Here is a 144,179-nt window from a genome sequence, read left to right as displayed (position 1 = left end):
CCCACCGCAACAGTACCTGTAAACATATTTAGGACCTCATAGCGCCCCTTTGCTCGTTGTTGTTGTTGTTGCGGTCATTTCCCTGGTTGACCCGAGCCCTCCCTCGACCTGGCTCCCGCCTCCCAGCGGCCCCTCCCACCCACGAGAGCTACGGGCCGTCCTCACCCACACAGAGAGCTGTGACCATCTTGCCTACAACGCGAGTGGTCGCTCCCCTCGCTTCCTCCCTCAGCCTCCACCTGTGGTATCGTAGCGCTGACCTCTGCATCTGCCTCTCAGCTAGCACGCTCGTTTGTTTCCTAATTATTTTCATAGCGCTTTGACTGAGTGTAGCGCCGACCTCCGCATTTGCCTCTCAGCTAGCGCACTCGTTTGTTTGTATAAATTTGTTCATAGCGCTTTGGCTGAGTGTAGCGCTGACATCTGCATCTGCCTTTCAGGTAGCGCGCACGTTTGCCTAAACTTTATCATAGCGCTTTGGCAGACTGTAAATTGTTTTATATTTGCTGTGCATATCCATGTGTATTTATTGGCTGCTCATTTCCGTGATTACATTGGCTGTGTTTGCTCAGTGTCCGTGATTACATTGGCTGTGTTTAACCCTGTCTCCGCGCTCGAACCTGCTCCCACCACAACAGTACCTGTAAACATATTTAGGACCTCATAGCGCCCCTTTGCTCGTTGTTGTTGTTGTTGCGGCCATTTCCCTGGTTGACCCGAGCCCTCCCTCGACCTCGCTCCCGCCTCCCAGCGGCCCCTCCCACCCACGAGAGCTATGGGCCGTCCTCACCCACACAGAGAGCTGTGACCATCTTGCCTACAACGCGAGTGGTTGCTCCCCTCGCTTCCTCCCTCAGCCTCCACCTGTGGTATCGTAGCGCTGACCTCTGCATCTGCCTCTCAGCTAGCACGCTCGTTTGTTTCCTAATTATTTTCATAGCGCTTTGACTGAGTGTAGCGCCGACCTCCGCATTTGCCTCTCAGCTAGCGCACTCGTTTGTTTGTATAAATTTGTTCATAGCGCTTTGGCTGAGTGTAGCGCTGACATCTGCATCTGCCTTTCAGGTAGCGCGCACGTTTGCCTAAACTTTATCATAGCGCTTTGGCAGACTGTAAATTGTTTTATATTTGCTGTGCATATCCATGTGTATTTATTGGCTGCTCATTTCCGTGATTACATTGGCTGTGTTTGCTCAGTGTCCGTGATTACATTGGCTGTGTTTAACCCTGTCTCCGCGCTCGAACCCGCTCCCACCACAACAGTACCTGTAAACATATTTAGGACCTCATAGCGCCCCTTTCCTCGTTGTTGTTGTTGTTGCGGCCATTTCCCTGGTTGACCCGAGCCCTCCCTCGACCTCGCTCCCGCCTCCCAGCGGCCCCTCCCACGCTCTGCCCCCTCCACCATCCATTTATGGCCAATGCCCCCACGCGCAGCGTCCACGCGCTACGGCCGCGCCGAAGGTGCGCCAAAGGTAAGCCCGTCTACGCCCGTCCGCGCCTGGACCGCGCCCAGCGCCAGACCCCCTGGCCCTTGCATTGCCCAGCCCTCCCGCATTACCTACGATGCCACCACCCTCCTAGCCTTTAACCCCGGCCGCTACCCCAACTGCGTCCAAGCCGCTCCTGGACACACCCATGGACCTTTCTCATGCTACTCCTGCAAATTCACCAGCACCGTCAACAATTCCGCCACGATCACACCACAGATTCCCGACCCCAACCACCTACAATGCATCTTGCTCAACACCCGATCGGTCCACAGGCACGCCATTGACCTATGGAATCTACTAGACACCATCTCTCCGGACATCGCCTTCCTAACAGAAACATGGATGAACGCCTCCTCCGCCCCAGACATAACCATTGCCATCCCAGAAAATTATAAGATCATACGCAAGGACCGTACCGGCCACACAGGAGGAGGAATCGCTATCGTCCACAAGAAATCCATCCACATCTCAACCAGCTCTGACGTCAATCTCGCCAACTCTGAACACCTTCACTTCCAGATCCACACCGACCCCAATACCACACTCAGAGGCACCCTCCTTTACAGGCCACCAGGACCCCGCGCACAATTTAGTGAGGACATCACAGACTTCATCACTCCACACGCGCTCCCCTCCAAAGATTACATCCTTCTGGGAGACCTCAATTTTCACCTTGAAAATAACAACGACCGTAACTCCACCACCCTTTTGGACAACCTCGCCAACCTCGGACTTAAACAACTGGTCACTTCCCCCACCCACATCGCAGGTCACACTCTCGACCCTATCTTCACCTCCAGCAATGATGTCTCCTTCAACAATAGACCAGCTGAAACCCCAAATATGGACTGATCATGTATTAATGCCTTTTTCGATTACACCAGAGACTAATGCTAACAAAAAGAATACTTGCAAAAGCAACCAGGCCAGACACGAGGATTGGAAGGCCACCATGAAGCATCCAGAATTAATACCAATAGCCAGAGAGTGTAGAACTAAGTTACCCGGACCCCCAAACCTAAATACCTTTAGGGAATGGATGACAGAACTAAAAAATATGACCGGACAGGGAAGACGCAAGCCCAAACCCGGGAATAAGAAGAGATCTGCCCCTTGGTTTGACCTAGAGCTCAAAAATAAACAGGGGGAACTAAGACGGGCTGAACGTAGATGGCGTAAGAACTACCTCAGCACAGAACGCAGCAAATACAAAAAGACCAAGAAAGCGTATCATGCCTTAATCAAACAGGCAAAAACAAAGTATTTCACGTCAGCCATAGCAACAGCCAATTGTAAACAGAAGGCGATTTTTAATATTGTAAAAGATTTTAGTAAACCCAAATGTCTAACACAGGACATCCCCCCCTCTCAAATGCTTTGCAACTCCATCGCAGACTTTTTTGAGGAAAAGGTTAAGGGTCTGACGAAAGACTTTGAGGCTCCCAGCTTTGATCAAATATGTGAGGACGAAACTACTAGGCAGGAAGTCACCCAGCTTACAGCTTTCCGCACAATCAGCCTGGAAGAGACAAAAAAGGCCATCATGGCAACCAAATCAGGATCACCATTTGATCCATGTCCTATAGCACTCCTACATCTTATTGCGGATATTGTCAACCCGGACATAAATGTTATCGTTAACAACTCTCTGTCCACCGCCTATGTCCCCCCCGAGTGGAAACTGGCAGCTGTAAAACCTTTACAAAAAAAACAACTTCCTGACCCCTCCACACTATCCAATCTACGTCCGATTTCATTACTTCCAGCTCTGTGTAAAATCACTGAGTCCACAGTTAACAAACAGCTGACACTTTTCTTGGAAAATAATGAAGTATGGCACCCCAATCAGGCTGGCTTCAGAACTCAGCATTCCACCGAATCGGCTCTCCTGTTCACTACGGAAACTATCCGCTCAGCTCTAGACCAAGGCAAGAAGGCCGTCCTGATACTATTAGATCTGTCGGCGGCCTTCGACACGGTCTCACATGCCATCTTAATAGACCGGCTAATAACATCTGGCATTAAAGGTATTGCCTTAGAGTGGATAAAAAACTTTCTTAGTGACAGGAGACAAGTGGTGACTCTGGGGGAATTCCGTTCCAGCGAGAAGCCACTGTCAACGGGAGTACCTCAGGGCTCCAGTCTGAGTCCGACATTGTTTAATGTTTACACCGCACCCCTGATTCAGCTGATATCGTCCTACGGCATAGATGTAATAGCATATGCGGACGATACTCAACTAATCCTGGTCATGGACAAAGACAACCAGGCCTGGGAGGAAAAGCTTAAGTGCTGCTTAACGGCCACCTTTGAGTGGATGCGGAAAAACCACCTAAAATGTAACACAGGAAAGACCGAGATCATGCCCATAGGCTCAAATAATGATTTCATCCCCAGACTGTGGTGGCCTGAGAAGGCAGAAATTCCACCCCACACTACCTCCTCGGCTCGCAACCTTGGGGTACAGTTTGACGCCGATCTATCCTTCAAACATCAAGCGTCAAAAGTGGCAGGCACTTGTTTCGGGGTAATAAAAATGCTTAGAAAGTTCTTCGACTTGCTGCCCCTCGAAGCAAGGAAAACTGTTACTATTGCATTAGTCACCTCCCGCATTGACTATTGCAATAGCCTGTACGCTGGCACCAATAAGATGGTTACTCATAAACTCCAGATGGTGCAGCATGCAGCTGCAAGGCTGGTTCTGAAATGGCCAAGAAGATCCTCAGCAACCAAAGCCCTCAATGCACTACACTGGCTGCCTATAACTAAAAGGGTCCTCCACAAAGTTTTAACTATCACTTTTCGCGCTGTGCATAATTCAGGCCCCACTTACCTAAGAAATAAATTTGTAAAATACTGTCCAAATCGCGCACTAAGATCCTCCAATGCCAATCTTTTGACCATCCCTAGATTCAGACTCAAAACCCGCGGGGGCAAATCCCTAGCGGTGTTGGGTGCCAAAGCATGGAATGCCCTACCCCCTCTATTAAGAGCACTGGACAAGGAGTCTGAGTTCCGCAAGCAATTGAAAACCTGGATTTACAATCTTCCAGACCCAATGGCCAGAGCGCTAGTGTGATCCCGGTTATGGTCTCCTTAGCAGTAAGGCAACTTTTTCATCTGGTTGTCCTCATATTGGCGCCGAGATGCTCCTTGGAGCGATTGCTAGCGCGTTATAAATGGACTCTACATCTACATCTACATCCTTCAGCCACACTACGACTCTCCTCTGGACTGACCACAGCTGCGTTCACTTTACCTACAACAAGCCCAAACCCAACAACCACCCCCAACCAACTCTGCAAAGAAACTGGAACAAAATCACCATTGACCAGATCTCCTCATCGCTTCTTCTAAACCCCCCAGCCCACTCCTCAAACCCCGACCAAGCCGCCAACAACATCACCCTATGGTTATCCAACAGCGCCGACATCCTAGCACCACTGAAAAAACGACAAAGCAAATTTGGCAGCAAGGAGACCTCATGGTTCAACGAAGATCTTAAGAAATCCAAGAAACTCTGCCGCTCCCTTGAGAAGGCCTGGAAAAAAGACTCAACCACCAACACCAAGGACGCCTTCAAAAACGCCACCCGCATACACCACCAACTGATCCGAAAGGCCAAGAAAACCGCCTTCAAGGACCGACTAGATAACAACGCCCACAACAGCAAGGAACTTTTCAACATCGTCAAGGAATTTACCAATCCCTCGGCCAACTCTAACGACATCACCCCTTCTCAAGCCCTCTGCGACTCCCTAGCTTCATTCTTCCACAACAAAATTGCAGACATCCACAACAGCTTCGACGACCAACCCGGAGACCAACCCACCCAACCATCTGCTGGACCTTCACCCCCCTCGAACATCCTTAATGACTGGAACCCAATCTCCACTGAGGACACCATCCGCCTGATGAACTCCATCCACTCAGGATCCCCCACAGACCCATGCCCTCACTACATCTTCAACAAAGCAGACTCCATCATAGCACCGCACCTCCGAGACGTCATCAACTGCTCCTTCAACTCCGCCACCTTCCCGGAAAGCTGGAAACACGCTGAGCTCAGCGCCCTTCTGAAAAAACCCACAGCGGACCCCACCGAACTCAAAAATTACCGCCCCATCTCGCTCCTTCCATTCCCGGCCAAAGTCATCAAGAAAGCCGTCAACAACCAGCTCGCCGCCTTCCTCGAAGCCAACAAATCCCTCGACTCCTCACAGTCCGGCTTCCGAGCAAAACACAGCACTGAGACCGCCCTCATCGCAGCAACAGACGACATTCGAACTCTACTGGACAATGGAGACACAGTCGCCCTCATCCTCCTCGACCTCTCCGCAGCCTTCGACACAGTCTGCCATAGCACCCTTCTACAGCGCCTCAGAAACATCGGAATCCAAGGAAAAGCACTAGAATGGATCACCTCGTTCCTCACCGGAAGAACCCAGAGAGTCCGCCTTCCACCATTCAAGTCAGAGGCCACTGAAGTCATTTGCGGCGTACCACAAGGATCTTCACTCAGCCCCACCCTTTTCAACGTATACATGAGCCCCCTCGCAGCCATCGCCCGCCAACACAACCTTAACATCATCTCCTACGCGGATGACACTCAACTGATCCTATCACTCACCAATGACCCTAGCACCGCCAAAACTAACCTACACGAAGGTATGAAAGAAGTAGCCGAATGGATGAAACACAGCCGTCTGAAACTGAACTCAGATAAAACAGAAGTCCTCATCTTAGGTACCTCCCCCTCCGCATGGGACGACTCTTGGTGGCCAGAAGCCCTTGGAAAAGCACCCATCCCGACAGACCACGCACGGAACCTGGGCGTCATCCTGGATTCCTCACTTTCAATGAACAGACAAGTCAACGCCGTCTCCTCATCCTGCTTCAACATTCTTCGCATGCTCAAAAAAACATTTCGTTGGATCCCCACCGAAACTAGGAAAACGGTCACCCACGCTCTGGTCACGAGTCGACTGGACTATGGAAACACCCTCTACGCCGGTACCACCGCAAAACTCCAGAAAAAACTCCAACGAATCCAGAACGCGTCAGCCAGGCTCATATTAGACATCCCGCGCAACAATCACATCTCTGGTCACCTGAAAGACCTCCACTGGCTCCCCGTCAATAAGAGGATCACTTTCCGGCTCCTAACCCACGCACACAAGGCACTCTACGAAATCGGACCAGAATGCCTCAACGCAAGACTGTCCTTCTACACCCCCTCACGCCAGCTACGATCATCCAACCAAGCCCTGGCCACTGTACCTCGCATCAACAAAACCACCATGGGAGGTAGATCCTTTTCCTACCTGGCAGCTAAAACATGGAACTCACTTCCCACTCCCCTTCGCCTCACTCAGAACCACCTAGCATTCAGAAAGGAACTTAAAACATGGATATTTGACCCGTAATTCCCCTCCCCTCTTCAAGCGCCTTGAGACCCTCTGGGTATGTAGCGCGCTATATAAATTTTCTGACTTGACTTCTGACTTGACTTGATGTGGAAAACGCTCTACTAAGTTGACCAACCACTTCTTAGACAAGGGTCACCTTGATACTGATCTACATTGGGTAGTGCTAGAAAAACCCTGGATTCCACCACATCTGACCGACCCCTCAAGGTTCCTATTTCGTAGAGAACAACAGTGGGTTTATAGACTGAGAACAGACACAACTGGGCTCAACGATGAAATACCCTGGGCCTCTATCTAAAAGATTACCCCCATATGTCACTCAATTAGCAAGACAGGTAGAGCAATAAGATAATGTATGAATCTATTTGGCGATGGCTTGCATAATGAGAAGCCTTCTCCTTCATTGTGTAATTTTGAAAAAAAGGACGATCATTTTTGTAGCTAGCCTTATGATTTGGCAAAACCACCTGCATACAGTATTAAGAAACATGAACGTATGACATGAACCACACACGCAATACAATGTCATTGTTTCATTTTCTGGTGGGTCTGTACTTTAGATAAGAAAGTGTGTTCATATTTACCATTATCACAGGCGAGTTCCCTATGGGGCATGAAAATATCCACTATTGCATTTCCATGCTTTCATTGAATACAGTGCACACCTTTCTCGAAAATCGGACCGTGCGAAAATGACAAAGAATCAACGCGCATGCGCGGAAGGTAGTGTCTCCGACATACTTATAGGCGTTACGAAAAGTATGTTCCTCGGTTAAAGAACGAGGCGCTCAATCTCACTACACCATTATAAATTAAGGTAGTGTCTTTTGTGTTTAAGCATCACAATTTGTGAGTTTTTGTTTTAAATCAACTTCTCCCTGGAAATACTAGCGATTTTTGTGCGCATGCGTAATGTATAATGCTACGTACTGATGCGCATGCGTAACAGTAATCCAGGCAATGCCATAGACCGCTATAATCGAAGGACCCCCTTCACGGCACAGCGGTAAACAATCTATCGGCTAGTATTTAAGGGTGTGTTTGCCTTCCGCTCGGTACCTCCCGGGGCGAGCTCTTGTTCGAGCAGAGGTACCGATGGATAGGTAAGCCATTAGATAGGGATAACCTTTTGGTACAATGGCAGATCGTTTCCTGACTGCAGCGGAGTATTGGATACGAGGGTATTAATACCCGGATAGATAACACTATCCCCCCTCATTTGTAAACTCCCTACAGAATCTTCTGATTAAGAACCTTTTTCCCCTTTAATTATAAATAGACTGAAAAAGGCAACAAATATAAGGTCTCTGCATCTGCCTTACCTGCTAGTGCCTTAGGCTAATTCTTTCTTTTGTCTTTTAAATTAAAAACAGACTGAAAAAGGACACAAATACAAGGTCTCTGCTTCTGCCTTACCTGCTAGTGCCTTTGGCCTCCTGTGTTATAAAGTTATTAGGATTCTTAGCAAAGATGGTGTAGAAGTCTTTTGACTACTTTGGCACCTTTCTTTCCTTTCCCGCAGCGCGGGCCTCCCTCCAGAGCAGCCTGCCAGGTAGAGGTGAGGCAGGACTATCCTACAGCTGAGGGTAAGTCCTATTTGCTTATGACTTATAATAAGCATACAATATACTTGTGACATAATGACAATGCATAGTGCTCAAGTCTTCATGTGATTTATTGGCTTTTTCTTTCCCCTCTCGAAACTATCCACCTTTCCTGTTCTTTGTGTTTTATCCATAGATACCTGGGTATAAACCTGACAAAAGCAAGAAATACAGGAATACCAGTGTTGTATAATCTTTATTATTTTCATCACAAAGTTGCAGCAGCAATAGCACATTTATATCTGGTCCTGAAGAAAGCCAATGATACATAGGTTTGATCAATAGGCTGAAACATGTTGACCATTAAGTGACAGTGGTTCTACATCCATACCACTGTGCTGTTTCATTTTAATCCTGTCAGGTAGAACACAGTAATAAAGTAAATGTCAGTGATTCTATCTAGACAGTTTTAACTCACTTTCTATTCTTTCACTCAGCGCTGCAAACCCCACTACACTCATCATCTCACATATGGGATTAGTATCCTGCTCCTTACCCAAAAACATCTCTGAGCTCCTTCCTTAAAATCTGAAGTAGTAGCTCCCAGTGTCGACTAGGTCCCTCACTGGTAAGGAGGACCCATATGATGAAGCATGTCACCTCCGGGTGAGTGAGGGTTCTTGTCCTTAAGGGATGTCTTCCCCGTGAAGTTCACTGTTGTTTATAGTTTCGAAAGAATCAAGGCCATTCTGCAAATTTTGCATATATACACATGCATGAGACTATAGGTGTTTTTTGGTATTTCTAATTCTGAACGAGGGAACACACACCCACCGGTCTATAAACTTTCCCTTCTGACCCCCAATCTAGGGTAGTGTGATAATGTACTATGGGGTTACCCATGGTGCCCCCCTACATTTCACTACACTAAGTGGCAGGCACCGCGTGGTGCCTGCCACTTAGTGCAATGAAAAGTACGACAACCATGTTTAGCATTGCAGTGGGTGCTGCAGCAAGCAGGACTCGCCACAATGTTAAACATGCACGAAGCGACCAACACGGTGGCGGTCGCATCCTAATCTGATGTGCAGGACCACCGCATTGCAGGCGGTCGGTCCCAGGCACCGCTACGGTTCGCCCGCCATGGTATTTACTCTCTATGTTCTTAGCGTATGTAGTTCTTGAGATATAAATGTATTTGTATGATGTACTTTGAAGACTTTGGTGCCAAAACGAAAATATATAGACATTTCCCTGATTTCTTTCAGCAAGTTTCCTACAAGCTACCAGCATGCACATTTACACACTGAGATAGGCTGACCTCCACTACAGTTTGAAAGTTACAGTAGGTTTGTAGCATATGTGGTTCTTGGAATATAAATGTATTTGCAAAGTGTACTTTGAAGACTTGGCTGCCAAAACGAAAATACATAAACAATTCCCCGATTATTTTCAGCACATTCCCAACGTGCTACTGGCATGATAATTTACACACTAGGGGAGACCAATCTTCTATGCATTCTGTAAGTTTAATTACATTTCTTGTTTATGTTGTTCTTGAGAGATACATATATTTGCATGGTGCACATTGAAGACTTTGGTGCCAAAGCGAAAATGTGTAAACATTTCCCTTAATTTATTCAGCATGTTTCCTACAGGCTACCGGCATGCATATTTTCTCACTAGGGCACACTGATCTCTTCTACATTCTGCAAGTTTAATTAAGGGGGTTATTATGATGGTAGAGGGCACGCCACCACCAGCCGTGCGGTGGTGGGCCCTACCCCATCAGAAGATAGTTCTCCGATCGCCAATTTAGGATTGCGGGGTAATCGTACCGCGACCGTGGCGGGCGCAAAGACCGCCTGCCACGGATCCACCACAGACAATCGTTATGATTACCTGGCAGATCGTCCAGATTCCATAAAATAGAGGCGTGCCAGCGGGCACCGTCCGCCAGATTACGATGCTGGCAGCAGCCAGCATTTCGATGCCGGGAAAACCGCCATAGAAAGGCTGGCGGAGAATGCATTTGGGCACCTGTTGTTGGCCCCCCTAGTTTTGGGGGCTGGTGGTGCACTGTTGGGTTACCCATGGTACCCCCCTGTATTTCACTGCAGTAAGGGGCAGGCACCGCGTGGAGCCTGCCCCTTAGTGCAATGAAAAGTACGACAAGCATGTTTAGCATTGCGGCGGGAGCTGAACCCAGCAGGACCCACCACAATGTTAACCTTGATCGAAGCGACCGCCACGGTGGCGGTCGCAACGTAATCTGATGTGCAGGGCTGCCGCGTTGCAGGCGGGCGGTCCCAGGCACCACTACGGTCCGCCCGCCATAGTAATTACCCCCTATGTTCTTAACGTATGTAGTTCTTGAGATTCAAATGTATTTGCATGGTGGTCTTTGAAGACTTTGGTGACAAAATGAAAATATATAAACATTTCCCTGACTTTTTTCAGCAAGTTTTCTACAAGCTACCAGCATGCACATTTACACACTAAGACAGACTGATCTCCACTACAGTTTGAAAGTTACAGTAGGTTTGTAGCATATGTGGTTCTTGGGATATAAATGTATTTGTAAGGTGTACTTTGAAGACTTTGCTGCCAAAATGAAAATACATAAACAATTCCCCCGATTTTCTTCAGTACATTCCCAACGTGGTACTGGCATGATCATTTACACACTAGGGCAGACTGATCTTCTCTAGATTCTGTAAGTTTAATTAGCTTTCTAGCTTTTGTGGTTCATGAGAGATACATTTATTTGCATGGTGCACATTGAAGACTTTGCTGCCAAAGCGAAAATGTGTAAACATTTCCCTGAATTTATTCAGCATGTTTCCTACAGGCTACCGGCATGCATATTTTCTCACTAGGGCACACTGATCTTTTCTACATTCTACAAGTTAAAATAAGGGGGTGATTACGATGGCAGAGGGTCTGCCACCACCAGCCATGCGGTGGTGCGCCCTCCGCGATCGGACGATAATTCTACATTTCTAGCATATGTGGTTCTTGAGATATACATGTATTTGTAGGGTGTACTTTGAAGACTTTGCAGTCAAAATCAAGAACATACAAATCTTTTTGAGAGTGTTCCAGTATCTATGTTAAGTGCAGCAAAACAAAATAAAATACATATTCAATGTATTAAATATCAGTCATTGCAAAGACAGCACATGCATATAGACTTACCTCAGAGGGGTATCCATTCCAAAGGTTTTACGGAAGAAAGGTGTCTGTGTAGCACTAAACAATCCTGACCACCTATATCCAACAATACTCAGTAGGGCTCAAGTACAGGATTTTAGTGAGAAAAGGCCATGCTACTTAAACAGAGCTTCAAGTGGTGGGACATTACCTGCAATTATTTCATTGGCTAATGTAGAATAGGGTTACACCTCCCTAATGTCAGCTCCTCCCACCAGCTCCCAGCTCAGGTTGACCATCTGGGAGCAATGTCACACCTTATTAGGGTCAGCTTTTCCCACTAGCTGCAAGCTCTCAGCTCAGGCTGGGCAGATGGGAGGTAGTTCACTCCTCCCCAGTATCAACTCATCTCACCAGAAGCCAGCTCTGGTTTTGCCTGGGAGCAATGTCACACCTTATTAGGGTCAGCTCCTACCACTAGCTGCAAGCACTCAGCTCAAGCTGGGCAGATGGGAGGTAGTTCACACCTCCTCAATATCAAATCCTCTCACCAGCTGCCAGCTCTGGTTGTGCCTGAGAGCAATGTCACACCGACCCAGTGTCAACCCCTCCCACCAGCTCCAAAGTTCCCCGCTCAGGTTATGCAAATGGAGGAAATTTCACACCTGCCTGAAGGAGAGGCACACACCTTCAGTGCCAGAGCAGAGATTTGCTAAAGACATCCTTGCAGTTTCAAAACAGCAACTTAAAAAACCCAATAACAAGTGAGGGTGTGCAATAAGTAAATTAACAATAATTTGAATCTCACAGTCCTAATGTAAACAGATGCAAACATTTTCTTGATATATTTCAGCATGTTCCCAATATGCTACTAGTATGAAAATGTACACACTATGGTGGACTGATCTCCTGTACATGCTGAACATTACATTGAGTTTAGCATATGTAGTTTTTGAGACATGAATGTATTTGTATGGTGTACTTTGAAGACTTTGCTGCCAAACCGAAAATATAGAAACAATTCCCTCATTTATTTCAGGAAGCTTCCTACAAGCTGCCAGTATGACAATTTACACACACTAAGGCAGACCGATCTCCTCTACAGTTTGAAAGTTACATTAGGTTTCTAGCATATGTGGTCTTGCTATATACTTTTATTTGCAAGGTAGACTTTGAAGACTTTGCTGCCAAAATGAAAATATATAAACAATCCCTGATTCTATTCAGCAAATTCCCTACGGGCTACCAGCATGAAAATATAAACATTAGGGCAGACTGACCTCCTCTACATTCTGTAAGTTAAATTAAGGGGGTGATTACGATGGCAGAGGGCCCATCACCACCAGCCGTGCGGTGGTGGGCTCTCTGCCATTGGAAGATAAATCTCTGACCGCCAAATTAGGGAATTGTACGGCGACCGTGGTGGGCGCAAAAAACCGCCCACCATGGAACCACAACAGGCAATCGTTACGATTGCCTGTTGGACCATCCAGATTGCGTAAAATAGAGGCGGTGCCAGAAGGCACCGACCGCCAGATTACGATGGTCACCGCTGCCAGCCTTTCCGTGGCGCGTAAACCCTGATTTTTTTCAGCAAGTGTCCTACACGCTATCAGCATACACATTTACACACTGAGATAGACTGATCTCCACTACAGTTTGAAAGTGACAGTAGGTTTGTAGCATATGTGATTTTTGGAATATAAATGTATTTGCAAAGTGTACTTTGAAGACTTTGCTGCGAAAACAAAAATACATAAACACTTCCCTGATTTTTTTGAGCAAGTTCCCAACTTGCTACTAGCATGATAATGAACACACTAGGGGAGGCCAATCTTGTATGCATTCTGCAAGTTTAATTACATTTCTAGTTTATGTGGTTCTTGAGAGATACATTTATTTGCATGGTGCACATTGAAGAGTTTGCAGCCAAAGCGAAAATGTGTAAACATTTCCATGAATTTATTCAGCATGTGTCCTACAGGCTACCGGCATACATATTTTCTCACTAGGGCACACTGATCTCTTCTACATTCTGCAAGTTAAATTAAGGGGGTGATTATGATGGCAGAGTTCCCGCCACCACCAGCCATGTGGTCATGGGCCCTACCCCATCAGAAGATAATTCTCTGATCGCCAAATTAGGATTGCGGGGTAATTGTACCGCGACCGCGTACATTTATTTGTATGGTGTACTTTGAAGACTCTGCAGCCAAAATCAAGGACATACAAATCTTTTTAAGAGCTTTCCAGTATCCATGTGAAGTGCAGCAAAACAAAAGAAAACACAAATAAAATGTATTAAAATATCAGTCATTGCAAAGACAGCACATGCATATAGACTTACCTCAGAGGGGTATCCATTCCAAAGGCTTTAAGGAAGAAAGGTGTCTGGGTAGCACTAAACAATCTTGACCACCTACATCCACATGTACTCAGCAGAGCTCAAGTACAGGATTTTAGTGGGAAAATTCCCTGCTACTTATACAGACATTCAAGTGGTGGGACATTACCTGCAATTATTTCATTGGCTAATGTAGAATAGGGTTACACCTTCCTAATGTCAGCTCCTCCCACCAGCTGACAGCTCCCAGTTCAGGTTGACCATCTGGGAGCAATGCCACACCTTATTAGGGTCAGCTCCTCCAACTAGCTGCCAGCTTCCAGCTCAGGTTGTGCTTGGGAGCAATGTCTCACCTTATTAGGGTCAGCTCCTCCCACTAGCTGCAAGCTCTCAGCTCAGGCTGGGCAGATGGGGTGTAGTTTTTTTTTTAGATGTTATTAGATGTTAAACAATATTACAGGTACAGTTAAAGGCTTAGCAAGGCGTTGTAAAGTAGTTCCATATCAAAAATGACACAAATCGCAATTGCAGAGTCACTAACACAGCTATTTAGCCAACATCCCGAAGCGGGCAGGCGGCGTGAACCTACATACCTCCCAGTATTATGCAGCAGTCTCGGCCTATTTAGATCGAGTCCCAATTCTGAGGGGGTATACGCCACCTATAGCACTTCCCTCTTCACAGCAACCCATGCTCACCACGACCACTCCCATCCTGACGATTATTCCACTCACAAATGCTACCCTACCCGCCTCCCCCCGGCCTTGCCCCACCCACATCTACATCCCAACACCCAGAAACGATACTCCCTCACACCACTTCTCAACCTATCCCCTCCGGGTCAGCGCCACTCGCATCACCGATGTCTCCAGCAGCCCCTGCCTCCGCCCCGCCGTCTCTGTGCGCACTTTGCGTGTATGTAGCATAAAGTCCCCAAAAATTCTAAGGTCTGCTTCTAGGAGGGAGCAGTTCACTATAAAGTTCCGACTGCGTAGAGCAGTAGAGCATATCTCTGGACCACTGGTGCAGCGTCGGGACCGGCCCCCTCAGCCTGCTCATGGCGACTCTCCTCTTGGCCATAAGGAGCCCCATGTCCACTAATCTACGGATCGCTTTTGGTAGCTTTTTAGTATATCCCAGAAGGGCCATGAGTGGATCCAAATCCAATGTAACCTCCACTATTCTGCCAAGTTTTTCAAATACTGTTGTCCAAAATGCAAACACCCCCGGGCACGACCATGCCAAATGCATGAAGTCCGCTACCTCCACCCTGCATCTCTCACACTCTGCGCTCTCTCGCAAACCGTATCTACATAGCCTTTCCGGAGTATAGTACATTCTGTTGAGATACTTAAAATGTAGCAACCTTTGTCTACCATGCAGGGATATTTTTCTGGTATTGAGACAACAATAAGCCCACACTGTGTCCAATTGTACGTCTAAGTCGTGCTGCCATGCCAGCCTGGCCGCCGTATATTTGTGTGCTCTGTGCGACATAGCAATCCTGTAAAGAGCGGTGACCAGCTTGCGAGGTGAGTCGGCCTTAATAACGTGTTAATTCGCGCACCTCAGGAGGCTCAGTCATGTCTTCCCCTAGCAAGGCCCGCAGAGCCGTTCTGACTCTGTGGAAGTGAAACCTGTTCATTGTCTGATCGCTCTCAGGTGCCCCCTGTAGCTGTTCAACTGTGCGCACTGTTCCCTCATGAAACAAGTCTCCCACCACTTCTATTTTCATAGACCGCAACGCTAGTACAACTCCCTTCTCTGTGCACGGACCCAACTATCTCATCCAGTCAATCGGCATGACCGGCGAATAGAGTATAGCGCCCGCCTGGTTGTGTAGCAGCCAATGCCAGGCATGTCTTGTCGTATTTAACGAATCCATTATACCCGTCCTGCGGTCTACCCGTTCCATGATAACCGCTGGCAGTGCCACTGGAGCTGCGAACAGGCGTTCCATCCTAAGGTAGGGGACCTCCTCTCCCCCATGGATCCAAGCATGCAGGTGCGCTCCCTGCGATACCCTGTAATATAGTTCAAAATCTGGCACACCCATGCCTCCTAGATGGTATGGTAGCGTGAGCACCCCCCACTGTACCAGGGCTTGTTTACCTGCCCAGGCTAACTTGAGCATCAATTGTCTCAATCTATGGAAGAAGGTGCACGGCAAAACCAGGGGGATATTAGTGAAGAGAAAGAGGAGTTGGGGCAATACAACCATCTTCATAAGCGATATACGCCCCATCAGCGACAGCGGGAGGCGGATCCACAGGTCCACATCATCCTCTAGCCTAGAGATGGCTGTACCGTAATTTTCCCGAAATACTATATCCGTGTCTGTATGCAGACGGATGCCCAGATACCTCACAGAGTCGACCGTCCAACGGAGGGGTTAGTCCATTGCGAACTCTACTGTAGTGGGCGTGAGCGGAAAGACCAAAGACTTCTCCCAATTAACTTTAAGACCAGACAAAGCACCAAATCTAACAACTTCCCTAATAACGGCCATCAAGTTCTCTTCAGGTTCCCTAACATAAAGAGGTGTGTCATCCGCATATGTAGACAGTACAATTCTATAAGTGGGGAACCCGATACCTTCATTCCCATGATATTCCCGTAAAGCACAGGCCAGTGGTTCCGCCACTAGGGCATATAGTAGCGGGGAGAGCCTTGTCTGGTGCCCCTAGTGATATTAAACAGGGCAGTGACCAAATCGCCAATACGTACTCGAGCCGTTGGTTCGTGATACAGAATACCCAGCATGTGCAGGAACGCCCCCCCTAGTCCCATTCTCGACAACACTTGGCGCAAGAACTCCCACTCCACCGAATCAAAAGCCTTTTCCATGTCTAAGAATACAGCAACCGCTTTATTCTCCTGGCGAACATGTTGCATGGTTCCGAATACAGTCCGTATATTATACGTTAAGTTTCTAGATGGCACAAAGCCGGCCTGCTCAGGCGCCACCAGGATGTGTGACATCAATGCCAGTCTAGTGGCCAGGATTTTCGCAAATAATTTTGCATCAACATTAAGAAGCGACAACGGGCGATACGAACTGCAGTCAGTCGGTGTCTTGCCGGGCTTTGGAATAGCGACTAGAATCACTTCCCTCATCGACGGGGACATTACGCCTGTGTCTAACATGTCTTCAAACAGAGCCGCAAGGTACGGAAGCAACTGTTCCAAGAACGCCTTATAAAAGGAGACCGTCAGGCCGTCCGACCCCGGGGCACTCCCTGCCCTCATGCTGCTCAGCGCCTCTATCATTTCATCCTTCTCTATCGGGTGCCTCAGCAACTCCCTATGAGCGTCCGGAAGAAATGGCAGTTGTATGTACTCCAAATACTCCTTAATTTGGTCATCCATCCCTACTGATCTGGTTGTATAGAGATCTGCATAATACTGTCTAAAGCGCTCAGCTACATCTCCCTCTTCTGTCAGGAGATCGCCATTATCCGCCTTGATCTCTGTCACTTGTGTCTTACCACACCTAGCCTTCATCAGCCGAGCAAGGACCGATCCTGGCCTTTCTACCTTCCCGTACATACGCGCCGTGGCATACTTGCCTAGGTGTTTAACTTCACGATCTGCCGTGTCCTGATACTCCAACAGAAGCGCCTTTATTTCGTCTTCTACTCTCTCACCTCCCCCATCAACCCTGTCCTTTTCCAGGTTCTGTAGTTTCCTCTCAATCTCTGCCAGACTCCCCCTGAGCGCCCGCAGCACCCCTGAAATGTTTGGACATAGCTATGCCACTTTAAAGGTTTCCCAAATCGTCATTAAACTATCCACTGAGCCAACATTGGTGTCGAAGAACGGGTCGATGGCCACCGCCATCTCTTCCCCGAATAACGGGTCTAGTAGAGAGTATGGTGGGAATCTCCACGTAAACGGCGGAATACTCCTCTTGGGAGGCTTCAGAACTAAGAGCAAAGGTGAGTGGTCCGAGAGAGTACGCGGCAACACTATGCATTGCCTCACCTGGCTAATCAATGAGGTAGAAGCAAACCAATAGTCAATTCGCGTGTGTATATCATGAAACGTTGAGTAATGCGTATAGCCCCTTCTCCCCGCATTGCATAATCGCCAAACATCACACGTGTCCAGACTCACCATCATTTCCTCTATTTTCCTTGCAGCTGTAGCAGGTTGTCTGGGTGGTCCAGCTGAGTGGTCTAGTTCTGTGTTTCTAATTACATTGAGGTCCCCTCCCCACAATATCCGGGCATCACCATACTGAGATATAATTCTTGCCAGGTCACCGAAAAACTCAGGACAATCATAATTAGGCCCATAGACATTCACTAGCAAAAAATCCACACCCCGCCCACTGCCTTTAGATATCACATATCTTCCTTCCAGGTCCTCTCGGAGCGATGTCAGGGCAATAGACGACCTGGGGTTAGCCCAGCTCAACACCCCCCTCGCATGAGTGGTAAACCCTACCGCATTGATGTTGCCCTCTAGTACCCTCAACTTAAGCATAGGGCTGGTGTTGGGGAGGTGAGTCTCCTGTAGAATAGCCAGGTCCGCCTTATGCCTGAATAGATAGTTCAGGACTTTACGCATTTTACGATGATCATTCAACCCCCTGACATTCCAGGAAATTACCCGCAACCCGCCCTCGCAATCAGAAGAATCAGACGATTCACGTGACATCAGCTATGCCATGCAATCCATTGTGTATCCTCAATATGAAAGTGTCAGCCAAGCTTGCAATAACTGTATACCAAACTTCCCGCTTCAAACCATTCCCCCTTTGCATTACTTCCCCTTCAACACCCCCCCCCCACAGCAGACCTCCCCCAACATGGCCGCATGTGTCCCCAATCTAGTCCACCCACCCACATACCCGCCGTACCCTCAACCAACATGTAGAAGGTAAAGAAATCAGTGCCAGGCACACGTGAGCGGAGGTGGCTCTTCAAGTGGTAACGTTATCAAACTGAAAGCGACTAAGTTACGCAGCGCCAGCCCCCCCAGACACCGTAACCAGATATGCAGCATAGCGCTCTGCGAACGTCTTTCCCAGCACACAACATAACTGTTCCCCACTCCCTATGCAATGGAACATTGAATACTAATGCGGTTATGAAAACATTGTACCTGTGGCTAAATCAAACTTGTCTCAGATAATATCATGCCCATGCAGTCTCAACGTTGCCAAAGTACCCTACTTCCTTGCCACAGGATCAATAGTGTTAAGTCCTGTCCCCGATGTCCTCCTGGGTCACAACTGCCCCTGTCGTGAATCAACTTATCGGCAACATTGTTCAAGGTAGCAGTGCAATTGTACATATGAGCATACCCTCCGCAAAAACTAGCACACTGCCCTACCACCCCCTATAACACACAACACACTCATAGCTACCAGCCATTGTTATTCAGTCCTGCTTATCCAGCGTCGACCCCTCCGGGACATCCGAACTGGCCTGTTCCGGGCAAGGCCCTCGCTCTTTCACCCAGGTCTTTATGGCTTTTTGTAAAGCTGTAGGGTCTGTAAAAATGTGTGATCTGCCCTGCCGATTAACTCGGAGTTTCGCCGGGTACAGCATCACATAGTCCACTCCCATGTCCCTCAACGGGCACTTGAGTGGTACATAGTGCCTGCATGCTTCTTGAACTCTGGCAGTAAAGTCCGGATACAGGGCCAACTCCGAGCCCTCGTAGTGTAGCACCTTCTTCTCCCGGGCAACCCTCAAGGCGGCGTCCCGGTCCCGATAGTTGATTAGTTTAGCTAAGATCGGGCGCTGTATCGCGCCCGGTGGCGTCCGAGGACCCAGTGCCCTGTGCGCTCTCTCCACGACCAACATAGCAGAGAAGACGTGATCGCCCAGCAGTGTCACAAGGAGCTTTTCCGTGAATAGTTCCCTATTTCCGGTAGCTGTCGTCTCCGGCAGGCCTACTAGAAGCAGATTACAGCGCCAAGAGCGAGCTTCAAGGTCCTCAGTCTTATCCTGTAAAACGCTCAGGACTTTCCCCAGTTGCTTGTTGTCGGCAACCAGAGTAGTGTGCAAGGTTCCTACAAGCCGCCAGCATGACAATTTACACACACTAAGGCAGCCCAATCTCCTCTACAGTTTGAAAGTTACATTAGGTTTCTAGCATATGTGGGTCTTGCTATATACTTTTATTTGCAAGGTGGACTTTGAAGACGTTGCTGCCAAAATGAAAATATATAAACAATTCCCTGATTCTATTCAGCAAGTTTCCTACAAGCTACCAGCATGCAAATACACACACTAAGACATACTGATCTCCACTACAGTTTGAAAGTTACAGTAGGTTTTTAGCATAAGTGGTTCTTGGGATATAAATGTATTTGCAAGGTGTAATTTGAAGACTTTGCTGCCAAAATGAAAATATATAAACAATTCCCAGATTTCTTTCAGCACGTTCCCAACGTTCTACTAGCATGATAATTTACACACTAGAGGAGACCGATCTTCTCTACATTCTGGAAGTTTAATTACATTTCTAACTTATGTAGTTCTTGAAAGATACATTAATTTGCATGGTGCACATCGAAGACTTGCTCACAAAGCGAAAATGTATAAACATTTCCCTGAATTTATGCAGCATGTTTGCTACATGCTACCAGCATGCATATTTTCGCACCAGGGCACACTGATCCCTTCCATATTCTGCAAGTTAAATTTCATTTCTAGCATATGTGGTCCTTGAGTTATACATTTATTTGTATTGTGTACTTTGAAGACTTTGCAATCAAAATCAAGGACATACAAATATTTTGAGAGTGTTCCAGTATCTATGTTAAGGGCAGCAAAACAAAAGAAAACACAAATGCAATGTATTAAAATATCAGTCATTGAAAAGACAGCACTTGCATATAGACTTACCTCAGAGGGGTATCCATTCCAAAGGTTTTAAGGAAGAAAGGTGTCTGTGTAGCACTAAACAATATTGACCACCTATATCCACCTGTACTCAGCAGAGCTCAAGTACAGGATTTTAGTGGGAAAAGGCCCTGCTACTTATACAGACATTCAAGTGGTGGGACATTACCTGCAATGATTTCATTGGGTAATGTAGAATAGGGTTACACCTCCCTAATGTCAGCCCCTCCCACCAGCTGCCAGCTCCCAGCTCAGGTTGATCATCTGGGAGCGATGTCACACCTTATTAGGGTCAGCTCCTCCCACTAGCTGCACGCTCTCAGCTCAGGTTGATCATCTGGGAGCAATGTCACACCTTATTAGGGTCAGCTCCTCCCAATAGCTGCAAGCTCTCAGCTCAGGCTTGGCAGATGGGAGGTAGTTCACTCCTCCCCAGTATCAACTCATCTCACCAGAAGCCAGCTCTGGTTGTGCCTGGGAGCAATGTCACACCTTATTAGGGTCTGCTCCTCCCACTAGCTGCAATCTCTCAGCTCAAGCTGGGCAGATGGGAGGTAGTTCACACCTCCCCAGTATCAACTCCTCTCACCAGCTGCCAGCTATGGTTGTACCTGGGAGCAATGTAACACCTCCCCGGTGTCAATCCCTCCCACCAGCTCCCAGGTACCAGCTCAGGTTATGCAAATGGAAGAAATTTCACACCTGCCTGAAGGAGAGATTTGCTAAAGACATCCTTTGCAGTTTCAAAACAGGAACTTAAAAAAACAATAACAAGTGATGGTGTGCAACAAGTAAATTAACAATAATTTGAATCTCACAGTCCCAATGTTAACAGATGCAAACATTTTCTTGTTTTATTTAAGCATGTTCCCGATATGCTACTAGCATGAAAATGTACACACTATGGTGGACTGATCCCCTGTACATTCTGGACATTACATTAAGTTTAGCATATGTCGTTTTTGAGATATAAATGTATCTGTATGGTGTACTTTGAAGACTTTGCTGCCAAAACGAAAATATAGAAACAATTCCCTGATTTATTTTAGGAAGCTTCCTACAAGCTACCAGCATGACAATTTACACACCCTAAGGCAGACCGATCTCCTCTACAGTTTGAAAGTTAAGTTAGGTTTCTAGCATATGTGGGTCTTGCTGTATACTTTTATTTGCAAGGTGGACTTTTAAGACTTGGCTACCAAAATGAGAATATATATTAACGATTCCCTGATTCTATTCAGCAAGTTCCCTACGGGCTACCAGCATGAAAATATAAACACTAGGGCGGACTGACCTCCTCTACATTCTGTAAGTTAAATTAAGGGGGTGATTACGATGGCAGAGGGCCCACCACCACCAGCCATGTGGTCATTGGAAGATAATTCTCCGACCGCCAAATTAGGATGGGGGGAATTGTACGGCGACCGTGGTGGGCGCAAAAGACCACCCGCTACAGATCCACCACAGGCAATCATTACGATTGCCTGCCAGACCGTCCAGATTGCGTAAAATAGAAGCGGTGCCCAGTGCTTAATTTGTGCCGGTGCTTTCTGGTGCTTAGCACAGGCACCTATTTGTCAGGTGCGGGTCTACCCTCTAGTCTCGTCTCTACAAGCAATATGAGTAAAAATTGGCTGCACGCTGCTCACTAAGCTCAAAGTAGGATCCAAACCTCCCTGGTAAACAGCTAATATCAAGCGTGACTGCCTCCTGGTAAAATATTTAAATTATGCCTTTTTACAAACCACACAATTACCGCCAGAAAGTGAAACTGCCCGGGTCCCTGCCTCAGCTTAGCTCACCGTCCCCCCTACATTTTACAGTTCATGCGCTACCAATGAACGATGGCAAAATATGTTAATAGCCCGCCCTGTCCCTCCTTGGCGAATCTTCAAGTATATGCCCAGATTCGGACCAATAAGCATTGTTTTTGACCGCGGCCCACCCAGGCATACTGCGCAGCTGCAGGCCAATCATCAGCCGACGACAGAAGCAAGCAGTGTGTTGCGCAGCATGTCTCCTCGCAGGTTAATGAAGGCTGTCCCGGTAAGTAATTACTTTCTTTCACTTTGTAACATGGTTCTAATAATCATGACAGTGTGCACCAGTGTTCAGTGTTATATTTGTCTCCAAAGCATTGACATGGCTCAATATGCTAAACAATATTTTATAGTGTGGGGCCCACGGCTGCAGCTCTACCGCTGCTAGCTTTTAACTAATGCTACAAAAAAATTCTTTTGTAAAGTTAAAAGACAGCAGCAGCGGAGGAGGAGCTGCAGCCATGGGCCCCACACTATAAAATGCTATTTAGCATAATGAGCCATGTCAATGCTTTGTAGACAAATATAACGCTGGACACAGGTACATGGCTGTTGGCAGAAAAACAAGACCACCTGAATGTGTCACTCGAAGCAAAATTACTGTTCAGATAGTCTTGTTTTTCTGCCATCAGCTGAGTACCAGTGTTCAGTGCTGTATTTGTAAATTCACTTCAAGACTGTTTTCTTCCTAACTAACCAGTGGGAGTGGGACACATTATCTCTCCTTGCATTTCAGCCAGCCTTTGGCAGGATGCCTGAACCAACGTTACATTTAATTGATTTTAAACATTTGTGGAGGGTGATGATGTTTTTCTGGGCAGGAGACCCCATTGTAGTCTATGAAAGATATTTTGCCTGCTCGAGATTGAAGATGAGACCACAATAGGTGGTAGCTCAAAATAATGGTGCTTTCTGAAGAGACTGCTAAAAAACAGTGCGTGAAATGCCGGCCTTTGAAAGGCAGAGAGATGAAGGACCCAGTATTAAGGGCCAACAAAGTGAGCTCCACATCATGGGCCAACATTTGGGGACAGAAAAGAAGGAACATTTTGAACAGAAAGTGGGCCAATCGAAATTTGCCATTAACTTGCACTCAATTGGAGGAAATAAAGCTGCTTTCTTCATTATAAAAATTGCACTCACGCCTAAATGGGAATCTCTGATCCATAATATTTAAGCCCTTCATTTTGACATCTTAAGTGCAGCAATTTTTCCTCCTCTTTTCACTATACTTTGCCATCGCAGTCTCCTCTTTAAGGGTTGGATTGGCTTATTAATTTTTTATTTTTTATTTTTGGAGTTTTATATAGCGCTAGCCAGACCCGGAGGTATCGGAGCATTTTACAACATTTGTCCATAACAGTCTAGTATACCAAGAGTGTCCAGGAAAACAGTGATTCCAAGGACGTTCATTAATCAGTATACGTCTAGTAGCATTCAATGCAGAGTTGCAAGTTTGAGGTAAACGTAGGGGGGAGTACTGTGCGGGACAGGGGGAAGGTGTTGTGAGTAGTGATCTTTTCGTATTCACTGGGTCCTCTGTCTTGAGGTAGAAAAATTCAAGTAGGTATGTTGTCACTTCGTGAGGTCTCGATTGAGGAAGAGCGCTTTGAGCTGCATCTTGAATGCTTTGAAGGAAGGGTTCATCTTGATATGTATAGGGATGGCATTCCAAATTCTGGGTGCATTTCCTGGTGAAGGACCTAGATAATATCTTTTGTTTTCGGGGGGATGAGTAGTAGAAAGTTGGTGCTTCTGAGGTTTCTTGTCTGTCCCGCTTTTTTGAGTTTGGCAGCTAGATATGTGGGTTTGCCGGTGTGCAGAGATTTGTGTGTTAGACAAGCAGTTCTGAAATTGGCCCGCATTTTTTATTGGGAGTCACTTAAGCTCTTTTAGGGCGGGGGAGATGTGTTCATATTTCTTTACTCCCGTCACCATTCTGGCTGCTGAATTTAGGGTTGTTCTGAGAGGAGCAAGGTGTAGTTTAGCCGTGCCCGTGAGGGTGGTGATCCCATAGTCTAATCTGGATAGAATGAGGATTGCGTGACTTGCTTAAGGTCAGTTGGTGGGATGAAGGGCTTGATTTTGTTCAGTATTTATTTTTTTAAACAGATTTTATTGATAGATCACATAGAAATCGCAGAGCTCTGTTCCCCGGAGGCAACTGCCAATCAAGTAGATACACATAACGCATTGCAATCCATCATGTCGTTTACATCAAAAATTATAAAATGAATGCAATTAACAACCCTCCCTCCGGCCCCCCCCAAAGACCCCCCAACCGCCAACTCTCCTGGATCCCTCCCCCCCGCACGGTTTCAACCAATGTCAGCAATTTGTATACACACATCCATCGGCACAGCACGCTCAGACATCCAATATCGAGTCCTGTTCTGGCGGAGGCTCGAGCTGTGATGTATTCCTATAGGTTCTGTATCGATCCCCCTATTCCTGACCCTATTCTGGTTAACAAGTTAACTAGCAGCCATCCCATGAGGCAGAAAACCCCCATGATGCAGAAACCGTTATCTGATTAAGCCACACTACGGCACAGGAACGTGTTATCTGATTAGGTCATAACGCTTGCCATCTAATTAGACAAGCGATATTCCTCCAGCCCCTGATAAGGCATACGGAGTTCTCAAAACAAATCAAACCTATGACAGACCTGGGAAAAACCCTGCGGCCATTGTTTTGATTTCACCGAGAACTTCAGCAAAAGAATGTGCTAACGACCAGGTCGTATGACATCCTTATTGACGTATCTATGTCCATCCTTACGTCAATCTCGGCACCTTAAAGGTATAAATATTACCGATATTGCCCTATGCAAACACACGCGGTGGTGACGAGATCGGAGCAGCCAGACTTGCCGAAGCCCAGAGCAGACCAGACCCCGCTGGCGCAGCCCCGCCTTCCTGACGCGCTGAGAACGAGACGCTGCTTTCTCCTGCCGAGAAATCCAGCTCCGGCGCTTCCGGGTAGCCCTCGCAGGCAGCCTGGAATATCGAGACCAGAGACGAGAGATACCATCCCTCATTCATCCTAGACTCCAGGTACAGAACTGAATAACCCCTCACAGAGAATTCTTGAGTCAGTCACTTGGCAAAACAAACTTAACTTAAACTGCTACTTTCTACTCCCGCCCACGTATTAGGCTTAGGTCAGGTACATCTGGGGTAGGCGTAGTTAGAAACACCAGTTGAGTACGATTAGTCAAATGTATATGTGTATGTATCTATTTTATCCATTTTAAACCATCATATGGCTTAGAAACCATATCAATGTTTTTACAGTATTATTTTATACTTCTGCTTTTAATGTATGCACTTTACTTAACCATAAGTATTGCAATAATATCGATCCATTTCTCTTGTATGAGAAAAGAGACTGATCAATAAATAACATCTTTTATTGAACACGCCCGTCTCTTCCTTTTCTCTACAATCTGGTGAGACTAAGAATGCACGTACTGACTGAGTAAAATAAGTCGTCTTTTGTTTTCACACGACTCTAGAGATACACTCTTGATTAGGGGAGAGCAAAGTTGTCATGTTCTATGGTTGTCAGAAACTAAATCCCTTCTTGTCTATCCAGGGAGGTTCAACTCCTCCTTGCCTAGTCGAGAAAGTTTCTAGTGAACTCTGAGCTAGCTGGCAAACCCAAAACTTTAAGTCTAATATCGACAGTAGTAGACCTAGTTAACGTCTGGTCTAGGCCTATACTATTGAAGGTATTATTCCAATGCGCAGAGCCTATTGGGATAATAGGAACTACACTACATGGCGCCCAACGTGTTTGGATAGGCGATAAAACTAACGTAAGACATTTAGAGTAACTCAGTCGTGCTTTTTCACTCAGACCCCTTTTTTTCCCATAATACTCCAAAGACGTCTGGAGTGGGTGAAAGGTAATATCCGCCAAACCTCGCAGGAGGAAACTCCTATGTATGGTCCTTGGTTTAGTCAACGTTGAAGGATACACTGTTCCAAAATATTGTGCATCTAATCTTTGTTTCCATAAGAACCTGATCTGCAAACAAACAAAATAACCTTCTGGACAGTACAATGTCAGACAATGAAGGAGAAAGAGAGGCAGTTAGAATAGCAACTGAACTCGCAGCAGCTGATAATGCACTGCAAGACGCTGACCCGGAGATAATACTCATCGCGGTCAACACAAGAAAATCTATAACTTTAAAACTTATAGAAAATGGACTGACACCTAGAGGTGGCACGGTCATATTCGTAATTGAGGCACACGAATATCGGCAGACAGAGGTATTCTATTCATGGATACATTTTCCAGCAGCAAATGCTGTAACAAAGGTCTTCCACTATTACAAAACAGAGGAACCTCCTAATGAGTACACTCCTTTCGAGGAGGTGGAAGTACCACTTACATTTCAAGAGCATCTGCTCTTATTTAATGGCGCCCTAAAACATAATAATCACATCACCAGGCTCGGTCCATTAGGTAGACCAGGAGCAACGTGGCCGGTTCTAGCCGGATACACACCACATCCAGACATCGATGGGATGTCTGCAGCAAACCTTTTATTACAACTAAAACAATTAATAAAAATACATAGACAATTAGTCCAATATGTAATGCGGACTTCAACAATCCAACCAGCAATTAAAATTCCACAGCTGACCCCTCATCAGGGGAACACAAATAAAATTACACCACAGAACATACAGTCCTGCCTAGGTAAAGTACCAGCTAAACGGGAACAAATACCATTCTGGTTAGCACAAAAAATCACCCAAATAGAGGCGGTGTTTCCAGACACCACCCCGTTAGAAAAACACAGGATTCTGACTATCTGTCTTCCAATGGGAATCGCACCACACGTGGAGGACTGTGACACTTGGGGTACAGTCTTTGCTTCCATCTACACAAAAACGCACGGTGTTCCATCCATTTCGGTAATACCAGATGTGCTAAAACAAATTCAAGACGAATACGGTCCAGAACCCGCTTTAACTCTTGGTATGAAATTACTGAAAGACTTCAAGCAGGTCTCGGCTATATTATTAGCCAACATAAAGGGAGAAGCAGCAAAGGTGGCGATCCGCCAGAGGTTAAAGGAGACAGATATAGCAGACCAACCAGCTGAAATTGCCAGAATTATAGAAAAATCCTATGAGGAACTAGGTAGAGATAGTTTAGGTGGAATACCAGTAAAACCACAACTGATTGAAAGTCCTGGAAAAATATTTTTTAATAATAATTCAACATCACAAAAAAAGAGCTGGGATGGAAACAAACAATCCAATCCTAAAGAAAAGAAATTCCAGTCCAGAGGAAGGTCTCCTCGGCGGAGAGAAAAATCTCCGAACCAAAGACACAGGTCACCCCAAAGTGACCCCTCTGGGAAAAGATATAACCTTAGGAATAGGGATAATATAAAGAAGCTTGATAGATATCAAGACATTGATACACGTCCCTCTCAATCTTTTCAGACTTCCTCGCAGAAATCGTAAAGAAGAGGACGATCAGAACAAAGAGAAGAGCACGCCAAGTCCAAAGACAAGGAATCTGCTCATCTAAAAAAGAAACTACAATTTCCAAAAAAGAAGGTAGCCAGTATCAAGGTAGTAAACAATGCCGAGAATACTGAGGACACAACTGAAAAACGGAGAATGGGCTCAGACAATGCTAGACAGCGCAGCAGAAGTGAGCATAGCTCGCAAAGTCCTTATGAATCATCTGGAGACAGTGGACACGAATGAATATCTTCAAGTGGAAACTGCAGACACCAGAGTTAGCAAACCTCACAAAATATATGAAATAACTTTACGTATAGAAGGGGATAAGACTAGAAAAATAAGGGGACTATTTTGGGATAATCTCTCCAAGGGCTATGACATCCTTCTAGCTGAAAAAGACTGGCCACCAGAGTTTGTCAGGGAGTGCCCTCATGGCGAAGAAATAATTATGCCTGCCTTCTCAAATCATATCCCAATTCATAAAAAATACACACTTGCCAGAAAGTGGGCAAATGCCCCTGAAATCAGCCCAACGTTTCCAGATCTTATAATGTTTCCGAGGACAGCCCCGGGCAAGAAATATGGGCTTCTCCATCCCCATACAAAAATCTAGCCCCCTCTTCCACGCTACCAATGTCGGAGCCCTCGGGTCCTTCCACGCCTGCGCTATATCTCATTTGGCAACTGTAAGTCCCAGTAACAATAAATGCCTCTTGTAGAGGTTTCCCCCCACTCCATCCAACATATGCAACAGGCCCAGGCGAGGCGTGCGGGGGAGCACCCATCCAAGGACCTCATCCAAGCAATTCCAAACTCCATTCCAGAACCTGTCTAAGTGGCCACAACTCCACACCGTATGAAAGAAGGTGCCCTCCTCACATCCACACCTAGTACAGTTTGGGGATGCAATAAGGCCCGCCTGCCACAGCCTCCGCCGAGTGAGGCTGCCTGTGCAGGTATTTGAATTGGATCAACCTAAGGCGGACAGAAATGGCCACTCCTCTAGGGCCTGCCAGAGCCTCATTCCAGTCCTCCTCTTCTAACGCCCCTACATCGTCCTCCCAGGTCCCCTTCAGTTTCTGCAAGTCGGAAGACCAATGTATAATCAGGGATTGATATATGCGTGATATTTTCTTGGTCTCGATGTCTCCCATAAAGACCCGAGCCTCCAGCGGACTAAATTCCGGAAGAGATGTTAATCCCTCCAGATATGGGGCAATGGCATGCCTGAACTGTAAATAATGGAAGAACTGAGTGCGGGGCATATGGTATTCTGCACTCAAGTCCTGGAACAACTTGAGCGACGTCCCCGCCATGACATCTCCCAGTTTAGAAATTCCAAAATCGTCCCACCCCGCAAAGCCCCAAAGGGCCGCCAGGTCAGGGAAACGGCCATTCCGCCAGAGAGGAGTTTCTTCAGTCAGGGTCTGCCACCACCCCATTCGCCGCAGGGCTTGCCTCCAAACATCAAATACTACCTGTGTCACTGACGGCAGTGCTCTGCGCCTTTGCGTCGCGTACAGCAACGTGTGGAGTGTGTGGGGCTCCATAAGGAACTGCTCCAGCGCATAGGCTGGGTCTCCCCTGTCCCCGTACCACCATTCATTTAATACGAGGAGATGCGAGGCTTGGTAATATGAGCGAACATCGGAAGTCGCCAACCCCCTACCGTACGTCGATCGAAAGCTCGTGCGTAGCGCCACCCGGACCGCACCACCCACCCATAGAAATTGTCCCAGACTCGAGTCCACTTGCCTAAACCAGGAAGGTGAGATAGGATAAGGATGATTTTGCAACTGATAAAGTAGTCTAGGCAGAGCCACCATTTTAAAGATGGCCGACCTACCATAGATCGTCAGTGGCATGCGGGACCATACTTTAATATCCGCTCGGGTCCGCTCCCAAACTGGCACCACATTGCGCTCCCAGGATACAGCAGAGATCTCGGACAGGAACACCCCAAGATATTTAATGCCTCCCACTGCGGTCTGAAGGGCCGACGCCCAGTCTCCGATTGCTGGGCCACCCCCCAGCCCCCAAAGGGTAGATTTGCACAGATTGATATAGAGGCCCGACGTCTCGTCAAAAATGTGTAAGATGCGCATAAGACGGGGCCCGACCTATTAAGGTCCATTAAGAAGAACAGGACATCGTCCGCATAGAGCGCGATTCTGTCCGACAGACCACGCTCCCACTCAAACCCCCGCATCTGCGCATCCACACGGACACACGTAGCGGCTCCATGGCCAAGGCGAATAAGTAGGGCGAGAGGGGGCAGCCCTGCCTGGTTCCCCTCCCTATGGCAAAGCTCGGGGACGACACCCCCGCCACACGAACGGAGGCAATCAAATCCGTGTAAAGCAATTGCACATAGGACACGAAAACAGGCCCTAGATTCAGTCGGGGCAGAAGCAAGAATAAGTATATCCAACTAAGCGAATCAAACGCCCTGTCCATGTCTGCCAGGAATGGGCCGCCTGCACCCCAGTGGAGCGAACCGCCGCCACCGCAACATGAGCCCGCCTAATATTATGCTGCGTCGCCCGTCGGGGCATGAAGCCTGCCTGGTCAGGGTGTATGAGATCGGTAATATATGGCAGTAGCCGATTGGCTAACGCCTTGGCCAAGACCTTGGCCTCCACATTTAAAAGAGAAATTGGACGGTACGAAGCATGCAGCTCCGGGGGCCGACCAGGTTTGTGAAACACCACCACCTCAGCATGTCTCCAATCTGGAGGCAGGTAACCACGTTTCCTAGCCTCTTCCACCACTGCTCTATAGTGGGCCCCAATTTGTAAGTGAATTTTTTTTTTAATTTGCTGGAAAAGCCACTAGGGCCTGGGGCCTTACCTGTGTTCAACTCCTTCAAAGAAACACCCAACTCATCCTCCGTCAGTGGAAGATCGAGGCGGTCACGAGCCTCATCTGAGACCGCTCGCGGCGGCAGATCAGCTATACATTTGTCAATCAGAGCCGCAGAGATGCATTCATGTGGGGTATACAGATCGGCATAGTACGTCGCAAAGCTCTCCGTCAGCGCCCTAGGTTCTGTAATCAGAGATCCAGAGCCATCCACAACCCTCGGGAGGGTCTGAGCCTGAGTCAGGCCCTGACACAGTCTATGGAACATTGTCCCTGATTTATCGCCCCATTGGTATATGCGACTGCGGGTCGCCATCCACATCTGTCGGGCCTCATCCAATAATAACGAGGCGTAAGATTGTTGAGCAAACAACAACTGCCCCACTGTCTGGCCTTTACCCTCCAGGCTGCTGCGCCGCTCCAGGTCCCTGAACTCTGTCTCGGCCCGATCTAGGTCTTCCCTACGCCTCGTCTTAGCTGCCGCACACCAAGCAATATCAATGCCCCTCAACGTGGGCTTCATGGCCTCCCATAAAGTCACCTCTTCCGCCACCGTCCCCACGTTTTTCGCCATATAATGGGCGATGGCCTCCCTCATGTGTATCTGATAGTCTACTAGTTGCAGATGCCATACAGAAAGGCGCCACCGAAATGGCTGTCGCCGCCGATCTAGACGAATAGTAACGGTCATTGGGGAATGGCCCGACAGCTCACGTGGCAGTATATCCGCGGTCTCAACCCTGCCCTGAGCTGCCGTAGGGACAAATAAATAATCCAGTCTAGAGAAGGATTTATGGACTGCGGAAAGAAAGGTATACTCTCGCCGTGTACCATGGATATACCTCCAGGTGTCCACCCAGCCCAGATTCCTGATCATATCACTCAACTTGGTACCGCCGGCTGCCACTGTCCCCCCCCCCAGGCCTATACCTATCTCGTGCACCGTCTACAACATCGTTCCAGTCACCACCCACTACTGCTAGCACATCTGGGATATCCGCCCACACTGCAATTATCTTTTCCACCAGAGACCACTGTAACGGGGGTGGGGCGTAGACGCAACCAAACACAACGGACTCCTCTCCCAGGGCACCCTGGACAAATATGTATCAACCCTGCGTATCCACCCATTGAGTGGTATTGACGTATGGAACCCTATGATGTACAAGAATGGCCACCCCTCTGGAGCCCCTAGCAAAGCCAGCATGAAAGACCTGAGTATAACCATACCTTTGGAGGCAAAGGGTCTTGTTACATAAAAGGTGCGTCTCTTGTAGCATTACCACATCCGCCCCCACTCGCTTGGCCTGCTTCAAGACCGCCCCCGCTTAATCTTGTCTAATACTCCCCTCACATTCCAACTGAGGACACGAAGTGTGCCCCTGGGCCCATTGGCCCCATCATCTGGGCCCGACATCAAAGACCTTCCGTACCAAAGAGCCACCGTACGCGCCATGTGTGCACTCATTCAGCCACCACTGCGACATCACCAGGACCGTGCTTCCCCCCGTTTCAATATCAAACATTCCCCCGTGACCCCTACCCCCTCCCCCCCATATCTCAAAGAACAATGAAGCACCTGTCGCGGTGTAGCAGAGTCTCCACCCCCAACTTGAGGTTGGTGACCCTCCACCCCAATGGATCCCCATAGAACTACCCATCCCCCCAAAAACTTTCAACTACCAACCCACAACTAGGGGGTCCCCCTCCCGTAGGTATCCCTCCCCCACCCCAGTCACCCACAAGGCACTCACAGAAACACTCCGGCGCCTCCAACACGCTACCCCCTCAAATTTGACGGGGCCCCAACTCCTCCCAGTGCAGGACCCATAGTCCATGGAGACAAAGGCAAAACAGAAACAAAGGCATCAACCTCATGTCATTCTAAGTATTCAGGTACTCTTAGACTGTTTCCCGGCTGCTCCCGCCTCCTTCTCCGAGGTCGCACGTGACACAGACCGCTGCCGCGACCTGGACCTCCAATTGTCGTTGTGCCGTGCTTCCCGGGGGGGCCGCGCCTGTGGCCCACCATGAGAGTAGTCCGAGTCCAACCCTGGAGGTGTATGCACCCTCACCGGCAAAGTTTCGTCAGTCCAAGTAAATACCTCCTCCGGGGAGTCAAAAAAGTGCGTGCGGGATACACGCACCTCAGCCGGGCCGGATACAGAAGAGCGTACTGTATTTTCAAATCACGCAGCCGGGCCTTGGCCGCCGTAAATGACTGTCGTTGTTGCTGCACCAAGCGGTTGTAGTCTGGAAAGATTAGAAGATGGTTGTGATATAGCAATGATTCCTTCACTATGGCCTGCTTGAGGATCATGTCCCTGTCGTGGTAATTTAGGAGTACTACTGGCGGCTTCTGCATGAGAGCCCTGTGCGCCCACTCAATTACAAAGCAACGGGATAAAATGTCAGATGGAAGCCAACTCTCGAGCCACCGCACCAGGAAGCCCTCCATGTGCCTCTTCTCACAGCCCTCTGGCAGGCCAACAAAACGGAGGTTATTGCGCCTGGTGCGCCCTTCAGCATCCTCCACCCGAAGCGCAAGGCCCCTCTGAACAGATTCCATGCTGGCCACCTTGCGCTTGAGAGTGGTCACGTCGTCCTTTACTCCCGAGATGCGCGTCTCGGTCTCGGTGATGCGGGAGACTGCATTCCGCAGATCCTGGCGCAGCAGAGAGACATCCGATCCCACCGACCCTATCTTTGCATCCAAAATGTCTCGGGATTGTGTGATGGCTGCCATAAGTGCCGCAGTATCCGGACCTGCATTCTGAGGTCCACTGGAGGCCCCCGCGTTTCCACTGGGCCCCGTGAATTTGTCTATCGGGCCATGTTTATGGGCTCCTCCACCACCTGCACCGCGTGTCATGGCCGCCCAAGTGGCCCCGCTAAGAGGCCCGCCGGCTGAACCCACCAGATCGTAGCTAGCAGGTCCGCCCCAGCGCCCACCGCGGCCCGATCCGACCGCCGATATGTCGGGCCAGGAGCCCCTCCGCTACGTCCACGGCCAAGGACACGTCCTGCCCGGTCACACCAATCCAAGGGCCACTCTCACTCAATCAACTGCCTGTGTGGACCCCTGCGAATCACCGTTCTACCATCAACCACAAACAGAGGCGGGGCCGATATCGCAGCAACTGGCCTCCAGTGACCACCGTCCCCTCACCCGCATGGAGGCAATCTGAAATGGATCCAAGGGGGCCCCCGGGGCCCGTCCACTCCTGCCACAACTTACGCCGTGGCTCGACCTAGCCGCCGTGCATCCCGCCCCAGGCCCTTTCACCGGACACCGACCACCAGTCCTCCCCTCACTTCGACGTCATGGGGGCACTGCACACCTCCTTACCGTGGACGTCGCTGGGTCCACGCCACTCGGGCCGGTCCGCCTCCAGTGCCAGGGCTGGACAGATCTCCGAAGGAGCGCTCCAAGCACCAGCCCCCACCGCACTGTCCGGGTCGGATGACCCAACTCCGCCCGTGCACCCGCGACTGGGGCCTGTCTGCCCCCCGGGTTTTGCTTTGACAGCGGGGGGGCCCTGGGAGGATGTAGCAGGGGCCGCAATGGTCCAGCAACGGCCCCCTGCAAGTGCTCGCTAGGACCAACCCCCCAAAGCTCCTCGAGTCCAACGCCGGGCCTCGCGAAAAGCGAGGTCCCCGGCTCTGTCCAAGGGCGCAGGCCGCACTCAATTTTGCCGTCCCCCAGAGGGCCACGCGATGTTCCAGTGTCGGGGGCCCCCCAGCAAGCCGCTCACTCCATAGAGGAAGGCCCCACTGCAGGATCAACGAGGGGAGGGCTGACCTGCACTGAGGGGATCGCCCCCTCTCCAAGGCCCGACTGTGCCTCACCTCCCCGCCGCTATGTTGCAGCGCCGATCCAGCAGGCAATGGTCACTCCTGCCGGCGGAGGCCCCAGGCACCCCCAAACAGCTCAGGGTCCAGCACGGTCCTCCGTCGCTGTTGCGGGCCCGCCGCTCTACGTCCGTGCCCCGGGGGCCGCCGCACTCCTCCGGCCGGGGTCGCCAAACTCGAGCGCTCCAGCTGCTGTAGACCAAATAGGCCTCTCTGCTGGACCTCGCCATCCCCCGGCCCCCGGGACACCAAAGCAGCTGAAAAGTCACTGGCGGGGGCCCGCAAACCTCTGGTACAGGATGCCACCCTCGGGGTAACTGTGGGGTGGGGAAAGCAGGATCTTTCCGTGGATAAGCAGCCGGCGGGAACGGAGCTCAGCTAAGCTGTGTCCGCCATGCTGGCCGTCCAAGCCACGCCCCTTGTTCAGTAGTTTTATGCTGAAAAAGGCCCCTCTTGCGGTGTTCTTGATGTGTTTGATCATATCCAGGTTGGGGTTTAAAGTGATACCCAATGACTTCACTGAGTCTGCTGGGATGAAGGTACAGTCGAGAGCATCAATAGACTTTATCCATTCCGTGATTTGGGGGGTCTGTTCTTTGTTGGCTATGAGGAGGATTTCTGTTTTGTCTTGGTTTAGTTTCAGATGGCTTAGGGACAGACACTTTTGGACTTCTATTAAGCTGTTGTTTGGTCTTTGCATGTCTGCTATGGAGGAGGTTTCTAGGTAGATCTGGGTGTCGTCGGCATAGAGGTGGAAGGGAATATTGGCTTTTTTTAGGATGATGGTGAGTGGCTCCATGTAAATGTTGAACAGTGCGGGTGAAAGAACTGAGCCTTGGGGAACACCTCTGATTATAGGGTGTAGGTCGGACGTGAAGTTTACAATTTTTATTCTTTGGGAGCGGTTTTGTAAGAAGGAGGTGAACCATTGTGAGACCACCCCTTTTGCTCCTACCCTTTCTTGGAGAATGTTGATGAGAAGTTTGTGGTCGACCGTGTCAAAGACCACCGAAAGGTCAAGGAGTATGAGTAGACAGCAGCGGTTCTTGTCCAGTGATTTGTGCACGTCATCTATGACATTTAAGATGGCAGTCTCTGTGCTACATCCTTTTCTGAAGCCTGATTGGTGAGGGTCGAGGAGGTTGTTAATGTCCATGTGGTGGGTGAGTTGACGGAGAACACATTTTTCTAGTAATTTTGCTAGGAAAGGAAGATTGGAGACAGGCCTGTAGTTGTTGAGATCGTTAGGGTCGGCACCTGCTTTTTTTTATTAATGGTGTTACCTGACCTATTTTGAGGCAGTCAGGCATGATTCCTGTTTCCAGGGAGCTGTTTATAATCTCAGTCCAGAGAGGGGCTAAGGAGTGTTTGAGTTTTTTTGCCAGTTGAGCGGGGAGGGGGTCCTCTAGGTGCGATGAGGGTTTGAATCCGGTAGTTAGTTCAATAATTTCTGTTTCAGTGGTGGGTACAAAGGTTAGCCCGATGGGCTGGTGTGTATGGGCAAGTTTTTGGGTTCTTTGTGGGCCTGTTGTATGGTCTGGTGGGCCGGTTATCTTCGGGCCCAGTCCAATCCTGACCCCTTTTCCTGCTCAGACGCGTCCAACAAAGTGTTAGTATTTAAAAAGCAGTTATAAAATTAAACAGCAAGTATTACCTCTAGTAAGTTATTCTACCTATTGACCAAGTCAATGTAAGCAAAAAAAACATTTGCTTAAGCTGTTAGCACAGATTGTGCATCTCACTGGCCAAAGGGAGTCTGATGGTCTTCGTGATTGAGTCACAGGTGGGCAAGGTATGCAACCGTTACACTCAAAACTGAGCATGTTGTACTTAGCTCAGTTCACAAAGTATGATGACTTTACCAACTGTGCCCTACTTCGTTTGAGGAAGTTTTCCATGTAGAAAAAAGTTTTGTGAGTGAATTTCCAAGTTAAAAGTGGGATTTTGTAGGCCTAAATTTAGAGGATGTTTTCATTACTAGGTGCTTTTAAAATGTTTTGTTATACTTTGGGCCAATATATAAAATGTTCAAAGTTTTAAAAACAATGTAACATAGTTATGGAGGATAAACCTTTGTGGCCTTGCACGCAGGGAAGTACCTCGTCAGTAATGGGGGCGGGGTGAGCTTCAGATTTTCACACAATCATTCTGGGATATCATGTTAATTATTATATGAGAAGCAGGCATGAGGAGGGCTTAAGAGCCGGTGAAAATGTAGAGGAATATAGATTGTGAGGGGTATCAATGCCCCACTCTGCATCTCCAGCACAAACCCCATTGGCGAGTTCCAGCTGGGACTTGAAATGTGTAGCCTGTTCTGGTGACTCTCACTAGTTCAGACTGTGATACCTTCTGAAGTGTGGTGCTTTTGATATGGATGGTGAAGTGTGCTGCTCATGATATGGATAGTGGTACCCTGCTCCTAGTCTGCAGCACTCTCTTACTGAGTGGGACTCCTCTGTAGACTCTAAGGTGCAGACTCTGACTGCGATACTCTCCTGTCTGTGGAATCTGCTCCTGACTTTAATACCCTCTTGGTTTGCAGGCCTTTCATATAGACTGTGTGTGATGATACCCTCATACTCTGCAGGGACTTTTATAGGGACTGTGTTTGCATCCCAGTCTGCTGTGCTTCAGTTCCATGACTATCCTCATGTGAGGGACTAAGATATGGACTCCCTGACTCTTCTATTGTGAGGCGCACCAACCATAGCATGAAGGATAGTAGCCAAACGCTGTACTTCACAGCACAGTGACACTCCTGAACCAATGATCTCTAAATAGTGTAAAATTCCTTTGGGACTGTTGAACATATTTAACAGATTAGTACCTTTAGCTTCAAGCACATGTTGGCTGCCTTCAGAATATTTCATTTGGTGCTTTTTCTTAAAAGCAAGTAAATTGAAGAGGTGTGCATATTGCTATAGAAATTATGACTATATTTAAACAATTTCTATAATCCTTATCTTGGCATGTTTAGATTGCTCTGACAAATGATCATTGTCTACAGGATGTAATATAAAAAGTAGTCAGCAGAGGAGCTTGCAGTTAACATGTAAAACAACCCTTTAAGTTTAAAGGTTGCTCAAGGTTGCCTCTTCCCTTTACAAAATGTGCAGGTCACATTAACTTGAGAAGTTTGGAATGCCACAATACCTGCATCGAGCACACATTTAAAAGGTGTGCATCTGTGGTGTATGCATTGAGTTCATGAATCTTATATAGTTTAGATATGCTCCTGATCATTACTGACTCTGGGAGAGTGCCAGTTGCAGAAATACGCTCCAGGCTTCAGTGGCACTTGGACCCGGGGTGAAGGGGCAACTGATAGAGGCCCATTTGTCATACTTGCACTGATGACCTTTGCAGCATTGAAATGCAACTGATAGCTTCTCCACTTGTTAGCTGCCATAGTGGGGTTGTCAATACACTATTTTCTGTCTTATATATTTCATCTGTATTTCTCAAGGAAAATGGATCTCAATACAGTCTGTTGTTCAATTCCTCGTCTATTCTGTGAGAAGTATCTGTGTGTGTTGGATGACAATATAAATAAATTGCCTCTTCCAGATTCCATACAGTGCTCAATTCACCATGCATTTGCCCAAAGCTTTCAGCTGGGTTCCACAGATTTAGTTATAAGAGTAATCTAGATACTTCCTGTTCCTCTTCTTTACCTTTTATTTCAAGAAATGCTTTGCTGGGTCTGGTACATCAGTGGGCTAATATATCCACTCCAGGAATCTGTGTTTGATCTCGATCATAAATTTAAATAATAGTGTGGCACTCGGTCTTTCATCTTTCTGAGGTTGTTAAAACGAGTGCCATTGAGTTGGATAACAACATTTTTAATTTAAGGCCCCCTCTGGTGAGTATGTGCTTTACAAACATACATGGTGTGATAAGGATCCAGAAATGTATTTTAATATTTTGCTTTTCAATTTCTCTGTAATATTACATTGCCATTATTCCCTCTGTCCCACCTTGACCCAGTACTTTTTACACTCGTATCCATTCCCGTGACCTCCTTTCTTTCCTACATCCCATCTTTTTCCTTTCTTTTTTCTCTTCCTCAGTACCTCCAGCCATGCCTTTTTCCCTTTTCCTTTTTCCATTCTTGCTTCCTTACACCCTCATTCATTCCCAATCCTTCCTTCCTCCCTTGGTGCATTTCTTCCTTCTTCCTCCCTGTGTTCCTTACTTTCTTTTCTTTTCTGCTCCTTCCTTCATACCTTCTTTAATTTCTTCCTTTCTTATCCTGAACCCTTCCTTCAGATTTTCTTCCTCCTTTCCTTTCTTCTCTCGATTCATCCATCACACAACATTCACTTCCTTTCTCCCTCTATCCCTTCATTTCTTCCATTCACATTCTTTTCTTATTTCCTTCTTCTTTCATTACATATTTATTTAATCAATCCAGTACTCTCTTTCCTGCCTGCATTTGTTGCTGTTGTTGGTTGTATATTCCTTTCCTTCATGCCTTCCTTTCTTTTAAACAGGACAGTTTAAGCACATTCTCTATAGTTTGTAAAGCTGCCTCAAATCCTCAAATAACATTTCCTAAAGCTGCATTTTGAGATTTACACGCATTCTCTAACTTGATTTCACTTTTAAGTTATTGTCATATTCTTTCCATATTTTATATTATGTTATGTTATATTGATTTGTATAGCGCACTAATGACCCGAGAGTGTATCCAGGTAGTTGGGCAGGTAAGTAGATATGAGGAATGTGGTGCTTATGTGAAGAGCAAGGTCTTCAGCTTCTTGTGGAACTCAAGGAGTGAGTAAGCGTCTCTGACGTGTTGAGGTTTGTGGGTGTGGGTGGAGCCAATAAAGGAGGTGGGTGGGGCCGCAGGATGAAGTGGGTGGGCAGGGGAAGTGGGTGTGTCCTCCTAAAAAAATTAGAGCACCTGCACTTCATATTTTACAAATTAAGCACTGGCGGTGCCAGGAGGCACCGATCGCCAGATTACGATGCTTGCCGTTGCCAGCCTTTCCATGGCAGGTAAACCGCCATTAAAAGGCTGACGGTGAATGCATTTGGGGCACTTTGCGGGCCTCCCTTGTGTTGGGGGGTGGTGATGCAATGTTGTGTTACCCATGGCAGGCACCGCGTGGTGCCTACCATGTAGTGCAGTGAAAGTACGACAAGCATGTTTAGCATTGCGGTGGGTGCTGAAGCCAGCAGGACCTGCCACAATGTAAACCACGGTGGCGGTCGCATCGTAATCTGACGTGCAGGACCGCTGCGTCGCAGGCGGCCGGTTCCAGGCACCACTACAGTCAGCCCGCCATCGTAATTACCCTCTATGTTCTTAGTGCATGTAGTCCTTGAGATATAAATGCATTTGTATGGTGTACTTTGAAGATTTTGGTGCCAAAATGAAAATATATAAACAATTCCCTGATTCTTTTCAGCAAGTTTCCTACAAGCTACCAGCATGCAAATTTACACATTAAGATAGACTGATCTCCACTACAGTTTGAAAGTTACAGTAGGTTTGTAGCATAAGTGGTTCATGGGATATAAACGTATTTTCAAGGTGTACTTTGAAGACTTTGCTGCCAAAACAAAAATATATAAACAATTCCCTGTTTTATTTCAGCACGTTCCCAAATTGCTTCTAGCATGATAATTTACACACAAGGGGAGACCAATCTGCTCTACATTCTGTTAGTTTAATTACATTTCTAGCTCATGTGGTTCTTGAGAGATACATTTATTTGCATGCTGCCCAGTGAAGACTTTGCTGCCAAAGCGAAAATGTATAAACATTTCCCTGAATTTATTCAGCATGTTTCCTACATGCTACTGGCATGCATATTTTAACACTAGGGCACACTGATCGCTTCTACATTCTGGAAATTAAATTACATTTCTAGCATATGTGGTTCTTGAGATATATATTTATTTGCAAGGTATCCTTTGAAGATGTTGCTGCCAAAATGAAAATATATTAACATTTCCCTGATTTTATTCAGCACGTTCCCTATAGACCACTGGTATAAGAATTTACACAATAGGTCGGACTGATCCCGTCTATGTTCTGTAAGTTAAATTATGTTTTTAGCTATGTGGTTCTTGAGATATACATTTACTTACATGGTACACTTTGAAGACTTAGGGGCTCATTATGATGGCAGAAGGACCACCACCAGCGGCCCGGCGGTGGTGGTCCTTCCGCCATCACACAGGAAATACCCACCGCCAAATTAGGATGTCGGTGGGAATCCCAATGTGTCCTAGGTGGATGGAAATTCTGCCCGCCTTGCGGAACCAGGACACAGGTCAACAGGATTACTCAATTCCTGTCCGCCTGTCTTTTTTTGCAGCGGTCATCGCGCCGTTAAAAGACGGAAACGCGCCTTCAGTCCGCATCCGTGACACCGCATGCTGTAATAACAACGCGGTCGTTATAACATATACCATTACTCTGGGGAGGGGAAGGTGTTGGATTTAAAATCCAACACCTTCCCTAAAGTCCGCACAGACTTGAGTTGGAATTGGAATAGTAAATTTTACTATTCCAACATCCAGCACCCCCCCTACGTACGTCGTTGTAACAACTTGTGGAGTAATGGTATGCGTTATCACAATGCGGTCGTTGTTATGACCGCGTTGTGACAGCATGCGGAAAAAAGGTATGCAGAGTGAAGAGAGTTATTCTAAAAGACAGGCGGAGGCTGAATTTGGGGCCCATTGCGGTCCCCCTTTGTGTGGTGGGAGTGCACTTGGGGGTACCCATGGTACCCCCTACATTTCCATGCAAAAGGTGGCAGGCACAGCGTGGTGCCCGCCACGTTGTGCAGAGCAGTGCATGACAAGGCCATTTGACATTGCGGCTGGTGCTGCACCCAGCAGCACCAGCCGCAATGTTAAATTGCTGGATGCAACCGCCACCGTGGCAGTCGCATCATAATTAGGGGTGCTGGGCTGCCAATCTCATCTACATTCTGCAAGTTAAATTAAGTTTCTAGCATATGTGGTTCTTGAGTTATACATTTATTTGCAAGGTGTACTTTGAAGACTTTGCAGGCAAAATGAAAATATATTAACATTTTCCTGATTGTATTCAGCCTGTTCCCTATGGGCTACTGGCAGGAACATTTACACAATAGGGGAGACTGAGCTCTTCTACGTTCCATAAGTTACATCACATGTCTAGCTTATGTGGTTCTTGAGATATACATGTATTTGCAGGTACACTTTGAAGCCTTTGCTGCCAAAATATATAATGATGTCCCCGTTTTTTGTAAGCACGTTCTCTACGTGCTACCGGCAAGACAATGTACACACTAGGTTGAACTGGTCTGTTTTATGTTCTGTAAGTTACATTATGTTTCTAGCTTATGTGGTTCTGAGAGATAAATGTATTTGTATGGTGCACATTGAAGACTTTGCTGACAAAGGGAAAATAAATAAACATTTCCCTGAATTTATTCAGCATGTTTCCTACATGCTACTGGCATGCATATTTACACACTAGGGCAGACTGATCTCTTTTACATTATGAAAGTTAAAATAAGTTTCTAGCCTATGTGGTTCTTGAGATATAAATGTATTTGTATGGTGTACTTTGAACACTTTGCGGCCAAAATCAAGGACCTACAAATCTTTCTAAGTGTGTTTCAGTATCCACGTTAAATGTAGCAAAAGAAAAGAAAACACAAATTCAATGTATTTAAATATCAGTCATTGCAAAGACAGCACATGCATATAGACTTACCTCAGAGGGGTATCATTTCAAAGGTTTTAAGGAACAAATGTATCTGGGTAGCACTAAACAATCCTGACCACCTGTACTCAGCCGAGCTCAAGTACAGTATTTTATTGGGAAAAGGCCCTGCTGCTTATACAGATTTTCAGGGTGTGGGACATTACCTGCAATGATTTCATTGGCTAATGTAGAGTAGGGTTACACCTCCCTAGTGTCAGCTCCTCCCACCAGCTGCCAGCTCCCAGCTCAGGTTGTCCATGTGGGAGCAATGTCACTCCTTATTATGGTCAGCTTGTCCTACTAGCTGACAGCTTCCAGCTCTGGTTTAGCCTGGGAGCAATGTCACACTTTATTAGGATCAGCTCCTCCCACTAGCTGCCAGCTCTCAGCTCAGGTTGTGCCTGGGAGCAATGTCACAACTTACTAGGGTCAGCTCCTACCAACAGCTACCAACTCCAAGCTCAGGCTGGGCAGAGGGTAGGTAGTTCACACCTTATTAGGGTCAGCTTCTCCCACTAGTTGGCATCTCCCAGCTCAGGCTGGGCAGATAGGAGGTAGTTCACACCTCCCCAGTAATAATTCCTCTCTCCAGCTGCCAGTATCAACCCCTCCCACCCGCTTCCAGCTCCCAGCTCAGGTAATGCAAATGGAGGTAATTTCATGCCTGCCTGAAGGAAAGGCACAGACCTTCAGTGCCAGAGCAGAGAAGTGCTAAAGACATCCATTGCTGTTTGAAAACAGCAAGTTAAAAAAAATAACAAGTCAGGGTGTGCAATAAGTAAATTAACAAAAAGTAGAATTTCACAGTCCCAATGTTAATAGATACAAACATTTTCTTGATTTATTTCAGCAGGTTCCCAAGATGCTACTAGCATGCACATTTACACACTATGGTGGACTGATCTCCTCTACCTTCTGAACATTGAAATACATGTCTAGCTTATGTGGTACTTGAGATATAAATGGATTTGTATGGTGTACTTTGAAGACTTTTTGCCTAAATTTAAATAATTTCAAATCTATACCTAGGGGGTCATTAGGATGGCGGGTGGACTTCAGTCCACCCACCACCCTAGTGATAATGGGACCGCCCACCTGCCATGCGGTTGTCCCACGCCCCTGATAATGAAGCGACCACCACCGCGGCAGTCGCATCTGGCACTCCAACATTGCGGCGTGTGCTGCTGGCTGCAGCACCCGCCGTAATGTGCAATGGCCATGTTGTGCATTTCCATGCACAACATGGCAGGCACCATGTGGTGCCTGCCACCTTGTGCATGGAAATGGAGGGGTACCATGGGTACCCCCCAGTGCACAAGTGGCCCCCCACCAGAAAAGGCCTGTAACCAGCCCCCCGAAACCAACCTCCGCCTGCCTTTCCATGGAGGTTCCACCACCATTGAAAGACTGGCTGATGCCAGGCAATCGTTACGATCGCGTGTGGAGGAAGTGTGACGGCGGTCTTCGCGCCTGCCAGGCTCGTGGAATGGTTCCACCCGTCATCCTGATCTGGCGAGGGGAAAAGGGCATTCAGATGACGGGGTACCACCACCGCCGGGCAGGCCGTGGCAATCCCTCTTCCATTGTAATCGGGCTCCTAGAGTATTTCAGGATCAGTGACTCAGACATATCAGTTATTTTTCATTAGATAGAACAATCTTCATAACAATCTATAGTGCAGTAAAATATTTACTTTAAAGATTGACAACTTGATTTTAAACTGCAGTGTCTGCCAACAGTTTCTGCTAGATATGAATTTATTTGTATGGTGTACTTTGAAGACTTTGCTGCCAAAATGAAAATGTATAAATAGTTCCATAATTTTGTTCCCCAGGTTCCCTATATGTTATTAGTATGAAAAGTAACACACAAGGGCAGACGGATCTCTTCTACATTAAGAAAATTCAATTAAGTTTCTAGCACATGCGGTTCGGGAGATATATATTTATTTGTGTGGTGTACTTTGAAGACTTTGCTGCTTAAATAAAATATATAAACAATTCCCCGATTTTGTGCATCAGGTTCCTTATGTGCTATTAGCATGGAAATTTACACACTAGGACTGATCTCTTTAAGATTCTGGATATTGAATTAGGTTTCTAGCATTTGTGGTTTTTGAGATATGAATGTATTTGTATTGTGTACTTAGAAGACTTTGCAGCCAAAATGTAAATATATAAGCAGTTCACCAATTTATTTCAGCAGGTTCCCTACATGCGATTGGCATGAGAATTAATACAGTAGGGCACACAGATCTCTTCCACATTAACTGCTTCAATGCGGCGGACATTCCGCCACTGTGTGGAAAAAATTACGCATGCGCATTTTGGATGGCCAGCGGCCGTCGTCAGCACACGCCCGCCGTGATGTCGGCTGGCCGCCGGCCGTCTGGCGCATGGAAAAGGCTAACAAAGTTCAATTAGGTTTCTAGCATATGTGGTTCTTGAGAAATACATTTATTTGTATGGTGTACTTTGAAGACTTTGCTGCCAAAATGAAAATATACTTTCAGCAAGTTACCTATATGCTGCTTGCATGAACATTAACAAACTAGGGCAGATTGATCTCCTCTACGGTGTGAAAGTTAAATTATGTTTGTCACTTATATGGATCCTGGGAAATAAAGATATTTTTATGGTGTACTTTGAAGACTATCTGCCTAAATTAAAAAAAAATCCAAATCTATACCTCGAGTAGTTCAATATCAGTAGCACAGGCACATAAGTTATTTTTCATTAAATATAAACAATTGTGATAGCAACCTATATTGCAGTAAAATATTCACTTTCAAAAATGAGAACTTGAATATTTTAAACTAATCTATCAACTTGCAGTTTCTGCTAGGGCTTGCAGTAAGTGTGAACTCCTCCCACAAGCTGTTATCCCCCAGCTCAGGATATGCAAATGGGCATCACCCATCACCTACACTGCAGAAAGGTTTACTCAATAGAATAACTGGAAGCAGGTCATCCCCCACCTGACAGTCTGCATAAGTCTAGGCTTATTTTATAGTAAAATGCAATGCTTTCACAGCTTTTAAGAGTACAGATAGACACAGGTTTTCAGAACTGTTAAGTGCTTCCCAGGTCTCCACTTTCCAGTCCTGAAACATGGATTGTTCTACGGAGTAAGTTTATAATATGAAGTACAGGGAGCTATTTCAAATATGTACACCAGTACACTTCCTGTGTGCCATGCCAACAAGCACTGCCTAAAATGAAGGTATGCCACCCCTCTAGCAGGCCTTACAGTCCTAAAGCATGGTGCACTATACCACGGGTGTGGACATCTCTGCAGAAGGAGATATGCCCCAAAGTATTTAAGTCCATTCTTAGATATTGTAAGTGCCAGGGAAGCTACAGAGACTTCATGAGCTGGAAACACAACAACTTAAGTTCCTCAGCACCATGAAAGCTTTTCTGAACCCAGGAGTGTTTGGTGCCACACTGATGCCAGTTTGGGATTTATTGAAACATGTACTCAGAGGGTACCTTAGAGGTGCCCCCTGGAAACCTACCAACCCTAGAGTGGTCACAGACTGGCTTTAGGCAGCCTGCCACTGCCTGGCATGTTTCTGAACCCCTGGGACAAAGCACATCCTGGCCGGAGTTGTCACACCTCCCCTAGGATGGGTACAGTACTCGAGAGGAAATCTTCAAAGGCCTGCCGCCTTTGTAATGCAACCCCTCGTGTCTGCTGCTAGCTGCTGATGGCAGCCACTGGTTGACACCCCTACTTTGAGCAGGAAAACCTAGAAGAATTGGAGGTGTTCCCTCCACTGCCAACTCAACGCCTAAGGTGGGGGAGGTGAGCTAAAGCACATCTTTCTGTCCCTTCCATCTTGAAGGTGGGAAAATCCCTCCAATCATGGGTGGGACTATGCCCCCTACCATAGGAGGTTGGCATAATTTAGGGTGTAGTCACCCCAGGTAAGGTGCCTATCAACCATGCCTGCTACTCCCCTAAAATGGCAGTAAATTTAGTATTTAGGGGATTTGTCCCCAGCCCAACCAGCTGGTCTGCAGCCCGTGAGAATTCTGCAGAGAAATTATACCTGTTCGGCAGTCAGATAGCTCCACAAACCCTGGGAGGACTGCCTACCTCTGAAGAAGACTCAAAGTCAAAGGGGAATCCCTGGAAATACTATTTTTATTACTCACTCTCTTGTGTGTTGTTTATCACATACACCTGCGAAACCTGCTTATAAATAATCTTGAATTCCCACGCTATAATGTAACGTTTACAATCTTCTTTATTTGATCATAAAACATGGAAGAGAACGTTATCCGTTATCCTGATGAATCGTGGGTCCGTGCTTCTGCCGAGGCAGAAGCACGGACCCAGGATTCATCAGAACATATCCAGTTCAAGGAGAGTGGGGACTATAACATTGGAGAGAGTTCCAAACCACATTATTCCTCGTTGAGAAGCAAGACTCAATTAAAAAAGTAAATCCCAGGACCCGATATACAGAAGCCCGGATAATAGAAGAAAATAGAAGCAATATAGAACTATCGGCCCACGTGCATACTCTAAAGGTCCACACTCAACCTGAAAATTATAATGGGAGAATAACTCCAGGGAAGAGCATTACCGGGATTTTCTATAAGAAAGGTTGACATTGTACCTGAAGCACATCAGCTAAAAAGTCAGGAGATCTATCCCAGAGTTGTATTACTCCGTGCATTTATCTGAAAGGAAAGAGAGGAGTTATTAGAGAAGGATATCCTTAACTTTGGAAACGGTGACCCCAAGATTTGTCCTGTCCTGAAGAAGGTGTTATGATATCCATGTTTTTCACACCGAAACGCGTCGACGCACTGGTTTGAGAACAGAATCCAAGTATAGCCAAGGGAACAACAGATATCCATACATTATTGGTACTGTAGCCCCTATAAATGAATATAGAAAGGCTTTTTTGGATCAAGTGAATGTGTAGCAAGAATATTTTGAGCTACAGAAAGAAGGGGGTATGCTTTTTGATTAACTGATACACTGTGATTTTGTGATGATTAGGTTTTCTCTAAGTTTTACATTTTGATCAATTGATGTACTGTGATTTTGGAACAAATAGATTTCTTCAGAGTTTTTAATTTAATCTGTATGTACCTGATGAGATACTGTGAACAGTTGTTCTGAAGTTTATGTACTGTAAATCTCGATAATGTTTTAATTATGTATGTTTTCAGGAAGCTTTTCTGAATTTTAATGTGTTTGTGGAGGATAACGTTCTCTTCCATGTTTTATGATCAAATAAAGAAGATTGTAAACGTAACATTTTAGTGTGGGAATTCAAGATTATTTATAAGCAGGTTTTGCAGGTGTATGTGAGAAACAACACACGAGAGTGAGTAATAAAAGTAGTATTTCCAGGGATTCCCCTTTGACTTTGTGTCTACTGTACCCTGTTCCCTGGAACAAGTGGGGTCTTCTCTCTTTCCTCGACTACCTTTGAAGAAGACCAGAACTACTGAGGATAGCGGTTCTGTCCACAAAATAAACAACACCAAGGACTAAGATGAACTCCGGGTCCGCGATCCATGACTACTCTTCACCCAACGCCTCTGTCCTGTGTCCAGGTGGCTCATCAATCCAGAACAGGGTCCCCAGCAATTCTGATCTCAAGTCAAATGTTGGCTGACCTCTCCTGGACTCCACAACGACGCCTGCAGACTGAATCCAGATGATCCCCCCCAACCAAGACCTGCTCTGGTGATAAGAATCTGATGTCAAAGGACACCCCTGCACCCAAAGCCCCTGGGCCTTGGTGAGAACAGACTGTGCCCCTACAACCTTCAACACCTCAACTTACCTCTGCTGTTGTTGGTTTCCTCTGTGCTGCCTCCTATTCGATGCCTGTAGCCTGTTTGTCAAACTGAGATTCCCCATTCAAAAGCATCAAGCGCCTGATGATGTGCTGCACCCGGCTGCCCCTGTGCTGCTAATGGCGTATGTTTGGTGCTGTCTTGTAGCCCCCTGTGCTTGCTCTAATACCAAAAGCTTGGCCCCTGGAACCGATATACTTACCTGCAAGTACTGTGACTTTGAGCACCCCCAGTCTCAATTGAAAAGCATTGGGCCTTTCTCAGAATTTTACCTCTGCACCGAGCCGCCCCTGTGCCACTGGTGGTGCAGACTTTGTACTTACCTGAACCTTGCCCTCTGCTGATCTTAAACCCTGAACAGTATAAAAGTTGGGTACTTACCCATGAAACCGCATTGTTGTTTTCCACCATTAGATAACAATGGTTTGTTTGAAAATTACACCAGTGTTGACTTTTAAAAGACCAAAATATTTTTCCTCAAAAAGGTACTGACCTTTTTGCGCAGAACTTGGTCTTCAAATAAAACTCAAACAAAGCTTCTTCTTCTAACATTGGTTTCAATCTCCTTTTTGAATTATATGTGATAGTTATTGGTCAATGTGTGTGCAATACATGTCTTAGAGTCCTCTGTGTTAGGCCTAAGGCTGCTCCCTCATGCTACCACTTCTGGGGGAATCTCTGGACTCAAGAAACAACATGTGTATCCCCCTTGTTTGCAGAATCTGCTTGAAAAGTACATTCTCCCTTGCTGCTCACTTGATGACAAGATGCATGAAGAGCTGCTCCTTAGAGATTATAGGCACAGCTGTGAAGGAAGCTAAAGAATCTGTTGTATCACGTCTTCATCATGGAAGGGTGTTCCAATATGAGAATCTTCAGAAACTCTTAGATGAAATGAACAGAAGATATGTAATCACTCTGCTTGAGTCAAGTGGATGCTTTATTGATGGGAAGCTTGAAAAGTCACTTTCATTGTAAAATAAATATTAATTATGAGACATAATAATTATATTATTAGTTGTAGTAAAGTATACATTGCCAGAAATATTTGCTAGTCTCTATGTTTTTATATATTGGAGTTGTTAAAAAATGTTCATGCTAAATAAAACCGTATTTTCTCAGGTTGAAGAATGGTTGGAAAGGACCCATCAGACCGAGGATGGTATGACATTTACCATTATAACAGTTACAAAAAAAAGACTGGGCATAAGCGAGAAACAAGATTTGCTTTAAATGCTGTTTAAGAAAATGTAAGTACCTTTTTATAATACAACCCCCTAAAATGAGATCTCCGTTTAAACTCATCAACTGAAAACAATCAATTTAATTAAAAGAAAGTTATAAAAATGTAAAATGTTGTTGTTCTAAACATACACCCAATATATTTTGAGAATTTTGTTGTTGTTTGAAACTTTTTTGATGATAAGGTATTGCTATACATTGATTACATGGTTTTTTTCATCTCTAAAATCACAGTTTTATCAATGATTATTGTCACTGTATATAACACAATTATATTTGAATATATTTAATGCATATTAATATGAAGCTCCAACTTTGTTTTAGTGGGTTCACATATATTTTACAATGCTATGTCCCAAGATGGTGAAGAACAGCAAGGCACTGACAGAGAGCATCCCAGGAAAAGATTACTTTATTGTTTCCTCTGATGGAGAGGAAGTTTACAATGCAACATTAAATGTCACAAGGTCAATTGAAAGGAACGTGTAGGAAAGTAGGATCTGTAAGACATGGATACCACCACTTTTGCCTGGTGTCAGTGTGCTTAGACTAGTAGACTGGGATCTTGCTAATCAGGAACCCAATGTAGAGGCTCTCTTGCCTCTAAATTGGTTGTTGGTACTTTTGACACCCCCACAATTGGCTACTGGTGTACCATTATAAGTCACTAGTATATGTTACTCAAGTACCCAGGGCATCTATAGACTAGGGGTTTCCCATGGGCTGCAGCTTGTATTGTGCCACCCATGGGAGCCAATGCAAACTTTGGCTGTAGGATTGCCATTGCAGCCTGCGTGAAATGGTGCTTGCACCTTTCACAGAGGATATATTATTTACCTTATAGCCCAGTCACTACACTTACAACTTGTAAGTCACCCCTAAGGTAGACCCTTCAGTCCAAAGGGCAAGGCACTAGGCTCTAAGTGAACCTTGTTTGTAACTTTTAAACTAGTAATTATTGAATGAAGGAGTTAGGCTTAAGTGTCATAATCTTTTTCACAATAGAGAGTGAGAGAAGCAGGTCAGTTGCAATCTCCCAGGTACAATAGCATAACATATAAGCAACTGTTGTGGTCTGTATATCCCTAAAGAGGTCCAGACTGCCAGAAAAAGAAACAAAAAGAGTGAAAGTGGTCCCGCAGGGGTTAATTGCTTTCCCTCCAATAAATCTTTGGGTGATGGGGTATCCATAGCTATTGGAGAAGAAGCCTCACTCACTTATCGTGACATGCTTCATCGTAGATGCCTTTCCACACCCAGGCTTGATGGTACTACCTGGGCAGACTCAACCAAAGTTGTTATGGGAGTTCTTATATAAAGCATAAACTGGCCATGCAGGGAACCAGATGAGTGATGTTAAACATACCTACAGGTATACCCAAACAATACATTTATTAAGTGGGTACCTGGGGTATGAGATAAAAACGTGAAGCAAACTGGGTTTTATCTAAATATATTGGTTCAGTTATACCCTCTTTAGAGTGCCAACATGTTTCGGCCCGCACCGTGAACCCGCTTGGGTCTGGGGCCTTCTTCAGGGTTTGAACATCTACTCCTAAGTATCCCTGCTTAGAATAAAAGCATGCATTCCATGCAAAAAAATTAGGCCTAATGCGCTCACCTGCGTTTTCTGTTTTCCAGTAGTTTTTCTAAAGAAAGTGAAAAAGGAAAGCAACTTAGTGGGACATTTCACCTGGCTTAAATTCAGACAGGCGCTTCCACTGTGATTTCTTCATTTTATAAACTCAGTTATAGTGTGATAATGCTCCAATTATCCTATATTTTGTGATAACATGAGTGAAATTCCCTCAATGCTATATTCAAAAAGTGGTGATCTCCGTGCAGTTCTAAAAACCATGATGTAAACAAACACAATACAATAGTTTTTTGTGAACTATAGTTGTTTATGTGCAACCGAAAACTCTACATGCTAGTTTACAGGCCAGTTGCATTCAGTATAATGAAACCAAACCAGATGTCACTATGTATCTGGTGTAACCACACTCATGCCAGTGGAGTCTCATGTTTTGCTTTTCATGCTTATGTACTGGGTTTTGCTATTTTGCACCATGCGGATCAGGCAGTTGGTGCTGTCTTTTAGTCACACTGTATGAGGAAACAGTATATTGCATGTGGTGTAAAGAAGAGGTACTGTCTAATCTCTGTGTTCAAGTAAACAGTAACTCACAAATGCTGCACCCCCTCTATGATACTCTAAACATTTGATGTTTATCTGTTTATTCACCATTGATGAGTATGAGAAACAATCGTATTTTAAGGCTCATTCAATTGTCTTTCTGTGGTAATGGATGGAAGGTGTCTGGTCCTCCTTCCGTCCAATCATTTGTGTTCCGTGCTTGTGCCTTCGTATAATATAATTATTGTTTATTACATCGCTCAATGTAGCGAGGTCATTCCTTACATACGTTCGTGCATGATATAATTCTTACACAGTAGTGGGGGGAGGAAGCCCGTGACCAGAGCCCTTGTGCCATTCAAACTTTGTTAAAGTTGCGGTGTCACAGCCTTCTCATTATATCGTGTTGAACACAACTGTATGCAACTCCCCCCACACCCGACTTACTTTGCCAAAGTACAGTCACCGTTGGAGTACGTGTGTATCTCCCCCCGTCCGCTGAGAGTGCCGGAGGTGGTGACGTGGGACTCTAAGTACCCGCGGTGTTCTACATTCGACGTCATCACACAGTGTGGGAGCCTTCGAAACACTTTACATGCTGGGAAATTTAGTTTTTCCTTGAGGATTGTCCCTGTATGCTGTGATGTTTTTACCTTTGGATTTTGTGAAGGAATAATTTTTTAATTCATAAGAACCCTCTGAGGCCTAGCATATTATGGCTGCTGGTTTTTTTGTATTTGAGACTGGGGAAATTATCTTATTATTCTATTAGTTTTTATCTGTGTGTGTGTGTTTGTGTATATATATATATAGGCCTGTAAAAATTCGAAAAAGGTCAAAGAATATGAAGTACCAGGAAGAAGAACAAAAACTAAAATATCGAAGTTGCTCAATTGTCATTCCGACTACACTGTGTACTGCTTAATATGCCCGTGTGGGAAAAGGTACATAGGGAGCACAGTGAAACAAACCAAACTTAGGGTCCTTGAACACATGAGGGCTATCACCTCGAAAGACCCAAGCTATCCTGTAGCTCGCCATTTTGAACAAATGCATGGCAGCAATAGCAACCTACTGACATACTTCATATTGGACCAACTAGTCAGAACAGAGAGAGGGGGGAATAGGGTAAAAAAGTTGAGAGCCCTAGAATCAAGGTTCATCATACAGCTCCAAACCAAGACCCATGGCGGGATGAACAATGAGGAAGAGATGTGGACACACATCTAAAACATCCCCATCCAGGTCCCCATATGAAACTATATGAACTGAGAGAATAAATGGAGGTCAAAGATGGGAATATGTACACAAAATAAAAACGAAAAAGAAAATTTAATCTGCCCAAACCCTTAAGGGATAGGAACAATGAAAAATAATATAACCTGTGAATATGTAACAGGATCGATAATGAATTGCCCATTCAGGGCTCAATTATACTCGATTGGAAAAATACAATTGTTCCCAACATTCCCCCAAAAAAAGTAACGTGTACCATTCGACAGGGCCGATGATGGGATCATCATGGGCTCTGCGAATGAACGGCACTGGGAAAAATAGGCGTGCATAAAGATGTCTGACAATATAATCTACATGTATATACACACATTTGTTGGATTTAATGAATGAATTATCAACACTATATGAATTATGTGCATGAAATTGTCATATATCGTGATAACAAATGAGATAGTAATGATTGTGAACCCACTATAAGATGGCCGCCATAAGTAATGCAGAAATTACAAGTTTTGTGCCGTTTTTTATGTTTATCGTTTTAGAACACGTGACAGGTTGTCATTATGAATTTTATTTAAATCACAAACAAACAAAGTGCAGGTTTACACTGAGGAAGGCGGCAACGCCGAAACGCGTTTGTGACCTTTTTATAACTGCAAGAAGTTTCTGTTATTAAATAACTGGGCGAAACCACGCTACATTGGCTCTGAGTGCTCTTTATTTGAAGACGAGTCCCAAGGATCGTGGGACCTGGCGTTGACAATATATATATATATATATATATATATATATATATATATTACCTACTGGCGGTCGCCAGTAGGTAGTTATAGTTAGGATTGATTTCCATAGGGAAATCGCAACATTCTATTGGGAATAACTTTAACGCCAGTTGAGGAATCTGCCTGAATGTTTCCTCAACTTTGCCTCGCGGCTCTCCGCTCCTTTCCTGCAAGTTTGGGGGGGATTCGTCAATCGGGGGCCGAGATAAAAGGGGGGTCCCAAAACGTGTTTTCCCAATGTTAATTTGTAGGGACTGCTAGCCCGATGTGCCTTTGCTATGTCTCAAGATATGTGCTCAAGTGGATTTGGAGTAATTTAGGTTTAAAAAAAAATATATATCTATAGGCGCGCCCCGGTACGCGCACCGGGGAGCGCTCCGGGCGCGCCACGCGACTTGCGCACGGAAAGCTGATTGGCTCTCGGGTGTCTGTAAACATTCCAAACAGTCCGGAGCAGCCGCCATCTTGTGTCTCGGTAGGATCGAGACACAAGAGGTGCAAAAAACAAAGGGGCAAATGACCAAAAGGGGGCAGGGTAGACCCCCTCTGACCCCCTAGGTTTGATGTGGGGGCCATAAAAGGCTCCGCGGGGCGAAAAAAAAAAAATATATCAATTTTCGCGGGGGGAGCGCCTGGTACGCGCACCGGGGAGCGTACCGGGGAGCGTAGCATGGGGAAAACCGAGTTCATTTACTGCGTCACCTCTACGACCCTTTCTTGCATCAATACGTCCCTTTTGCATACATTACACCTGACGTAGGTATAATGTGGCGCAGGGGTTTACAAAGTGACGCATCTACCTAGATGCGTCACTTTGTAAATATGACTGAATAAGGTGCATTTTTAACAGCACTGGTGCGTCACAAAAAGTGACGCACCGGTGGCGTAAAAGTGACACATGGCCTCATAAATGAGGCCTTCAGTCTTCTACTCATGCGTCATATTAAATATATGACGTATTATGTCGCAAGTACTTTTAGATACGTCAGTATTTCAGACGTATCTGTAAGCGCAAAAGTGATGCATTGCTGGAGAGTGTCACAAAAATGATGCAACTCCAGCAATGCATCCTTTCACATGGGGCCAGGCCCCATGTGAAAGGGCCTACATCAGTCTTACGCCTGCTATGAAACAGGCGCAAGATTTGGACGCAACAGCGTCATAAAAGTGACATAGTGATATCTCATAGATTTTACTGCGTCACCTGTACGACCCTTTCTTGCGTCAATACGTCCCTTTTGCATACATTACACCTGACGTAGGTATAATGTGGCGCAGGGGTTTACAAAGTGACGCATCTACCTAGATGCGTCACTTTGTAAATATGACTGAATAAGGTGCATTTTTAACAGCACTGGTGCATCACAAAAAGTGAATCACCGGTGGCGTGAAAGTGACGCATGGCCTCATAAATGAGGCCTTCAGTCTTCTACTCATGTGTCATATTAAATATATGACGTATTATGTCGCAAGTACTTTTAGATACGTCAGTATTTCAGACGTATCTGTAAGCGCAAAAGTGATGCATTGCTGGAGAGTGTCACAAAAATGATGCAACTCCAGCAATGCATCTTTTCTTACCCTTCCACACCCCCGTTCCTTTTCTACATTTTGTTTGAATAACCACATTCCCCATGTTCACTCTCCTTCTCCTTACTTTAGTTCCCAACACTCACCTTCTTTCAGTCCCCCTACTTCACTTCCTTTCTCCTCTCATAGTTTTCTGTTCTTTCTTACTCATTTTCCTTTCATTTATCAATGTACTCCACTTCACTTACTCTTTTTCATTTTTTTAAGAATATAGCTCTTTGATGAGAATTGGAGGTAGTTCTGAAAAGAACTTTTTTTTTTTCTTCTTTTTTCTTTTTTTAGAACTACAACAAAAACAGGGAATGGAAACTGCTCAACAGGAGCAAAAAAAAAAATTTAAAAAAAATTAGGGCTGGTAACGGCAGTGATGGTTCTCCAGTGCTCGAACCATGAGCAGAACACTTTGCTCCCCACAGGAAAGTAGCTGATCACAGTATCTGCATTTAAGGGCGCCTTTGTTAAATGCAGGCTGAATGTTCGGAACCTGCTCTTGTGATCTCCCCCTCACCGATGGTGTTCGTCCTCCGGTTGAAGTAGAGGCCCCATCACTGGGAACCTGTTGTGCCAGAGCCCTGACACTTTCCCGGGCAAAATTCTGGGGGTGCCTTCTCTCCACATGGCGAACCATTGTGGAGTTCCCAAAAGAATATTTTTTATTGGGGTTACCCCGTGACAGGACTGTGTGACAGATCCTGCACTCCACTTTTGGAGCATTTACCTTCTTCTGGTGATCAGGTATGGAAAAAAATTTCCATATGAAATGTTCTTTGTATTTTGGCTGAGGAGGCTCTTCATCGATGAATTCATTGGAGTCATCTTCACTGCTGGATGGTCTGGCAGCCATGATAATCCAAGATATCCAACAAAGAACCGACAGCAAAACAGGCAGGTCTTTCAGTCACAAAAGTGAAAGAAGAAGTGAAGGAAATGGGTGGGGATTTCATTCTTTATAAAAATAATGTTAGCAACCAATGAAAAGTGTTATTTTCAGGTCACATGACCCGACGCGCTTACGCTGCGCACCCCGGGGGGCGCCCCGGGGCGCTTACGTAGCGCGTTCGTATGCGCGTGGGTGCTTCCGGGTGTGCTAACGCCGTGCGTATCACGCAGACGCGGCTACGCGATACATTACGATGTTGTTTTTGTTCGCGGCAATAGCGCTAACGGGACGCTCACCGATACGCGCCCCGGGGCGCGCCGTAACATTGCGCTTACCCGTGCGTTCACCGGTATGCGCCCCGGGAGCGCTCCAGGCAAAAAATATTTTTAAAATTTTTTTTTTTAAATTACATATTTATACAATATAAAATTCGTTATAAAAAATATTACTTTTCATACCTATAGAGATTTGCTATTAAAAAAACCATTGAAATTCACTGAAAAAACCATAGGTTTCACATCAGTTATAGTTAGGAATTAGCATTAAAAAAAACTATTAAATTCACTGAAAAAACCATAGGTTTCACACCAGTTATAGTTAGCTGGAAATTTTACTGGCATAAAACCATTGAAATTCCCACGTTATAGTTAGTTGGACTCACTATAACTTGCGCGTGCAATGCACTGCTGATGACGTCACATATTACATCACTCATGACATGGTCAGTGACATCACTCATGACATCACTGATGACACCATCCAGTGAATGTGTGTCTTTCTGAAAAATAAATATTAGTGAGTAATGTTTAAATATTTAAATATATGTATTATTGTTTCACTTTCTGTATAAGTGGCTGCATGGGTTGGTGAGTAGGTACATGTGTATGCATATGGGTTATTAGATGTTTTTCTGGGTATCAGTATGAGTGTTTGTATGGTTTAGTGGGGGTATTACTTAGCACATAGATCCATGAATGACTGACTCTCTCTTTGTATGTGTTTTGAAGACAGCATATGTGCAGGACTGTATGGGTGGATGAGTGTGTATATGTGTGTGTTAGTGAGTGAATGACTGTCTCACTAGTGTCTTTATCAGTAACTACATATGTTTTAATGTAGTATATGTGAATATTGAAGTATATAAGTGAGTATATGTGAGAGTGAGGGATTGTAAGAGTTCCTGTTTAAATTAGTATGTGTTTCTATAAGTGATTGTTTAAGAGAGTAAGTATGTGTAATCTTCCTTAAAAGTAAAGTGGTAGTGTGTGTATAACTGTATATTGAAATAAATGGATGTTTAATAGTTTATTTGCATGTGTGAGTATGTGTGACAGTATCTTTTGGATGACTGTCGGTGTGTAACAGGATGTATAGGTGTATCACTACATATGATGAGTGAGTATATGTATGAGTGACTACATAGAACTGTTGGTGAATGAGTGGATGTGTATATAGATGGTGGAATTACTGAATTGGTTGTTGTACTGGTATGGGTATCTCAATTTTTTTGAAAATTTTAGTTTCTATTTTTGAATATGTGTTTCAAGGGTTACATTACAGTGAAAGGAGGTCTGTCACTCTGTCACAAGGATGGTGTCATCAGTGATGTCATGAGTGATATCACTGACCATGTCATGAGTGATGTAATATGTGACCTCATCAGCAGTGCATTGCACGCGCAAGTTATAGTGAGTCCAACTAACTATAACGTGGGAATTTCAATGGTTTTATGCCAGTAAAATTTCCAGCTAACTATAACTGGTGTGAAACCTATGGTTTTTTCAGTGAATATATATAAATATTCACTGAAAAAACCATAGGTTTCACACCAGTTATAGTTAGCTGGAAGTTTTACTCGCATAAAACCATTGAAATTCCCACGTTATAGTTAGTTGGACTCACTATAACTTGCGCGTGCAATGCACTGCTGATGACATCACATATTACATCACTCATGACATGGTCAGTGACATCACTCATGACATCACTGATGACACCATCCAGTGAATGTGTCTCTTTCTGAAAGATACATATGTGTTATTAATGTATATGTAAAAGTTGATCTAAGAATAAATGTTTAAATAAGTGTTTACATAGATTATTTTTTTTATTGATTGGTTAACTGGTTTATTAAGTGTATCTTAGTGAATACATATATTAGAGAGTAATGTTTAAATATTTAAATATATGTATTAGTGTTTCACTTTGTGTATAAGTGGCTGCATGGGTTGGTAGGTAGCTACATGTGTATGTATATGGGTTATTAGATGTTTTTCTTAGTATCAGTATGAGTGTTTGTATGGTTTAGTGGGGGGTATTACTTAGCACATAGATGCATGAATGACTGACTCTCTTTGTATGTGTTGTTTTGAAGACAGCATATGTGCAGGACTGTATGGGTGGATGAGTGTGTATATGTGTTTGTTAGTGAGTGAATGACTGTCTCACTAGTGTCTTTATCAGTAACTACATATGTTTTAATGTAGTATATGTGAATATTGATGTATATAAGTGAGTATATGTGAGAGTGAGGGATTGTAAGAGTTCCTGTTTAAATAAGTATGTGTTTCTATAAGTGATTGTTTAAGAGAGTAAGTATGTGTAAGTTTCCTTAGAAGTAAGGTGGTAGTGTGTGTATAGCTGTATATGCAAATAAATGGATGTTCAATAGTTTATTTGCATGTGCGAGTATGTGTGAGAGTATCTTTTGGATGACTGTCGGTGTGTAACAGGATGTATAGGTGTATCACTACATATGATGAGTGAGTATATGTATGAGTGACTATATAGAACTGTTATTGAATGAGTGGATGTGTATCTAGATGGTGGAATTATTGAATTGGTTGTTGTAACTGGTATGGGTATCTCCATTTTTTTGAAAATGTTACTTTCTATTATTGAATATGTGTTTCAAGGGTTACATTACAGTGAAAGGAGGTCTGTCACTCTGTCACAAGGATGGTGTCATCAGTGATGTCATGAGTGATGTCACTGACCATATCATGAGTGATGTAATATGTGACGTCATCAGCACAAGTTATAGTGAGTCCAACTAACGTGGGAATTTCAATGGTTTTATGCGAGTAAAACTTCCAGCTAACTATAACTGGTGTGAAACCTATGGTTTTTTTCAGTGAATATATATATATATATATATATATATATATATATATATATATATATATCCCTGTGATCACCAAACATACAATGCAGATTGTTCTGAACAATAAAGTTATATCAGTAAATAGGTAAAGAACAGTCTGTGGCCCCAGAGTGTGATGAATCAACAGCCGGTATGTAGTTCTGGTCTATGATGTTCAAAAGTGGAAGGATATGTAGAAACATTAGCCTATGGTGATGAACGCTCCAGGTATGTCGTCTCAACATCATGTCAGTTACCATGCTTCCATGCTGGTGCGTTCATGACAGGGTTGTGATCAATTTTTTACCTACATGCTCGCAATATTCCCTTCATGACATTAGAACAATCTCATAGAGGTTTCAGGTCACATGTTTCCACGGACGACATGTCAAGAAAAGGGAGGCAATTTCTTCAAACTGATCTGGCTTCATTCACCCCCATTTATCATAGTCTGTCAGTATTATGTTAACATTGTCCATGGTATGTCTTCCTTTAACCCATGTACTGAGCTCAAAAGGCGATAGATCCATTGCTGTTCTAATTTTAACAGTTGTTTATCGCTGAATGTGTTGGGCATTTTTTCAATTACTGACCATGTGAAATCGTTTTCATCATGTCCAGTTGTTTGAAAATGGCGCATCATTTCAGTGGCGGAAAACAAAACATTAAGGGAGGTCTCAGGGAAATTTTAAAGAGCTAAAAGGTGTGTTTCCCCTACATAATGTTCAAGTACCACACAACACCTCGGGTCTAGACAAGAAGGTGAAAAATGAACACGATGGGGACAAGCAGAGATGAAAATATGTCAACAGGTTAAGACACCAGCCACCTCAGTAAGGGAGGAGAAACTTTATTGCCAAAACCCATCATTCACGAGTTGTGAGGTATCATCATTTGGGTCTGGCCTCCTCTCAATAGGGAACTCAGTCTTAGAAATTGACTGGGGTACCCTTAGCTGTTTGAAAAACTCGAGGAAGGCTAATGACTCCACAGAGTACAGCATGGAACCCATAGGCATATATTCATGCTAAGTGAAGAGGGTTTCTACAAGAAAAAGAAGAATAGTGCAGCATCAGTGACCATCTTTTCACATCGGAATGTGCTGCGGTGTCGTACCTGTACTTTATGTGTCGTCATTCCAATGTACCTCAACTGGCACTTGTAAGTCATGACATATACTACGTTGGTGCTGTTGCAGTTCGAAAACTTTCTTTGTTCCCAAGGTGTCTTTAGGCCCAGGTCAATGTCTTTACTAGCCTTTGTTAGTCGACATACGTTGCAGGTTCCATAGGGAAAATGACCCACCACCTCAGGGAGATTCCATAGTGTGTTCCTTTGTCGGCTCCCTTCATTCATCCTTTGTATATAGCACTGAATCGTTTAAGGATCTCCCTCTCTTAAAAGCAAACATTGTTTTCCCTAACTTGAGCAGCCATGAATTTAGGGTTTTCCAATGGCGCAGTATTATCCTTTTCCATGTGTTTGACTCTGTGTCATATATAGTGACACACACCTATCTCGTATTCTTAGGTTTGGGGTATGTCTCCAGTAGTGTTTCCCTAGCCTTGTTCTTTGCCCTCTTGAATGCCCTTTTCACCAGTTTCTTGGGGTAGGATTTTTCTTGGCGTGGACTTCATAGGTTTCTTTTTCCGAGCAGTTTCTTCGGAGTCTTAGAAACCGTCCCACCGGTAGGTTGTCTTTTAGTGCCTTGGGATGAAAACTATCGTATCGGAGTAGATTGTTCACCTCCATGGGTTTGTCGTATACCTCTGTTTTTAGTAATCCATTTTCTGGCCAGATTCTTAAATCCAGAAAGGTAATAGAATCCCTGCTCATCGTCATGGTAAACTTAAGGTATTCATCCCTGCTGCTGAGCCAGTCCAAAATCTCAGTAGCTTCTGTTTCTGTCCCCCTCCAACTTAAAAAGATGTCATCTATGAACCTCTTCCACACTATGAGCTTAGTGTGGTAGGGGTTGTGGTTATCATACATGAATTTGGTTTCAAAATCGTGGACGTACAAACAGGCAATACTGGGGGCACATGTATTGCCCATTGAAGTTCTGTGGGTCTGCAAGAAATGTTCCCCTTCAAATTCCAAAAAGTTTTTGGTTAGGGCCAGTCTAGCGCAGTCAATGATGAACCTTTTAGGTGTGATCGATGTCTATTTCCAATCCCTAAGCAAGGCTTCAGTTACTTTGAGAGATGAGACCTGAGGTATGCTGGTATACAGCGCCTCGACGTCTAGAGTGATGAAGATATCAGTGTTTGTATTAAATGACAAAGTTTGGAATTTGATAAGGATATCCTCGGTGTCTTTGAGATTTGATGGCATCCTTTGAACCATCGGTCTGAGGAAATGATCTGTGGATTTCGATAAGGTTTCTAGTACTGATCTGATCCCCGATACAATAGGCCTACCGGGTGGGTGGTTCTTGTTCTTATGAACCTTTGGCAAAATATAGAAATACGCCATCCTTGTGTTCTCTTCTTTGAGGAATCCTGCTTCTGATGCTGTGATCCATCCTTCTTCTTTTGCCTCATTCACCATCTCATGTACAGATTTCACAATATCCTCAGTCAGGTCCCTTTGTAGACGTTTATAGTTTTGAGGGACATCCAGCAGTTTTTTACATTCGCTGCGGTACATCGCCAGTGGCATCACCACTGTCGCCCCGCCCATGTCAGCTGGTTTAATTATAATGTCCCTCATCTTGTCGATTTTGGCGATGGCATTCCGTTCAATTGTTGTTAGATTGTTAAAGACGCATTTCTCGTTTTTTTGTTTTAATTGTATTTATTGATTTTCAGTGTTATAATACAGCAACAATAAGATCCAGCAGATACAGACACAATAATGCAAGTTTACACACGGTAGCCTTTTCATACAGAAGCATTTCATGGTATAAAGAGATATCCACCCCTTCAATGATGTTGTCTCTTAACCGCAACCTATGTATCGAGCTGTGTGGCCGCAAAGCACCATGTGAGTACTGAGGGGATAAGCTAGACTAACTTGTTTAAGATCCACAATCCAGTATCCCTACGTCGATAGTGCAACCTCTTTTGGGTATAATGAGAAGTGGGATGGTGAAACTGTGACTTGGAATGTGTGAGGCAATCATCCTATGTACTCCGTACATTTAGATATTTATGGCGCCTGTACCTCCTCAGTAGCGGCAGGAGCTGTTAAGGGATGTACTATGAGGTAGTGTTTCAGAGGGTCCCAGATATCTTCGGGTCTTGATGCCAAGGGGAGTAATTCAGCGTATGTATTCAGTTGTTCCTGACAGTATACTAGGTCAGAGAGGCAATCTTTACATTTCATCGCTCTGCCTCTGTCCCACCTACAAGCAACAGGGCGTTTGGCAATTAACAGAGCAGTTGCACGAAGCGGCGGCAGGTCTTAATAATCAATTCAGTGTAGCCCAATAAAGCCACTAATGGGGTGCTCTCCCAGGAAAGTATTGTCATCTTTTCCAAAGCATCAAAGGCTTGCCCCCAATACTCATACTCACCAACAGAGCCACATCGATCACAACGGTTAGAGTCTTTCAGCTTATACTTGTACATTTTGACTGGAGTGTAATATAGGCGATGAAAACATTTTAAATGTGTAATGCGTAGTCTGCTGCTGGCTGAGATTTGTTCTGTTTGTAAACAGCAATATGTCCAAAGTTTGTCTGTGAGTTCATAACTAAGCTATGTTCTCCCGTGTGCGCTAGCGGGGCATGGAGCCAACTCTTGCTGCGTGTGGATAGTGTGATGGAGACTGGAAACAACGTCTACTGGGGAGGTAGCTTGTAATATCAGGTGCAAGGGAGCCAAAGTAGGGGGTTCCTGAGGTAACTCTAGGGTAATGCATTGCATGCCCTATCGGAGCCGTACATACAGGAATACATCTAATGGAGAGTGTTGGACCTCCAGGAATATCTATTCTAGCGACTAGAACGTCTCATCATGATAAAGGTCGCCCCAGGTTATGATTTTCGTCCGTTCAAGGAGTCTAAGAAACCCTGTCTCCTGTAGTAATTGCATGCGGGTGGTATAACAGTGAGAGTAATGGAGAGTAAAGCAATGGACCTCATAGTAGTGTAAATATGTGGTGCCAGGCATCAACCGTGCTCGTAATCGTCATGGGTGTTTTGTCCCTCGTCTGAGGGGTAGCACAAATTATGCCAGCAAGGGGGACAGGGTCTGCCAGCCATTGTTCAACTGCAACCTGTGGCATGAATGTGGGTGGGTGAAACCAATAATAAGCGTAATGCGCTTGGGAGCATGTGTAGTACAGTTCAAAGTTAGGAACATCGAATCCCCCCAAATAATAAGGCCTGGTGGGTATATTCCATTGTAGTCGTGGTTGTTTGTTCCCCCCCCCATATTATTCTGATCATTTCTGAACACAGTGCCTTAAAGAAGTGTCTACCAGGGTTATATGGAATGTTAAGGAATAAGTAAACCAGTTGTAGGAGCACCACCTTTTTAATTAGGGAGGCGCGTCCCACCATGGAGAGCAGCAGAGAGATCCATCGAGTAACACAACTTGCAATGCGGTTGAGAGTCGTGCCATAGTTGAGGCGCATTAATTACTCCCAATCGCTGGAGATGATTATGTCCAAGTAGTGCATATCTGAGCCACATTATTCAAGTGGGAAATCCATAGGGAACTGTGTGGCTGCAGGGGTAAGAGGGAATACCTGCGACTTCCCCCAATTGATGTGGATCCCAGATAATTTCCCAAAGATAATAAGCTCTCCCAGGATCAGGTTAATATTATGTTGTGGGTCCCTAACATAAAGGGTGATATCGTCTGCATAAAGGGATATGAGCATCTGGCGCAAGTTACAGCGTAATGCTTTGTCCTGATGATGTTGCCGCATCTTAACCGCTAAGGGTTCAGTCGCCAGGGCGAAGAGCAGGGGGGAATGGGGACGCCCCTGTCTAGTGCCCCTAGTAACGGGGAAGGCCGGAGACAATTGGCCATTAATCAGGACTTTGGCTGTAGGGAGTAGATATAGCAAACCTATTCATGAGAGAAACAGTGGAGAGAAGTCCATGCGCTGCAGTATCCCTAGTAGGTAATCCCATTTGACCGAATCAAACTCCTTCGTGGCGCCTGAAAAGACCTCCTCCAGTGCCAGATCGGGATCCACGTTGTGTAATATGGAGAAGAGTGTACGCAAATTGTGTGTGGTCGCATGCCCAGGAATTAAGCTGGCTTGATCAGGAAGGACAAGCCTCTCCATTAGCAGGCTCAGTCTATTGGCTAGAACCTTGGCTAGAATTTTTGTATCACAATTGATGAGTGACAGTGGTCTATACGAGTCGCATTGAACCGCTGATTTCCCAGGTTTTTTGGAGAGATGTGATAAGCTCCTCTCTCATGGTGGGCAGCAGTGTACCTGTCTCCAGAGCATCCTCATATACCTCTTTTAGAATAGGAGCTAACCGATCTATGTATGCTTTGTAAAATTTGATGCAGAGTCCATCTAGGCCAGGGCCTTTGCCGGACTTCATATGCATAATGGCTTCCCGTATCTCGTCCAATTCGAAGGGGGCACACAGGAACTCCCTCTGTGAGTCACCCAACCATCCCAAAGCCACGTCGTCAAGATAGCCGTCAAGGTCGACGGAGTCTTGCCTGCCTGAGGTATATAATAAAGAGTAGTGCATAGTGAATGTGTTAAGTATATCAGCAGTGCCTCTATATAGCACTTCCCCAGGACCCTCAACCTCAAAGACATAATTAGAGAAGCGATGCTTACATATCGATTCTGTAAGAGCTTTTTCAGGGCGCCCTCCCTCGCCATACGGTCAGGCCACCCAATATTTTCCCTAGAATTTTGTCTCCCGGTCCGCTGTGCTGGTGTAATCTCAGAGCTTTCATGAAACTCGCGTTGGGTCTGTCCATCTGCGCCTCTAGAGAGCCTAGTCCCTAGCCCCTAGCCCCTTGAGCTCAGGCTGCAGTTTTTGCAATGTCTGCTGGATGTCTGGTAGGACTCCAAAACTTTTTGAGATACAAAACCCCCAGATTGTGACCTTAAAGGCCTCCTGTATTGTTTCGACGCTATCTACAGAATCCCTGTTTCTCTGGAAGAAATCGTCACTTTACTGTCCTAGTTCATTGTGGAACACTTCATCAAGCAGCGTAAGGGGCAACATTCTCCCGATGCTGCGTGGGACACCATATCCCGGGGGGTGAGCGTTAATTTTACAGGAGAGTGGTCAGAATATGTTCGCGCTAAGTACATGAGAGCTATTATCGACTGACTCAGGCCACGTGAGAGAAGGCAGTAATCTAAGCGGGCCCAGGATGCAAACTGTGCAGTGAAGTGTGTGCCTTCAGTGGCTTGAGGATGAACATGGCGCCATGTGTCCAACAATTCATTGTCAGCCACTATATCGTGAAGCACTTTTTGTGATCTATTGTAGTGGTTCGGCGCAGGATTGGATCTATCTTCAGCTGGATTGAGGGTGGCATTGAAATCCCCCTCCCCCCATATGACGTGGGTGGAACCAACCTCCATGATTTTCCCCCAAAGCATGGCAAAGAATTCTGGGGAGTCGACATTGGGGCAATTACAGCATGCTAAAGTGACCGATTCTGTGCCTAGTCTGCCCCACACAATGCAGTATCATCCGTGCTGGTCTTGTACTGAACCAGCTGCGGCTTCTTTAGAAAAACTACTGGAAAGCATGAAACACAGGTGAGCGCATTAGGCCTCCGTTTTTTTGCATGGAATGTGTGCTTTTTTCTAGAGCAGGGATACTTAGGAGTAGATATTCAAGCCCTGAAGAAGGCCGCAGACCCATGCGGGCTCATGGTGCGGGCTGAAACATGTTGGCACTCTAAAGAGGGTATACCTGAACCAATATATTCAGATAAAACCCCATTTGTTTCACGCTTTTATCTCATACGCCAGGTACCCACTGTATGAACGTATTGGTTGGGTATACCTATAGGTTTTTTTAACATCACTCATTTGGTTCCCAGCATGGACACTTTATGCTTTATATAAGAACTCCCATAACAACTTTGGTTGAGTCCGCCCACGTAGTACCATCTTACCTGTGTGTTGAAAGACAACTATGATGAAGCATGTCATGATAAGGGAGTGAGGTGTCTTCATCAATATCTTGGATTCCCCATCACCCAAAGATTTATTGGAGGGAAAGCAGTTAACACCTGCGGGACAGCTTTCACTCTTTTTCTTCCTTTTTCTGGCATCCTGGACATCCTTAGGGATATATAGACGACAGCAGTTGCTTATATGTGATGCGATAAGAGTCATAATAACAGAGGATCATTGCTGCATAAACATTTGAATTACTAAGTCAATTTGAAATGTGCAATTTTCTTAAAGATACAGATTACCAAATGTGAAGAGGAAGTGGTTAAAACCTTCGAGGACACTACAGTTACAATTTGATGTGACTAAGAGAAAAGCATTTTCTTACGGTACATAACACTCAAGTACTGCCTTATTTATCTGCAGAACATTTTACAAGATGAACGTGAACAGAACACCAAATGAACCATTTCTACAAGAAAATGGAATGGAGCAAGAACCTTCCAGGGGTACAAGATATCATTCCTTCAGCAACCAGAAAATGGGACGTAGGCGATCAAGCAATAGCATCTTTGGTGGAGTGTCAGTCTTGGAGTGGGCTTCATGTCACAGTTGATGACATAAAGGGAAAGAAAGTCATGACTACTCGAGTCTTCAAGAAAGGAGAGATTATTTGTGATTACCATGGAATGGTAATAACTGCAGAGGAAGGAATCAAATGATGCAAGAGTCTCAAGAAGAAAAGATGGGATACTTATTCTTCTTTCAGGAACCCTCGGGTAAGAAATTATGTGTAGATGCAAAAACACAGCCCTGCATGTGTCACACTAATATGAAAACAATAGGACGGTTAATAAATCATTCAAGAAAAAGTGCAACACTAAGCCTAATCAGGTAACACTAGTTATATTCAGCAGTATTCAAAATGTAATCATTCACACCGCATTGAGAGATATTAATGTTGAAGGAGAGCTGTTATTTGATTATGGAGTTTCAAGAAAATCATTTAAGGAAGAAGGAGCAGATTACGTTGGTTAGATACATGACAAAAACAGGTTAGATCTGATGCATTGAAGGGATGTTTAACCTTATCAAAGTAACCACCATTAAAACAATTCATTTTAGTTACAATCTAGATTATTTTAATTGTTCTTCCCTGACAACATTAAGAGCTCTCAGATCTCTGGTTGAACCCACTCTGAAGACAATTTCTGGGTGAGGGGTCCAGTGATAAAGCATGCCATGATGGAAATGTGGGTGAGGGCTCCATTATAACCCTAGAGGGCTATCCCATGCAAGTTTGGCATGTTTTGATCAATGATCTAGTCCTGCTCACATCGGGCTACCTCATCTCAGAAAATGTTGTTGAGTGTATGACAGTGCCTGGTACTGTGGACATCAGGACTAGAGGACAACGTATCACTTAGGGGTTTGCCTTGGCTGGAGGTGAGAACACACCTTTTAGTACAAAGGGTACATAAACACCTTTTAAGTATTACTTATAAGCTTTCTAAAAAGTACTTTTAGGTATTGTGTACACAGTAAAGTGGGGTGTATTTTAGACAGGTATTTTTAACTTTATTATTTTTTTGACAGCTTTTGTTAATTTTCGCTATTAACTCTTGTGACAGTTTGTGGGTCCCTGTGAACATTAGGAACGCATATTATACCACAGGTGATGTAGCAGCAGTGCCTTGGGCCCAATTCTAGCATCCAGCCACCTGTTTTAGTAATATTTGTAACATTTTTATGTGTTCAGGGGACAGATTCACTTAATTTACACAAGACTATAGGGCTCCAAGTTGGGTAGGCTTACATGTTTTTCCCCTTGGCTTGAACTGAAAAAAATCTTTGTATAGTTCAAAAGGTACATAAACCTCTTCAAAGTATCCGATCTAAGTTTTCTAACAAGTATATCTAGGTCCTGTGTACTCACAAAGTGACTCTGATACCCATTATGAGCTATGTGGAAAATTAGCAATTCTTGTCAAAAAATCATTTTAGGACAGGTTTTGCAAATTTTCGGTATCAACTCTCATGACAGTTTGTGGGTCCCTGTGGATATTAGGAACCCATATTATACCTCGGGGGATGTAGCAGCAGTGCCTAGGGCCCAATTCAGGTATCCAGCCACCTGTTTTAATAATATTTGTAAAATCAATTTGTAGGTGTTCAGGGGACAGATTCCCTTCTTATACACAAGGCTATAGGGCTCTGAGTCAGGTACGGTTACATGTTTTTCCCCTTGGCTGGAGGTGAAACAAATGTTCATATAGTCCAAAAGGTACATAAACTTCTTCAAAGTATCAGATCTAAGCTTTCTAAGTATATCTAGGACTTGCGTACTCACAAAGTTACTGTGATATCCACTATGGGGGAACATCACTTACAACGAATTTTTTACAACGCACTACCATTACATCGCAACCATTACAACGCAAACCATTACAACGCAATGCGCTGGGGGGCGCTCTAGGATAGGGAATGTATTTAATATACTATCCAACACCTTCCCTGCTATCCACGGGGACTGGAGTTGGAATAGTAAATTAAATAATTCACTATCCAGCGCCTAAAAGCATTATGCGTTGTAATGGTATGCGATGTAAAAACCGCGTTGTAAAGGCATGCGATGTAAAAGCATGCGTTGTAGTGACACCAATCCCCACTATGAGCTATGTGGAAAATTTGCAAATTTTATCAAAGAAATTAATTGGACAGCTTTGGCTAATTTTTGGTATCAACCCTCATGACAGTTTGTGGGTCCCTATAGACATCAGTAACCCATATTATACCTCAGGTGATATAGGAGCAATGTCTGAGACTAAATTCTAGCATCTAGCCAGCCTATTTGTCACATTTTAGGTGTTCACGGGACAGAGTCATTTCTTCTACAGAAGGCTCTGGTACTCCATGTGCTCTGAGAGGTCAAAAAAATATATAATACAAAATCATTTAAAAAGTATAAAGGTGCAACTGCAGTGTCTTGAATGCTATATAGGTTCAACTGCCTATCACCCAAACAGACAGGTGTGGAGGCCGCACGTTCTCCCACAACTCGGCCAGGCTCTGGAACTCCCTCCCCCTCCAACTCAGATCAGAGCCCAAATTACTCACCCTCCGTAAACTCCTAAAACCCTGCTTTTTAACAAACCAGAATAGCTTTTTAATTGTTTTGTAATAAGCGTGATGTCTGCAGCGCTAGGACGCCTGAGGGTAGCTACCGTGCTTTATAAATGGCCTTTTTATTTCAAGTGCTGTGTCCTGTGTACCTCCAACATGAATTTCTAACAGTTTTGAAGTCTTCCTGAAGCAGAAAATGGCTACGTCCTAATACATTTTTGGCTCGTCAAAGTGTTAAAAAAACGCTCAAAAATGAAGTAAAAGGGGGCGTGGCCAAGATGGCGACCTGAGAGGACGTCTGCTCGAGAGGCTCCTCGTCCCAAACCCGAAAGCGCCCTTTTAATGCTGATCTAGTCCCCCAAATACCTCGCTTTCCGACTGCTCCTGAAGGACAAACGGTGGCTTCCGTGTGTGACGTGACCAAGCACGTCCAACGCCCGAGACCCTGGTCGATCGTGAGAGCTGCATCCGGACTGGGGAGAATAACATGGCGGCCGGGTCTGCCGAGTGACTGAGGCCGGCCCGATCCCCTGGTCCCCTGCTACAGACGGAGGCAAACCGCGAAGCGGAGCTGCCCAAGCCATTCCCTCATCACCACGGAAAGGGAGGCACGGACGAACGGACAGTCGCGCACGAGCACACTGGAGTGACACCAGCGGCGGGACGCGGAAAAGCCGTCCAGGACCAACGGAAACCCGGGGCCCGATCAGGGCCCGCACGGCGGCTGAAAGGAGAGCGCCTCGGAAGGCGCAGTGAGCAGCCACCTGAGCCGTGATGCAGGGGGCCCCATTGAGGTGAGGAGTGCTGCACTCGTCCGGTGGGGGTCCGGAGATCGGGAGGCAGCTAATCGAGCCCCCGGCGTGGGGCCTAGTGAGGCCTATCAGGCGCATCCCCTTAGCGCACAGCACGAGGGCCGGGAGTGCAGAGAGAGTCCCCGGCATCTCGGAAAGCGGAGAAAGCGGGCGACTGAGCCGCGACCTACAGGCCCCCCATCGTGGTGAAGAGAGTGGCTGGCAAGGGTCCGGAGCTCGGGGGCAGCCAATCGAGCCCCCGGCGTGGGGCCTAGTGAGGCCTAGTGGGAGCACCCCTCGAGCGCGCTACACGAAGCCCGGGTGGGTGCGGAGGCGGTGGCAGGTTCTAACGACCCCTAAAGGCACCGGCCGAGCAGCAGTACACAGGGCCCCCGCAAAGGCGGCAGGAAGGGGAGCTGCATCAGACGGGGAAGACTCGGAGGCTCTGGGGCAATAATCGAGCCCCCGGCAGGGGGGCCTAGTGGGACCCACCATCTACTCAGACATCACCCGAGCCCCGACACAGAGACGGAAAGGCGGCGGGAGTAGCACGGAGGCCGCAGCATACACACCCGCAGACCCGGATACAGGGCCCGCAACACAGCGCCAAAAGGGTCCACGGGCGCAGGGGCCCACACGAAGAGACTAGCAACAGCCCGCAGAGACGGAGCGAGGGGCGGGCCTGGGGGGGCCACAGGGAGAGTGCCCACTGGCGGTGGAGAAGCAAGACAGACCAGGGGAACCCCGCCGGACAAAGGGCTACTAAGAAGACCGTCGACGACCCCGCCGGGATACCTGGGACGCCCCTGGGAAGCCCCCGCGCCCAGCCCACGTGAGGAGCCAACACCGGGGACAGCTTACCCCCTCCTCCTGGGCAGATAGACTCCTGCACAGGCCCGTTCTTGGTGGAGGGGCCCACTCGAAGAAGAGGCAGACGAGGTGGGGCGACCGTGGGGTGCACCATGGCAAACACGATTTGCAGAGGGGGCCGTACTATCCCCGAAATGCTGGATAAAGGCGCTACAAAAGGAGAGAAGAGCCCCGAAAAACCGGCGCCGCCGGGACACCCTAAAGAGCAAGGGGAGGGAGATGCTCCAATCACGAAAGCTTTTATGGAGGCCCTATTCAACTCCCTCAGAGAGGACTTCCAAACCCTTAAGCAAGACATGGCGGGAGAACACAGAGAGCTGCGCCGTGATGTTGACGGCCTCGGAGAATGGGTGGCGGCGATGGAAGACGCGGAACACGGTAGAAGCGAGGAGGTTGAATTTCTACAAAAAGAGATTATTAGACTCCATGAGCAACAAACGGACCTGCAGGCGCACGCAATGGACCTCGAGAACCGCTCCTAGCGCAACAACATACAGTTCCGGGGCGTGCCACCCAAAGCGGAAGGGGACAGCGTTACGACATACCTAAAGAGACTGTTTCGGGAAATATTGGGAGAACCCAAGGACTTCGAAATTCGCATAGATAGGGCACACAGAGTGGGTCTGGCACGCCGGGCACAAGCCCCACCACCCGACATCCTGGCCTTCTTGCCTGACTACCCCTTAAAGGAACGCATCTTAAAGGCGGCGCGACAACAGCAAGCCATCCTGTTTCAGGGGCACACGGTGGGGCTATTCCAAGATCTGTCTGCGATCACGTTACAAAAGAGGAAGGCATTCAAGGTGGCCACCACTTTCTTAAGAGACAATGGAATCCCGTATTCCTGGGGCCACCCCTTCAGGCTCATTTTCAAATGGAAGGGGGCCCTCCATCAACTCCGGTCCCTAGGAGAAACGTGCGAGCTGCTGGGCATTGCCAACGGGGAGGACGCCAAAGAAGAGGGACCCTCTCCGAAACACTCCCAGACGAGATCGTCAGGGACATCAGGTGACGGCTGGCAACGGGTGAGACGCCAGCGCTCGCCCAGAAGTAACCTCAGGCCAGACCCCAAAACTATGGCCTAAGAACACGCAGCGGCGATACAGGAAGTCTCCAAAGACAAGAACAATGGGGACTGAGGCAGCACATGAAGGGGACTCCATCTTAGCATCGGACCGGGGGGCGGGACGGGGGGCCAACGAGGTTGCCACTGCTACACACTCCCTCACTCCGTAACGTTTCTACAGGCCTGGACTGCGGTATGATAGGCCCGGGACTATGGTTTGTTCCTGGGGATTCCTAGTTGGGGTTGGGGGCAAAAGTTGGGGGAGAGGGGGTGGGGGCAAGGCTGGGGGGGAGGGGTTTGGTTGGGGGAAAGGGGCAGGGGGGGAGGGTCCTCAGTTGGGGTTGGGAGGGAGGGGGGGTGGGCTCCGGTGTGGCATACTACAAGCAGCGCAGAAGAGGCGCACAGCTCTAGATGGCTAGGTGTGACGGGTCAACCACATACAACTCCCAGGCGACAGACCCAACTCTGCAGGTTCTTTCCTTCAATGTTAAGGGGCTTAACAATCCCATTAAGAGCAGGGCCGTCCTCTCCTTTTTAGAAAACTCCGGGCGGAGATCTGCCTCCTACAGGAAACACACCTACTGCCTAAGGATTGGCACCGCATGCGGTCTAGGGCATTTCCGACACAATACTACTCTTCCACCACTGAGAAAAAAGCGGGGGTGGCCATTCTATTTGCACGCCACTTTCGAGGAAAGGTGGGGGACAAAGTAGCAGAGGTTAAAGGGAGGCTCCTCGCATATAAAATACAGATAGGGGGTGGTCAGCGGTGATGGGTTCAATATATGCACCCAACACCAAACAGGAATCCTTTCTCACCGGGGCCTTGGCAGACACGCTCGCTCATAACATCAACTCCACGCTCGTCGGGGGCGACCTTAACTTAGTTATGGACACTCACAAAGACAGGCCGGGAAAGAGATTTGGGTTCACAGGGGCAATCTCCAAGGAGGGGGGGGCAATGGCTAGAGAGCAGGGGGTTTGTAGATTTGTGGAGATCAAAACACCGAAACACCCCGGGATACACATTCTACTCCCATGTACACCACACATACGCCCGAATAGATCACTTTCTGGGCTCCACGGAGGTAGCGGCCTTGCTCACGGACACTGAGATCGTCCCGGCAGCACTATCTGACCATGACGCGCTCACAGTACACATTCGGATCCCCAAACCAAAGACACGAAAGGGCAAATGGCGCCTCAAGGAGGCTCTCCTCCACCGCAAAGGGGTGACACAACACATCAACACGCTCATAGCTGAGTATCTCACCACGCACGACACGACAAAAGTATCCCTGGTGGCGCTGTGGGGGGCATTGAAGGCGGTGGTGCGCGGGGAGCTGATAGCGATCGCAGCAGCGGAAGCCCGGGAGCGTCGGTAAAAGAGACAGGCGCTCTCCAATCAGGTACTCGAACACGAACGGGTCCACAGCCGGACCGAGGCCCCGAGAATATGGCGCAAGCTCAAAGCGCCCAGGGCCCAACTAGCGAGCCTCGACCTGGACGGGGCCGAATACGCGGCACTGCGTCTACGACACACTTATTATGTGGGCAGCAACAGGACAGGCCGCCTACTCGCTAGCAAGCTTAAGGCCAGGGACCTGCGCTCAAAAATCACATCCCTCCGGGATAACGCAGGGCAGGAACACAAAGACGATGAGCAGATAGCCGCAATGCTTCGGACGTTCTACGCGTCGTTATATGCTGCAGAGCCCACCCGTGAGGGGGGGAATGCAGACTCTTATCTCGCCACAGCGGCCGTCACGGCCCTCAATGAAGCAAATGCGCGCTCCCTGGAGACGCTGATAAGGACGGAAGAAGTAATCTCCGCAATAGCACGCCTTAAGCCGCTCAAATCCCCGGGACCGGATGGCTTTTCGGCGGGTTTCTATAAAGCATTTTGCCCTCTGATAGCCCCTATCCTGGCCAGACTGTTTAATTCATTCGAGGGCCCAGGCTCTATCCCACGCGACATGCTTGAGGCCGATATCATCGTTCTGCCGAAACCTGGAAAGGAGCCCGCTGACTGCACGGCTTACAGGCCCATTTCGTTGCTCAACCTAGACCTAAAGCTGTTTACCGGCATCTTGGCCGCGAGACTAGGCCCCTGCCTTCCCGGCATTATCGAACCAGACCAAGCGGGTTTTATCCCTACCCGGCAATGCGCAGACAATACGAAACGCCTGCTGCATGTCATAGACAAGGCCCATTTCAACGATTCAGATGCGGCCCTACCTTCGGTTGACGCAGAGAAGGCGTTCGACCGGGTCGACTGGGGGTCCTTAGACGCCACTCTGGCGCGCTTCAGAATAGGAGAACGCTTCCGCGCCTGGGTTGCGGGTTGTTACTCTGCCCCGCAAGCGGTCATTATGGTTAACGGGGTATGCTCCAAACCATTAACCATCCAGAGGGGGACGAGACAGGGATGCCCCCTCTCTCCACTGTTCTTTGCTCTCTACACAGAGCCCTTCGCACAAAAGGTCAGGGACAGCCCTGCGATCATCGGCGTCAAGTTCGGGGGAGAGGCGCAGACCATAAGCCTTTATGCCGACGACATCCTTGCAGCACTAGAGGACCCTATAAATGCGGTCCCGGCCTTCTTGTCGGAAATGGAGACATTCGGGAAGGTGTCGGGGTTCAAAATGAACGTCGGGAAATCGCTGCTCCTCCCGCTTGGATGTAATGCCCGAGCGTCTAGCACTCTTCCCCGCAACCTGGGGGGGCTATCCTCCAGCATGTCGTGCCTTACTTGGGCATATCTCTTACACCGTCCACGGCCCAAACTGAGGAGCAGAACTATACAGCCCTCCTTAGCCAACTACTGGGTGACCTCACGAGATGGCGGCAACACTCACTCTCCTAGCTAGGGCGGGTGGCGGCGATCAAAATGTCTCTGCTGCTGAGGGTTTTATATTTATTCCAGACGCTACCAGTCACCCCCCATTCGGCCTACTCATGAAACTCCAAGATACCATCCGACAATTTGTCTGGGCAGGCAAACGTCCACGCCTACGCAGGGACCTCACCAGCCACACCACGGCAGGGGGGGCCTGGGGGTTCCGGACCTCTTAAGATACTTCCAGGTGACACAACTCAGGTACCTCCTGGAATGAACCCGCCCCGAATCTGAAAAGAGATGGCTCTTTCAAGACCACGCGATGGCCCAAATACCACTGTGTAGAATCCCCTTCCTTAATCGGCGGGACCGGCCCGCATACATGAAAAAATCACCCATCACTCGCACTATCCTACAGGTGTGGGACAAAGTAGTGGTGCCTCGGGGACTCACCACTTACCCTTCACCTCTAAGGCCCCTATTCGATAATCCGTCCTTTGCATCGGGCATGGGACGGGGATTCTTCCCCCAATGGCGGCTGACAAACTGCAGATCAGCTGGCCACTTCTTCGACCTCAACGGCTTAATGACAATGCAAAATCTGCAGGATGCCTACGCGCTCCCCCAGATCCCACGATTTGAGTACTTCCAAATTCGTCACTGGCTCACAGGCAGAACCATGTTACCACAGGTCAACAGGCACCTCACTCCATTTGAAAAATGGCTCCACACCAAGAAATCGGATAAGCGGACAATAACGGTACTGTATGCAATGCTCTGCCCCGCGCGATCTCCCTCCGTGCATTCAGCGGGTCAGAAGAGATGGGAAAGGGAGTTAGGACGATCCCTCTCTGACAAAGTGTGGCAAGACATATACCACAGGGCACATCACACTGCCAAGAATGTCGCTAGCAAAGAAGCGGCAGTCAAGATCGCTTAATATTGGCACCTGACGCCAACAAGACTACATCAGGGTAAACCACACCGAGACCCCCTGTGTTGGAGGGGATGCGGTCAGCTGGGCACCCTGACCCACATACTGTGGGACTGTGCAGAAGTGCAAGATTACTGGGTACAAGTACTTAGGGACATCGACAAGTATTTTGACACTGAAATCCCTCGCTTTCCGGCGTATACATTGCTTGGCCTACCCAACAAACTCACCTTCCCACTTAAATCGCCCAGAGGCAAACAAATGGGCTTAGCGATGGGAGCAGCAACACAGCACAGCACATACTGTCTCTCTGGGGCACCACACGGAAACCACACGGAAACCCAAGCACACTGGATGGCTCCACAAGCTATGGTACACGATGGAGGATACAGGCCTCCCTGACTCAGACGCAAGACACCTTCCGTGAAACCTGGCAACCCCTAGTAGATTTACTGGCCGATGAATTCAATGAGCTTACCTGTCCGAAATACCTTAGAGTCCTGCGACTGGCTGACGAGTTCCGGAGCGCATCCAGGGACCCTGCCTCAGAAACGTCAACCTGATACGCTGACACGTAGTTCCTTTGCAGACGTCCACACCGGAGGGGGAGGGTTCGGGGGGCTGGGGGGAGGGGTTGGTGGGTTGGATCTAGGGGTGGGGGGGTTAAGCGGTTGGGGTTGTTTGGGACATGCCCGTCCAAGCCCAGTCCACACCCACTCACATGGACACATGGCCTCACCCGACCACCATGGCTCCCTCAGGGGGTGGGGGGATTTGAGAATGAAGGGGGGCATGCCCCCAACATGCACATTCTGTTACCGGTGATATGCTTGCTCTGTTTGAAATACAATAAAAATGATTTAAACAAAAAAATGAATTAAAATGAAAAAACACAGTGCCTAATAACATCCTAAACACGTAAAAAAATATAACAGAAAGAACATTTTTACAAATAAAATAGAAATTTGTCATTTTCAATTCAGGTGAACAAAGTCACGTTTGTGTCCGAGGTCATGGAACTCCGAGCGTATTAAAAGTTCAGCTTGCCCCCCTTATGGAGGTAAAAACTTTTAATTAATCTAAATAATTTAAAACATGTATAGGTGCAATGTCAGTGTCCTGAATGCTATCTAAGTGCATTTGCACTGTTCTGTGTACCTCCAAAATTAATTTCTAACACTTTTTTAGTCTTCCTGAAGCAAAAAATGACTAAATCCAAATACATCATTGGTGCATCAAAGTGTTCAAAAACGGTCAAAAATGGATAACATTTTTTTTTTTAACTAAGTGTTATAGTGGTCTAATAGCATGCCAAACACCTAATGAATGACATAGAATGAATCGTTTTACAAACTACTTTGAAAATGTTATTTTAAATTTCAGGGGGAGAAGGTCACGAAAGTCATGGAACTCCGAGCAAGGTAAAAGTTCAGCTTGCCCCCTTTATGGAGGTCAAATATTTTAATACATCAAAATCATTTCAAAACTATAACTAAATAGGTGTAATTGAATACATCCCACATGGATTTTCAACACTTTAGGAGTATCTCTCATCAAAATAATCATCAAATTCCCAAAGCTGCACCAGTGTTTCAAAGTGCTCCAAAACGCTCAGAAATGGTCACAAATGAAAAAAGAGATAATTTCTGAGGCTTAATAATGTGCTACACTTAATGTATATCTACAATTAGTTTTAAATCCCTTTATTAAAAAGTTTCTCTTTTGTGCTCCACTGGTGCAACGGCTCAAGTCTGAGAAGCTGCACCAGTGGAGCAATGTCTACACTGGTGGGGGAGCGCGAGGGAAGCTAGACAGCCTTTTAATTTGGTTCCATGACATTCCCTACCGCTGGCCACAGGCTTCTGAGGAAAACTTTCGGCCCCTGCACTTATTCTTTTACAGATTAATCACTGGCCAGAGTAATCAATATGATTTCGTTGTAGGTATGTTTAGTTATTAGGATGATGGCAGAAAGCTGGGGCAGATGGTAATGCTGCATTTTGCTCAAAAACATAGGCCGAGATTCACAAAGGTGTCACGCAGCACAGCACCCAAAGATTCTGCGTTGCGTGACAGGGAGAGAGCAGGCGAGCGCCATATTCACAGAGATATGGCTCTCCTCTCCCGTGTGCCAGCGCTGATTTGTGCAGCCGTGCGCCAGTCACACACCTTAGCACCATAGCGCTGAGTCTACCATAGGTTTTGTATAGGAAGGGAACCCTTTCTGTACAAAATACTATGGCAGACAAGTTTAAAACCTTTTCCTACTTTGTATGCGTGCTCACAGTGCAGCACGCATGCAAAATCGGAAAAGAAAGGAGAAATGAAAGCATTTCTCCTTTTAATTCCTGCTTTCCAACTGGTTCATTTTTGGCACTAAACCCTGTCTACTAATGTTAGCAGATAGGGTTTAGCGTCGAAAAGCATGGGTGGTTGCATGAGAATGCACATGTACTACCCATGTAACACCCACTTGAGGCAAAGTAATGCAAAGCAGCGTTTTGTGCTGCTTTGTATTACTTTTCCATACTAACCAACGCTATACAAATTAGCATTGATTTGTTAATCTCCACAAAAAAAGTAATGCTAACCCAAAGCTAAACCATTGTGAATTTGAGCAGTAATCTTCTAAATACTAGTGTAGTCTTAGTTCATATTGTCGAATTGGACTGCTATTGCTTGTTGTGTTTTTGCTGCTTATTTAATCAAATAGCGCCCTCTGGTGTCCTTAACATGTCTTAGTCCTTGAGACGTTTTGATATTTCATGTTGACGATCTGACACTAGCTAACATGTCATCAAATGACCCCCATTATCAGTATTATTACTCACATTTTGCTATTCTTTTTTGCTGTACTGTATACCGAATACTTTATACATATTTCATTTGGTGATGAGTCCATTTTCTAACAGTTTTTGCCAGTTTATTTTTTATTTTCAAAATCAAGTGTACAATTATACACAAAAAAACTACAAATCCAAACATGACTACACTCTTGCTCAATTTGTTTCAAAGTTTGACACCTTTGCAAAATGTACCAGCAAATTGTATTTGTTGTTTTAACCATGCTATTTAAGTCAGTGGTTCCTTGATTTAGTCATCATCGGTCAAATCTGTATTTGTTAATTACTAGGTTCATAAAGTGCTGTGTTTCTCTATTTGGTCATTTCAAAGAACAAGAGTCTATGACAAAAGTCTATGCAAAGGCATGGTTAGGGTGCTTTTGATCCAGTCGAGATTAGGTAGGAATCCTTATCCAATATGCCTGTTACTCCTCAGTTAAAACTTTTGTTCTGTTTGCAGATTAGTCAAACAAGGTTGAATGGTTTGGTGGTTTGGTGTTTACTGACCTACATATAGGGGCTTAGTTATCAAGGAGTTGCAGCGCCCTTGCGCCACGCAATGGGGGCAAAGGGCAATGCAACTACTAAGTAAGATTCATCAAGCCTGGCAAGTCCACTTTGCGTGGACCTGAGTGGCTTGATAAATCTGGAGTAATGCAACGCAGCGCAAATCACTGTGTTCCGTTACTCTGCCCAGAAAGGCGTTCCATGGGTGGAGCGTGAATTTTCGCACACATCCACCCATGTATTTTGGTGCATTCCCAGATTTACCATTACTGGTAGACCTGAGATTGCGTCAAAATTCTATGCCTTCTCAGGTGAGGTGTAATGAGGAGAACTATTTTTATTTTTCCTTGTTTTTTCCTCTTTCTATGTGAGCTGCATTCTGCAGCACAAGTAGAAAGAGGAAAATAAGTCAGGGGGTTGTTTTTGTGAAGGAAGGTATCCCTTCTTGCACAAAAACAATCCTGCTTACAACGCAGGCACCCTAGCGTCATGGTGCAAGGGTGCCTGAGTTGGCGCTAGGCAACACGTGCCCCAGCGAAGGGGAAAGGACAGGAATGCGCATGTATAATGTTTAATATGGGGCATTCCTGCCCTTTCCCTATCACACAGTATAGCAAGATGGCTTGCTGCACTGCATAATTATTTGATTTTGATAAATATGCCCCCTAGTCTTGTTCTTCAAGGTCATTGGATTGATCCACTACATTGTTGCATGCTGCTTTCAAAAAGTATAGTGGCCTATTATCACAAAAGGCTTTCTGGATAGTGGAGAGTACTCTGAAGATGATGCTTGATTACTTCCTCACAAAATCCAGTGCTTTTAGGGTAAGAGTTATGTGGGTCACATTTTTAGAAGGTTAGCCACTTTTGAGCCTCCTCGTTTTCTACGATTGGTAGCCTGACTTTGTTTTGCTTGGTACACCAGTGCACATTATGTTGCATTCTTCAGGGATTTCGTCAGCAGGGTTTTTTTTATCACCATCTCATAGTTGTCCTGGACAAGTGGTAATGTTTCATGAAATACTGACAAAAACTGGTTAACACTCAACACTGCATTAGTAGGAAAATAGGATCTGCTTCTTATGGTTACCCCACTTTTTGCTTGATGCGATGCTGTTTTTGACTAGTCTGACTGGGGTCCTGCTAATCTGGACCCCAGTCTGTCTACTTTCTCCCTAAAATGTCATGTTATGAACTTAGGTACACTCCAGATTGGATACTGGGGTACCCTTGTCAGTCCCTAGTATATGGTACCCAGGTACCCAGGGCATAGGTTCCCCAGAGGTCTCCCATGGGCTGAAGCATGCATTATGCCACCCATGAGAGACCATGGAAAATGGAACTACAGGCCTGCCATTGCAGCCTTCGTAAGTTGGTGCATGCACCACTTACTAAAGATATAGGTTTACTATATCTAACGGTCACTGCACTTAAAACCTATAAGTCACCCCTATAGCAGGCCTTTACAATCCTAAAGGCAGGGGGCTTGGTTGTAAGTGAGAGAGCGCCTGCAACAAACCCTGTCATGTGTGGTGTCAAACTTGTTGGAATCATACCCTCTCACTGTTACCATTTGATTCCACCCACTAGGAGAGCCCTCCATTAGGCTCCATGTGTACCCGGTACCAGCGTTCTAGTCCTGGACAGGACATGCTGCTGACCAGAGACACATTTCTGCCCTCCTGCTGCTGAGCCAAGCTTGAGCAGGGGAAGGCAGAACAATAGGAATCCTGTCAAAGGAAGCTGTGACCACCTCCCAGACAGGATTTAGTGTATTAGGACTGGGCGGGTGCACTTGACAGCACCTGACAGTCTGCATGAGGGGCACATTTGGTGTCCCTGTGCATAGTCCAGTTCAAACCAGTCCTGGACTTCGTTTGGCCCTGACTTTGTCTCCCTTTCAGTCTGCTGCCTCGTCTGTGCCTGTGCTGTGGAGCATCCAAGACACTTGAAGATAATCCCCTTGAAGTGAAGTAGTCACTTCCCTGCATGTGCAGGTACCTCAGCACTGCTGATTGGTCTGCTGATCCCAAGCTCCTGCGTACTCCGAAGGCTTCAACAACACAGGTGGTGGTTATCTATGGATTCTGATGCCCGAGCAGACCTCTCACCAAGTCAGAGTTCAGAATCCCTCATGGGGGTTGCATTAACTGAAGACTTGTGCACCGCATACTTTTGCAAGTGCATATGCTTGTTGCCAACTTTGCAACAAATGGTTTGAGCTCGAAGTAGGCCCAACCTCTGGAAACTTCTTCTACCAAGATCTTCAGCCAAATCACCTCGTGGGCACCATGGCCTGCTCCTTTTTGGTGAGCTGCTTGAGATCCTCTAGCGACTCCTATGCCTCCAGCCTGTGGGTCCAATTGAGGATCATCTTTGTTTGCCTTGGACTCTCCTGATCGCTTGGGGCCTGCCCTGACTCCCCTGCTTGTGGTGAGTCTCTTGTTGGTCCGGACCGTGCATCTTCTTGACTTCCTGCATGGGTTGCATTTGCCAAGGCTTGTTGGTGCTCTAGTCACACAACGACCCCTCAGTTCTCGACATCCTTTGTGGGACAGCTTGTATCCTGGTCCTGGTCTTCCTCAGCCTTGCCTGGTACCCGCCGCTGCAGAGTCAAGGTCACTGTCAACTATCCTGAAGCACCGGACATCGGAGGTCATTCTTCTTCCAAGACTCCTGGTCACTCCTGAGTGACATAGACACTGTACCCTCTGCTTTCAGGTACTCCTCTTCAAGAATCCATGTTTGGATTCCCATAGACACGTTCTCCTCTTTCAGCAGCGGCACTTTCCTGAGGTCCTCCATTGTGTTTGACGGCGGTTTCCTACACCACTTCACACTTATGCACCTGGCTTCCCTGGGAGAGCTGACTTGGGTATTTCGGTATCCAGGGGTGGGGTGGCCCGTCAACCTTCTGTCTTCCACAGGGTTTCTTCAGGGTTCACTGGGAAGGGTCCCTAATCTTTAAAATTCCAACTGTGACTTGCACATAGACTTGTACGAAGCCTGCAGTCGTGTTTAGACACTGCACACACTCTCTGTGGGGTCCCTATCTACTTACCTTGGGTGGGTCTGTGGGTCCCCAGCAATTCTACATACTCTACATTGTCCTGACTCGAGTAGTGGTTCTTATACCACTTTCTTAATATATGGTTTGGTACCCCCGGGCCCACTGTGTATTAGTTCTATTTACTGTGATTTCTTTGCTAACGTATTGTGTGCTTTGTACCTGTCTCTGTTTGGGAGATACTGTAACGTACTAGATAGTGTCATACAATAAATACATATTTTTTATAACTACTGCATGGTTCTCTTTTCATTTAATCTATACTAAAAAAATTATTTCTGGTAAAACAATCTGATTTACACTCCTTCAAGACTAAGCCTGAAGGCTGCTCTCCACAGCTACCTCGTTGATAGCTTTCTAGAGTTGTCTGTGACCTCTTAAATCATCATGAGGGTTGTCTGGACTGGTGCAAGGTGCCCACTTATATTAGCGGACATCATATACCAGGCCAGCTTCTCACAGCGTTCATTTGGAGAATTAATGAATGAGAGTTCACAATTCAATAGAAGCCTAGATTTCTTTCTCACGGATAGGTGCTTTTGAGAGTTTGTCCTCTCAAATCAGGTGACACCATAACTCTTTACCTTTTCTAATGGGTCACCTCCTGTACTTCAAAAAAGGGGATCTGGCTCGGTTAATGATTTGAGATGATTACCATGGTATATCACACCTAAACATATGCGAAGAAACAAAATAAAGGGAAAATGGTGCTCACACTGGTGACAAACTCACACACTGATGGTGATATGACGTGAGGTGCACTCCACACAGATTGGGTTTGCATTGTATGCATCGTGCCTTAATAGAACAGTTATTATTGACTCATCCAGTAGTGGGGAGAAGGTCAAAAGGATTTCTAATATCAATAGGTAAATGTATATTAATATTACACAAAAACTCATATAGGTCATTGACCAATGATGCCTATACATACATATGTGAAACAAACTCAGAAACAGGCCAAGGTGAGAAAAATCGGGAAGCCCTTCTTGCTGCCGGACATGTCCAGGACTCCAACTCCCAGCCTGCATTGTGGACGTTGCCGCCGCATCACTTCTTCGCGCCGCGAGGAGCAAACAAAAGATCTAACGGTTTCCCGCAGTTCGGGAAGTCCTTCTTGCTGCTGGACCTGTCCAGGACTCCAACTCCCAGCCTGCAGTGCGGCTGCTGCCGCCGCGTCACTTCTTCGCGCCCGGAGGCACAAACAAAATCTCTTGCGGGCTCCTGCAGTGCGGGAAGCCCTTCTTGCTGCCGGACCTGTCCAGGACTCCAAACTCCCAGCCTTTAGTGCGGCTGCTGCTGCCGCGTCCCTTCTTCATGCCCGGAGGCGCCAACAGAAGCTCTTGCGTGCTCGCGCAGTGCGGGAAGCCCTTCTTGCTGCCGGAGCTGTCCAGCACTTCAACTCCCAGCCGGCAGTGCGGATCTGTCGCCACGTCACTTCTTTGTGCCCGGAGGCATCAACAAAAGCTCTTGCGGGTTCCCATAGCGCAGAATGTCCATGCACCTCAGAGCCCGGAAGAGACTAGACTGGGCCTAGCCTCTGACATTTTGGACTATATAATTCATCAAAAAGGTACTGTCACAAGATTTACAACTAGTTGTAGAAATTAAATGCTGTCTGCCCTTTTTCCATATTGTATATCTATATAAAAAGTAAGTTTAATGTAATGGCAAAAAGGGAGGCCCGCGCCGATCAGACAGTAGGGAGTGTGGCAGGAACTTTAGATGCTTTTTTAACTAGGGAAGAATCGGTACTGATGCATGAGATTGGGTTAACAGAGAGACGCCTTTTCTTAGACTCACATTTACCTCACTAACACCGCTATTGGCCTCACCTTCTACTCCGTCAATTTCATCGGCATCACCTGCACAAATTGTTGCATCAGTAGGTTTGCACCCATTCCATTCATCCGATGAGCCTATTACTAGCTCTAAGGCATTATTAGCAAGCCAGGGGCCAATAGTTGTGTCTGATAAAAGCAAAGCGCCCCCAGTGAAGCGCAGAAGGGGTGGTGCACTAGTAAAGCAACCGGTGAAGAAAAAACGCAACCCACAAGATGTAAAGGGAATGAAGTAACTGGAAGAACTGATCCTGGCTCAAATGCCACTGTGACTCATACTATAAATAAGGACTCAGCTTCCTTCCCACTAATTGAGAGTGATGATATGTGGAAGAGGTTCGAGACAATGATTACTGTATTGTTAAACCCTTTACAAGTGCAGTTGAATAGGATTGAGGAGCTTATGTCGCATATTGAGGGCCTAGTAACTCACTTTTGTAAGTCACCCACTTGGCTTTTCCATCAGCGCCAACCGGTTGGGCCCCTGCCCTTGCCCTTGTCCTTGCCCCCGGCTAAGCCTTATCTAAGTAATGGTACTGCACAGGGGAATCAACCTGGCCAGAGAGGAGACGGAGGGTTGGCGCCTTCTAATAAAAAGGAGGGGAACACAAATAGTCATCTTCCTCTGAGGTGTCTGCCACCTACCGTCCAAACAGAATCGCAAAGCCAAATGGCCTACTAGGTACAGCAAAACCAACCTCATCAGAGAAATAGTACCCCCTTACTACAACTGGTCACTACCATAAACGACCCAGTTAATAATATTCACCCAACACTACAGGGCCAGAAGGGGAGGGTCGCCCTTTTGAACAAACAAAGCCCGTCAGGGGGGCCCTGCCTATCAGTCTTTGCACCTTCCTAAGGCCTCAGAGCCTCTTGTCATGATTCTGGCCAATGTTCCAACCTTAGGGAAAGATCAGATGGAAAGCACTATCTAACTGCTAAATAAATCTCTCCACTGGCTTTCCCCTCAGGTCCCTAGAGGGTTAACTGGGGCTGTCCCACTCGCAAAACAGATCAATATGGCGAGAAGGGTGGAGTGGTTGGGCCCAACAAATAAATCAATGGATGGGGATTATGTTATTCTGAATTTTAACAATCATTACAGCCCTAGAGTCCTCATGGACTACTTGCAGGGGGATTTACGTTGGGATACTCCGATAAAAGTTTTACCTTATGGGTTTTTCTTTCATAGACACTCGCCAACACCGATCAACGAGTGGACATTACTGGGGAGGGTTGGACCAAGGAAAATTACTGTACCAATGGAGGGGGGACCTAGAGAGTTAGCAACCTATGGTAGATTTGCCCCCCTAAGTGACTTGAAACAGTGTGACTGACTAAAGCCACCATTATACAGAGAGCAGCAAGGGCCACCTGCTTCCTTTTCTAATGATAGCCAATCAAGTATATTAGGGCCCGGTGATGGCACACTTATAATAAAGATCTCCCACATGGGTGGGAGGGTCAAAAATATGGCGTCTGATATAGGAGAGGCATTTGAGGGACCAGGAAGGGATCAACATGGAAATAGAGTGATATGCAAAGTGTTATCTGGTCAATATCATTGGGAAGGATTTGCTCTAGCTACCTGGAATGTGAACGAGTTTCAAAATAAGGTCAAGCACATCGACTGGGTTAACTTTATTTCCTGTTATGTTATTGTATGCATCCAGGAAATCTGGTGCATAGATTATGTACATATTGATGGTTTCTCATTCCATTTGCTTCCAGCAACTGGTTCAAAATCAGGTTGAGCAAAGGGGGGCTTGCAGATACTTATTTCTAACAAAATACCTGTAATGGTTAAAAAAGTTGTATTAGTGGAACCTCATGCTCAGATCTTATGGGTAAGCAAGAAGGGAGGGAAAGACCTTATTTTAGTACATTTTTATAATAATATTTTTGATTCTAAACGTATTGATGTGGTAACAGCCCTTGATTGGCAACTTGAATCTTTTTTAGCAATAATTAGTACAGATTATGTCCTACTATGGATAGGAGATCTTAATATACAGGCATGTAATGCCTCAAACCCCCAAGCAAGCTGCCATATTCGTGGTGACAGGAGCGAAGCTGACCATTTTTGCCACAGTGAGTATGGAGGAGCCTTAAACCAGATGGCATCCAAATACGATCTCCTCCTACTTAGGGGAGGCTGCGGCCAAGATGGGGTTGTATTCCCAACTTTTATAGGGTGAAGTATGTACTCGGCTATTGACCACATATTAGTATCCACCCGGATATGTTAAGGTGTGGAAACCCCATTATCATCCCCTCCATTCTGAGTGACCACAATCTACTGGCTTTACCTTTTTTCTTTTGGGGCACAAAGGGTGAAGCTTTTTCCATAGTGACCAATATTACTCCATTTAGGAATAAGGGAACTAGAATTAAGTGCACGGGTGTTGACCCAAGTAGGACACTATAGCAAATAATTACACATAACCAGGGCGAAATCGCCTTTTGTCTTCAGGACGATATTTCTCCAACTGTATTAATAAGTCATTTTAACTGATTAACCTTGTATATTAAAGGACTTCTAACTAGGCAGCCCGGTAACACAGCTAAAAACAAGAAGGGGTGTTTTGACAAGCACTATAGGTGCTCAAATATGCACTATCCAAAACAAAGCGAGATGCATTGGTGATGAAATCCCCAAGACAAGAATATAAAATAGCTCTAGTAAATAGGAAAAAGGTTTTACAGAAAGAAGCATGGGATAACCTGATAACCTCAACTGAAACAAAGAACAGCAAACTCTTTTGGGACACTGTAAATCCCCCTTTTTTTTAAAATTAGGAAGTACCAGAGTTTGCTTTATTTATCCCGGCGGAAAAATGGGTGGCACACTTCTCTGGAATGTTTAACAATGCCGAGGAGATAGTGGGGGGATTAGATAGGGACGTCCACAAAGAGAGGATTTGCATCTTAGATATCACATGTGCAGAGGTTGTACTGGCAATTCAGGAGAGCGCTGAGGGGGCACCAGGTACCAATGGAGTCCCAGTAGACGTTCATAAATCGGAAACGGAATTATGTGGACCCACTTTAACTAGAGAGTTCAACTCAGCCGCAAAAAAAACAGCACCTCAAACATGGGGTAAGTCTAATATTGTCCCAATATATAAAAAGGGGTACAAAGCTGACCCAAAAAATGATCGCCCGATTTCCCTCCTGGAGACTTCTTTAAAAGTCATGAGTAGGGTTTGTGAGAAGTTGGCCTGGTATATGATGCTCACTAGTTCTAGTGATCACCTTGTACCATGCCAAGCAACCCCCTTGGTGGAGGTTGTAAAGTCAACCTTATAGACAAGCTATCCTAGGGGTAGCATGGACTAAGCAGTCTTAGGCTAAACTCTGTAAAGGCATGTGAAGCAAGCTGTTTTACCATACACAATCCCTTGAATACCAAATGAAAGGACACCACACAGATATATATTGAAAATATATATAGATTTATTTCTACAAATATCCCCTATACTCTTTATGAGCACAGAAGCAGATGCGTTAAAACAAAACACAGTTAAAATATACAAAAGTTGCACAATTATGGATGAGCCCTAGGGGCCACCTAAACCATATACTAAAATAGTGGTATAAGAACCACTATGGGGAAAGTGAAGAGGCCTAGGGCCTGGGGAATCGCTGGAGCTGTTCGGGACTAGCAGTGAAGAAGTCGGGAAAGGCCCGAGGGACTCGGGTGCAGTGCGGAAAGTGCACGCATTACCAATGCAATGTCAATGGTGCGTAAAAGTTACAAAGTTAGTTATTAAGGAACCTTCCGAGTGACCTAGAAGGATGAAACTTTAGACACAGACACTAGAGGTGTATACCAGTGTAGGAACACCGGCGTTGCTGAGTTACCTCACCCACAGGAAGCGGGTGCACAGGGTCGAAGTCGTGTCGGGTTTCGTCACGCAGGTCGATGGTGCTTGGAGCTGAAGATGCTGCAGGCGGCTCGATGTGAAGAGTTCTGGTGGATCCAAGGGTGGATCTGAAGAGGTGAAGACCTGAAAGCAGAGGGGACAATGTTCAAAGTCACTAGCCAGTGACTACCGTGGAACCAGGAAGGAACCAGGCGATGTCGGGCGCAAACAGGTGATGTCGTGAAGATTGTCTCTGCAGCCACGTAGACACGAAGAGGTCAAGGACGTCCAGGAGTCGGTCACGAGCTGTCCCACGTAGGCTCTCGCTGATGGCGGTGTTGGCAACTTGATTGGAGCAAACAGGCCTTGGCTAAAGCAAGCCACGCAGGAAGTGATTCAAGCTTCTCACTCGGACCAGCAAGGTCAGAGCGGGTGCTCCTTTTCAGGGGAGCAAGGGCCAGTCTGGAGCAACCAGACCAGTGGTGTAGTTTGTCGTTTTCGTTGCCCAGATGGCCGCTAGCCACGTGGCAAGTGGCCGGGATGGCACGTCGAGTGGCACAGTGCAAAAGGGCCCCACGCAGATCGTGGAGATGCTGGGGGGCTGATCTTCGGTGCAAGGGCTGCTCGAAGTTGGGGCTTCTCAAACCCCAAAGCACAGTGTCGAGGGGGCCTCGGGTGCTGCGCAGTCAGCTTCTCGGGGGTCTTTCAAGAGGTCCGGTCCCACGTCTCTCGGTGCCTCCACGGGTCCCTTCTTTGCAGGGACTATGGATCGAGCTGTGAGAAGTCTGGGAGTCTGGGTCTTGTCAGGCTCTGGGCTCGGACTCCGACGGGAGGCGGCGGCAAAGCAGACGTCGAGTTACTGGATGGTGCCTGTGTTCACAGGGTGGCCACTCCTAGGCCACAAGGGAGATGCTCTTCAGTCTTCTGTGCAGCAGAATGTCGAAGTCCAGTCGTCTTCTTAGTTTCAAGTTGATTCAGGATGATCTGAAGTCTCAGGACACAGCTCCCACTCTTATTCGAATCTGGGGGGCCGGATCACCTACTAGGTCCCTCCTCTGGGTGGGACCAGGAAGGGGGGTGGTTACACCCCCTCTCCTTTGTCCAGTTTCGCGCCAGGACTGGGGCTGGAAAGCCCCAGCACCGGTTTGAACTGGCCTATGCACAGGGACACCTTGTGTGCCCCAGGCATGTCTGATTCTATTCAGCCCTGTCCTACCCAATACACAAAATCCTGTCTGGGGTGGTGCTAGCACCTCCCAAGGCAGGAAACCCTTTGTCCAAGCTGCCCTCTCTGGAAGGACTCCCAGCAGCAGGAGGTCAGACTTGTGTCTGTGGTGGCAGCATCTATTTTGTGATGCTGAGGCTCTGTTTAACTTTAACCGGGGTTCAGGTTAGGTACATGTCGTGTCCCTCTAGAAGGGTGGAATGCTACCCCCGTCGCCAGAACTGGCGAGGGGGTAGTATTCCAATTCGTATGACACCTTACTCGACATGTTTTGATAAAGCCAAACCAAAGATAGCATTTAACCGCGAGGTTCATAATGCACTTAAGAGTATATGGTATGGCAGTATCATGAAACAGCTAAAGGACATGGTTCCGAAAGCTGCAGACAGGCTCAGCTCATGCCAGAGCACTATCTCACATATTCCCAAGCACTCTGCCTCCAGGATTGATGAGGCCTTCCATAGGAGTGGCTGATAGGAACATATGTGTCCATTTTAGGTTAGCTATAGGCATACTACACCTAAGTAAGGGGTGGTTACACCGACTTACCCCAGCTGAGTGATCAGCCAGTTGTGTCAAATATGGAGGCCAGGCCAGGGGTGGCACAATACATGCTGCAGCCCCTGGTAGGCCTTGGAACCACCTATGCCCTGGGTACCTAGGGTACACTGTTACAGGGGCCAATAAGGTGAACCAGTTCCAATTGGTAATGTACCTAAGGTACATGGAGTCCATTTTAAGGAGAGAGCAATTAGCCTGGGGCCCTGAATAGCAGGATCCCAGGCCAACTAAGTCAAAAACCAGCTAAACACTAGGCAAAAAGTTTGGGGGTAACCATAGTCAGATATCCACCTTCCTACAGGGTTCTACTTAAAAGGTTGGAGGAATAGGTTGAAGAGCATTACATCCTAACGCCTGTGCAGTACGGGTTCCGGAAATGTCTGGGGGCAGTTGAACAATGCCTTAATGTGGAGCTACTCATCCGCAAATACACTAATGCAAAGATGGGTTCCATTTATCTATGCTTTGCCGATTTCAGTAGCGCCATCGATTTAGTGGCCCATAACTTACTATGGCAAACCCTGATCGACCTGGGAGCACCTTGGACAGTTGTTAACTTTTTCTCATGCTTATACGAAAAACTAACCAGCGTGGTTCGTTTTGGCCCCCAGGCAGAATGTACCCCTAAATTTAAAGTGGGTAGGGGTATACTACAAGGATGCGTGCTAGCCTCAATTTTATTCTCCCTTTTTATGAACGAGGTTGAAACTTACCTGCAGAAAATTCAAGTTGATGTACCCAGATGGCTGGTTGTCCGATACCCGTATTATTGCGGACGACGCAGTACTATTAGCATGGACCCCAGTAGACCTCCAAAGATTGATGTATGGTTTTTCAGGTTTTATGGAACAATGGAGGATGGTAATCAACAAATCGAAAACGTTCACCATGGTTTGTGGGCCTAAAAAGAAACCTTGTAGAACCTTTCAAATAGATGGTACCCCAATGTGTACAGTAAACTCTTTCTCCTACCTTGGTATACTGTTTTCAGATAACGGTACATGGTCCCAACATATCATAAATACAAAAGTTAAAATGACTAGCGCCAACCAAGGAATTTTTAAATTTGCGGGTAAATTGGAAAACGACCAACTAAGGAGATGGTTGCCATTTATAATGCTAAAGGAGTAAGTACTGCTATATATGGGGCAAGACTTTGGCGCTACACAAATAGTGCTGTGTTACAAATTGAAAACAATTGTTTTAGAAAACGCTTGTTGTTTTCACCGTCCTCTGTATTGAACACCATCGGACATCATGAGGTGGGGCTGCAATTTTGAGGGGACATCCTGATGACAGGACCCTTATTATTATGGGCCCAAATCTGAAAAAATGAAGAAACTGCTTTTACCAGATCAATCATTTTTGACTGCTTAACCCTGGACGATGCCCAGAAAATTCTGTGGTTGTCCTATATTAATACTACACTGGGGAATTTATTTAATATGTCGGTATGGCCAAACCCTGGAAAAATACTAACTATTAAAAAGAAAGAACTTAAGGCCTCCTTCTTGTTATTTAGACAAAACCGTAGAGCAAAAATGGAACTAAGTAAACCAACTGTGGCTTTATACAAAACATATATGTTAGAAAAGGGAATTAATGGCTACCTGTTGCATGTGACTCATCCGCAGAATCGGTTTGTTTTATTGAGGCTCAGATGTGGTATTGTACATTATTGTGTTGCTCTGCAAATTTTACTGTAATTATAGGAATTTTTATTTGAAGCCCCTGTTTGTTAACCGCGGAATCAGGTCCCATAAATTGGCTATGAACTTCCTTGTAAGGCTAGAAGATCCTTTGACATGTTATAGCACTGCCCTGTTTATTTTAAAATCAATTTCCGCAAGGTAAAGCTTTGTGTTATAAACTAGTAATGGATGACACCAATGTCTGTACTTTTTTAATATGTGCCAATTTTTATGTTATATTGTCTGTGCTTTTATGACTGTTTTTTAATAGTCGAATAACGTTTTTGGAATTGAATTGAGAAAAATCAAAGAATGCAGTTCTTCATTGTCCTTCAATTGACACTGTCAGACTGAATGAAGTCGAGGTAGACATGATGATGGATTCTGGGGCACATTCTGGCTGTATTCCTGTGGCTCAAGAGTGAAGATCCAAGCACTGAAGTAAGAAAGATGGTGCCATATTACCTTTAGAAATTCCATGAGGATATATGTTAGCAGAGGGGCTGCTGATTAGTTCCTCATGGGCACCGCAGTTTGGTTGCGGGTAGAGGTGAGGGCTGGGATTGGAGTTTTTGTTGTTAGATGAGGAAGTTTGTAGGTCAGGCTTAACCTTTTATCTACCCCTGATCACTGCTCCAGAGAGACTGATGACAGCCAGGTGCAGAGTCCCAACATTACATTGTGCTCATATTGTGGATGCCCCAGTATGGTGACAGCCCCTTGCTATGTGCTGTGAGTAGCATCATTCTACACAGAACAGAGTCTGTGTCTGGAGGAGTGGGACAACTGAAAACATTTCCAGTTCTGAAGATTAAGGCAATGGATCTCCATCCACTGTTTAGATAATGTGTACAAAAGTGGAACCCATACAACTCCACTTTGTTTCAGTGCTAGTTCCTTTTTGAGCAAGGAAGAGAATGCTCAGCAGAGCACTCAGGTAGATTTTGACAAACAGATGATACTTATGGAAGCGGATGAGAAACCCATATGTTTGGGGGAAAAACCTTTTGAGCTAAGCAGACATTTTGATGCTGAGATACATTTTAGAGGTAGAGAAGCAGGAGGTTACGTGTATGCCTCAGTTCTGGGAGATAATGATTTGCGTTGGCCACACCAAAGATTGGATGGGTCAGCATTCAGCTCCAATGCTGTGCTACCCAAACAGACAAACAGCACAGGTACATACTTGTAAAGAAAAATGGAATTCCTGTGCCAAGCAAAGTAGGAAGCGTTCCTATGACTATTAGGGAAACAGTGAAGCAGTTGGATGCTCTGCATGAATCTTGCATAACTTAACAAGGTAAAGCAACAAAATGATTGGTTCACATAATGATAGCTCAAAGGCCATTGGAATGATGAGGTTTGAGCATGCATTCATCTAAAGGAATTAAGCAAGTGTGCAATTGAGGACAGGTTTTCCTTGCCAAACATCACGGAGATTGAAAGCATGCTAGCTGGTGCTAAAATATTTTCGGGATCAAATCTGAAGTCAGCTTACCAGCAGGTAAAACTGCAAGAGGATTTAAAGAGTTTGATTTTTTTATAACAGTTTCTTGTATACAGATTTCACAGCATGCCTTTTTGGTTATATTCTACAGCATTAGTTTTCCAGTGTGTGTTGTACACATTTTGCAAGGGTATGACTGAGTGATATTTTTCCGGGATGATGTTCTGGTCTTCGGCAGAGCCCATAGTGAACTTGATGAGAGGGTTAAAGGGGTAGCAACTATACTCAGAGTGGGTTGACTCTAAAGGGGAAACTTGTTCTTGAGATAATATGATGACACTCTTCAGGTTAATCCTAACTATGACAGAGTGAAAATCACTCAGAACATGTCCCGCCTAGAAAAGGTGTAGTTGATTTCCATGTCAAGAAATGCATCAGAGTTTTTTATTCAAGGTTTCTTGAAGATTTTGCCTGCAAAGTAGCCTCTTCTCAAAAAGGTGTTGCATTTGTTTAGTTATGGTATGCTATATTATATGTATTTGTAAGGCGCATTTGTTTAGTTATGGTATGCTATATTATATGTATTTGTAAGGCGTATTTGTAAGCGTTTCCTGACACTGAGAAGGTGTGTGTGCCTAGCCCTGCCTAGGATAGTTTTTTTTTTTTAAAGTATTCTTATTGGCATTTGTAATATTCAACATACACAATATAGCATATAAAACATCTTGAATAGAGACGGTTTGCCAGTTGGCAGTGACAACACAACTCAGAGAAATATGACTCAATGTTCAAAGGCAGAACCGGAGACCTGCCCCAGCTACTGATCTCGTGGTCCGTATACACAGTAAGGTATGTTCAAATAGTAGTCCATCATACCAACTTCAAGCGATGACTATATTTCCTAGTTCATGTTCCACTCACGCTTGTTTACAATAACTTATATGTGGAAGCTTCCACCAGGGATCATGAGTACAAGCCTAATATTCACATTTATCAAAATGCTACTTAATTTATTAAGAACAATCCTTACAACAAAAGGAATAACGAAACTGAAAAAATAAAGAAGTAAATACAACTTGTGCACAGGGGTGAAGTAGCTCACATCTGATATAGCACACGTTGGGGGAAATAACAACGTAGATGGGTCTCCTGTAAGACTAATAGGGCAGGGGCTCCCAATTGTTGTTGAAGCTATAATGCCTGATCAGTAGGCCACTGCCTGTTATTTCCATAGAATCATCTAGCATTCAGGTCAGTGCTCAGCGCTTTCCAAGGGCCCTGTGGGCTTCTGACGTTGCGCGGTTTCAGGGCGGGACTTTTGGCCAGGATCTGAACCTGTTGCATCATTCGCAGCATCCTCAGGTGTTTCCCATGCTCCCCATCACTTCCCGCCATTGTCCGGCTACTGGGTGCTTCTTCATGCCCTTAGACTCTTACCAGCTGAGTGCTTACATTCTGCCCCAGTCCACATGATGACGTCTCTATTCCAGATCTCAAACTGAGGCCCCCTTTGGGACTTCCATTCCATAGCAATTCTGCGCTTAGCCAGGCCCAATGTGAGGTCTATCAACCCAACTTTACGCTTTGGAGGTCTGGGGAAAAGAACCAGTAAGCAAGTCTGTACTGTGTGAGACAGCATTCTGCCCAGCAATTCTGTGAGTTTACCAAGCACAGCCTACCAGAAAGGACACAGGCTTTGACCGTCCCAGGTCATATGGCCAAAGTCTGCATCCGGGTGCATGCATCTGGGGCATAGACCAACTGCCCCACATAAGTCACATTAAGGCGGTGAGGTGTCATGTAAGCCATATGTGTGTAATTAAATTGTATATATTTTAAGCCTGTGTTGCGAGAAATCTTCTTAGGATAGTGTAGGACCCTGCGCCACTCCGCATCTGTAAGCTCTCTGCCCCCAGTTCTGTCCCATTTTGCCTGTAGCCCACTCAGGGGTCCTACAGACGCTGACTACAGTGCAACATAGAACCATTTCACTAGGTGCCCTGCCGTCCCAAGTGTGAACAGGGCATGCAATACTGGGTGTGTCTCTGGTTCGTCCCTCCCTTTATTCCATAGTTGAACAAATGTGCATGTTGAGGCCTCATATTGTAGGAACTGGCCCGGACGAAGGCCACAGTCCTCCACAAGCCCTTCAAACAGGAGTAGAGATTTGTCCAGGAAGTAATCTCCAACATTATCCAACCCTACTTCTGTCCAGTGGGCCAGTTGCTCGCCAGTGAATAGAGTTTGTGGATTGCCATGTGGCAGACCTACGAGTGGTAGCACAGGGGTGTACTTGGTGATTCGCCGCTGCTTGCCCTGGCATCTCCTCCAAGAAGTCCTCGTCCTTCTATTAATTATTAGTTAATAATTGATTATTAATATTAATTAATTGTTAATTGTGTCAATTCTTTAGGAGCGGTTGTGGGCTGATAGCGGAGTAGGGTAGGAGGTAATTTAATTTTAATACATTTTAAAATATTTTTTATATAATATTTATTTAATGTTGTTTTATAGCGTTAATTGTGTGAATTAATTTATTAGAAATTGTTTTTAATTTGCTTGTTAATTGTTATTAATTGAGTAATGAACTGTTAATTATGTTAATTGTGTCTTGTTTTACAACATTGGTGGTGTCATTTATAGGGGAATATTGGGGAGGTAAATTATGTTTAATTTATTAAGAGTTTGTTAATTAATGCTAATTAATGTGCTGGAGTTGGAATAGTAAATTTTTCCCCTCGGTTATCCAACACTTTTGCTACTGTTGCACTTGCTGGAGTGGGAATAGTAAATTATTCCCCTCCTCTATCCAACACGTTCCCTGCTGGTGCACTTGCTGGAGTGGAAATAGTAATTTTCACCCCTCCACTATCCATCACTTTCCCTACTATTGCACTCCCTGGAGTGGGAATAGTAAATTATCCCCCTCTGCTATCCAAAACTTTCCCTACTGTTACACCTTCTGGAGGAGGAATAGTAAATTATTCCCCTCCGCTATCCAACACTTTCCCTGCAGCTGCACATGCTGGAGTGGGAATAGTAAATTATTCCCTTTTGATATCCAACACTTTACCTACTGTTGCACTTGCTAGAGTGGGAATAGTAATTGTTACCCCTACGCTATCCAACACTTTCCCTACTCTTGCACTCCCTGGAGTGGGAATAGTCATTTTTTCTCCTTCTCTATCCAACACTTTCCCTACTGTTGCACTTGCTGGAGTGGGAATAGTAAATTATTCCCCTCCGCTATCCAACACATTCCCTACTGGTGCACTTGCTGGAGTGGCAAAAGTAATTTTTACCCCTCCACTATCCATCACTTTCCCTACTATTGCACTCCCTGGAGTGGGAATAGTAAATTATTCCCCTCTGCTATCCAAAACTTTCCCTACTGTTGCACTCCCTGGAGTGGGAATAGTAAATTATTGCCCTCGGCTATCCAACACTTTCCCTACTGTTGCACTCGAAGTGGGAATAGTAATTTTTACCCCTCCACTATCCATCACTTTCCCTACTACTGCACTCCCTGGAGTGGGAATAGTAAATTGTTCCCCTCTGCTATCCAAAACTTTCCCTACTGTTGTACTTGCTAGAGTGGGAATAGTAATTGTTACCCCTACGCTATCCAACACTTTCCCTACTCTTGCACTCCCTGGAGTGGGAATAGTAATTTTTACTCCTTCTCTAGCCAACACTTTCCCTACTGTTGCACTTGCTGGAGTGGAAATAGCAATTGTATCCCCTCCGCTATCCAACACTTTTCCTACTGTTGCTATCTCTGGAGTGGGAATAGTAATTTTTACACCTACGCTATCCAACACTTTCCCTAATGTTGCATTCCCTGGAGTGGGAATAGTAAATTATTCCTTTACTCTATCCAACACTTCCCTACTGTTGTACTTGCTGGAGTGGGAATAATAATATTATTCCCCTCCGCTATCCAAAACTTTCCCTACTGTTGCACCTTCTCGAGGAGGAATAGTAAATTATTCCCCTCCGCTATCCAACACTTTCCCTACAGCTGCACTTGCTGGAGTAGGAATAGTAAATTATTCCCTTTTGATATCCAACTCTTTACCTACTGTTGCACTTGCTAGAGTGGGAATAGTAATTGTTACCCCTACGCTATCCAACACTTTCCCTACTCTTGCACTCCCTGGAGTGGGAATAGTCATTTTTACTCCTTCTCTATCCAACACTTTCCCTACTGTTGCACTTGCTGGAGTGGGAATAGTAAATTATTCCCCTCCGCTATCCAACACATTCCCTACTGTTGCACTTGCTGGAGTGGGAATAGTAATTTTTACCCCTCCACTATCCATCACTTTCCCTACTATTGCACTCCCTGGAGTGGGAATAGTAAATTATTTCCCTCTGCTATCCAAAACTTTCCCTACTGTTGAACTCCCTGGAGTGGGAATAATAAATGATTGCCCTCCGCTATCCAACACTTTCCCTACTGTTGCACTCGGAGTGGGAAAAGTAAATTATTCCCCTCTGCTATCCAACACTTTCCCTACTGTTGCACTTCCTGGAATGGGAATAGTAATTGTATCCCCTCTGCTATCCAACATTTTACCTACTGTTGCACTTAATGTAGTGTAAAATGTAGTTTAAAAAAATAAAAATATTTTAATATTTTTATTTATTATATATATTTTATTTTTATTTTTAATTTACAGGTATATATATATATATATATATATATATATATATATATATATATATCAAATTCCAACACAGGAAGCCCCATTGAAGCACAGCCACACGAAGTTCAATTCAGCACGTTTATTTGGATCCATTTCACTGCTCGCTCCTTGGATGCTTTCAGAGCAATCTTCAAACATGTAAAGCCTGACGCGTTTCAGGAATCAGTCCTTTCTTCAGAGGCATTGTTCATGAAGGGCTGGAGGAGCAGATTTCCGGCAGCGTCTGCTCTTATAATCAATGTCACCTGCCACAGTGGGCATGGCTACACCGCAAAGCATTCTGTGCTTTGTAGTACGCTGACCTTCTTCCCCCAGTGGGGCCACTCACCAGTCCATGCAAATGGAACCAAGTGTTCACCAAGTGGAGTAGAGAGTGCGCTGGAAGCTCTCAAATTGCGTTTTTGCAGCAGTGAAGTCGTGCGCAAGGCAGCACCACCTGAATTGGAGCTGTTCTTGTCTTCGTTCCGTTGTTTGCAAGCCCCAGCTCAGAGCCTGCACGGAACCTGTCAAAGGTGGGCCTCGCTTCTCGACTGGGCAACAGCCGATATACATCAAATTCAAACACAGGAAGCCCCATTGAAGCACAGCCACACGAATTTCAATTCAGCACGTTTATTTGGATCCATTTCACTGCTCGCTCCTGGGATGCTTTCAGAGCAATCTTCAAACATGTAAAGCCTGACGCGTTTCAGGAATCAGTCCTTTCTTCAGAGGCATTGTTCATGAAGGGCTGGAGGAGCAGATTTCAGGCAGCGTCTGCTCTTATAATCAATGTCACCTGCCACAGTGGGCGTGGCTACACCGCAAAGCATTCTGTGCTTTGTAGTACGCTGACCTTCTTCCCCCAGTGGGGCCACTCACCAGTCCTTGCAAATGGAACCAAGTGTTCACCAAGTGGAGTAGAGAGTGCGCTGGAAGCTCTCAAATTGCGTTTTTGCAGCAGGGAAGTCGTGCGCAAGGCAGCACCACCTGAATTGGAGCTGTTCTTGTCTTCGTTCCGTTGTTTGCAAGCCCCAGCTCAGAGCCTGCACGGACCCTGTCAAAGGTGGGCCTCGCTTCTCGATTGGGCAACAGCCGATATACATCAAATTCAAACACAGGAAGCCCCATTGAAGCACAGCCACACGAAGTTCAATTCAGCACGTTTATTCGGATCCATTTCACTGCTCGCTCCTTGGATGCTTTCAGAGCAATCTTCAAACATGTAAAGCCTGACGCGTTTCAGGAATCAGTCCTTTCTTCAGAGGCATTGTTCATGAAGGGCTGGAGGAGCAGATTTCAGGCAGCGTCTGCTCTTATAATCAATGTCACCTGCCACAGTGGGCGTGGCTACACCGCAAAGCATTCTGTGCTTTGTAGTACGCTGACCTTCTTCCCCCAGTGGGGCCACTCACCAGTCCTTGCAAATGGAACCAAGTGTTCACCAAGTGGAGTAGGGAGTGCGCTGGAAGCTACCCAATTGCGTTTTTGCAGCAGTGAAGTCGTGCGCAAGGCAGCACCACCTGTATTGGAGCTGTTCTTGTCTTCGTTCCGTTGTTTGCAAGCCCCAGCTCAGAGCCTGCACGGACCTTGTCAAAGGTGGGCCTCGCTTCTCGACTGGGCAACAGCCGATATACATCAAATTCAAACACAGGAAGCCCCATTGAAGCACAGCCACACGAAGTTCAATTCAGCACGTTTATTTGGATCCATTTCACTGCTCGCTCCTTGGATGCTTTCAGAGCAATCTTCAAACATGTAAAGCCTGATGCGTTTCAGCAATCAGTCCTTTCTTCAGAGGCATTGTTCATGAAGGGCTGGAGGAGCAGATTTCAGGCAGCGTCTGCTCTTATAATCAATGTCACCTGCCACAGTGGGCGTGGCTACACCGCAAAGCATTCTGTGCTTTGTAGTACGCTGACCTTCTTCCCCCAGTGGGGCCACGCACCAGTCCTTGCAAATGGAACCAAGTGTTCACCAAGTGGAGTAGTGAGTGCGCTGGAAGCTCTCCAATTGCGTTTTTGCAGCAGTGAAGTTGTGCGCAAGGCAGCACCACCTGTATTGGAGCTGTTCTTGTCTTCGTTCCGTTGTTTGCAAGCCCCAGCTCAGAGCCTGCATGGACCCTGTCAAAGGTGGGCCTCGCTTTTCGACTGGGCAACAGCCGATATACATCAAATTCAAACACAGGAAGCCCCATTGAAGCACAGCCACACGAATTTCAATCCAGCACGTTTATTTGGATCCATTTCACTGCTCGCTCCTTGGATGCTTTCAGAGCAATCTTCAAACATGTAAAGCCTGACGCGTTTCAGGAATCAGTCCTTTCTTCAGAGGCATTGTTCATGAAGGGCTGGAGGAGCAGATTTCAGGCAGCATCTGCTCTTATAATCAATGTCACCTGCCACAGCTACAATACAGGTGGTGCTGCCTTGCGCACAACTTCACTGCTGCAAAAACGCAATTGGAGAGCTTCCAGCGCACTCTCTACTCCACTTGGTGAACACTTGGTTCCATTTGCAAGGACTGGTGAGTGGCCCCACTGGGGGAAGAAGGTCAGCGTACTACAAAGCACAGAATGCTTTGCGGTGTAGCCACGCCCACTGTGGCAGGTGACATTGATTATAAGAGCAGACGCTGCCTGAAATCTGCTCCTCCAGCCCTTCATGAACAATGCCTCTGAAGAAAGGACTGATTCCTGAAACGCGCCAGGCTTTACATGTTTGAAGATTGCTCTGAAAGCATCCAAGGAGCGAGCAGTGAAATGGATCCAAATAAACGTGCTGAATTGAACTTCGTGTGACTGTGCTTCAATGGGGCTTCCTGTGTTTGAATTTGATATATATATATATATATATATATATATATATATATATAATTTACCATTTTTATTATGTAGCTGACATTTAATAATTTATCAAAATAATTATTAATTAATATTATTAAGTAAATATATATATATGTTATATCTGTATGTTTAATTTATTTTTACATTATATTTATTATAATTTTTTAATAATTCACACAGTTTAATTATATGTATTATTTAATTTATTTTACATTAGTTTTTTATCCATTTTAAAAAAACGATAATTTTAACAACGATATTTTCTGGCAAATGCCGAAGAAGTGGTCGCAAAGACCTGGCCTCTCCATCGTCGTTTCAGCTTCCTCACTGGTCAAGTGGGTTTCCTGAAGTAGCACGATGTGTATGTACTTGCACTTCAGGTATGAATAAATATTATGGCGCTTTGCAATAGACCCAGTTCCTCTAAATTTCTATGTTTGGAACCGTATAACGCTACAATCATATGCCACTCGTCTTAGGTATCACCAAGCGGCTTGTGGAGGGAACCCCTCCACCATCCTCCCCTATTCCTGCACCACCCCCCCTCCTGCAAACGTCAATACACAAAAAAACACTCAAAAGGACCCTTATGATGGTCAACACCCCGACCCCAGGGCAGCCCGACAACGGTCGGCCGCCCAAACATCATGTGAAACAGTTAGTACTCAATGAGGCCCTAACCTAGTATGGCACTCAGCGGGCGTTAGACAACAAAGCTTAGATCAGGACACTCACACCAACCAGAGCGTCCGAGCCCCAAAGATAATGAAGCAGTTCGGGACCTGGAACAGTCAACATCAGATTATATTGTCTGCAGTGTTAGGCGTCACCACCGGCAGCTTCACACTGTCGCTGCAGGAAGTATCAGACTCCTTGTCTTCAGTCTCTCTCGAGGAGCCAGCCTCCACCTCCAGGGCGGGATTCGATCCTGCGTAAGTGCTGCCACTGCCTGCAACACTTCAGCCCTTTCCGTGTGTGATGATGATGGTTTCTTCGAGGTCATCGTCTCGGGCATTTCCCAGGTTCTGTGGCCTTCCACATGGCAGATCCAGGGCCCTTATCCCACGGGGTCCCACACTTGTAGGCCTACAACCAGTTCCAGGCGTCTTTAGGGCTAACAAAGTAGTGGCTGTTCCCCTCAAGCACTATGCGCAGACAGGCAGGGAAAATCAGAGAGTATTGGAGACCTTCCTCTCTCAATGCTTTCATGACCTCTAGATAGGAGGCCCACTTCCTCTGCACCTCCAAAGTATAGTCCGGGAAGAGGGAGACTCTGCTGTTGTCGATACTGAGGGGCCCTCCGCTCTCGCCTTCTGCATGAGGAGGTCTCTGTCCCGGAAGTGACCGGTACTCTATGGGACCTTTCCAGCGAGTAAAAAGTGGACAGACCCTCCCGTGCTACCACACTTCTGAGCCAGTGCTCCAGGAAGGGCACCAAATCGATGCCTTCTGCCCCCTCTGGTCGGCCTGGGACATTGATGTTGTTCCTCATATTGTGCCCTTCGGCATCTTCGGCCTTTCGTTCTAACAAATACACTCTGTCTGTAAGGGCCCCCATCTGCTGCTCCAATGATTTTTGTGCCAGCGCCAATTGCTCTACATTAGACTCAGTCTCCTTAACCCTCTCTAAAAAATTATTTTGTTCTTCTCGCAGTAGGTCGAGCCCCCCCACAACCTTGCTGATATCTTGATGGAGGGTGACCTTCATGTCAGCTATGGCCTCCAGTATTATATTGAGCTGTTGTTGCTGGTAGTCCCCACGGTGCGCAGTGGGCCCTGTATGCTGCACGTCCTCAGGACTGGTAGTTCCGCCTGGACATCACTGGAGTTTCTTTGCCCACTTGAGCTGTACTCAGTGTGGCCCACCAGCCTACGGACATAGCCAGCACACACTTTGGGCTCCCAGCAAGTGTCCTGCGCCCCGCCCACTCATGCATCGCAGGTTCCCTGGCTGCACCTCTCACTGCACCTTCCCACATGATGGGGTCCGTCCTGACTCACAGTCACAGATTCTTCTGGGGTTCTTGCCACCAGCCAATTTAGCATAGTTCCATCTCAGGGCCATTTCCACCTCCTCCTAATGATCCAAGCTAAGCCCTACAATCTCCCTGGGTACATCTCTGTCAGCGCCCTGTCCTGGACGCCTGGCCATGACCCTACTCCTTACGGGCACTAATCCACTTGCATCCAGAGCCTAAACAACAGGACCGCCAGGCTAAACCAGTGCTGCCCTCTTCTCCAGCCTCGCTGGCAATCACTGAAACGCTGCTTCGACCGGCCTCTTCCAGCCCTACAGCGCTTCTGCCACTGTATCTGACAGCGACCATAGTTCAGGGCAGAGGAGGCCACCACAATGTCCAGTGCCACTTCTAGGCCCAGCCCCCAGAGGCCCAGTCAGCCGCCACACCCCTAGGCCCATAGGAAATTCCTGAGGCGCTGACTCAACCGTCTCCGGCTGGGGCCTTAAACTCATCTGCTTCCCTCCTGGAGCACTCTGCCACTACTTTGGTCCCAGGAGGCAGTTTGTCATTGTAGAAGGCACCCCCGTGCCGAGGCACAGCCAGGCAGCGCACCAGTTGCTCCGCCCTTCCGACCGTGAGGCTCAGCAGGGGAGGCCCGTCTTCATGACTCCAGTGATACAAGGGCTCGCCTCAGCTTCTGCTCCATACGCAGGGAACACCACTGCTCCTGACGCAGCAGTTCTGCGCGGCGCACCACAATACGCAGAGGCAGCAGCAGTCGCCCGTCCAAAGCCCAGCTCTGCTCATGTATAAACTCCTGGGCACCTCAGTGGTCTTCTCGGCCGCCATCACTCCATGCAGCAGGGAGCTCCATGCAGCAGAATGCTGCGCCCAGCTGGAGCCTCCGACAGACCCCAAATCACTCCTGGGTGCACCCCTTAACGTGCGGCCCTCGAAGGGCCAGTTTAAAAGCTTTTTAGCATGCCCTGGCTACCAGTTTCTCAGGGATAAGACTCGGGCTGGTGCAGAGCTCTCGGCTCATGCGTCACCATGATCCTAAGGCCACGCCCCCCCAGGATAGGTTTGTTAATTGAAAAGCCAGGTTTTCAGCTTTTTGCGGAATTCAAGAAGTGAGGAGGAGGCTCTGATGTAGAGTGGGAGGTCGTTCCCCACCTTTGGAGCATGTTCCAAAGACTATGAGGAAGAATTCGTGACACTAAGAGAGTATCCAGCAATGCCCTCAAACTTTAGAGTATTATCCTTGGGGTGAGGTGTAGTATGACTTTGAGGTGCGTGAGAAAGGTGATGGGGCTGTGTTGAAGCAGAAGAGAATACCATCACCTTTGCTTTAAGAGCTCTCTGAGGTGCTGGCGCAAAAGATTCCCCAAAGAGTAGATAAGCTCTCACTGTTTTTGGACTGTGAGGAAACTTAAGAATATATCTGTGGGGTTGGCTTTTGACATACTCACTTACCATAAGTCACTGTAGAAGATTTTCCTGAAGGAAAGATTTGATGCTATCTTCATGGATATATAAATGAGTGTTAGCCTTCCAGGATTTTGTATTTGATATTGTGTACATCCCAGGGAAGATGAAGGCAGCAGATTGTCTGTCAACATTAGTGAAGTGTAACTGCCTAGACGGAGACGAATTAGAGCATAGCTTGTTTGAGGAAGAAGTACTCAAGGTTTGTCTTATTACTGATGGTTATAGAGGAAGAATAGACAAGTGATACGGTAAAGGATCAAGAAATGGTACCTGTCTGTGATTGTTAAGAATGATTAGAAACCTTTGTGGGGCAAGAACAAGAAAGTTGGCCCATCCTGGTTTGTAAGGGGTGAATTATCAGTGCAAAACAAATTGTTGTTTAGGAGAACTTGATTGGCTCCACCTGAGAGTATAGGTAAAAAGTTGATGGAATTTGCCCGTTCTTGACATCTTGGAGTTTCAAAACCAAAGAATGGTTTTGTCCTGACTATTGGTGACTAGGAATTTATTTACCAGTTGATAGAGTAGTCACAGATTATATGAATTGTGCCCTTAGAGAAAATGCAGACACAATCTATGGTGTGTAGGGAACTCGCTTTAGAACCATGGGAGTAACTTTCCTTTGATCTCACACGTCCCATTTATGAATAAGTGTCCTCTCTATATGTTTTGGTTCTAATGAACTTGTTTTTTTGTTAGCCAGAAATATGGGAAGTAAGTGAAATTATTATCAAATCAATCATTACATTTTTGGATATTCGACTGCATTTCATACAGTGCCCGGGGGTAGCACAAATGACATGTGTGCCCATTTTCTGTGCCTCTTTGGCACTGTAGTATTGAGCCGTAGATGTTTGCTTGTTCCATTCTTTAATACAGATAGCACCAGTACACATATAGTGCCAAGTACTGCAACCATGTCAGTGGGTAGACCACACCCTCCCCCTTACCTGTGATGATTTTCAATGCCTTCCTGCAAGTGGACAAGTTGGGTGAACAGCTACCGCGAAAGTCTTGTGAGTCGCCTTCACCAGGTTAAGCAGCACAAGCACAGAGGTGGCAGCATACTGCGAGGTGATCAGTAGGAGTTCACAGGTCCTTTTTAACCTATGTCACGGGAGTGAGGCCTACAGACTCACTCACTTTTTAAAGTTCCACTACTGTGATCTTAACTCACCCTGAGTCGCCTTCACCAGGTTAAGCAGCACAAGCACAGTGTGGCAGCATACTGCGAGGTGATCAGTAGGAGTGCACAGGTCCTTTTTAACCTATGTCACGGGAGTGAGGCCTACAGACTCACTCACTTTTTAAAGTTCCACTACTGTGATCTTAACTCACCCTTCGACTACATCAGATTGTTATAAGCTGCTGCGCAGCACAAAAGTGGTATATCTAATCTGTGAGTATGTGTGCCTGGGAAGGGTACAATATAAGGATAGTGTAGGGATGTATGACACAATCACGCATGCTTTTACAATGCATGCCATTACAACGCTGGCAATACAACAAACATATTTTTGCTACGTGTTCCATTACCATGCAAGTCATTACAAAGACCTGCCATAGGATAGCGCTGGACTTTCGAATAGTATATATTACTATTAGGGAAGGTGTTGGATTTAAAACAAGAGGTAGGAGCTGCTTTCTCCACTGTTGGTTTGATGCGAGGGAGAGGGAGGCAGAGCGCATGAGTCTGGAGGGTTGGTGGAAGCTCAGGCAGTGGTTAATGTATGCTGATATTTGCTTGTGCAGGGCTTTGTAGGCATGGGTTAGAATCTTCAATTGGCATCTCTTGTGGATGAGGAGCCAGTGGAGTTTCATAAGGTGTGGGGTGATGTGGGTCCGTTTGGGAAGGTTGACGATGAGTCTGGTTGCTGACTTCTGTATTGTTTGCAGCCTCTTCTGGGTGTGTGTTAATTCCTACGTAGAGTGTGTGATCACAGTGCAAGTGGTTAGTGACAAGGGCTTGCGTGACGGTGCGTCTGTTGCTGATTGGGAGCTATTTGAAGATTTTTTTCGGAACAGGCAAAGAGTGAGGAAGCAGGCGGAGGAGGCTGAGTTGATCTGGTTATCTCATGGTGAGTTCGCTGTCCAGGATGATGCGGAGGTTCCGGGCATGGGCTGTAGGAGTGGGTGGGGGTCCCAATTCAGCAGGCCACCAGGAGTCCACGGGGAGGTGTTGTTCCCAAATATCAGTACTTCTGTTTAGAGTTTGAGGCAGTTTTGCATCTAGTCGGCGACGCTGGTCATGCATAAGTGGGAGTTGGCCCTTGTAGTGGATGAGTCTTCAGATAGAGCGAGAATGAGACAGTTGTCGTCTGCGTAGGAGATGATGTTCAGTCCATGAGTTCTGACAATGTTGGCCGGGGAGGTCATGTATGTGTTAAAAAGAGTAGGGCTGAGTGATCATCCTTGAGTAGTACATGGATGTAGTACTGGGCAGTGAGTGCAGTATAAATGCATGTGCTGGGAGTATATGTGCCTGCGAGTGGTACAATACATGACGGGTGCAGTGCATTCATTTTAAATGCAAGTGCTGTATTGAGGGGCGTGGCTTGAAAGCTGAAGATGGCGGTCATGTGAGCCTGTTGTTGGGAAACGGCCACTACAACGCAGCCGTTTCCACGCATAACATTAACCACGCATGCATTACACCGCATGCGTGGTTAACACAAATAGCCTTTACCACGCATACCTTTACTACGAGATACGTAGTAAAGGCATGTGTGGTAAAGGCTATTCATGAAAAGGGGAGTGCGGGGGGGTCTCCCCCGAAAAAAAAAAGCGAGAGAAAAGAAAAGGGGGCTCTCCCCCCCAAAAAACCACACCTGATAAAGGCAATCGACATCGTTAGAGGAAACGGAAGTCTCACTTCCATTTCCTCTTAACGACATGCAACGTGAAAAAAACCCCACGAAGAACAGATGACACACGAGACAAAGTGGAGAGGTAAGGGGAATTTTAGAATTTAAAAAAAATGAAGGGGTCCAAATTTAGGGTAAAGGGCAGGGGAGGGGTATTTGAAAGAAGGGTTTAGGGGTAGGGGAATAACCTTTAACAAGAGTATGCCCTTAACATGTATAAATTTACAGTGAAAAAAGTTGTAAAAATATGCGTGGTAAAGGAATACTCGTGCTAAAGGTTATGCGTGGGAAAGCCATTCCCATTGTAACGCATGCGTGGGAAAGGCATGCGTTGCAGCGGTATGCGTTGTAATATCATACAGCCCCTGTTGTTCCGTGTCAGCCCAGCAGTAATCCTGAACCATCTGCATACCAGGGCACATACAGACCGCCTCCCGGGATCACTGTAGAATTGAGCCCCCCCTAGGAGTGCTTTCGGGGGATGAGGAGCCCTGTTGCTGGACAGCGATTGGCGCTCAGGCCGAGACAACTAACCAGCCTTGACTCAGCAAATGGAAGACGGAGCCTGCAAGGGGTGATCACGGCTAGGAGATGCACTGCCCATCGTTGAGGATACGTGGCTCCCAGGGGGGGGGGTCACCGGAGGTCCTGATGCCGCAGGGTTGAGGTGCTATACAGGTGCACTGAGGCAGTGGACATCGTAGCCCGTGTCGGGGCTCAGTGTTGCAGCGAGGTGCCCTCCGGGTCTCTGAAGGATGTGAATGCTCCTACCTCTGACTAGAAGCCTGCACCAGTTCAACAGATCATATTAGAAGTGCTCGCTAACCGAGAAGCCTATTACTTGCGGCTACCTGACACCAGATTGACATGACCTGAATATCTGGAGCAGTACAAGGGACGTGGGCCTCCCCAGAGAACAGCGACATAGGTCCTGGGGCACGAATGCCCACTACCGGATGGGGTACACACTGAGAGAAGAAGGCTACGAGGTGTGACGGAATCCTTGGGCCAAGATCGGGGCTCGGTGTGGGCACCTGCCTGAAAACACTTCTGCCACATTTGCATCTACCTCTCCCCCTTACCTCCTGCAGGGGCTGGGGCCATTTGTGATGCACTGGTTGGCCTTGCTTCTGGTGGTGGAGGCCCGTGCCCCTCCAGAACCAGAATATAAGGACACAGGAGACAGTATGACCGCACTTGCTCCACCCTGCGAGGCAATGCTTTGTATTCCTCTGTACTTGGCGAATAGAAGACCTTTGGGGTGCTGATCAGATGAACTGAGGCCCTCATGATTCCAGTCTCCCACGCATAGGGCCTGGCGTTTGAGTGGCCTCCAACCCTGGCCGTAGTGGATCAAATCGCTGCAGCGTAGGATGCAGCTGTGGAGATGGGTGTGAACAAGGCCACCATGGCCTAGCCCCAGAGAGATGCCAGCTCACCCTGGCTAGAGATGTGCCATCTGGTACACTGCACAGGATCTTCTCTGCTCTGCCCTGCATGGAGGACTAATAGTATAGCCGGGTTATCGGGTCAGAACCAGAGGGCTACCATATGCTGAACACTGAATGTCACTGACTATTGATGCCCTATCAAGGGGATGAAGCATGCTGGGGAGCCTTGGGCAGAAGCACTGGTGGAGCCCTACCACTTTTTGGCCACTATAGGTGTGGCAGGGTATACTCAGACATGAGTCCCTTGCTCACTGCTCCATCAGGATTCAAGCAAGCCGGGCCGACGACGCCTGAAATGGCAGAAACCGGTCCCCGGAAGCTTGTCTCCTTTCTGGTGAAGAATTGGCTTGGTAGTTTGGTCTGCCCTGTTCCCATGATGCACTGGGCCAGGGACAGACTAATTTGCATATAGCCAGGTTCTGAGCTGGGATGGGGCAGTGAGCTAAATAACGGTGATGGATCAAGCCCTGATCTTTGGACTGGGTAAGAGTGGTCTGCTTATTTCAGACACTCTGTTCATCACCACCCCCTTTTCTGAATCGTTTTTGGCCACTATAGGTGTGGCAGGGTATACTCAGACATGAGTCCCTTGCTCACTGCTCCATCAGGATTCAAGCAAGCCGGGCCGACGACACCTGAAATGGCAGAAACCGGTCCCCGGAAGCTTGTCTCCTTTCTGGTGAAGAATTGGCTTGGTAGTTTGGTCTGCCCTGTTCCCATGATGCACTGGGCCAGGGACAGACTAATTTGCATATAGCCAGGTTCTGAGCTGGGATGGGGCAGTGAGCTAAATAACGGTGATGGATCAAGCCCTGATCTTTGGACTGGGTAAGAGTGGTCTGCTTATTTCAGACATTCTGTTCATCACCACCCCCTTTTCTGAATCGCTACCACTTAGGTGAGCATGCTGAGAAGCTTACTGTTTGCCTAGGTATTGGTGTGGCGGCAGGGACCTTTGGCCCCCTGGGCGAACCCCTAAACCCTGGACCAGATCTCTCCTTTCTACTCCAGACCCGCACTTGTTGCACATGCCACTAGTGAACCCACATGCTCTGATAAGAATAACACTCTCTGCTGATATGGGGAAGATGAAGAAAAACAGACGGAGGCACCGCCTAGCACTAAAGAGCCCTCCCTACCCTTAACTTGAGAGATTGAGACCCTGAACATCCTTATGTCTCTCTATGCATGCATCCCAACAGAGTACTTGTTGTGATAACAGACACCAAGGTCACGCTCCAGCAGGACATTACTGCATTATCATCGGGCTTGGGCCTTCTAAGAGCGAGCTGAGCGCATTAAACTGGCTAACTGAGTTTAAGGGTGGAGGCCTTGGTGGGGAATGATAGCCAGAACACAAATTTCTGGCTCACACAGTGGAGGATCTAACAAAGAGAGTGCATACATGGAGCGACGAGCTGAGGATGCGCAGGGGCGCAACCGTCGCAACAACATTAGAGTAATGGGTCTCCCTGAAGGGACAGCTGGAAGTGATATGGTGTTTTACTTGGAACATTGTTATATGAACAAAAACAATTATAGACCCTGGTCCCCGTAGGCATAGAAAGGGTTGTCAAGTACTAATATTACCATGTTTAGAGGAGGGACCACATGCACTTTTGCCCTGGTAAGTAGTGGTAACGTGCTCAGAGTGTTAAGGCCAGAAAAACGAGGTCAGAAAAAATCGAGGCGTAAAGGAAAAAGTTGGGGGAAAGACCACACTACGGTTGACAGGTCTAACATATATATATATTACCTACTGTTGGTCGCCAGTGGGTAGTTATATTTAAGACCTATTATCCATAGGAAAACCGCAACATTCTATTGGCAATAACTTTGGCGTTGATTGATGAATCTTCTTGAAATTTTTCTAACATTTGGCCAGCTCTGTCCCGCTCCTTCCCTGAAAGTTTGGGGGTGATTGGTCAAGCGGGGGCCGAGAAAATAAGGAGGTCCCATAACGTGTTTTCCCCATGCAATTTCCCATAGGACCTTTAGCCATGGCTACAGCCCGAACGGCTAAACGGAATTACACCAAATTTGGCAGAGAGGTAGTCCTCAGTTCCGACTTGTGCCTTTTACTTATATGGTGTCAATCTATTCAGTAGTTCCTGAGAAAATGATGGTTAAAGTCATTTATATATCTATGAGCGCGGTGGATCCGCGGATTGTGCGAGGGTTGGCATCGTAGCATAAGCGTACTGTCCCCATCACGCACTGAATGCTAATTGGCTGTCAAGCGGTTGTAAACATTCAAAAACAGGAACTGTTTGCAGCCATTTTGGGCCTCAGTAGAAGCGAGGGTGAAGAAGTATTTGAAATATGTGTGCAAACCACGCAAAGGGGGCAGGGTAGACACACCCTGACCCCCTAGGCCTGCTCAGGGGGTCGCACAAGGACTTCTAGGGCAAACAAAAATATAATTTTTTTAAATCACGGGATGCGTGTAGGATCCGCGTATCTCGCCGCTGGAAAAAAAAGCAAAGCGCAGGCTCCCACGGTTTAAAGGTTATTAGTCCACGGGCGGCCAAATCCCAGGGGCATTAAAAAAAAAAGTGTAGGGGGTCCCAATCCCCCAGACACTGCCCCGGGGTTCTAAGTTAATATATGCGGGGGACCCCCCGCAGCCTCGGGGACTGCCACTCCCTGGGGCTTGTTAAAAAGGGTTAGGGGTCTTAGGACCCTCCCAGCCCCGGGGACCGCCACCCCGGGACTTCTTTAATGTGTGGGAGGGGGGCCGTGTGGCCCCCCTCCTGGAGCCCAAGATGTCCCTGGGGACTGCCACACCCCAGGGCTGGCTCCTGCAGTCTCCCGGGGTGCCCACCCCCAGGACACTGCCGTTTGCAATGGCAGGACGGGAGCCTCGCGGCTCCCACCCTGTCATTGCAAACTGCTTTTCTATTTGGAAGAGAGGGCAAGAAACCTGCTCTCTCTTCCAAATAGGAAAGCAGATTGCTTTTCCTCAGGGGGAGCAGCATGTTAGCTGTTCTCCCTGAGGAAAAGCAATGCCCGCTCCCGAAGGACGCGGTGAGCCGGCTGGGATCGTGGGGGCATTGGGGCTCCCCCCACGGTCTCGAACGTATTATATAAGCTCCGGGGGATGGGGTCCCAGGGGATAATAAAAATTACTGATAGGGGCTACATTTTTTTTACGGTAAAATTTGGAGTTGCACACCCAGCGCGGCGCTCAGTGCAGCACCTGGTGTGCTCGTTGTATGCATGGCGCCTAACTCATAGGGTCCGCGACTCCAGCGCGTGTGGTGCACGACTTGTACGTGTTGGGTGCATGACTCCAAACCAAAAATAAATAATTAATATTTTTCAGATATACATGAAGCTTATGTATTTAGTTAATAGGTAGCTAAAAAGAGCTCTTGTGTTTATTGTGAGATTTTAGTACCTACAAGTACCGATGCAGAGTCTAAAGTTCAAGAGGAAGACTCTGTTCCTTTCATCTGTAAAATGTTCACCATCTCTCCTATAGTTGCCTTGCATATTGAAACGCAGATTGTTGTGGTATATGGACCCCATTCTATAGTCTAAAAAAAAAAGCAGAAACAGATTTATTCACATGTTTCCTAGCTTTCGCAATCTGTGGACAAAATTGATTGCACCAGTTCCATTTCTGCCTTTGGCATATGTTAGAATAGACAAAGGCAGTTTGGGGGAAAAGTAACATCAATTCTCCAAAGGTGTCCTTCATAAGCATTTTTGTTTTAATTGGACCAAGGGGGCCAAATCCCGGGGGCATTATTCAAAGTTTTGGACAACAGTGTTACCTCAGCGTCTTTGTCATCACGTATGAACTTTTCTTTATTTGAACTCTGCTTTTTTTACTGTATCTTTCCACCTCTTATCGCAATCTGTTCCACAGCGTCCGTTCGTTCCAGTGTTCTCAGTCTTGTTCACTTGTTGTTCTTTTGCTGACTTACCTGTTTGTGTACAAGATCCGCCTTCCTTCTCATGCAGCCTTCCTTTGTGTAACTTCTTCTTTTATATGTGACCTTTGTTCTTCAGTGCTTGATCTAGTGTTCTGAACATACCAGTACACTTGTAGACATGTAGTTTACTGCTTTCCATTCCCTCCCTTCACCCTAATTGACAAAATAATGGGGGGACACAAAGTAAGGGGCTCGGGTTGTTACTGTGTCTTAAGCTTGCAACACAATAGGTAGGACTCAGATTTACAAACCCAGCCTCCACCACCCATGGACCTTCCTCCCTGTTGTCGCCACCTCCTTTGCTATGCCTTTTCAATCAAATCTCTTCACTTGACCTGGTCCTCCTCCAGTGTATTCTCCTCATAGTCCAAGCCCATACGATCCATAAATTAATGTGCCCTTGCCCACTCAGTGCGTGGTGGTACCGCCACCAGATATTGCACATTATACACCACCTCTCAAAACACTTCCACTGGCCATTGTACACGCAGACTTTGGTCCACCCTTTTTATCCATTTTTGCACTTTGAGATATAACCTCCTACCTCTGTTCTTCATCGCCTACTTTCTCCTTTCAAATTCTCTTGGAAAGACCTTATCAACCCTTCAAGAGAAAAGGTAAGAAGGCTGGGAAATATGTGAGCTTTGTATGCCATCCTAATACCCAATCATCAAATTACATGCTTGCTACCTTTCTGTAATGCACTTCAGTTGCACTGTCCATTCTTGTCTGGCTGTGTGCATCACGACAATTAAAGGGACCATTTTCTGCATATTTCTAATAAAGCACTTGACACAATGCATAGTGACACCGTATTTATTTATTGTAAATATTTATTGAATGTTTTCAAACTAATTTCCACAAGTACAAACTTTGTTCCTTCATTTCCAAACTGAATATTAAATACATTTTATAGTAAGCATCACAAACGCTAATACTGTAGTAAAGAGGTTGTAAAAATATTTTCATTGTATCTTAATTTTTTTTCCTTCGCATCTCAAACACTGATATTACAGTAAAGAAGTTTTAAAAATAGTTTCAATGTATCTTAAAATATTTTATGTGAGTACCACAAATGTCGATATTACAGTAATGAATTTGTAAAAATAGTTTCAGTGTAGCTCAAAATATTAAACGTGAGGACCACAAACACTGATACAACTTTGTCTCTGGCATTTACTTGTCCTGAAATGTCATTTGTAACTTAAACAAACCAGGACTTGGTAATGACTGAATGAATGTGACAGTGTGTGTTATGGACAGGTCAGTACTTGTGAGGTAAAAAGGAAATGTAAACTGTGCTGCCTTTTTTAATAATGTTAGATTGTTTTAAATGTACTAGGAAGAAGAATTAAAGTATCTTCTCCAGTATGTATGTACGTATGAGACTGTAATGAGACACAACTTTGTCTCTGGTATTTACTCGTCCTGAAATGTCATTTGTAACTTAAACAAACCAGGACTTGCAGTTGTCGGTACTCCCCTACAGGAGACAACCTTCCAGGGCGGACCTACTGATGAAGATGGGCGGGAAGATTCTCCATCCCAGCCTTCCCTCACTGAACTTGGCATCATGGCTCCTGAGGTCCTACAACAAGGACACATAAATCTGCCGCAGGACTGCATGCACATTCTGAAAGAGACTAAGAGGCCTTCCACAGGAGTGTCATACACGTTTAAGTGGAAGAGATTCTACAATCACTTTGACCTTACAAAAGGGGCAGTAGGTATAGATTCTTCCTTACCTCCATTATTTAGCTAGGGCAGGTCTTAGATATGCCTCAATCAGAGTTCATTTGTCGGCCATTACTGCATATAGAAAATCGCCTAACAAACCTTTTTTTCCAGTTGTAGGTTAAGGATTTCCTACAGGGATTGAAGAAAGTATATCTCCCTGTTCCAGTTCATTACACAGATGTCTCAACTATGGAATGTACTAGTCGTCACAAGCAGATACGGGAGCAGCAGCAGACAGGCAGAACCTGTCTATATCAGCTCCCCCGTGACCTAGGGGGGTACACAGATACAGAGAATATCGCCCAACAAACCTTTTTTTCCAGTTGCAGGTTAAGGATTTCCTACAGGGGTTGAAGAAAGTATATCTCCCTGTCCCAGATAATTACACAGATGTCTAAACTATGGAATGTACTAGTCGTCAAAAGCAGATACGGGAGCAGCAGCAAACAGACAGAACCTGTCTATATCAGCTCCCACGTGACATAGGGGGGTACACAGATACATAGAAAATCGCCCAACAAACCTTTTTTTCCAATTGCAGGTTGAGGATTTCCTACAGGGGTTGAAGAAAGTATAGCTCCCTGTTCCAGTTCATTACACAGATGTCTCAACTATGGAATGTACTAGTCGTCACAAGCAGATACGAGAGCAGCAGCAGACATACAGAACCTGTCTATATCAGCTCCCCTGTGACATAGAGGGGGGTACACAGATACATAGAAAATCGCCCAACACACCTTTTTTTCCAGTTGCAGGTTAAGGATTTCCTACAGGGGTTGAAGAAAGTATATCTCCCTGTTCCAGTTCATTACACAGATGTCTCAACTATGGAATGTACTAGTCGTCACAAGCAGATACGGGAGCAGCAGCAGACAGACAAAACCTGTCTATATCACCTCCCCCGTGACCTAGGGGGGTACACAGATACAGAGAATATCGCCCAACAAACCTTTTTTTCCAGTTGCAGGTTAAGGATTTCCTACAGGGGTTGAAGAAAGTATATCTCCCTGTCCCAGATAATTACACAGATGTCTAAACTATGGAATGTACTAGTCATCAAAAGCAGATACTGGAGCAGCAGCAAACAGACAGAACCTGTCTATATCAGCTCCCCCGTGACATAGGGGGGTACACAGATACATAGAAAATCGCCCAACAAACCTTTTTTTCCAATTGCAGGTTGAGGATTTCCTACAGGGGTTGAAGAAAGTATAGCTCCCTGTTCCAGTTCATTACACAGATGTCTCAACTATGGAATGTACTAGTCGTCACAAGCAGATACGGGAGCAGCAGCAGACATACAGAACCTGTCTATATCACCTCCCCTGTGAAATAAAGGGGGGGTACACAGATACATAGAAAATCGCCCAACAAACCTTTTTTTCCAGTTGCAGGTTAAGGATTTCCTACAGGGGTTGAAGAAAGTATATCTCCCTGTTCCAGTTCATTACACAGATGTCTCAACTATGGAATGTACTAGTCGTCACAAGCAGATATGGGAGAAGCAGCAGACAGACAGAACCTTTCTATATCAGCTCCCCCGTGACATAGGGGGGTACACAGATACATAGGGGTCCACAGATGGATAGAACACCTGCCCTGGGTGGGTGGCTGTCCCCAGGGCCATCGAGGGCTCCAGGAGGGGGGCCGTGTGGCCCCCTCCCACATTTTTGAGAAGCCCCGGGTGGGTGTAAGGATTGCAGGTTGGTTCCACAGGAGCGTCAGGAATCCGAAGAAAAGTCCGCAGCCTTCCCCTACGGCCTTCCGACTCTATCAAGCACTAGAGTACGAGAGACACGCCAGGGGAAAACAGGGAAACAAAACAAGGAAAGGTGGGGAGTGAAATGATGATGTTCAATGGTGATCTTCTAGATTCTATGTGTGATACATCAATTGATGAACTGGAAAAACTGGTGGGCTGCAAATGAAGGCAAGTATATAACAACAATCTGCACACTGAAAGAACACGCTAAGAAACCTATAAACAACAACAGCACATACCCCTGGTTACTATCTTGTAAAAGAACGTACATGTAGCGCCTCTATGAGAAACTTCATCAGGAGCTGTGGCAAAAATGACATAAGGGGTTAGCGAGCAGGTACAATACGTGGTAGTGACGGTATTGTGTGATTGATATCTTTCTCACTTAATATTTTGTAGAAGTTCTGAAGAACCCTTTACAAGCGAGTGGTCTAACAAGAATGGTATTTTTGACTCTTCTTATGATGACTTGACCCGCTATAAAAAAGAACATAACATCTATCACTCGTGAATGTGCACAATGTCAGACAAAATATAAAGCAGCGCAAAGAGCGCTGTTACCGTGATTCTTTGGCAGAGAGGCTGAAGTCCAAAATGGTCCACGCAAGGATAGCTCCAAACACAGGGCGGAGAAAACCAGGATAACCAATCCAGAAAGGGGAAATACGGAGGGCGGAAAAAATGGAAGGGGAACGAGCAATAGGGAAACCTAACTATTCTATCTAAGGGGAAAAAACGAAGGAAAGCAGGAAAACTCAAAGCTGAGCCCAGCCGGATGACGGAGCTAAGCCCGGCCGCAGGGCGGAACTCAAGGGAAGGGGAAAAGGAAGGCTCCTGCAGAGTGTTGAGCCCAGTCGGATGGCGGAGCAATGCCCGGCCACCGGGCGGGACTCCAAGGAAAGCAGGAAGTGGTTCACGGCGAAAGTCGTGAAGTGGCAGCACTCGTGCAAAAATGCCCCAATGGGACGCCTGGAAAACAACAGCGTGTAAGCACAGGAACTCCAGGCTAAAACGGAAGTCAGGCACAGGAAACTAGGACGGATGCGGAAACGAGGGGAGCTTGACGCAAGAACGTGAAGCGTCGCTCCTTGTTTCCCGTTGCTTTAAATAACATAATTCTTAAAGGGACAGTGTAGGGGAGTCCCGAGGCATGACAGTGGGTTCTTGGGGCTGGGGCGGCCTGAGTGCCCCTCTACTAATTTGTTTGAAGCCCCGGGGGTAGAGGTCCCTGGGGCTGCGGGGGGCCCTGTGAGCCCCTCCGCATACATTAAAATCGAGCCCCGTGGAGTGGTGGTTCCCGGGGCTAGGGAGGCCTAAAAGCCCTCCCCAGGTAACATTTTAAAGCCCCGGGGGTGGCGGTCCCTGGGGCTGGGGAGGCCTGAGAGCCCCCCACCCATTTTGAATAAGCCCCAGGGGTGGCGGTCCCCGGGGCTGCGGGGGGGCCTGTGAGCCCCCCTCCCGCATATATTAACTTAGAATCCCGGGAGGTGGCTGTTCCCCACCCTTTTTGAAGAAGCCTCGGGGGTGACGGTCCCTCTCCTGTATGTATTTATGTATGAGACTGTAATGAGATACAACTTTGTCTCTGGCATTTACTCATCCTGAAATGTCATTTGTAACTTAAACAAACCAGGACTTGGTAATGACTGAATGAATGTGACAGAGTGTGTTATGGGCAGGTCAGTACTTGTGAGGTAAAAAAAGTAAAAAGGAAATGTAAACTGTGCTGCCTTTTTTATTAATGTTTGATCATTTTAAATGTACTAGGAAGAATAATTAAAGTATCCTCTCCTGTATGCATGTATGTATGTATGTATGTATGTATGTATGTATGTATGTATTTATGTATGAGACTGTAATGAGACAGAACTTTGTCTGTGGCATTTACTCGTCCGGACATATAATTTGTAACTTAAACAAACCAGGACTTGGTAATGACTGAATGAATGTGACAGAGTGTGTTATGGGCAGGTCAGTACTTGTGAGGTAAAAAAGGTAAAAAGGAAATGTAAACTGTGCTGCCTTTTTTAATAATGTTAGATCGTTACTTACTCCATTATCAACCTCATGTGTGAAAAGAATGTAACAATGGAGTCAATGCCCAAGCAGACTAATTAAAAAAGGAGGAGTGACTTTACTCCCAACTTGAAAGACTTCTTCAAAGAAATACTACTTATGATAATCTGGACAGAATACTAGATGGCAGGAGTATGCAGAGTAAGTAAATCTACAACTAGCATGCAAACACATCTTTACCATGGAAAGAAACTTTTATTAATACATACATTTGGTACATTTCTAATCTGAATAAGGTAACTAGAATGTTGCATTTGTTTCTATGCATTGAATGTGCACCCATCAGAAGCATTCTTGACATAGTGCCTGTTGGGAAGAAAGTGAAAATAGATTCGTTATTAAGTTCGGATTGTATACAGGTCAATAGTTTTTTGTTTTGCTAACTTAAATTTATTTACATGCTAAACATAGTGCACTGTCCCCAGTCAGTGGCAAAGTGGTAATGAGTCCATTACTAGAAAGGGTGTATTGCCAGTGAACCAACATGGCAGATGCAACTCAGAAAAGACCCTTGTAAATCCATTAGTTATACTGAGATCCACCCTGTATCAGACCCCTCAGCACAAGTGTGAATTGGAGATTATCTGCCACCAAAAACCCCTCAAGTACTCATATCCGTTACTTTTTAACTTAGTCGACTAGTCATATACAGAGTATTTACCTTAACGTTATCCATAAAAATGTATGAATCTTTTTGGCTGCATACAGTAGAGAAAATTTCAACAGACTCTAAACGTAAAAAAGATGTACATTAGCGCATCATAAGAGAAATGGTAAAAATTGTAAACTTAATTTGCAATATTTTCTACATGTTTCCAGGCGTTTACCGATCGAGTACATAGGACAGTCACAACTGTTCAAAACAATTTGTAATGGCAGGATAACAAACATAATTTTAAATTCACAAACATAATGGAAATATCTTACTATACTATGTTCAAAATTTAAGCTGTGCCTTTTTATAAAAAAAATTGAAAGACAAAACAAAGTACCAAGTAATCCGAAGTTTATGACACCACTAGGGTATTATACTTTTTCTATCATGAAATTTTAAATTGACACCTCTTGACTCCATTAGGTTCATTGCAATTTTCATTCAGCTTGTGGCGACAAGTAGGTCTCATAATTGAGACATCTGTATAATGAGCTAGAACAGGGGGATATACTTTCTTCAATCTTAGCAATTGGCTGCTGACTTAGGTAACATTCTGCAAACTGAAAAAAGAGTTAAAAATGTATATGTTGTACAAATGTCCAAGCTTTATTTTAATGTACATAAAAACAATTGTTCTCAATAGGATTGGGGTTGAAAAGCAATCATCAGAGGTTTCAAACCAACCGCTTTAGGACCATACCGGTGGTTAGACAAAATCATATGCGAATACCAATATGCTTCCGATGGGCACTATGGACGCGCTCAGTAGGCGTTCACAAGTGTCATCCCTAAAAGCCCTCTTTCCTATTTACAACTATTCTAATGAAAAAAGTTAGTAACATAAAGTAATATATCCTCAACAAATTAATGTTTAAAAAACCATAGTGGAAGTATCATTACCAGCATGCATAAAACACCACAATTGTAGCTGTCCAGTTGGTTAGATTTTATTACTAACTCCCATTGGTCATATTCGGGACGCTTCAATATCTGTAGGAAAACCTTTTAGAAACATACGAATGGTTATGTTAAATATTCCGCTTTGATTCATTTCATAAAGAAAAATCATACTGACATTTTTATTTTTGCAATATAAGAAATAATAAAGAGATATTGGAAAGTTTCATAGGAAAATTTTACCTCCAATTTAGTAAAAAGTCTTGGTCACTTTAAACTATTACAACCGCTCATATTTTTCAACAAAAACAATAATAACTTTCAAAAAACCTAATCACTTCTCACCTATTAAGGAGACATTTACACCAGCCGATGGAACATCATTACAACACACATACAAATGATGTACCCTTACTTAAAAAAAGGTACACTTTAATAGATTACCTATGACGCTCGAATTATAAGGCCTCAACATGTCGAGATTATAAGTTGTACATAAAGGCATCTTGCTAGCATTATTGACTAATTTTACCAGCTTTTCTTGCATATCAGCAATACGGTACGGTCCGTTAAACTTATGCTCCAAAATGCCTCCTTTTCTTGTTCGCTTGCAATTTGTCAGAAGCACTAACTCTCCTTCCCTGAAGGTGTACAGCTTATCTATTACTATGCTCATCTAAACCATTTGTCTGTGGGTGATAGGTTTCACTTACAGAAAGTTCTATTTGTAAAAGCTTAGATAACTGAATTAACCTAAAAAAAATAGGTATAATTATATTTGGCAAGCAAAATAGGAAATAGCATTCCATTATACAAATGTTAGGCCGAGATTGGTCGCTCACTTCATTCACTTACTTCAGTCACAAACTCCTGGCCTTGATCTGATAGAACCCTTTCTGGTCTTCCATCATCTAGAAATTGAGAAATAAACTTCAAGGAAAATTGAAAGACATGTCTTCAAATAAAAAAATTCAAAACAACATTTTCACTTTGTATCTCAAGTGCAGGCGGAAAAAGTGTAACAAGCATTTAAATGAGAAATATATGGGTTTCAGAAACAAACATCTATAAGACTATCACAATGGAGATTTACATTAAAAAAAATATTTATAGAAGCAAGAAAAATTATAACTCATCCATTGTTCAATTTCAATTGACATATTTGGCCAATAAAAATCGGGAGGACATGCTTTTTTTTTCGTTTTGTTGATACCAAAATGCCCACTAATAAGAGACGAATGGAATTCATAAAAAAACTTTTTGGGCTGCTTCAGCACCAATTACAACTTTAGTGTTCTTTTCTTTACCAGTGTAGAACAAGCTACCATCTATTGAAAAAAGAGAAAAGAAAAATGTTACAGTAACTATGCATGTCAAAAAGAATTACATGAGATGAGACCATGCCTTTTCTCAACCAGCTTTAAAACATTAATGAAAAATTATAGTACCGTCAATGGTGAATTGTTTAGACAGTCTATGCAATCCATGCTTCTGGACTTTAGTGAGACCTTCAGGATACACATTATGTCTCACATAATCAAAAAACTCTTGGTACTTAGTGGCATCCATTTCTATTTAAAATTATTCTAAACATAAAGACAAGGTTAAGAGAATATCATCACATGCTCACGGTACATTACAATACCATAAATAACTAAATATTTGAGTGAATACACCAATAATATAACAACTGCCACCCCACCCCTGACCCCTCACTTTGTTCGCAAACTTTAAAGAAGGGACGGCCATGTGGTGCAGCACTTCACAATCATTTGCCTCACATTCAAGGCCGGGGAAAATAAGCAGTTGCTGTAAATGCCCAGAAACAGAGGCCACAAGGAAGCCCCAAAGGAAAGGCCACTTTGATGAAGATGCCAAGTTGTAACTTAGTGAAAACTAGCCATTTCAGCAACGAGACCTGTGCGTGGGATGGCCACGTGGTGCAGTGCTTCACAATCAGCATGGGAGAGATTAAGTGCCACGGAGAGATTAAGTTATTTGCAAACACACAGAGGTTGGACTCTGTTTGTAAAATGGTCGGTCGTACGCACTGTGGTTATCTCAAGTTGGTGGTACCAGAAAGTGCTGACTAGCTTGTCAATTGTATATCAATGATTACCACTAGTACTCTAAGCCTTGAATAAAACCTGCCCTACAAATGGGGACCACAAACCCTTGTCACTCTGGCGCAGCACTTACCAATAAGCCACAGGGAAGAGGAGCAGTGCCGTTCACCCCTCTCGTCGAAGTTTCAGAACATTCGATTACTTACCAAGATTTAATTCCTAGGAAAGATGTTTCTACAGAAATACTACACCACCTTTCCAACTTCAAAATATGAAATACCTTTCAAGCTACCTTTCTTCCCAAATGCTACACAGAACATAGCCCCTTCAAATACTCAATGACGTTCCATATATTTAAGATGAAGGCAGCACCGGTTATCTTGAGATTCTAAACCAAGACAAGTTAAAGAAGCAGGAAACCATGCGAAAATACGCTGCTCCGAGAACGGCCACGTGGCGCTTGGCAAATTAAAGAAACGTGGCAGGATTAAGTGATTTTCACAGAACAAAGGATAGTAAATCAAGTTTAACGTTATTAAAAAACATGGAGAGCGTGCTAAAATACAACATTGACCAATCAATTACATGTGCAGTGCATGGGGAGGAAGCAACATGTGGCGCACTACTTAAATAATGAAAGGCGGCAGGATTAACTGATTTGCCCAGAAACAACAGCTACCAAGGCAAGTTATTGGACATACAAGAGCTGGAAACCTTACTAAAATACAGCATTGCCGAAAACATTACTTTTGCAATGCATGGGGCACGTGACGCACTACTTACACGAGAAAAACTACATTGGATTACCTTGAACAGCACGTAGCACATTGCTGCGGGAGCGTCCAGGTGGCGCTTCGCAAGTTAAAGAAATGCAGCAGGATGAAGTGATTTTCACAGAAACAAAGGTTGCAAAGTCAACTTTAACGATATAAAAAAGCAAGAAAGCGTGATTAAAAGCAGCATTGCCAAATCGAACAAAAATGTGCATTTACGCTGTACTTAGACATCGTTCAGATTAATTAACTTAATTACCCTTAAAAAAGTGCTCACCTACGAAGAAGTGGATACGAACACTATCAATGGTTGTGACTGCAGAATAGGAAAAGTTTGAGTTCAGCGACGCAATGCAAGGAGTGAACACTATCGGCAGGGCTGTGACTGCTGAATAGGAAAAGTTAGAGAAGGTTGGAAGGTTATAAATGCTTTGCAGAACAATGATTGGTTGAGCATGATGTCATTGGGTGTGAGAGCTGTGATTAGGCATGTTGTAATTGAGCATGCGCAAATAAAATGAAATACGTTACGGGTACACTGCCAGATAGTTGGATGTATTGTGCGCATGCGCAACATTGACATGCAAGGCAATGCCTAGGGGGTACACACACAGATGGGGTTCGGATATAGATAGAACACCGGCTCCCGCAGGAGGCGGAGAGCCGGCGGGACCGTGCGGGGATTGGAGACCCCCCCAAGGTCCCCAACGATGAGGGCCAGCCCTGGTGGTTGGGCTCCCCGGGGCTACGAGTGGCGCGGGAGGGGGGCCACGCGGCCCCCTCCCCATTAACAAAAATTGAATTTTTTTTAAAAAGGACGACCCCGGGGAATGGGGTCCCCAGGGCCTTGAAGTGGCCTCAGGAGAGGGGCTATGCAGCCCTCCTCCATAAAAAACAAAAAAATAATTGGCCATGCCCCGGGGAATGGGGTCCCCGGTGCCCGGAATTGGCCACGGTAGATCCTACACAGCAATCCTAAATTGGCGGCTATGTTCCACATAGTAATCGAGGAAGGTACTCTTTGGGTGCGCAAATCCCCCAAAAAATTTGGGAAAAAAACAATTAAGAAAATATTATAAATATATTTTTAAAAATATAAAATAAAATAAATATATAGAATTTCAATATTTTTAAAACCATTTTTTTCAATTTATGTAAAAAGTATGTAATGTTTTTTTTTTAAACTCTAGGGCGTGGTCAAGATGGCGACCTGAGTGGCTGCAGATCCCGGGTGCTCCCCGTGTCCTTCCCTCCCCGGGGGCTTATTTTGGCTTAACTCTCCCTCCCAGTGCAGAAAAAAGGCGGTGGGAGAGTGCGAGCCTTACCTGGAGCTGACTGGTGCTGACCCGGGAGACGCGTGTGTCCAGCGGGAGTCTAGAGGGTCCCAACCTCGTGGCAGGCGTGATGGCGGCTGGTCGACAGCTTCCTGACCTGGAGTGAGAGGAGCATAGGTGGTAGTGGCCCGGTGCTCCGAAGTCTGGCGGCCCTTCCCAGGACGTACCCGCAGTCCCAGAGCCCAGTGAAATCCGGAGGAATCCGAGGCGGCAATTGGTGGCCTTGACGGGGAGTCGAGTGTGGCACCCGGAGGGCCGCTGGGAGGAGAGTAGCCGGTGGCGCGGAGTTCGGGCCTGAGGCTGGGCGGCCCTGCCAGAGCGGAGGAGGCCTTGCCAGGTTCTGGCGTCCCTGAGGGGCTTCGGGGACACCTGCCATTTCTATCGCGGTGGCGGTGGAGATCGAGCGGCCTCCTGACGGCGGCACAGATGGCGGCGGGCCCCGCTGGTGAGCCGGCCAGGGGCTGAGGCGTGTTCAGGGCCGCTGGGTAGAAAGCAACCGGCGGCGCTGAAATCGAGCCCGGGCGGGGAGGCCCAGCCAGGGCGAAGGAGGCCTTGCCGGGTCCGGGCGCCACCGGGGGGCTGCGTGGACGACTGGCATTTCACCTGCAGTAGCGGTGGAGTCTGAGCACCCTCTCAACGGCAGCAGAGACAGTGGCAGGCCCTGCCGGTGAGCGGAACAGGGGCTGAGGCGTACGGAGGGATGGGCGAGGATCCCAGACGCCATTTTGGGGCAGCATCGGCAGCCCACAGCACAGCACAGCAGCTAGCGGGTACGAGGGGGGCCCCCAGTCGCTCCACGCAGAAGGCAAGTCATTGGTGGTGGCGGCGGCGGAGGGGGGTCCAGGGGATCCCCCATGTGAGGAGCTGGATGCGGTGGGTGCGTGCCGGCATCAGGGGGCCTTGTGTGTAAGGCGAAGGCCTAATAGAGGGCGTTAATACATATCCCAGCAGGCCCAGCTGGCTGGCACGGACGGGTGGTGCAGGAGCAAGCCGGTGTGGGACACCCCTGGTGGGGGGTCCCACGCCAGGAAATATATCATTTCAGCCTGGACATTGTCCTCATAGGAAGCCGGAGATTGGGGGGCCAGCAAGCGAAGCACCAGGACGGCCTTTCTTCGGGGGTTGATTTCCCTGGGGTTCGACAAGGAGGCGCATCCCCGCAGCCATAGTGGGAGGCCAGTCAGCACGACAGCTAAGAGGGAAGAGCGGGAGCGTGGCACGTGGGGGGGCAAAATAGACGGCAGTGGAGACCGCTGTGCAAGGTACACCTTGATCTACCGGATAGTTCCACCTTGAAGCGGCTGAGCACCTGAGGCAGAGCAGGAGCGACTTGGTTGCCGGGAGTGCAGAGGGGGGCAGCTCTATCAAGGAGGGAGTGAGCCCCCCCAATAGTGTCCGGACCAGCACCCACAGTACATATGGCAGGCCAACAGAGGAAGGGCAAGCATACACTTGCTGAGATGCTCAGTAAGGGCCCGGCCAAAGGAGACAAGGGGCTTCCTTGCCCTGCAGCGTCAAAACAGAACATTGAAGCGGGCGAGGGAGAGGTGCCCATAACACAATCCTTCTTGGAGGCTCTCTAACTCCCTTAGGGAAGATTTTCAAGCACTAAAGCAAGAGGTGGCAGCGGAGGTCCGGAAGATCCGCCGCGATTTGGACGGCTTGGGCGAAAGGGTGGCAGGAGTGGAAGAGGCGGTGAGTGCCCGGAGTAAAGAGGTGGAACAGCTTATTCAAGAAATTATCCGTCTTAAGGAGCAACAGGTTGACGTGCAAGCGCACGCGGAGGACTTGGAAAATAGGTCGAGGCGCAATAATATAAGAGTCCGAGGCGTTCCACTCAAAGCGGAGGAGGCAAATATTACAGGTTACCTGAAGGGCCTGTTCCGAGAGATTCTGGGGGAAGCTGCAGACTTCGACATCAGAATTGATAGGGCTCATCGAGTTGGATTGACAAGGAGAGCGCCCTCACCTCCTCCGGACATTCTGGCCTTTCTCCCGGACTTCCCACTTAAAGAGCGGATCCTGCAGGAGGCGCGCCTAAAGCAGTCTCTCCAATATCAAGGCAGCCCCGTGGCCTTGTTTCAAGATTTATCGGTCATCACGCTTCCGAAAAGGAAAGCTTTTAAAGTCGCCACGGACTACCTTTGTGACAAAGGAATTCCATAATCGTGGGGACATCCTTTTCGTCTAATTTTCAAATGGAACAGGGCCCTACACCAACTTGAGATCCCTAAAGGACACCTGCTCCCTGCTGGGCATTGAGCAGTCGGAAGAGCCTTCATCCCCAACACCATTGCAGCAAGCCAGTAAGGGAGGTTGGCAAAGAGTCTCTCGTAGATGCTCTCCGGCTATGGTCATGAAACCGGACCAACACACCATCACGCAGGAGTGGGCCTTGGCCATTCGGGAAGTTGCCAAGGATACTACACCAACGGACTGATTCGGTTGCTGGAGGGGGAGACTGAGGCACCTATGCATTGCTGTCCGAGGGGGGAGGAGCGGGAAGCTGCGGGGTTGTCTTGGCACAGCGCTCTACTTGGTCATTTCACCACAGGCCGATGAAATGGACTGACATGCCTGGGACTAGACAGTTGCATTGGGGCAATGAAGTTGGGGTTAGGGAGGGAAGGGTGGAGGGATTAGGGAGGGAAGGGGTGAGGGTTGGGGCAGAGGGGTTGGGGAGAGGGAGGGGGGACTTTGCGTTGGGGTTAGGGTGTGGGGAGGGGGGTAGGGGGTGTTGGGGTTAGGGTTGGGGGTGGTGGGCAGATGGTTGGGGTTGGTGGGCCCGGAGGAGGGAAGTTGGGGAGGGAGGGGCAGGTGGACGGGTGGGTTGGGTTGGGGGAAGGTGTTGGGTGAATTGCGGGGCTGAGGGGAAGGGGGTGGGAACCAGTGTGCCGACAGGAGCAGAGGCCTGCGTGCGAGGGGCATGGCGACAGCAGTGTACAAACTGCGCATACATCACTCATTGACGCACGGGTGGCTGATACCATCTTAAAAATTCTAACACTGAATGTGAAGGGCCTCAATAACCCCTTCAAACGGCGAGCGGTACTATCATATCTAGAGAATTTGGGTGCCACGCTATGCCTACTTCAAGAAACGCATTTACTTTCTAAAGATTGGCACAGGATGAGGTCCTGAGAGTTCCCTCAACAATTCTTCTCCTCCACCCTTGACAAAAAGGCGGGGGTCGCGATTCTGGTTGGCAAGCACTTCCAGGGTCAAGTTAGAGATAAAGTGGGGGAGATCAAAGGCAGACTTCTGGCCCATAGTATCACAGTGGGAAACATGCAGCTGACGGTGGAATCCCTTTATGCCCCGAACACGGAACAAGAACCTTTCCTACAAAATGCCTTATCAGAGGCCTTGCACTCCTCCGATCCCTTCCTACTCCTGGGGAGGGATCTTAACTTAGTGATGGACAAAGACAAGGATAGGTCGGGCCAACGATATGGCAGCACAGGCGCTATCTCGGCGGCAGGTAGGGAATGGTTAAAGCAAAGGGGGATAGAGGACCTGTGACGAGCGAAGCACACTTAGGGCGTCACACTACACTTTCTACTCACATGTGCATCATACCTATGCTAGATTGGACCACTTCATAGGCTCCTCTGAGCTGGGCGCCCGGGTGGTGGATGTGGATATCACCCCTGCGGCCATCTCCGACCACGAAGCCGTGGAGATCACGATCAGAGTCCGTAGTCTCACCAGACCCCCTGGTAGATAGAGGTTGAGGGAATCCCTCTTACAGCGTGCAGAGGTAGTCCAGCAGCTCCATAAGCGTATTGCTGATTACATTGCGGTTAATGACCATCCTGATACGCCTATGACAGCAGTGTGGGGGGCATTAAAAGCTGTAGTGCGGGGCGAACTAATCGCCGTAGCGGCGGTGGAGGCCAAAAATCGTAAAGCCAAGCGAGAAGTCCTCACAGCTCAGGTTGTAGAACTGGAACAAGTTCACAGCCGTACGGGAGCCCCAAGAATCTGGAAACAACTAAAAGCTGCCAGGGCACAGTTAGCGAATCTGGACATGGATCGGGCCAAGTATGTGGCTCTCTGCCTATGGCATACCTATTATGTAGGGGGGAACAAAACGGGACGCCTCCTTGCGAGCGCGTTGAGGGCCAAGGTTCAACGCTCAAAGATTCTATCCTTGCGCAATGAGAGGGGGGACTAACTACGGGATGAGGCACAAATAGCAGGGGCGTTTAGAGATTATTACGCGTCCCTGTACAAGGCAAACATCATATCAGTGTCTGACGCTGACACTTACCTACGGGGTGCCGTGATTACCGCGCTAAACTCAGGTAATGCGAGCGCTCTAGATGCACCTATTCGAATCGAAGAGGTGATTAGTGCCATCTCCCGTCTCAAACCCCTAAAATCGCCAGGTCCAGACGGCTTCTCCACCAGTTTATATAAAACGTTCTGCCCGCTGCTTGCCCCGATGCTTACAAAGCTTTTTAATTCTTTTCAGGGCCCAGCTCCATCCCGTCCGATATGCTGGAGGCCGATGTAATAGTGCTGCCCAAACCGGGCAAAGACTCCACTCAATGCTCCGCTTTCCGGCCAATTTCCTTACTTAATCTTGATCTTAAGCTCTTTACGGGTGTGCTGGCCTTGAGGCTTGGACCTTGTCTCCCGGGGATTATAGAGCCGGACCAATCTGGCTTTATCCCCGGCAGACAATGCAGTAACAACACCAAACGCTTCCCTCACTTGATCGACAAAGCCCATTTCCAGCAATCAGACTCGGTACTGGTGGCCATTGACGCTGAAAATGCGTTTGACCGCGTCAACTGGGGCTTTTAAGGAGGTTTTTAACACACTTCGGGGTGGGTGAGCGTTTTCAAGCCTGGATTGCCAGCTGTTACCATTGCCCTCAAGCGCGGGTACGCCTTAATGGCTTATGCTCCCGTCCCTTCGAAATTCAGCGCGGTACCAGGCAGGGGTGTCCCCTTTCCCCTCTCCTGTTTGTGCTCTACGTCGAGCCGTTGGCACAGAGAGTGCGCGACCATCCTGACATCCGAGGCATAACTTTTGGAGGGGAGCCACATTCCATCGGCCTGTATGCTGATGACATCTTGGCGGCTCTTGATAACCCCGGTCGCTCGGTGCCAGCCTTCCTGGAAGAGATTGAGACATTCGGCAGGGTGTCAGGCTTTCGGATGAATAGAGGGAAATCGTTGATCTTGCCGCTGGGCAAAATTGCTCACATTTACCGTGAAGCACCAGTGTACGGAGGGGGACTGTTAACCCAGTCGCAACTGCCATAACTGGGTATTTCCCTTACGCCATCTACAGACCGGACGGTGGCTTTGAACTATGCTAACATCACGACGCAGATTCAAAAGGATCTGAAGCGATGGACGAAACAGCCGCAATCCCTGTTGGGGAGGATCGCGGCTGTGAAAATGTTGGCACGCCCCAAGATACTATATATCTTTCAAACTATCCCCATGTCCCCGCTGGCCGGGACTATTACAAACTTGCAAGCAGCGATTCAGCATTTTATCTAGGGGGGGAGAGACCGCGAATGCATAAACAACTGGCATATCGTGGGATGGACGAGGGGGGTCTGAGGATTCCCAATTTGCAACAATACTTTCAAGCTGCGCAGTTGTGATACTTAGTGGAATGGTATCGGCCCGAATCGGAGAAGAGATGGCTCTTCCAAGACAGACTGTTAGATGTGCTATTTCCCTTGGGAGTAACGTCTCCTCAATGCACTCTTTAAATGTCAATAAATATTCAATAAAGGTCCGTCTCTTTGTTCTGTTGTGTTGTGTTGTTGCTTTTATTTCATGTGATTTTTACGTTCTTCATATTATTATCGTCATAATATGTGTTCATCATATGATATTCATCTTTTATGCCCAATGCATTTCGGGCCTCTGCCCTTCATCAGGGCACGTAGTATCTGAAGGCGAAACAAGTAAAGCCAAGTTTCAATATGTCTGATGTTTACGACATTCAATACACATTGTTGAAATAACATTTTAGTACATCATTATACTGCGCACAGGACTGAGCCGGGGCAGTGAATGTGAGGATACGGTCAGTAACACCACCCAAACCTGATGTACCCCACCAATGAGTTCATTAAAGTACTAAACCAGATCATTGGTACGGCAATTGACACAGGCATCATAACCATGAAGGAAAAGGAATTCTTAATTAAAAGCAACCCGTCAATTCCGTATATATACATGATCCCGAAAATCCACTAACATCAGACAATTCCACCATTCTGTCCAATTGTACCTACCATCAACTCTATCCATGAACCGGTGGGTAAATTTATTGACAAACACTTGCAACCATTAGTACAGAAGATACCCACGTACATCAAAGACACAACACACTTTCTGAACATTTTGGAGGAGTACAAATCATCATTCACCACCAACATGATCATGAGTACCATCGATGTGAAAGCACTATACACCTCAATTCCCCACAACCTGGAGGTAATTGCCATTGAAAGAGTTTTGATGCACAGCGACAAAGAAGAAAAACTAAAATTACTATTAATGGAACTAATGCATTTTTCTTTATTTCACAGTTATTTTCAATGAGACAATCAATTTTTTGCACAATGCTCTGGTACCTCTATGGGAAATTGTGCAGCCCCATCGTATGCAAACATTTTCATGGATCATTTTGAAACCGACCACATACTCACCAACACAGAATGGACCAACAACCTCATCTTATACAAACTGTATATTGATGACATCTTCATCTTGTGGAAGGGATCAGCCACCTCTTTGGAACAAGCCATTGGGAATCTCAACAAGGTTAGCAACCGAATCCAATTGACACACAACATCAGTGAAACTCAGGTATCTTTTCTTGACATCATGATTACCCATAGAAATGGCACATTACAAACCAGCATATACCAAAAACCTACAGATAGAAACAATCTTCTTCATTTTCACAGTTTCCACCAACCATCCTTGAAAAAACATCTTCCATTCTCCCAGTTAGTACGGATGAAACGCATTGCATCATCTTTGACCATCTATGAACAACATAAGAATCTTACCATTACAACATTCAAAGAAAGAGGATATCCAGAACCCCTATTGGAAGAGGCCGTCAAAAGTGTACAAGGGTTAAACAGAGCCCAACTGTTATCTGCAACACACAGAAATGACGAACCCAGAGCAGTGTTTGTGTCTAAGTATTCCACCAGAAGTCACCAGATTAAAAAAATCATTCTAAAACACTAGCCGTTACTAATTCTAGAGGAAGATTTCAAGGGCATATTTACACACAACCCTAGATTTGCACATGAACGCACCAAGAACATCAAAGAACTACTGAACTCACGGAAAATTGAATCAACAACGGAATACAAAGGAACTGTTCCGTGCCACAATTGTGGTAACTGTAAAGCCATCATCAAAAGTAACACCATTACACACCCATTAACCGGCAATAACATTAAACTAAACGTAACCGGGACCTGCTACAGCACAAATCTCATCTACATGTTAAAATGCCCATGTGGGCTAGTATACGTGGGCAAGACCACCAGGAAAATTAAAACGCGTATAATCGAACATAAAAGCAACATCAGTCTAAAATTGTCCAAATCCACCGTGGCATCACATTTTGATGAGCTCAAACACAATGCCAGCCAGTTACGATTTTGTATACTGGAACAAGTACCAGTGTTACGTGGACGAGACAATGATCAACACCTACTAAAGAGAGAACTATTTTGGATTCACCGCCTGTCATCGGCACAGCCGAAAGGACTCAATGAAGGTTTAGAATTCAGTTGTCACCTTTAAAATAGCACACTTCATGTTAGATCTACACTCACTTTATGTATCCAGGACACCCTGTACTTTATGTTATTTGTGTATTACGTTATTTAAGCATATATGTCCTTCTTTGCCATACCTCATTCCCCATTAACTACACTTTTTCACGCATATTCGTACAGGGGTAATCACGCTGTCTACCACCGTTTCACCGGTTTTCTTAATTACATTCACGCATTTTTTTCTCCGTGTTCGCTATGCTCCTAATAAAGCTTTGTATTTGAGCCATACACTCTACGCGTTATATCAGCCTATCCACGGACTGCTAACTTATAGCAGGGTCACCTGACATTCGACCTGCCTATCACACCGAAGAGCACGTATATTTTACAGCATCACAACGTGGCGCTTCACAAACCGCTACAGCGGCTGCTTTTCGGGGCCGTAGAACGAGAAGAAGAGTTTTTCGTTTCACCATTTGGGTAAGCATCTCGCCTGTACGGCGACTCGCGTGTTTTTAGACCGCACTATTCACTTTCCGAGTGCAACTTACACTCTATGTTTTTTTAGGTATTTTTAGATTCTTCCATCGGCACAAGCCTCTACGGATATCGGATAAATATATGAAACAGGTCAGATTTCCTTAACCAGCCAGGCACATTTTTTTAAACTGCATGCAAATTGTACGGCATATTAGGTCAGCACTGGGTAAGGTTATCGGGGCACTTGCCAAAAATGTTTTCGTTTGAATTTCGTTTTACCGTGCACCAGAATACCGCGTTGTACACACGTACCAGCATGTATCTAAACACTGAAGTCACGTACAGTATAGGGTTTCGTTTTCATTTCTTTTCACCGAGCACCATAATATCGCGTTTTATACACTCACCCGCATGTATCCAAACACAAAAGTTATGTCCAGTTCACTGACCATATCCTCACATTCACTGCCCCGGCTCAGTCATGTGCGCAGTATAATGATGTACTTAAAATGTTATTTCAACAATGTGTATTGAATGTCGTAAACATCAGACATATTGAAACTTGGCTTTACTTGTTTTGCCTTCAGATACTAAGTCCCCTGATGAAGGGCAGAGGCCCGAAATGCATTGGGCATTAAAGATGAATATCATATGATGAACACATATTATGACGATAATAATATGAAGAACGTAAAAATGACATGAAATAAAAGCAACAACACGACAGAACAAAGAGACGGACCTTTATTGAATATTTATTGAAATTTAAGGAGTACATTGAGGAGACGTTACTCCCAAGGGAAATAGCGCATCTACCAGTCATTCACACCCGCAGCTCAGGCGGGTTCACCTTGATAGCACCACTGAAAAGAAAGACAAGCAGTTTTCGAATAAATACACTAGAGTGCGATTTCCACACTCCGTTTATTGGATCTTCCAAGACAGGGCCATGGCTCAAACATCTTTGTGGAAAATACCATTCCTTCGACGCCCACACAGACCGCGTTATCTCCAGAATTCACCCATTACGCTCACCATACTGAAAGTGTGGGACTCGGTCTCTGCCGGACGAGAGCTCACAACCTTCCCTTCGCCGCTCACTCCTCTACTGGACAATCCTGAGTTCCCCCCAGGCACTGACCCCCGGGCGTTCCAACAATGGCGAGGCTTCAGCTGTAGATCAGAGGGCATCTCTTTGACTTGGAGGGCTGCATCCCATTCATCGAGCTGTCTCAGGGGTACGATATCACCTCGCCACAGCTCTATCAATACTTGCAGTTTAGGCATTGGCTCACGCAACCCACGATTGGCCCACTTGTTGGTAGGCATATGACTGAGTTTGAGAAATGGCTGGTTACAAAGGACTCAGATCGAGGCCTTATCACGGACCTCTACAATATGCTCTTTCCTCTGCCTGAGACACACCACACCGCAGGGCAGAGACGTTGGGAGGAGAAGGAATTAGGGAGAACATTAACGCTTTGGGAGTGCCGGACGATTTATTACAGGGCCAATCACACAACAAGGAATGCAGCGGGCAGAGAGTCGGCTGTGAAGCTGGCCACATATTGGTACCTCACACCTGCCACGTTCCACTGGGGCAACCCATCCCGGAGCGAGTCCTGCTGGAGGGGATGTGGGGAAAAGGGCACTCTGACACATCTCCTATGGGAATGTACAGAAGACAAGGCGTATTGGACAGCAGTCTTCAACGATATAGATAGCTCCCTAGACACTGAAATCCCACGGTTTCCAGTGTACACCATTCTAGGACTCCCGAATGCACTCACTTTCCCTCTGAAATCCATTAGAGGGTACCAAATGGGTCTTGTGCTACAGACTGCCTCCCAGCACATCCTATCCTTTTGGGGGACAAACACGCGGCCCACTCACACGGGCTGGTTGCACAGACTTTGGTTTACTTTAGGGATGGAACGTATCCAAACTACACTCACAGAGACCACAGCTACATTCCACACAGTTTGGCACCCGCTGCTTACACTTCTCTCTCAAGAGTTCAATGAAATTACGTGCCCCAGATACCTCCGTCTACTGCGCCTGACAGACACTAACTATGCCACCACAGAATCTGAGAAGGAAGCGCCGTGAGCACGCCGTAATTGAGATACCCTACATTCACAAGGTTTGGCACACTGGTTGGGGAGGGGGAGTTTTTGGGTAGGGGAGGGGGGTTTGTTACTTCTGTTTTTACTAAATTGACTTCACGGACAATTATTGCTCAACGCCATAACTCCTTGGGGTGACACAAAGAGCGTACGCTGGCAGGACCCTATGACCTTTACGAGTTGTATGCTATGCCCAACGAAGTGGGTTTTTTCAGCATGTCATCTACCTTTTCTTGTGGCCTCAATATTGCATTGTACTATCTATGCTTTTCCTTGAATCCAATAAAACAAATTTAAACATAACAAGTCTAAAAATAAATAGATAAAAAAAGTAGTAAATTAGTATAAAAAAAATATATAATAATTAATACATTTAAAAATTGTTATTTACAAAACCAGGTTTCAAGCCTGATATAGTTAGGGATTATCATTTAAAAAACCTTAGAAATTCACTAAAAAACATAGATTTTAGGGATGTCATAGTTAGGAATTAGCATTTAAATAACCTTTGAAATTCACTGAAAAAACCATAGGTTTGAGGCTTGTTATAGTTAGGGATTATCATTTAAAAAAACATAAAAATTCACTGAAAAAAACTAAATCAAATAACACCCCTGAAACCTATGGTTTTTTCGTTAAATTTTATGTTTTTTTTAAATGATAATCCCTAACTATAACAAGTTATATCAAAAAAATAAATATAATAATTAATACATTCAAAAATTGTCATTTACAAAACCTTCGAAATTCACTGAAAAGACCATAGGTTTCAAGCCTGATATAGTTATGGATTAGCATTTAAAAAACCTTAGAAATTCACTAAAAAAACATAGGTACACAAATAAGCCCCGTTCCGAGCAATATAGTAGTATCTCCCACATCAGCAAGATCAGGTCTAAACACCAAGGAAAGAGCATACAACAACTGTCCCTCTGAGACACACATTGATCCTACCACCTTCTGCTCCTACAATGTCACCTGCATCAGTGGCACCAGAAAAGAAAAACATACAAGCTACTATTACTGGCATGTTTAGGAAGGAGGGGCAGTATGAACGCAACTACCCAACAGTACGTTTATACCACACATAGCTGGCTAAAATATTAGAGCTGGGCCTTCTCCCCTATTCTTTTGTGGAAGTAGTGGGTTTTCTAGAATTTGTGGAGGCCATCTGCCTGAAATGGAAGGTTCCTGGCTGGACCTGTTTTTCCAGACTTGCTTTTCCAGCACTACATCACAATGTGCTGGAATTGGTTGGACAAGCTTTGCAGCAGAGTGCTGTTCACACTATCCACTTAACAACAGACATGTTAACCAGTTACCAAGCCACTGATTGCATGTGCATCACTGCACACTGGATCTCTTTTGTGGGGGTTAGAGAAATTATATCTGTAGGTGTTGACACTGCTGAAAGTTTTAATGGTGCTCCGAAGCATGCAAAAGTTGCCATGTTCGCCTTGGAGAAATCCTATTCTGCTACAAACATCGTAGATGGCTTTAACAACAGGGGTTTTGAATTCCTGTGACCAAGAGGACTTAACATTTGATGTTTTGCCACAGGCAAAGGCAGTAATATAGTTAAGGCCATGGCAAATGGTGGCTATTTCAGGGACCTGTGTTTGGCACACTGCATCAACATCATTGTAGAAGACTTCTCAGAAAAGAAGACCAAATCAGCAACTTATTGTCCACCTGCAGAAAAATCTGCACTAAATTCAGCCGTTCTTTTCAACAGATAATATATTCCCAGATGTGGAAACGATAAATCTTGGAGTGGGCTCTCCTAACCGGTAAGTCCTTTGCTTTAGACTTTAACCAGTATTTCCTTTGATACGGAAATGAGAAGTCGATGGACGTGGGGCCGCGGAGGAGCAAAAATGATCTGCTGGCGTCTCCCGACCGTTATAAATGATTTCATCCCACTCCAAGATTTATCGTTTCCACATCTGGGAATATATTATCTGTTGACAAAGGAACCCATTACCTCGATCGATTAAGAAGTAATGCGTTATAACAATAAATTTAACAATTAGCGGGCATTTCCGAATGAAGAAAATATCTACGAGAAGCTAACGATTCCCGGGGAATTTTTTTTTTAACTGGAGACCTTTTGACGTATCTTCCTGGTCAGAAACAGAGTATCTAATAAACAAACATGAAATAATTAGACTATACGAAGATCAAGCTTTTCAAAGTTTTTTATCGATGAAAATGTGTGGCTCCTGAAGAAGGCGTTTGCTGAAACGCTGAAACGCGCGTCGAAAGATTATTGTTTGCCACCCACTGTGAAATGGTGTATTTTAATTTTTTGAGTAGAGGGAATATTGTTTGCCATTTAGTATGAATTTATGTAAATTTAGTATATCGTTTGTGTTATCATTTTTAGGATAATCGTTTAGGACTTGTGTTTCCTAATTCATTTATTGTGAAGTTATACATTTTTGTGAAATGTGTATGTTTCCCCCCCTTTTTTATATCAAATGCTTATTAAACGAAATAGATGTTTTTTATCTGATCAAATTTGTTAGTATCTCTTTTAATTTATGACTTTTCCTGGCTAGCTGTCTTATTCACGTTACTATCTACGTATAATTTTTGTCCCTGTCTCTGGAACTGACAATTCCTAATCAGGGGGTCCTTGTTATTCACACTAATAAACAGTTGTCACAGTGAGAAGGACCAGTCTCTTGCCACAAAACATGGAGAAATTAAACACGATCAAAATGAATTAGCACTTTATACCACCAAATTACACCATACCTGAAGTACTACAGCAGGAGGATGAGGCTGATTGGTCAGCTCAGGTCATGGTAGTGTGTCATCTGACACCTTCGTCTGGGTGAACATCCGAGTTTGAGGACGAACTCTACTTCCCTGACTACTGAGTAGGCCGGGCTGCACAGAACTTTCTATCGCCAAACTGGTTTGACAAAAAAAGGATATAGCTAGGGTAACATTATATTATTCTGTTTGTTTATGTTTGACTGACTAATTCAGCCCCCCCTCAGTTTTAGACACAAGTATGGTTTGATTCGAGCTGGACCAATGTACAGTGGAGAGACCAGACTCCCCCCATTACCTATAAGGACATTGGTTAGACAATGCCTGCCTCAATCCCATGCCTATCTATCCATTCTTTATTCCCCTAGCAGGACTGCCTATACTATTTGATGAACAAGACAGGCCAATGTGTGTTCCGTGAATCTCAGAGGATCTTCAATGTACCACTGTGCTTGTGTCAGAATCTTGTACTCCTCAGGGTCCGGACGATGCAATAAGGGGTCCACCCCTTGACATCCCCAAACTCCAACTAGAAAGTTACGGAGTACTAGGTTGATCAAGTGAGGGAAAGGAAAGGTTGGGAACAGCTGGGAGAAGAACCTACAAGTCAAAAAAATAATTTAGATCAAACATGCATACACAGAATGCTACTCTCATAGAGTCTCACTAATGGGATATGAATACCTTATCCACTGTAGTACTATAGCATGCCTGCGTCTAGCCTCTGAGAGCAACCAGTCCCTTGTAGTAGATAACAAAACATAATACCGTAGATGAGACCACACTCATACCCCATCCGTACCCCAGCACCGCATGACCCTGTGCCTAGCACACCCAGACTCAGGATTCCCCCTGCTCACCAGTTCTGTAATGGTCAGCCAAAAGAAAAAAGGTGAAATAAAGCTAATGTCTCGCTTCAAAATAAGTCAATGAACACAAAGTACCATACGATCCGTGGACACTGCGGAAGTGTAACTACGTGGCACACTCCTTCAACTGGCCACATGGACTGCAGCAATCCAGCAAGAAATGAAATGCTGTTCCCAACAAAATGATATCAAGTAAGCAAACAAAAAGGGCACATACCATCCTACTTTAATAGCAGTGGCCGTAATCCAAATGCCCCCACGAGTTTTCGCAAAAGCCTTAGCGGTTTCCTCGCTGCCTCCTCCTGCACTGTTTGTACTCCAGGTTAGTTTGATGCAGGGTGCTGCGGTTTACTCACCGCCGCCTCACACCTCTGAGCCGGTGCGCTTTCACCGTCCGGTGGAAGCCCCAATCCAGATATAGCTCTTACCGGGGCCTTCCCATGCTCCTCTGAGCTCCAAGCAACTGCGTCTCTCCGCGGCAACACTCCTCACCGCTACCGACGCTCCCTCACGGAGATCACTCTCCGCGGCATGGGGGTGACATCACCTCCGAACCGGAGATGCATCTCCTAATATAAAACTTACATGTCATGGGTAACGGATCCCACATTGTATACTTGCTAGCTGAGGCGCTACTTACTCACACAACGAAACCTATGACGGCCCCTCGATTAAGGTGGGCAGCAGACAGGGGAAAACAGTGGACAGACTATGAATGGAACACAGGGTTAGCTAACTCAAATTACATACCGAGAAACTCTAGATTCCGGCTTATACAGACATATATCAGGCATAGGGCATACCTCTCCCTGGACAAATTAAATAAATATTTGGCATGCATGAGCGTCAAAGTCGCCTACCCTATCAGATTTTGCGGCAACGGAATGGCGAACTTGACACAGAAAGGCAGCACCTATACCCCACACACATTGACTCAGGCGTGACGCTTAGACGATGGCCCTCCTTGTTTGTTTGATTATAAATTATATCATATTTTGCCTTATCCCTTATTTCCAAATTGGAAAACCAGGTGCAGACATTCATGGAAAATACCGTCTGGGCCACATGGATAAAACAACTGCATCAATGCGGGTGAAACAGATATCTTCCCACCCCAATGGACATAAAAGTGCACCTCTTCGAACATTTAAACACGATGTAGCACATGGAGGTCACAATATACTGTCATTTGCCTGCTATATGGAACTTGTATCAGGCTCAGTTTATAATGTCTCAACAGTATGAATGGCATTATCTATCACACTGGTTGTAGTCAATTGCCCACTGCTTCATATATATGTACTGTTCTCTGTATATTTTGGGGGGAAAATGCAAAGAAATATATATTAAAAAGAAATAAGGGTGTTGTTTGTTTGATTGGGGCCATGCACCAGGATTTATTTATACTTTAATTTGATTTTTAAAATGTATTTTTGTGGGTGGCCTGCAGTTTCAGTTGGAGCCTAGTTATTTTTTTGCATGTACTTTTTCTTCTTTTATAAAGGAAAAATGTTGCACAGTTTAGTAAATATTCTCCATGTTTTTTAATGAATATGCAAAATTCATTAAATTCACTATGGGCCTTCCAGCCAGTTGGCCCAGTACTAGCTATGGGTGCACGAAACAACTGATTCTGTTGTGTCTTTTGACTTGAAATATAATTTAGGCCATGGATGGCATTGGATTAAATTACAAGATGTGTTTTTTAGGGTATGTTACTTCTGCAAACAGTGTATAGGTGTAGTAATATGTTTGATACCGTTGGAGGATGTGTCCTGTAAATCTTGTTAGCCCATTTAATTTCCCTTTTCGGTATTGCTGAATTAATGCTGTTTTCTCCTGTGTTACCATGCTTCCTTGGTCTGGCCAGTGTGTGAGTGTGTTTACCATAGGCCACCATTTGTCTTTGTTCCCCATGCCTTGTGGCCAGGGATCATTTTGTTTAGTCAGTTCCCATAGGCCTTCATGTCTTATTTGTTTTCCATGCCTCTTGCTTGTGGTTTGACCATTTGGCTCGTAGCCTCCTTACTGGTTGTTGTTGTTGTGACCATGTGGCTGCCGGCCAATTTGTGTAGGCAGTCAGTGTGCTTTTGCCATAAGCCTGCATGTCTTCTTTGTTGTGGCCATTCCTCCTTGCTGGTGGTTATTGTTGTGACAATGTGGCTGGCTGCTATTTTGTGTAGGCAGCTAGTGTGCTTTTGCCATAGGCCTGCATGTCTACTTTGTTGTGGCCATGCCTCCTTGCTTGCTGTTTGACCATGTGGTCGATGCCCCTTTTATGTAGCCAGCCAATGTGGTTTTGCCTGGGGCATGCGTGCCTTCTTTGTTGTGGTCATGCCTCCTGTTTGTTGTTGACCTTGTGGCTGGCGGCCATTTTGTGTGTTGTGTTTGAGGCCTATTAGCACAATGCTCATACTAAATGTGTCTTATATACTTTTTTTCATCTGCACAACTCCTTGCCTCCCAAATCCCAGTGGGTTTCAATTCTAATGGTAGTCCCCTTCACCTTTTACATCAGCAATTATATTTTTGCAATTTTTATTTTTGTTGATAATTTTTTATATTTTGTATTTAATTTTTATATTTTTAATTTTTTTTCAATTTCCTTTTAATTTTTGTTATTAAATTTGAATAAAAAAATGTACATTTCTTGTTAATTTTGTTTATTTCTTTTCAATTATTTTATGTTTATATTTTTTCTTCAGTTTTTTTAAATTTTCTTTGTTTATTTTTTTATAATTTGCTTTTCAAAATTGCAATTTTTTTATTACATCAATCAACGCCAACCCTCGACCGTACAATCAAATTCAGAAGCAAAATTTTAAACAATCGCAATTCCACTACCCAACATCGATGACCAATTTAACTACAGAGTGAACCCACAGCAATGAAAATAAAGCAGAAAAAATCCAAACAAAACTCTCGACCGAAGAGCAAGGCCGCAAGCGCCCAGGCAGCAGCAGCAATCCAGCAAACCAATGTCAGCAAGCCATTTCACAAACAATCCTGTTTGTCCCAGAGTACAAGTCCAAAGGTAGAAGGTACACCCTCAATCGCGGTAACATTCTTCAAAAAAGCAATCAGGAGTCTGGCTGGGATCAAAACCCAAGATCTGCTGTCAGTAGAATTTGAAACCTTCAAACATCTCTCGGACCAAGAGGCAACTAAGACCGAATGGGCAACACCCGAGCTAGCAGAAAGAATCCTCAGCGAAGAACTAAAACTAGAAGCTTGGGGGATCCGAGTGTATCAGCACCGACCAGTTGGCTACCAGGCCCCGCTGCTCCAACACCAACTTGCTCCCAACAAGAGGCAACCAAGCAGCCGGACAGGACGCAATCAAATCAGCACAGTCCTCAAGGGACCCCGCAGCACCTCGGTCACAGGTCCTGACAGACTCAGCCCCCCAACTGGGGGTGGAAGGTGGCTAGAAGGAAACCATTCCCCAACCGACTGGTCCTGGATATATAAAACTATAAACCTAAGAACAGACATTCCATGACCCAACATTGAAGAGGGAAACAAGGAAAGGAACTTAAAACTCTGCTCATGGAACATTAATGGCCTCGGGACCAAAATTAACGACCCCTCACTACTGACATATCTTCAAAAGTTTGACTTAGTGCTCCTACAGGAAACCTGGCTGGAGGACCCCCTACACCTCCAAGGCTAATAGACCTACCATCTCCTGACAATCAAACTACGGTCACCACAAAGGAGGACTAACCGTCTACGCCTCGATCGAAGCCAAAACCGCAGGAAAAGAATGCATGAGCAAAAATACTACATCCCTTGAAATAATGGCAATCCAATTTGAAATGCAGGGCCAAAGTAATCTACAACACATAACTCTGGCAAACATCTATATTCACCCTCAGAGCAAGAGGAATGGTGCAAAGCAGCTGATACTCGATCTTACACAGCTAATAACGGAGGATGAAGGTTCCAGCTATATTATAACAGGAGACTTTAACATGTTCCTTGCTGAGGGAACAGATGACTGCAATCCAGAAGACGATAAACACCGAGCATGGAGGATCCTCTCCCAGGACAACTACAAGTAGGGCAAACCAGCCAAAATTTCGAAGGATTTGCAGAGTGAACTGGAAAGCCGATCGATGGTAGCACTAAACGGTCGCATGCTAGGGGATAGACCCCAAGCCCCAACTTTCCATAGAAACTCAGTTAATACTGCAATCGACTACACCTTCCTCGCTCCCCCACTTCTTGGCTTAGTAAAAGATTTCAGGATCGGGGTGTCCGACCACAGCGATCACCAACCTCAAGAGCTCACTCTTGTTATCCAGGGAACCGCCTTAACATACGCAAACTCAGACCCCCATCCAATGACGAGATACCAACACAAGAGAATTCGATGCAAAATACGCGACCCAGAAAAGCTATCAGTCGCTGCAAAAACACTGTGGGAAGAAATCAAACCCACCCAAGGAAGCACTGTCCACGCCTGGGAAATCTTCTCCAATGCTCTGGGCCAACCAGCACCACCGGCCTTTACCCAACCAGCACAAAAAGAGTACCAGAAAAAACAAAACATCTGGGCAGAAGCAAGCCAGCGCATCCATCTCTCATCAAGCCAGCATGCCCAATTAAGACAACTAAGGGGTGACATAAACAGAGCAATCCGCAGGTGTTGACACTGCTAAAAATTTTAATGGTGCTCGGAAGCATGTAAAAGTTGCCATGTTCGCCTTGGAGAAATCCTTTTCTGCTACAAACATCTTAGATGGCTTTAACAACAGGGGTTTTGAATTCCTGTGACCAAGAGGGCTTAACATTTGATGTGTTGCCACAGGCAAAGGCAGTAATATAGTTAAGGCCATGGCAAATGGTGGCTAGTTGAGGGACCTGTGTTTGGCACACTGCATCAACATCATTGTAGAAGACTTCTCCGAAAAGACCGAATCAGCAACTTATTGTCCACCTGCAGAAATATCTGCACTAATTTCAGCTATTCTTTTTAACCCAGAAGTAATTGAGGTTCATTCAGCATGATAATAGAATGCCAGTTAAAGCACTTATACAGGTGGTGCCAACACGTTGGAACTTGACTTATTACATGTTGCAACATCTGTTTGAGCAGTACAGACCCATAAATGAATATGTCTTGCAAAGATAGACCAATTGGGTCTAGTCAAATGTCTGACAGAGATACTGCTTACTTTTGAGGTTTTCACACAGAAAGTCAGCACGGAGGAAAGTACAATGGGCCAAGCTATCCTATTCTTGCATAGGCTACAGGAACACCTAAAGGAGGTATCTGAAATGTAGGCTGGTGTTGACGGAAAATAAGATGTGCATGAGTTGGTGCTAAGAGACATTGTGTCATCCAAACATTACATCTGTGCCCCAATTATCGATCCACGGTGCAAACAATTACCGGCCACTTTCATTCCTTTTTCAGACAAGGATGTTTGAAACTACAAGAAGTGGATTGCTGAGCAGCCATCAAACTAGAAAAAGAATGGCTGGGAATTAGAGGCCCACTCCAGGGCACACGTTCTGCAGTGCAGGCTTCAACTTCATAGCCGGAGGGCAGTGCTGATGGCTCACAGCAACCAAAACCAACTATAAGAACACCGCAACAACATGAACAGGGACATCGCCCCCCAAATCTGCATTTGATTGGTTTCTAAAGGCAGGGCTTATGTCTAGTGCATAGGGGAAGGCAAAGAGGTCGAACAAGGTAGAGCCCCAATGACTATTGAGAGGATGGTCCAGGCCTATCTGGATGACCCAACAGAGGTCTATCTTGATCAAAACGCATTGGGGTATTGGTATTGAAAGAGGCCCCAATGGCCAGCACTCAGCAGGCTGGCAATAAAGTATCTGGCTTGCTCAGTAGCCAGGGTTTCTGCTGAGCTTGTATTCAGTGCAGCTGGCACAGTTGTCACAGTGAGAAGGACCAGTCTCTGGCCACAAAACATGGAGAAATTAAAGCACTTTATACCACCAAATTACACCATACCTGAAGTTTGACTGGAGGAGGATGAGGCTGATTGGTCAGACTCAGGTCATGGTAGTGAGTCAACTGACAACTTCTTTTGGGCAAATCACCTGATTTTGAGGACGAACTCTACTTCCCTGACTACTGAGTAGGCCGGGCTGCATAGAACTTTCTATCGCCAAACTGCTTTGACAAAAAAAGGATATAGCTAGGGTAACATTATATTATTCTGTTTGTTTATGTTTGACTGACTAATTCAGCCCCCCCTCCATTTTAGATACAGTTATGGTCTGATTCGAGCTGGACCAATGTACAGTGAAGAAGCCAGACTCCCCCATTCCCTATAAGGACATTGGTTAGACAATGCCTGCCTCCATCCCATGCCTATCTATCCATTCTTTATTCCTCTAGCAGGACTGCCTATACTATTTGATTAACAAGACAGGCCAATGTGTGTTCCATGATTCAAAGAGGATCTTCAATGTACCACT

Source organism: Lissotriton helveticus, chromosome 6 (assembly GCF_964261635.1).
Source record: "Lissotriton helveticus chromosome 6, aLisHel1.1, whole genome shotgun sequence".
Taxonomy (NCBI): domain Eukaryota; kingdom Metazoa; phylum Chordata; class Amphibia; order Caudata; family Salamandridae; genus Lissotriton; species Lissotriton helveticus.
Note: the sequence above shows the minus strand (reverse complement) of the source record.